General features: G+C 42.0%; 1 protein-coding gene across 3 annotated transcripts; it reads right to left on the bottom strand.

The window, feature by feature from the left end:
- Positions 1 to 64012: 64012 nt before the first annotated feature.
- Positions 64013 to 119412, bottom strand: LOC147422077 (tobamovirus multiplication protein 2A-like). 3 transcript variants are annotated; one of them, XM_086503101.1, is made up of 8 exons: positions 119262 to 119412; positions 118199 to 118722; positions 65317 to 65416; positions 65164 to 65244; positions 64987 to 65091; positions 64649 to 64849; positions 64515 to 64561; positions 64013 to 64351 (listed from the first exon to the last, which is right to left on the bottom strand). In XM_086503101.1, exons 2-8 carry the CDS (start codon positions 118642 to 118644, stop codon positions 64324 to 64326), a joined length of 1008 nt encoding a protein of 335 aa, XP_086359227.1. In that variant the 5' UTR covers positions 118645 to 118722; positions 119262 to 119412; the 3' UTR covers positions 64013 to 64323. The 3 variants fall into 3 exon arrangements, with proteins under 3 accessions (XP_086359227.1, XP_086359225.1, XP_086359226.1); XM_086503099.1 differs by having other exon boundaries at positions 64013 to 64561; XM_086503100.1 differs by lacking the exon at positions 119262 to 119412 and adding an exon at positions 119035 to 119172 and having other exon boundaries at positions 64013 to 64561.
- Between the last annotated feature and the right edge of the window lie 24767 nt (positions 119413 to 144179).

Here is a 144179-nt window from a genome sequence, read left to right as displayed (position 1 = left end):
CCTTAAAGCCACTTTTCTAACCGATTCTCCCTCTTTTTGCTTGAACTGATGGATTTGCAAGCCCAAAATGTGAGCCATCTCTCTTTGAGATAATTCCTTGATAAACTCATCAAATACCTCCTCCATTGACTTGAAATCTCTACGTTCAATGAAATCAAACCAAGTGGCGGCATCCTCCTCTGTTGAGGGATCACTATGTATAAATTGTGTTTATTGCATGCGTTCAAGGACTATTTTGAAAACTCCTTAACAATGAAATTTTGACAAATAAAATACACCCTTTTCTATTCAAATTGTAAATTTTTTTCTCAACTTTATTTTTACGATAGCCTTCTGTATTTGAAAATATGAGAAAAAATAAAAATAAATAATCGCTTCTATTGCACTCACGTGATAGACACATAATTATTAAGTGATCCCCTTGAGCCTCCTCTAAGGTGAGTCCAAATCCTACAAACTGCATGGGAAAGTTTAGGACTTCCTCATCTCTAATGACGTGCACAAATGCTACCACGTGATCCATTGGATCCCTATTTTTGGAATATTTCTTGTTAACCCATTTTTAGACTTGAGATGGTCCGATCCTACGATGATCCATCAATCTAAGCATAGGATCCCCCATTCCTCCTCTATGAGCTCTTTTTGGCGTAGGATATGGTAAGTCTTCCTCACCTAGGGGTGCTCCCAATCCTTAATTCCTAATTGGTCTATCAAGTGGTCATTCCTCAGCTTGTTCGTGGGTCAAAGGAAAATTTTTTTCTACCTGAGGTGCTCCTTACTGTGTACAACAAGCACATGTTCTCACAACAAATTTTAAAAGTCAAAATTGCACAGAATCACCACTTTTGACCTTTTTCTTCTTTGAAATTATAAAATCCTTTTGAAATTAAAAAATAAATGCTCCAATGAGGTGAAACTTTGCCAATAAGCTCAAAACAACATGTCAAACCCTACTATGTGGTTGGTTGATCACTTGGACTTTTAGGTTTTTCCTTGAGACATCATACGTGTATGGTGTCTCCTTTGTCTTTTCCACTCTAAACTGGTCCAAACTAGTCTCTCAAGTTTCAAACTGGTCTCTAGAGTTTTCTTAATTGATTTTATGCCTTATCAATAGTTTTCATATCCCCTGAAGCTCAAACAAATCAATTTTGTAAATTTCACTCTATTATTTCTTGCCTTTTGTGTTTCAAGTACCAAAGATTGGTCAAAACTCTAGGGTCAAGGTGTACTTAGGGTAAAAAACCCCTTTTGAACACTCAATTGTAGTCAATTTTGTCAAGCTTGGCCTTTTGATCGCCCTCAAGACATCATACGCATATGAAATCTAGAGTTGCAAATTTTCTCAATAGATCTCTTGCATATGCTTTCTTATAAAACTAAACATCATTCAGTCATGCACAAATACCCTCAGGAGCTTGTTTATTGCATTTTTACCCTAAAAATCAAACTTCTATGGGATCTTGAATGCAAAGAATCACACAAGAAAATAGCTCATAATCAACATATCCTTTCCTAAAACTACTCCTACACATCATATGGGGTGTTGCATTTATGATTAGAAAAATGCTTCACTGCCTCACATGGACTAGCTAACACTTTTATCACCTCACAAACTACTCACACACCATCAACACTAAAATACAACTAATACTACCTACAAAGGAAAACCCGAGCGAGTCACACGCTCCCTAACACCTCTCTAAGATCCCATGAGTCCAACTCCCAGATCTTCCCTTAAATAAGATTAAAATATTTTGGCAAACAGGAGGGACTTCTACCTTGTAGGACTAGTCTAAGGTCACCTATCTAGTGCTCTTGTCCTCGGCAATGGAGCCAATGTTGGCGGATATGCCGTAAGAAAATGCTAGCATAGCAAGAACTAGACCAACATACCAAATGTCGGTCAAGTACGTATATCGACCTATAGCCACGTGGAAACAAGGAGATGGTTTTCAAACACCTACTCAACTTTCTAATGGAAAACACTACTCAAGGAAATCAAATCCAAATATCCTTTGTGTTTGTCACTATAACGAAACCTACAACGCTCATGCTATCAGAATCAAGACCAAATGTCCTCGAATCGCCTCGAAACTCATAGGGAATCCTCTACTTACCAAGAGGTCATTACTTTATGGACTCTGACCCTATATTCCACCCATAACCACTTGGTGCAGCAAACGCGTTGTCAAGAAATTTGTGGTCTTGCTAGGAAAGCACCGGGCTTTTGGCTGTGAGAGTTTGTGAGAGAACTTCAAAAACTATATGAAGGAGTTATACCATAGATTCCATGAAGTCTAGGGTTTGGAAGGAAGAGAAATCAAATAAGACCCACTCTTTCTCTCTTGCACTCACATACACAAAGAAAGAACACAAAAGAGAATGTTAAAACAACACAATGATAAAAACATCAAAGCTATGGCCGTATCATATCATCGGTAATATGAAAGGGTTAATAGATGTGTTAATGGAATTCAATATTTGTTGACCAAACAAGCTACAAATTGTTCTTTGGAATTGTAATTTTGTGCCTACCATAATGTATATGCTTTGTCTAGTGATTTGGTTTAATTGTGTGTACAAATCCTCTTGGTTCATAGCAAGATAACTGCACTTATGTCAAAAGTAAAGTTATAGTCTAGAAGGGGTATTATGATGGGATCCGATGAAAAAAGTATTTTATTGAGCCTTTCTGGGCCAAAGAGAAACACTATACTTTGTTGAAAGTGTATTTTATGTCTAATCCATACATTAATTGCAATAGATCTCATAGAGTGAAAGCGATAGAAATTCACATCATGTAGATTATTCATCTAGGATAACTCTTGTATGTGAAAAATGTAGATATGAGAGGAGTGAAGAGAAGAGAAGTTTCCCTTCCAAGCCCTGTTCTTGCCCGTAGTAGGCAATAAGGATACTGCGGGAAGAGATGTACATATAGCAAGGAGAACCTAGAATTTGTAGGGAGAATGAATTTCTAAGAATGATAGACATAGATTTGGTTACGGAGGGAGATGAAATTAGAGATATATGTTGGATTAGAGATGAAAAAGAAAACAATAAGAAATCAACAAAATATCAAAGTAAAACACATCTTACTTGACAAACTCTTCGAGCGTTATTCACCATTATGATGGAGGGAGAAGAAGAGGGAAGACTTCAGCTTTGATTGATGCACCAAGTTCAAGACCTTCTTTGATTAGAGTTGATCTTCCAAGGATAGCTTATAGAAGAATGACTAGTCTTCCTCTAGGAGCAAGTATAAGCTTAGGATTATGTTAATGGCTAAGTATAATTAGGCATTAATCCTCTCACTCCCTCATAATTTATCTCATGAATGGTTTTCAAGGAATAAGAGGTCCCCTTTTATAGGTGAAGGGAACCCCCAAGGGTTTACACAAGAAGAGAAGAGCCAGTGTGAAGAAAAACTGGCCAAGATTGAAATGAGTTGTCCCTGCATGATGTGGGAAGATTGGGGTCCACCATTTTGATCATAGCTCCTCATCCAAATAAAAGATTAAACATAGGGCCAAAAAATTCAGCTCATGAGCTACGACTCCCATTTTATATACTTGTTTTAATTCGGATTGAAACCTTGTGTAAAAAAATCATCAAAATAGGGTACATTTTTGGCAGTAAAAGTCTTCTTGTGGTCCCCTTAGCCTAGACTTTTATTTGATTCCAAAGAACACCTCATGAAATATGAAAGCATGACATTTCTCCTTGACAAAGTTTTCTAAGCATCATTGCAATAATTCATTAAAATGAGTGCATTTTTTAAAATCATCCAAGCTAGTGTCCCACTAGGATACGATTCCTTCCTAGTAGCTATTAAAAAGAAATACAAGAAATATAAAAAATACATAGAATATATATATATATTGAAACTTACCCTAGATATAGGATCTAGCTACGGTGTGAGATGATAATGAGATAGTAGAAAGAAAGAACCAATGCTTTTTGTCCCAAGTTAAAGAGGTGAAGTTATTGGTTCTTTTCCCATAGTACTTTCTGACGGTGTAAAGTAACAATATGTTACCCTTGAGATAAATAATAGGATGAAATAGAAAGCTTATTATTATACTTAGATATGCATATGTACATTATAGGAATTATACTTATTATCTAAAAAGTTGCAAGATAGATCTTGTAACATTCGTTCCCACTATGTACATGTCCCAGCACGACATCCACCCCCTCTAAACCTGCACATCCTCCATTATGTGCCACATTTTCTCTTTGTAAGATCAGCCCTCTTATACATCTTCCTTTATTTCTTCTTTACTAAATGATTTCAAAGATTCATCTTCACTTTGATCTTCACCTGTGTTTTGCTCTTCCTCCTCATCAACATCTTCTAAATCATTGTCTCCTCTTCTCTTAAACATTTTAATCCTTTTTCCTGCAATGGGAATCTTTACTTCTGTACCATCTAGTTTAGAAAAGCTGTAAGTAGCATTTTCATGCACATGCTTTACAACATATGGTCCAAACCATCTTTTTGAAAACTTACGCATAACTGTGTGTTTGTTATCAAGGCTACTATCATACACTAAAACCCAGTCACCTTTGTCAATTTCTTTGCTCCTGAGACGATGTCGCTTATCAAAGTAGTTCTTGTTTTTCAACCTTGCATTTTTGAGTCGTTCTTTTGCAGCCTCAATGTCTCTAGGTTTTCTCTCTAGTTGCCTTATACACAGGGCAAGGAGCTCTTCCCTGCTAAGCCCCTCTTGCCAAGGTAGTACATTCCATGTTGGAATTGTATCTTCAATTGGCATCACAAATTTTTGACCATACATCAACTCCACAGGCATATAACCAGTTTTATTGAGCTATGTGTTGTACGATCAACCCATAAATCATATGGAAACAATTTTGGCCACTCACCAACTCTTCCTTCGCAAGCCTTGGCCAAAGCTTCGATGATAGGATGATGCCCTCTTTCACTCTTTCCATTGCCTTCAGGATTGTAACCTGTAGTAATTAGAGAAATCTTGATTCCTAATCTAGAAAAGAACTCCCTTGCTTTGTCGGCATCCAACTCACCTCTATCTGCAGTGATCTTCCCCACACAACCAGAACGGCAAATCACCTCATCAAGAAGGAATTTTCACACAGCTTTTGTGATTTTAGCTCTTAATGCTCTTCCTTCAACCTGGTTAGTTAGGTCCTCTCGTGCAAGAACCAAGACTCTCATCTGCCAGAGTCCTAAAGGCACTGTGACTAGATCCAAAACCCATTTATAGTGCATGGCTAGTGGATATGTAGGGTGCAATCCATCACAATATCGGACATTTAAATACATTTGACAAGTTACAGAAAACTCTACAAATTGAGATACAGCTATATACATACCCTTCCACTAGTATTTTTCTTTTAACTTGGAGAAGGTTGCCCACACACCCCCATGTCCAGCCCATAGACTCTCATGAAACTCTTGCATGATCTTTACTTGAGTCTCTTTTTTACATATAACCTGTTGGTGGTGTAGCACCCTTTTGTTTAGGATGCTTTCATAAGTAGCCATTCCTCAGAAAGTACCCATACGATTTCCTGTGTATCCTCCTGAATTCTTGTTCAGACCAATCATCTTGTTTTGCTATAGTACTCAAATAATTTTCAATAACAAGCCAATCACCTTCATAAAGCTCTTTTAAGAACAATTCAAGTGGATTAGTCATGCAGACATTGTTACCTTTGACATGAGAGATAGAATAGAACTTTGTGCCTACATCATCTCCCTCGTCAATCATCTGTGACTCATCTTCATACCTTGCCCTTGTAGCATATCTGCCACTGTATTATCTTTACCTACAATATGATTAAACTCGGGATTTTAGGACTTAATGTAGGCAATCCACTGCAAGATAGCAATGTCTAGCGTTGAGCAACTTGTAATCATCCCAAGAAGTGATAGACAATGTATTTCTACAACCACACATGCACCAATTAGGTACTCTTTCCCATTTTTCAAGGCTGTAACCATACCCTATAACTCTCTCTTTATCTATGGATAGTTTCTTTGGTGAGCACTTAGTACCTTTGCTCCAAATCTCACCACATATTTGTGTCCTTCTTTGTCATCTTGCCCTATTGCCCATCCAACTCCTGTAGGACTGGTGTCTACTGTCATAATTAGTGACCTTTGACCCATGGTCTATCTTTCTCAAATTTGGTGCCGACTGGAGAAACTCCTTTAGCTTTTTCATGGCTTTTATATGTGTTTTTGTCCATTTAAACTTTTGATTCTTTCTAAGAAATTGATAAAGAAGAGCAGCTACATGTGCATAATATGGAATCCAAATAACATAAAAGACACATGCTCCCAAAAATCTTCTAGCTTCAGTGATGCTAGTGCAAGTCTTTTTCATTCTTTGGATGGCATCTACCTTTATTGGACAAGGTTTCCTACCATATGGACCGCACATGTGCCCCACAATGAGTCCTTCATTGACACCAAACATAGACTTTTTCCCTGACAAAGTAAGATTCACTTCCTCCAACCTAGATAGAATTTTATCACAATCATTTATGTGATTTACCACAAACCTGCAACATCCCTTGAAATCCAAAGCTTCATCTTTGTCACTTTCTTCACATCCTTTGATAGGAAAATCATCAATGAAAAGGCATTATGATTTGAGGAGTAAAGTCACGTAAGACCTTATTCATCCCATTCATCATATGTGCAACCAAGCTAGTTGCTCCCTACGGCAAGGTACACATCCTTACCAAACCCAAAGGTGTCCTCATGGTTGTCAAGTCTCTGCTTTCAATTGAAAGATGAAATTGCTCATACCCTGAGTAGAGATCCCCCATTCAGTAAATTGCCCTCCCTGCAAACGCCTCTGCAAACTCATCCACGATCGGTCTTGTACCTACATTTCTAATTGGCATTTTGTTCACTGGTTTCATATCTTGGATGAAGTGTAGAGCACCATTCTTCTTTGGAATTGTGAACCACCTGTTGGAGTATGGAGCATAAGAAGGCTCCCAAATTCCCATTTTGATCTTTTCATTCAATAGCTCTACTAACTTGGGGAAACGAGCCTCTGGAATCGGAATAGAGTGCAGATTCCAAGGCACATGAGGTATTGTAAAAATTACATAGGAGCTACAATAGAAGGATCAACACATCCTATCTCATGTGGCTCAAATGCAAAATCCTTACCATGCTTTGAAAGCATTTTTTTGAAGCACTTTGTCTCCTCTTGTGCTAGAAACTCTTCGCAACCAATCTGCAACTCTTGAAAAGAATCCTTTGTGAAGGTGTGCCCAATGTTTTTAGGATTCCTCAAACTTGCTTGCAAAGAAGCCTGCTCAATCTTTTCCATGTTCTTGTGTGGTAAGGGTGAAGCTACTAGTTTCACCTTCTTTGGTACACTCTTGTATTTAGTTTCAACATGGACTTCTGGGCCAACCGTTTGGTTTTGTTTAAAGGCTTCTATGACTTGATACATTTCCATAGAGTATACTTCCACAACTTCATTTTCAAGATGCAAACTAGACTCCATTATAGCATCAAGCTCACCCATAGTATCTACAAAAGAAACTTATTCATACAAACCCAAAACATTTTCAGTAGGCTCTAGCAACCCACTCTCTTTCATGCTCATTTGTACATTATGTACATAGTGCCTCTCACATCTCTTCAAATCTTCAAGTTTTGTAAAACATACTGATCTATTTCTTGTGACCAAGGAGCCCATTGAGAAAGTTTCACTTATTTTTGTATCAAGAGAGACCCTTTTTCTTTCTGTACCACTGTAATCCTGCGTTACATTACTTGGCCAAAACCCATCATTTCCCTATGGTCATGAAACTCTTTGCTCACCTTTGGTAAAGGATGATCTTTGAACTTGTCACAATTTCTTTCATGGTTTACACAAACTGTGAGAAATTGAATAGCATGTTTACCATATTTGCTTCCAATCCTGGCATAAGCTGAACCATCATCCATTACCTTTGTTTCCATTCATACTCCCACAACGTAGGGCTGCCCAAGGATAAGATGATATGAAGACATTTTGCTCAACCTTTAATCACCTATTGTCACATTTACACTTGGACATGCTGCATACAATTCATCTAATGAATTGTTTGCCACTTTGACCATCCAACCATGTTCTATGTCCATTGGCCATTTGAATTTGTTGTAAAAACTTTTTGACATTATATTTATTTTACAACCATGGTCAATTAAGGCAACAAATGGTTTTTCAAGTTACCTATCTTGATCAATGTCTCTGTAGTAGCCCGTGCCCAATGGCTTCTAGAATAGTGGCTGCTAGGAATACTTTGAGATTCTTCTCCATCATCTACAAATTTTACCTGCCTTACATTCCAAGAAGACTGGTAGCGCTACAAATTGCTCTTTCAAATTGTAATTTTGTGCTTACCATAATGTATTTGTTTTGTCTAGTGATTGGGATTAATTGTGTGTACAAATCCTCTTAGTTCATAGCAAGATAACTACACTTATGTCAAAAGTAAAGTTATAGTCTATAAGGGGTAGTATGATGGGATCCGATGAAAAAAGTATTTTATTGAGCCTTTTTGAGCCAAAGAGAAACACTATATGTTGTTGAAAGTGTATTTGACGGCTAATCCATACGTTAATTGCAATAGGTCTCACAGAGTGAAAGCAATAGAAATTCACATCATGTGGATTATTCATCTAGGATAACTCTTGTAAATGAAAAATGTAGATATGAGAGGAGTGAAGAGAAGAGAAGTTTCCCTCCCAAGCCCTGTTCTTGCCCGTAGGCAATAAGGATACTGCGGGGAGAGATGTACATGTAGCAAGGAGAACCTAGAATTTGTAGAGAGAATGACTTTCTAAGAATAAGACAGATAGATTTGGTTAAGGAGGGAGATGAAATTAGAGATATATGTTGGATTAGAGATGAAAAAAAAACAAGGAAACCAACAAAATATCAAAGTAAAACACATCTTAGTTGACAAACCCTTTGAGAGATACCCCTCCCCGAGGGTCTATGTACAAAATATACAATTTACACTTTTATACAATTTTCAATATACATCAGAGTTGCCAAAGTATTTGCACAGGGGAGGAGTTCTCAGTGCCCGACCAAGCATGGAGTTTAGGTCATGAGCGGGACTGCATCCAAAGGTACCTAGCGACTAGTGCTACCCCTGAATGGGTGCTACGAGTGAAATCATACTCAAGAAAAAATACAACATTGTGAAGGGTGAATATATGTGTACACCGCATTGCGAGAAGAAAGAGAGAGAGAGAGAGAGAGAGAGAGAGAGAGAGAGAGAGAGAGAGAGAGAATATAATGGAGGGTGAAATAAAGTGCACAAAGACATGAGAAGATGACAACAGATAATCTTTAAATGCCCATCTAAATGGAGCAGACAACCATGTATTAATGCAATGACAAAATTTGGGTATACCATAACAACAAAAAGTTTATAACAGAACAACTAGTAGAGCACTAGACCCTGTGTAGGGATCGACCAGTTCACCCATCCACTTCCGCTCTACTACGGATAGAGAGAATTTTTCTTCGCTGAGATCGAGCCAGAACACCTCCAACCTACCTGAGCCAGACATAGGCTCAGGCCGCTTCGCCTCCCTCCATGAACCCGAGCTCTAAAAGGATCCCAAATACCAACAGGTGGTAGGGTATCAACACCAACCATATCAGTTTAAGTGCCATGCCTCTTCGATTCCCAACATTGGGCATTAAGGCAAATCCAAGGAAAAATCCCCGACGCGTTAGCCATGTAGGTCATTCAACCCCCGACGCACTAACCGTGTAGATGAGCCTAACAAAAAAGAAGAAGACCTAGGCAACACCCCCGATCCATCAAAGCCCTAGGTCAGCGACCCTTTAGTCTAAGGCTAAGTGACGTAGGTGATCCTAGTCTTGTAGCGACGTTGCCATGAGAAACATAACACATGAGTCCAATCACAATAGCACTTCCCAGATGCACAAACAATCCTTTTCCAAACAGTTAGACTGTACAGGGTCTCTACCCTTACATGTCTACCATAAACCATCTTGATCACTTTATGATCCAATCCAAAAACCATAAACCATAATCAAATCACAGCACACGGATGAGCACTCCACCCTACTTGGGTGAGACACGACCAATCCTGCATAACCACTTTAGAACATTACATGGCTGCAAAATTTTTGGCAGCATAACCAAATCCTGAAAAAAGAACCATAACCCACACTAGCTTCCACATAAAATTTGAACCATAATCCATGAGGGAATCTCAGCCCTTAACTATAAATCATAATCACACTTAACCAACTCCCACACTTGGAGTTTGACACATCTCCTACAATCGGAGTCCACACACATATGACCCTTAAGACATGATTCTTTCATGCATAAAAAAAGTTTGACTAGCAACTAATCATGATATAAAAATCCAATTTTGACAATATCCAACCATACAAAGTTGATGCATCACATCTGCACTTCACCTCTCTAGCATATAGAGCTAGTTTTTACCTAGAAAGGTGGAAAGAAGTCATAACCATGCATATGAGGCACCTAAATCAATCCATGAGTTCCCATACATCATATGTTAACATTCCAACACCATAAACATGATGCAAAACAGTTCCGACCTTTAGGTCAATCATAAACCATAACTTCACACATATGCAAAAACAATTTTTTGGCATTTTTGGGAGCATGCAAAACATGCAAATGAAAGTATTTGACTTCAAACCAATGCATTAAGTTCAGATCCATAATATAAACTATCACTCCATCACATCACTTTGACCATAAGGTATTCACACAACAAACGGTAACCCCAAAAGAAAGCCACTTTATTCATATCTGCCTATGCGGTTTGGAATGTTTAACCATATACTCCCACATAAGTTTATGGCTATCTAATAATTAAAATCAGTTCAGCAAAATAAACCATAAAACATATCAAAACAGCTCGATTAACTCACGACATCATATGGTACCCCCCCTTGATAGCACCCCTATGCGTGTAGGTAAAACCGGTTATAGAGTGATTAATAACTCACATTCCTGAAGTGATAACGGAGACCTGACTTCATTTATCAGCAAGTTTCATCAAGCTTTTCAATTGGTTAAGTGGGTTTGCCCATCCAGTGAATCTATTTAGTGGTTCTCCAAGGAACTTGGAGTCAAAAATTTTGATTGTGTAGTGGACATCAAACTAATTTTTGACCATATCTCTTAGCTCGTGCGTGTGTTTCACATGACACCAAAGAGATAAAATGTTCTAAATGATGTGTTTTATCTTTGGTATAAAGGGTTTGGTCTGATTCATAATGGTTTGTGATTTATGACCAAAACAGTGTCCCTACCGCGTCTATGACGTGAAACAAAAAGCGCTATGCACACACATGATTATGAACGCATCATGTGCATAAATCAGTGTGTTAAACATGATGAAATAATCCTATGGAAACTTCGTATTTACTTGGTTAATTCATACATGCACTAATAGGTGAAAAAACAATTACCTAGAGGGTGACTACGCAGAAAAACGACATAGAGAGAGAGAGAGATCATGACTATAGAGTTTAGAGCTTCTCACTGTCTTTAGAATCGATTAGGGGCTGTCGAAAGGCTTCTTGCTTTGCTGTAAGAGAGCGGTGATGAGAGCTACGTAGAGGTATCCACCATGAAAGCTTCCAGAGAGCGAGTACACCGTGAACCGAGAGAGAAGATAATAAGAAAGTAGAGAGAGTATCTGAGAGAGAGAGAGAGAGAGAGAGAGAGATAGAGAAGAGCTTATGGAGATGGTGCTGAAGAGCTTGCACCCTCCGTATAATAGATACGTATAGTCTTGTGTGTGGTAGTAGATGAAACAGACGGCAACCGAGAGATGGCTTGAAGGTAAGAGCTTGAAAAGGTAACTCTGACGTCAAGGTAAGAGAGCTTCTGCGTCCGAGAGTGTATCTCTGTTTTTTCAAAGTGCAAGGAGAAGGTCTTTATATAGGCTCTCAAGGCCAAAATCACAAGCTAAGAATAGAGTGAAGCAAAGAGAGATAAGTCCGTGCACGTTCGCGGTTGATAAAAATTTTTTAAATGATTATTATTTTTTAAAATTTTTTTACTAAAAATAATTTCCCTCACGAACACGGACTTCAATGTACGATTTCGAGTTCTAAGAAAAGAGCTCTAAACTAAACTCGTCCTCTCTCTTTTCTAAAAAAAACTCTTTTTTAGGCTTTTCTTTTGGTGGTCAACTCTCCCACTTACCATTCAATTTTTACAACAAATTGAACATCCGAGTAGTACCTGGCCAACTAATGGAAACTGTAGCTAAACTATGCCACACCGTAATATCCCGACATAATTATGACTTTTCCGTTCTACCCCGGCGTATTTACGATTCCGTTTCTTATAAAACATTTTTTGTAAAAATCTCATTTGGTCTAGTTTTTGCCATGAGTGATCATTTTTTAAATTCGATGGAGACTAAAATGTATATTTTTATATTTAGGTCATCATAAAAAGCACATTTCTTTTCAAAAACGTTGAAAAAGCAAGAAAAGCTAAAAATAGCGTATTTTTCCAAAACTGAACCAACGTCCGTCTAACCTACTAGAATATGGAAACGACCTTGCTTTTCACTATAGAACCTTCCAATACTGTCAATCAAGCATCTTAAGTCAAAATTTGGTGAAATATATATTGAAAGTTATTTTTCTTATTTTTAGAAGAGACCCAAAAATTGGGGATCTTACATCCTCCCACACTTGAAAAATTCGAGGTGTCCTCACCTCGACATGAAATCTAGATAATTTAGTCTCATTATATCAGCACGTTTCCAAGTGACATCTTCCTGAGGATACATTGACCATTGAACAAGGTGTTCAATAATGGTTTGATTATGTAGAGACTTGGTTCTGCTCTGAAGTATTGCTTTGGGATATACTTCAAAAGTTCCATCAATGATGTAGATAATAGAGAATCATCAAGAATATTTTGTGGATCAGGTACATATTTCTTGACTAAGATGACATGAAAAACATCATGTACCTTTATGTGTGGTGGTAACAAGAGTCTGTAAGCTTGATCATTAATACGCTCTGTGAGTACAAAAGGTCCACAATATCTGTACTTAACTTCTTACACTTACCCAGTGATAAAGAACTACGTTTGGGTTTCACCCTCAAAAATACCATTTCGCCTTCTTCAAAAATTATGGTAGATCGTTTTGGATCAGTATAACTCTCTGTCTATCTTGAGTAGTCTTAATATCCTACCGTATAAGATCGGTTTGTATTTGCATTTCATCAAACATTTCTTTGGATGCTTGAACTCGTATGAGAGGGTCAATCCATTTGAGCGGAGTAAGACTCAAGTCTTGTCCATACAATGCTTGAAAAGGAGACATTCCAATTGAGTGTTGAAATGAGGAGCCCTTAACATATTTTCAATGATTTGAATTGTTCTTTCTGTCTACCTATCAGTTTGAGGATGATAAGCAGTACTAAAGGCTAATTGGGTTCCTGTAGTTGAGAATAAGACTTTTCAAAAATTAGAGGTAAACTTCGCATCACGATCAAAAATTATTTGTCGAGGTAAATCGTGATACATGAAAACACCTTTCATGAAGACTTGATCTATATCGTTAGCCGTAAAAGTTGTCTTGACCTGAAACAAATGGGTCATTTTTGTAAGCATATCAACAACCACAAAAATAGAGTCATATCCCAGCAATGTAGGAAGTCCTATAATAAAATCCATGGATATGCATTCCCACTTCATTTGTGGAGTATCAATAGGTTCAAGCTTATCGGGGTATCAAATTTGTTGAGATTTAATACGTTGGCATGTTATACATCTTGTAACATAGTTCAGCACGTCATGCTTTAGTCTTGGCCAAAAAAAACTCTTTCTTACAATAGAGTAAGTCTTAATGTATCCTGGATGTCTTGCTATAGGTATATCATGAGCTTCTTGTAATATTTGAAGTTTGATTCCACCTTGAGTTGGAATACAAAGACGATTATTGAAGTAAAGGTCTTCACCCTCATCGTGAAAGCCTTTGATTTGCCTTTCTTACTTCTTTGTGTGATTATTTAGGTTCATCAAGTATTGGATTCTTAAGTAATACGGGTCATTAGTCATGCCTTCTCAAATAAGGTCAATTTAAAGAAGTAGTGGAGGCTGTGACAACCGCTACAATACTCTTCCTTCTTAAGGCATCAGCCACAATATTTTCCTTCCTAGGTTTATATTCGATTCCAAAATCATATTTGCATAACAATTCCATCCATCTTCGTTGCCGCATATTAAGGTCATGTTGGGTGTAGATCCACTTCAGGCTGCTATGGTTGGTAGGTAGTTCAAATCTCCTTCCAAGAAGATAATTTCACCATACTCTAAGAGCATGCACAACATCCAATAATTCCAAGTCATGTGTAGGATAATTCAACTCATGTACACATAACTTATGAGATTCATAAGCTACTGGTTTTCCTTCTTGAGACAGAACGCCACCAATTTCTTGTCCACTTGCATCAATGAGCATAGTGAATGTCTTTAAGAAGTCTGGAAGCTATAGTATGGGAGCATTCACCAAATCTTATTTGAGTTTCTCAAAACAAGCTTGAGCAGGTTCATTCCAAGTGAACACTTTAGCTTTCTTAAGCGTATTAGTCAGTGGAGATGCAATCTTAGCATAACCTTCAATAAATATATGATACCATCCTGTCAAACCAAGAAAGCACGTACTTCTTGTATTGATTTCGGTGTAGGCCAAGATATAACAACTTTAATCTTACTTGGATCAGTAGAAATACCATCTTTGGATACAATAAATCCCAAATATTCCACCTTGTAATCAGTGAAGAAGGTGCATTTGCTACGTTTGGCATAAAGTTGATTTTGACAGAGAAGTTCAAGTATTTTCCGCACATGTCGTTTGTGTTCTTCTCTGTTTCTTGGGTAAACTAGGATATCATCAAAGAAGAAAAGAAAAAAATCATCAAGATTCTCTCAAAACACATCGGTCATAACACGATTAAAAGTTGCAGGAGCATTAGTAAGTCCAAAAGGCATAACTGTAAATTCATAATGTCCAAAACGAGTATTAAATCTGGTCTTTGGTATGTCCTCCTCCTTGATTCGGATTTGGTAATACCCTGACTTAAGATCAATATTTGTGAAGATAGAAGCTCCATGTAATCGGTCAAGTAGTTCATCAATCCTTGGTATTGCATACTTATTCTTGATTGTTACTTGGTTCAATCCACAATAATCAATACAAAGACATAAAGCAGCATCCTTCTTTTGATTAAAGAGAACACAAGTACTCCATGGAGAAACATTGGGTCGAATGAATCCTTGTTCAAGAATTTGAGTTGATTGCTCCTTAAGTTCCACAGATTCGGGTACTGACATTTTGTAAGGTCTACGAGCAACTAGCTGATTTCCTGGAGTAAGCTCTATTGCACGATCAACATCATGCTTGGGTGGTAGACAAGAAATTTCTTCGAGAAATACATCATCAAATTCTGTTATCCATTCGGGTATCCATTCGAGTTCAGGTGAATCTATCTTCTTCTCTTTAGGGTTAAGCTTTACTGCGTAAATCCTCTCATTTTTCCTATGACTCTTCATGAGTCTGGTAAAGTTCACCAGTTTGAGCTTAGGCTTTCTCCATTTCCCAGTAACTGTAACCCTAGAGTTTTGATCATTTTGAAAAGTCAATGAAGCGTCTTTACAATGTATGTGAGCATCATTGGCTTTAAGCCAATCCATTCCTAGGATTCCATCATAGATTCCTATGGGTAAGCTTTGAAGTTTGCAGAAGTATTATGACCATCCAAAATAAAATTTAAGTTACCCACTGAAGTAGAAGATCTAACCTTCCTACCCGTATCTGATTCTATTGTAAGTTCTGTATCAGGGTGTTCAGACTAAATGAGGTTTCTGATGCACTTAGGAGATATGAAAGAATGTTTACTTCCTGAATCAATCAATAAGGTCAAATGGTTACCTTGATACTTTGTTGGGGTTTGAATAACTAAAAATTGTTCATTCACTCCCTGATGTTCAATTGCAACATGAATATACACGTTTGCCTGGTTTCTTTCACTTCTGGCCACTTGAGATCTGTTAGCTTGAGGTCTTCCTTGAGGTCTTTGATTTCCTCCTCCTCCTAGACAAAGTTGACGATTAACATTCCCATTGTTGTTACTGTTGATAGGCAGTCCATTCCAAACAAAAGGTGGATTGCTTGGTCTAAAATTCCCCTGGTTTTGAGGTTGTCTCTGGTTTTGGTCAAAGTTTTGCTGATTGAAGTTCCTCTGAACTGCTGATGGTCTAGGTCTAAAGTTTCCAAAATTTTGATTCGGATTGAATTTTCTATGTTCATTGTAGAGAGCTGTTGTAGCACATCGCAACCCACACAAAATTATCAAATCTGTGGATCGGCAACCTGGTTAGGGCATGGAAGCACGAGCATTGAATGATTAGAAATAGAGGATTCAAGAGACCACCTCTCCAATGCAAGTAGAGTTTAGCCATGGCAAGACTAAGTCTAAACATACTCTAATCACTAATCAATCAACTCCTACACCCATCAAGTGCACCGGAGTCCGACTTGCCATAGACTAGAAACCCTAAGCACACAAATGATAAGCACATACTAATTACCACATGTCAATCACGGCACTTCATCAATAGCTACACACACGAGGTGGATGGTGCTAGAGTTTCATAAAACCTATCTACACACAAGAAAGCAATAGAGCACACACACTAATTACAAGATTAAGACCCAACTTAATCAACCTAATTAATGATGCTAAATATCACAAATCGAATGCTTGTAGAAGATTAGGAGTGGTTAATAGCAAGAAGTACATACCTATCTCAAATCTAGAATAATGAGAGTGTAATACTACTCCATGACATAACGAAATGTAGAGAAGAAGTAGACTAATGATAAAATAGGGATTAGATTAATCAAGAAGAGCTTACTTTAATTACAATTAGATTAGCACTAGCCTCTTAAGCATAAACATTAAGCTCAAGGATACGCCATAGAGTGAACACTCAAGAGAGAGGGAGCTCTCAAAAGTGGATCCTCAAGAGTGGATACTCAACAATGAAGCCTCCTTGCATAAAGGCTTCCTTTTAAAGGCTTTCACCACAATCCCTTCTACTATGGGTTTAAGCTTGAGCTCTCTAGGCTAGCATATATAACTTTGGAACTCCAAGTGAGCCCAAGACTTATACAAAGTGAGTGGAAAGTATTGATTCACATCCATAGCATATCTCTTGCTTGATGCATAACCGGGTGTAGCATGTGTTAGCCACTGCTAAAATTCCCCCCTTCCTAATTTGGTGCATCCTCGTGTGCCGGTGAAGCAACACGGTGACATGGTAGAAAGCAAGTCCATGGGAGAAATGCTGGGCTGCAAAACATAAGGACAAGTAGTGAGCATCAAAGGACAACAAGGATAAAACATGAAGTACAATGAACAACCATGCAAAGTGAATTTTTTGCTTCTAAAAGATGGGTGAATCATAGTAAAAAACTAAACAACATAAAGCGAAAAAACACTAAACTATTGTGAAGATTAAACCACTTCAAATTTTAGTTTTATGCATGAAACACAAGCAATCAATTATGACCCTATGCTAATGCAGGTTCATAAACTTACTAGCCTAAAAACTATGTGACCAATATTAATAAATCATTCAAGTCTATCATGTCTACAAACTATAAAAAAGGTCCTAATCTATTAATACATTGTCACAGCTTTTTGAAGCTCATGGAAGTTTTGTTTTTGTCATTTCATAGAAAAAATTTAAGCACAATATAAGGCTACCATCCCAAGGCAAGTCTAGGTACAACTCTCGGCTCCTTGAACCCTCAAGAAGGTGTTCCAAAAACCTACTAGCCTAACAAGGCAACGGCTAACCCCTATCAGCCCAGGGCATTGGTAGGGACTTGACCAAGCGATCCAAGGTGATTCCCCTCTCTTGCCAAGTGCCAATAAGGCGCTAGGCCTCACAAAGACACAACATAACATAGACATTTTCTTTTTCATGTGTCTAGTAGCACTTTTGCTACTTTTTCTTGACACTTTTTTGCTTCATTGTTTTATTTTTTAGCACTATTTTATTGCTTCCAACATGAGAGTATTCATGGAAATTGAACTAAAGGACTAAAGCCTAATCATAGCCCTAGGTCATGTTAAAAAATAAATGGAGTATTAAGACTATCACTAAAAGTCTAGGACTAATGTTAACCTAAGGTCAAGGCCAATCACCTATGATTAGCACACATAAAACCTATTTTTTGATGATTTAATATTCCCAAAGCAAAGTGTTGAAACTTTAGGATGCTTAGCTTTTGAACATGAAAGAACCATAGCTTAGAAGCAAAAATTACTTAAGCCAAGCATAGAGAATAATGAGATGAAAAAGAGAAAAATCATGGAAGGATTACACCTATTCATGCTCTTTTGAGCATCCTTGAGCAAGCATCCCCTTTGTAGAGAAGTCTTTTGAATCTTTTATTTACAATCCAAGCTGAGTTGAAGCTAAGTGTAAACGCAAGCTCCAAAGGCCTTTATTTAAAGCCAAAAACACAAAAAAAAGCAATAATGAAAACCTAAAGCTAGGGTCTTGAATACCCGAATTTGCCAAAGGGAAAAAACCCAAGGGAAAAAAGTGCCTTTGGTTATGCACATGATGCTCTTTGTAGCAAATTTATGCATACATAACAATCATGAGAGATAAATTGAGCTTCTATATAAGTAAATTTTTCAATTTTTACCATCTCTTATGCATGATTCAAAGTTGATTAGTTTCTAGCTCAATGAAATATGGAATTAAAAACAAGCCAAGAGCTGAAAATGATGCAACTTTGCTGAAATGAAGTGGCTCTTCAAAGACAAATTTTACAATTTGAAGCTCTAATCAAGTTGGCTAAGAGCTCAAATGAAGTTTTACAATTTTTAGAGCAATCTATGAGCTAGAGATGACTGCAACTTGATGAAATGAATTGAATGGCTCTTAATAGCCAAATTTTGTACTTGAAAGCTCTCAGAAAAGTTGGGTACATACTAGCTCAAATGAGAACGTTTTCACTTTAGACCAATCTATGAGCTAGCATGTATACAAATTTTAATCCAAACAATTAGAATGGCTCTAAGTAGACAAATTTTGCAATATTTTGCAATGATGACCCCTTCTTGGATCAATGAAAGTACACCGTTGCCCACATCCCTTCAAAACAACCAAATCATTAGTGCTCTTAAGCATTTGAACATCCAATACAAGCACTAAAACTCATGCTCAATTACAAACCCAAAAGTTTAATGCTCTCTTGGCCATCAAACAAGATCCATTTTGGTTCTATGCACGGTTTGCATTCAATTCAAGCAAAAATGTCTTGTTCAATCACAAACTTAAAATGATTATGCTCTCCCATGTTCATCCAAAAAAGCTCGATTTTACTGCTATGCAAGGTTTTTAGATTCAATTCAAGCACTAAAATGTACAAGCATTGTCATTTTCAAGCATAAAGTCCCGACCAAGCAAGCACATCTCACCATCCGTCAATGTGACTCTCATGCATGATTTTCCTTTTGCAACTAAGCTTCCAATGAATATGGATGGCACTAACCCATTTGCTCTCATGTAGCAAGTAATCCATTCATAGCTTAAGAGATAGTAATCATATGATGATGTAAATGTCATATCTCTCGAAGTTGTTAATGCCCAACCTCATGTAATTCTCTATACCCCTTCAAACTGAAGCTTGACCATTAGTGCATCAAAGCATTTTGCATATAAAATAAGCATTAAATAGATTCATTATCAATCACAAGCATACGAAGTCTAATGCAACGTACCCATGGCATATTAGATGCACCACTATAGCAAGTTTATTCCTTGCAAAGAAATATGGCAATGAATGTATACAAAAATGAAAGTTCAGACTCTCACACAGCAAATTTGGCACCCATAATCCCGTCATCATTTTTAAAAAATCCCCAAATTGTTACCCCTTCATGAGTGGTCAATTGACGCTAACATACCGACTCAACTCCCACAAATGCTAGCGGTAAAAATAAAGTTCACAATATGAAACCAATTGATCTCTTCAATGCAAGATTTGGTAGACCAAAATTGTGACATTTTAATAAGCTTGCAACCATTCATCTTGATATTTTTGAGCTCACCAAGGTGGGAATCCTTCCTTATTAAAGTCAAATTGGAGGGAATTTTTTTTTTTTTTAATTTTAACTTTTCCTTTTCTAGCGATTGTCTACAATGGTAGAAACAAGGAGTGTCGTAGGTATCGCAGGCCTGAGGTAGAGAGTGTGTAGTGGGATGCCATAAGTGGGTTTGATGGAGTGAGATGTAATGGTGGGGTTTGATTTGATATTGAGGATTTGCGTGTGGAGGTAGGTGCACGTGGTGTAGCATGGAAAGCACAACTACTATGTATGCAACCCCGTGCACGTGTGTGGTCAGCGACCACATGCTCCAGACCCCTAAATCCTTACTTTATTTCCCCTCCCCCATTTTACTAACATTACCTTTTCCAGTTTGATAATAATCTCTTGTCTCATGGAGTTAAAATCCAGTAGAAGCGGCAAAAGAAAGCTTTTCATTTATAAGCCCTCCAGCATCAACTACAGTCTTTTGCTTAAGAGGGGCCTACCTGCATAATATTGAGAGAGTGACTTCACTGCTAGCTTTCATTACACTGCACTCTCTTCCCTTGCAGCTACTAGTAGCTATATGTGACATTGATAGTGAGTGCAGGAGCTGTAGGATTTCCCATCCCTCCCTGCAGGAGAGCACAAGGACCGCCAACGGGCAACTCGCCATCGGCAGCCAACCGCCACACTCGCAAGCTTGCCATTAACTAGTCCCTTTCTTAATAGGAGTATTGAGTGAGCTAAAGAAATTTACCTTTTTCCCATTTTCAAGAAAGTCAATGTGCTCTTGTTGGGGTTTTCTAGGTTTATCCATTGAAGGGGCCATTTAGGGTTTGTTCAAGCCTTTCTACTCTTTGCAGCATTGCAGAGCTTACTAGAGTTAGAGTGTCTATTGCTTGCAGTGAAAGGAGCAATAGGGGATCTAGATCAGGACATCAACATGACGTTAGAAGGCACAATTTAGGGTACTGCATAAATTATGCTATGATCATAGTCAGCTCATAAATTAGAGAGGGGGATATAGGGTATCACAAAGGTAGAGCTTTGTAGTGATGATTAGAGAGAAAAGCACATCTAAGCTAAAGTGTGTGTAGAGAGGGCGAAGAAAGCCCGCATGTAAAGAGGGCAAGCCATGGGGTGCACAGTTGCAGTAGAGCACAGTTGGGTGTGAAGTGTGTGTCGGCAAAGGAGTGTGAGCCTCAGCCATGACCGTCAGCCAAGCCAGCAGCAGCAAGGCATGATGCATAGTCACCAGTGTGTGTGTGAGGGTGTGTGTTGAGAGCCAAGCCGAGTTGTGTGGCAGGTTGTGGAGCCGTTGCGAGAGAGAGAGAGAGAGAGAGAGAGAGAGAGAGAGAGAGAGAGAGAGAGAGAAAGCAAGAGAGAGAGAGAGAGAATGGCGTTTGTGTGTGTGTGTGGTTGGCGGGCATGAGGCAGATGAAACAAAGCTAGTATTCTGGAGTCACTAGGTGGGCTCAAAAGCAGCATGCTTAGTCCAGCTAACAATGGATGTGGGAACACAAGTTGCCAAGGAACTTGACTAGCCCCACCAGCTTCTTTCGTTTTCAGCTGGTTAGCCATTACACCCCAACTCTCGAGCCTCAAAAGGCGCTGCCCCACTTGCTTGTCACGTTGCTTCGGAGGAGGATGCGCCACAAAGAGACTAATGCACGCAGCAAATGTTAGCAGCTGTGTGCTTGTTTGATTTGGTATAATGCCTTTTGTGGGCCACTCGAGTCTTTACTGCATGAGACTTATAAGGGGGGTTTTCCATGGGCATAGGGAGTGTGTGAGCGAGTTTGTTCCCATGCACACAACTTCTTCATGAAGCACTAATGAGCCAAATGAGCCCCCGATTTTGTATCAAATCAATTGACCAAACGTATTCTTGTTGAAATTTGGCTGAAATTTTCATCTCGATCCTCTCTAAGGATTAGGCATGATGCAACTAGCTCCAAAATTTTAATGCTCGACACTCAAACACAACTTATTTGTTCTCAAGTGCAACATCATAAATCATGCTTTCACCAGGCCATTGTGACATTTTTAATGCTTGCATTATCTAATAAGGCACTTAAGGAAAAAATGAACAAGCAATCATGCAAAAAAAAAAGCTTGAATTGTCGTTCTTCTTGCTTACTATTATGCTTGGTTGTACACACAATAGCGGACACTAATGATCCACTCAACTCTAGTCCGATTCATAGTGTATAAACGTAAGCAATTGGTACACACTTTCCCCAATTAAAACTTTCTTACAAGCTCACAAAATTAAAGATGACTATCGATCAAGCATTGCATACACAAAATGTCGAGCAAAAATTATGTCCCAATTGCAATTCCATAGCTAATCATCAATCATTGCAATCTTTAATTGCTCATATCTTATTCAAAAAATCATCCAAATCCAATTGGATTTTTCATTTGGGTTTGTACGGCTACACACAATTGATTATAGCATTTGATATGGCATAATTCAATGAAATTTTTACCAATTCCCATCAAATTGGCATACATGCCATTGGTCATTATCCAATCATTTTCAATTGAGTACCAATATTGTAGGCCTTTCAATCATCATAATTAGTAATTTCTCCCAATTATTCGTTTTCTCATCGGATAGATCATGCCATTGACTAGGCACACACATTAGTGTATTTTTTCCATGCTCATCAAATTGATTCATCATTAGCACGGAAATACACTAAGATCTAGACAATTTAGCATCAATTGAGTGATTTTTTTCTCAATCTTCAAGCCAATTGTGACACACACATCAATTATTTGGCCAAATTAATCATCATAATTGGTAAAAAATACCAATTATTCATTCAAGCACCGGATTGCACATGCCATTTGAGTAGGCACACACACCCAAATTTAGGCCAAAATTTTATGTAAAAATTGCATCAATTCTACATTGCAATGCTCAAATTGCAAACTCAATCAAGCATAAGTGAATGCATGCATGCTCAATCTCTAAAAAATTAACACTATTTTTACCCAATCAAGCAATGCACACACTCAAAAATTAAGCACAAATGATCAAATTTGGCTCAATTGGCAATGCATTTAGGCTTACAGCTAATGATTGCACACACTTTTTATGAACATTCCATAATCAAAAATCATTTTGGTGGCCCAATTGACCATCAATCATTGAAAATCAACTGGCCTTGGATGGGCACACACACTCAATCTTTGCCCAATTTTTTGGCAACTAGGCTTATCCACTGATTGAATTAGCTTAGCATACACATCAATTAAATGATTGCATACTCATGTATCATCAATTTTATCAATTCCTATGTATGCACACACTAAAGATCAGGTGCACACACACTTGAAATTTTTGACTTTTTTTTTTCCTCTTTGGTGCATGCACACACACAATGATTTTTATGCACATACATGAATTCTTGATGAGAATTAAGCATTATCTTGATGAGAATTAAGCATTATCTTGCACACCCGAGGTTAATTAGTCAAGATTTGATCATCAATTTCATTCCAAGTGAATCAAATTAGGTGCAAAGTGTAGGTCAATTTGTGTTACACACCTAATTTTAACAAATAATTAGCACATTGAATCACATTAATCAATCAAGAATTGACATGAGCAAGTGAGTGCACTTACAATCGTAATCACACTCCAAGCTATTCCTTTGCTCCATGAAAAGATGCATCATTGCACACACAAGTGTGTGCACCATCAAATCGGCTCCAAAATTGACCATCCTAAGTCAAAAAATCAAACACTCAAATCATCAAACTAGGCATAAATTAGCACAATTAACTTGATTAGAGTGATGATTCCACCTCTTAAAAGGGGATTAATCATACATTACACTTCAATTGTTAGTGGTTAAGTTAGCAAGGTTAGCAAAAATTAGCATGAAATTAGTGAAATTGGGGGTGGAATTGGGGGTTTGGAGTATTCATAACTCAGCATTAGCATCAATTTCTTGCACAAACATCATCAAATCACACCAAAATTGAGCTACACACACTCAAAAAATGAGAAATTAGTAATGAAATTACTCTATTCTACACATCATAAACTCACTAGCTTAGGACCTAGGTTATCAGTCCCCGGCAATGGCACCAAATGTAAAGAGGCATTGTAGCATGACCTAATCGCAAATATGGTACACACACAAATTACAAGATTAAGACCCAACTTAATCAACCTAATTAGTGATGCTAAATATCACAAATCAAATGCTTAGAGAAGAATATGAGTGGTTAATAGCAAGAAGTACATACCTCTCTCAAATCTAGAATAATGAGAGTGTAATACTACTCCATGACATAATGAAATGTAGCAAAGAAGTAGACTAATGAGAAAATAGGAATTAGATTAATCAAGAAGAGCTTACTCTAATTACAAGGATTAGTCCTAGCCTCTTAATCATGGGCATTAAGCTCAAGGCTAGGCCATAGAGTGAACACTCAAGAGAGAGAGAGAGAGAGAGAGAGAGAGAGAGAGCTCTCAAAAGTGGATCCTCAAGAGTGGATACTCAAGAATGAAGCCTCCTTGCATAAAGGCTTCCTTTTAAAGGCTTTCACCACAATCCCTTCTACTATGGGTTTAAGCTTGAGCCCTCTAGACTAGCATATACAGCTTTGGAACTCCAAGTAAGCCCAAGACTTATACAAAGTGAGTGGAAAGTATTGAGTCACATCCATAGCATATCTCCTGCTTGATGCATAGCCGGTGTAGCCTGTCTTAGCCACTGCTAACATTCCTCATTTTCCACCAACCCCATGAAGTTTGAATTGTTAAAGGGACAATCTCTGGATTGATGACTAGGTTCAAGACAAGTGTAGCATAAATGATCTTGTCTAGCCTTCATACGTAATAAGTTCTCTCTTCTTTGTTGTGGATTTCCAAAATTTTGTTCCTCCTCGAGACGAGGTCTTTTGATTTCATGAAGAGGAACAAGTTCTGGTTTCCTCTTTTGGTAGTAGATAACTCTATTTCAATGGGTTTTTCCTGCATCAAGAACATCTGTAAAATTGGTAGGACAAAGACTCTTAAGTCTAGTCTTCATAGGATTATGTAGCCCTAACAAGAATCAAGCTACCTTGACCTCTTGAGTCATCCCTGATGGAGCATACTTGACAAGGGTTAGGAAATGTTGATAGTATGATTCTAGATCTCTGGCTCCTTGAGTACAGTCAAGAAACTCATTTATACGGTCTGAATGATAGACCTTGTTTTGATAGTTCTTCTTAAGTTGGGTCTTAAGATAATCCCAAGTTGCAGCATTAGGATCAACATTGTTCTCTATGAAATGATCTCTCCACCAACGCTTGAATTTTTTCTCTAGTTTGAACTTAGCGATGATAGCTTAGTTTACTACTGATAAATGAACCAAATCAAAGTAGTCATCCATGCACTCAATCGAATCTTCGAGAATCTTGCCTACATCTTTGCCTTTCCCACTAAAATTTCCAGGTTGAGACTTGCGAAGCATAGCATCAATGTCTTTATCGCTGATGGTGTGTTGAGGAACAGTAGACGTATTTGCATTAGCAACAGCCGCATTTTCTCTAGGAGGCATGGTAACTTACTGCACCATATCAACCAAGGTCACACTTAGCAAAATATTCTATTCCACTCGAAGTCCTTAAATCAAATAGAATAGACCTTTAAAGATAAGATGAGAAGAAAATAGGACAAAGAATAATGAATATATTAACCCAATTTCTATATCACAAAACTTTGGGTTCTTGAAAGTCTACAAGGTGTCTCGAAAGTTTCTAATAAATTCTAGTGACTCTAACATAATGAACTCAGTAATATCCATTGTGACATCCTTCCACCAATGGAGCATAGCTGTCCCATTCCTTGAGTATGTCTGATGGTTGAATCCATGATCTTTGGCTAGAACATCTCTTCATTGGCATGTGAGTCAGACCATTCTTGGGTAAGATATTTGTGTGTTACAAATATCCCCATTTCAGTGTGGATAATCGCGTTCCAGTACCCAAAGTAGTCGTCAAAGAAAGCAAATTTCTTTGGAAACACATCCGGTGTGTCCCATCCAACTGAGCTGTGAATATTTTCACAATTTTCAAGGCACTGAGGTCTGCTGTAGGCATTGTATAAAATTTTTACATTGCAAGGGTTGTAGATTAGTGACTTCCCAAATAAGTCAAATAAGAGCTTTTAAGGTACTGGGCTAAAGGAATGTCGGTCATTGTTTTTGCATTACCGTCTCCATACATTAACTATAACAATGCCAAAATATCCTATAGCCATTACTAAAGGAAGTATGCGTCTGGCCATCCATGTTTCTTTTGTCGGTCTTAGGGTATGTTCATAAGAATTTATGTACAATATTTGATTAGTAACAACAATCTCCGTTCCCAACTTAGATTGTATCCACTCGATACTCCCAACAGGCGATGGTTTGTGCTCAGGGGGTCTAAACTCGAGGTTCCCTGTAGCATAATGATACCAAGCTTTGAAGGTATTTGGTACAATGAAATCCATAGATATCAACCTTTTTGCCTCTTCCCCGTTATACATAATAGTGACAAGTCTTTGTACTTCCACTCCAATTTGGAAATGCTCTTCCGCCATAAGACGAGAGAGTATATCCACCCATATCCCTCGAGGTAAACAGTCAGTCATCTACACACACACCCCATCACTCATGTTAGTTAGAATGATGGAAACCAAGATTCAAACTCAAGTATATATCCTCAAAACAATATGTGTTATATCAAAATCAAATTTTTACAACCAAAAAAAACCAAAAAAAAAGTACATAGTGTTTCTAGGGAGATACATAAATATGAAAGGGCCCTATGAACCAATTCTTCGTTTCTACAATTGTGGTTCTACCCTTATACTTGTTCACATCTCGGGTGTCAAAGTTCAACACTTCAACTTGTGCACTAAAAGTCGTGTCTTTCTTTTCGTACCATTCTTTCCCCTATGATACATCCTTGGGTGATAATCCAGTAAAGTAGTTTACATTAGCATGTCGTTCGTTTACATCATTCCTGTAGAAATATTGAATCGAGTTCACTACAATTCGTTGTGCTCGGGCAAAGTCACTAATGCACTTTAGTTTCTCGTAGTCATCAAAGGTAATGGTAACATTGTCAGGGTTGTATTTGAGAATAGGTCCATAGACTCTATATAAACTAATCTTGGGGTACATTATAGAATTGGTTGCCATCATTTGACTTCTTCCATGCTCTAATTATGACCTTCTCACAAAAGCCGAATCTTTGGTTTAGCATAGGGGCCTTCTTACTAAGTATGAGTTCACGACTCGGTATGTCCAAAAGAGAGCATAAGTTAAGGTAAAGAACACATCCTTGCACTTTAACATTGCCTTCTTGGGTCTTTTCCTTCACCCAAAGCTATGGGCTGGTCATGAATCTATCAGGCACTTGTGTTCGATGTTCAGTCTGAGCTTCAACATATAACTCCCATGCTACATAAGTGTTGGATATAAGGAAATCTTTAGTCCCCTTTGAAACTCGAGCCACCTCAATTCCCCAATGAAGACTGAATCCAGCCGCGTAATTGAAAAAGATTCTTTGTGCAAAATCACTCGGGAGTTCATCAATACAATTTAGAAGATGTATCTAAAACAAGACAATGAGAGAGAGAAAACTTAGTACACATGTGAATCAAAACTAAGTCTATGCTTCTTTTATTCATCAAATTTGATCTTTATGATTTCATTACAATATAATGGGTATCTTAGAGCTAATTCTATAAATATTCGTTTAACTCTCATAACAGGGTATTCTTTCAAACCTCCCACACAACAACGTGGTCTGTAGTTATCTTCCAACTTTTCTTTCCCTATGACGTCTGCAAGAGATTCAAACTTCTTAGCAACTTCGGAAATTCTTAACATTTGGGAACACATTGCCAAGTAGTAGAACATGTCTTCTAGGCCTAACCATATTCTGACTTGAAGTAGTCTGAGGTTGGCAAACCAATCTCTTGGACTGTCGTCAATATAGATGAAGAATTGATGGAAGGCTTCTTGGTGATAGGCAAGGTAACTACAGTCAACAAGTTGTGCTTCTTGGTATGCCAAAGACTTTGATCCTGATTTCTAAGTAAAAGAGTTCCCATTCAACCCTAGACAATCATGTCGCCATATTGTTGAAAAGTATGGCCAAAATCTCATTCCCTTGGCTAAAGCATTCAAACATCACTCTAGAAGCCATTGGTTACTACAAAACAAACATTCAAATAAAACTACATTGCCGTTGTTGAGCACTTCAACCACTTTATCATAACTCAAACCAAACACATCTACTCAAGAAGACAAGTCAAACAAGTACCATCCACCAATGTCACTTATAGATGCATCATGAATACAATATCCTTTCTCAAACAGCATGCATGAATGCGTGCGTGATGCATAACTAACCCGACTAGTATTAGGCTTTAGGCTATCCCTATAACGTTAAGAATTGGCACTGATACCAGGTGAGAGATACCCCTCCCCGGGGGTCTATGCACAAAATATACAATTTACACTTTCATACAATTTTCAATATACATCAGAGTTGCGGAAGCATTTGCATAGGGGAGGAGTTCTTAGTGCACAACCAAGCATGGAGTTTAGGCCATGAGCCGGACTAGTGCTACCCCTGAATGGGTGTTATGAATAAAAGCGTACTCAAGAAAAATACAACATTGTGGAGGGTGAATATATTTGTACACCGCGTTGCAGGAAGAGAGAGAGAGAGAGAGAATATAGTGCAGGGTGAAATAAAGTGCACAGAGACATGAGAAGATAAAAACAGAGAATCTTTAAATGCCCATCTAAATGAAACAAGAAACCATGTATTGATCCAATGACAAAATCTCAGTATACCATAACAATAGAAATTTTATAACAAAACAACTAGTAGAGCACCGGACCCTATGTAGGGATCAACCGGTCCACCCATCCACTTCCGCTCTACTATGAACAGAGAGAATTTTCCTTCACTGGGAGAGGGAGCGATCCAGAACACCTCCAATCTACCTGAGCCAGACATAGGCTGAGGCCGCTTCGCCTCCCTCCATGAACCCGAGCTCTGAAAGGATCCCAAATACCAGCAGGTGGTAGGGTATCAACACCAACCATACCAATTTAGGTGCCACCCCTCTTTGATGCCCATCATCGGGTGTTTAGGCAAATTTAAGGCAAAACCCCAACACATTAGTCGTGTAGGTCATTCAACCCCTGATGCACTAATCGTGTAGATGAGCCTAACAAAAAAGAAGAAGACCTAGGCTACACCCCCGATCCAGCAAAGCCCCAGGTCAGTGACCCTTTAATCTAAGGCTAAGAGATGATGTAGGTGATCCTAGTCTTATAGCAACACTACCATGAGAAACATCACACATGAGTCCAATCACAATAGTACTTCCCAGATGCACAAACAATCCTTTTTCAAACAGTTAGACTGTACATGGTCTCTACCCTTACACGTCTACCATAAACCATCTTGATCACTTCATGATCCGATCTAGAAACTATAAATCATAATCCAATCACATCACATGGGTGAGCACTCCACCCTACTTGGGTGAGACACGACCAATCCTGCATAACCACTTTAGTACATAACATGGCTGCAAAAATTTTTGGTAGCATAACCAAATCCAAAAAAAAGAATCATAAACCACACCGGGTTCCACCATAAAATTTCAACCATAATCCATCATTAGGAAAATATTGGACTTTTTTGGGGCCTTGTAAGGTTTGGGATTAAGTTTCTAATTGGTAGGGGGTTAAGGGGACACAAAAAACCTCTTAGTGGTTTTGAGCTAGAATATGTCAGTATTCAAAAGAAACTGACTAGTGGGGTCTTTGGCCCATATTTATTAGGCCTTGGAAGATGGACCATTGGTTAATTGGATGGGAAGGTGCATTGTTTAATGGGTAAAAGAGAAAGGCTCCATATGATGTGGAGGTGAAATCTTGACCATTGGATCTCACTCAAGATGAAGGGTGGAGGTTGAAAGGCGCCTTTTGATGATATCCATTGGATGAAAAAAGGATCTAATGGTTGAGATTCAAGCCCCCCCCCCCCCCCCCCCCCCTTCCCCCCTCCCCAATTCAAATTACTTTGTACCATCATGTCATCTTCACTTTTCCAACTGTCACCTCACTGTCACACCCCCTTTTCCAGGTTTTAAAGGCTTGTAAGAGCATGGTATTCTCCTCTAAAAGGTCGTTTTGACCGAGGCAAACCAAGGGAAAGAGGGGACAAACTATGACACACCTAGCTCTTCCTAGTTGTAGAGTGTGTCTACCACCCTCTTCCTATTGGATGGCCTCTAATTAACCTTAATCCCAAAGGGCCCCTAGAGGGTTCATATTTCTCCTAATGACCATAAATCATAATCACACTGAACCAACTCCCACACTTGGAGTTTGACACATCTCCTGCACTTGGAGTCCACACACATGTGACCCTTAAGACGTGTTTCTTGCATGCATAAAAATATTCCAACCAAAAACTAATCATGATATAAAAATTCAATTTTGACAACATCCAACCATACAAAGTTGATGCATCACATATGTACTTCACCTCTCTAGCACATAGAGCTAGTTTTGACTAGAAAGGTGGAAAACAGTCATAATCGTGCATATGAGGCACTCACATCAATCCATGAGTTCCCATACATCATATGATAACATTCCAACACCATAAACATGATGCAAAATAGCTCCGACCTTTAGGTCAACCATAAACCATAACTTCACACATATGCAAAAAATAATTTTTTGACATTTTCGAGAGCATGCAAAACATGAAAATGAAAGTATTTGACCTCAACAAAATGCATCAAGTTCAGCTTCATAATATAGACTATCACTCAATCACATCACCTTGACCATATGGTACTCACACAACAAACGGTAATCCCAAAAGAAAGCCACTTTATTCATATCTGCCCAGGCGCTTCGGAATGTTTAACCATATACTTTCACATAATTTTATGGCCATATAATAATTGAAATCAATTCACAAAAACAAACCATAAAACATATCAAAATGGCTCAATTAACTCACGACGTCATATGGTACCCCCCTTTGATAGCACCCCTATGTGTGTAGGTAAAACCAGTTATGGAGTGATTAATAACTCGCATTCCCAAAGTGATAACGGAGACCTAAATTCATCTTCATCAAGTTTAATCAATATTTTCAATTGGTTAAGTGGGTTTGTACATCCGTTGAATCTATATAGTGGTTCTCAAAGGAGCCTAAAGTCAAAAATTTGGTTGTGTAGTGGGCAACAAACTTTTTTCTGAACATATCTCTTAGCTCATGCATATTTTTCACATGGCACCAAAGAGATAAAATGTTCTAAATGATGTGTTTATCTTTGTTATAAAGGGTTTGGACTTATTCATAACGGTTTGTGATTTATGACCAAAACAGTGTCCCTGCCGTCTCTATGACGTGAAATAAAAAGCGCTTTTTATACAGGCACATGATCATAAACACATCATGTGAATAAATCAACGTGTTAAACATGATGAAATAATCATGGGGCAACTTTTTATGTACTCGGTTAATCCATACATGCACTCGTATGCGAAAAAACAATCATCGAGAGAGTGACTACGCATAAAAAAGACATATGGAGAGAGATGATGATGACTATGGAGTTTAGAGCTTCTCACCATGATTTAGAATTGATTAGGGGTTGTCGAAAGGATTCTTGCTTTTCTGCAAGAGAGCGGTGATGAGAGCTACATAGAGATATCCGCCGCCACAAAAGCTTTCGAAGAGCGCGTACACCGTGAAACGAGAGAGAAGATAATAAGCAAGTAGAGAGATAATATCCTGAGAGAGAGAGAGAGAAGAGCTTATGTAGATGGTGATGAAGAGCTTGCACCACTCCGTATAATAGATACGTATAGTCTTGTGGTAGTAGACGCAACAAATGGCAGCTGAGAGATGGCTTGAAGGTAAGAGCTTGAGAAGGTAACTCTGACGTCAAGGTAAGAGAGCTTCCGCGTCCGAGAGTGTATCTCTATTTTTTCAAAGTGAAGGGAGAGGGTCTTTATATAGGCTCTCAAGGCCAAAATCACAAGCTAAGAATAGAGTGAAGCAAAGAGAGATAAGTTTGTGCACGTTCTCTGATAAAGTTTTTTATTATTATTATTATTATTATTATTAATTTTTTTACTAGAAATAATTTTTCTCATGGACACGGACTTCGATGTACGATTTCGAGTCTCTAAGAAGAAGCTTGGCTTCCAAGAAAGAGCTCTAAACTAAACTCGTCCTCTCTCTTTTCTAAAAAAACTCTTTCTTTCCAAAAAAAGGCTTTTCTTTTTGGTGGTCAACTCTCCCACTTACCATTCAATTTTTACAGCAAATTGACCATCCGAGCAGTACCTGGCCAACTAATGGAAACCGTAGCTAGACTATGCCATACAGTAATATCCTGACATAATTATGACTTTTCCGTACTGCCCCGACGTATTTACGGTACTCTTTTTTATAAAACATTTTCCATAAAAATCTCATTTGGTTTCGTTTTTGCTCTGAGTGATCCTTTTTTTAAATTCGACGGAGACTAAAGTTAATATTTTTATATTTAGGTCATCATAAAAAGCACATTGCTTTTCAAAATCGCCGAAAAGCACGAAAAGCTAAAAATAGCCTATTTTTCCAAAACTGAACCAAACGTTCGTCTAACCTACTGAAATATGGAAACGACCTTGCTTTTCACTTTAGAACCTTCCAATACTGTCAATCAGGCATTTTAAGTCAAATTTTGGTGAAATAGATATTGAAAGTTATTTTTCTTATTTTTAGAAGAGACCCAAAAATCGGGGATCTTACACTCTTTGGGCATATTCACCATTATGATGGAGAGAGAAGAAGATGACAGACTTCAGCTTTGATTGATACACCAAGTTCAAGACCTTCTTTGATTAGAGTTGATCTTCCAAGGATAGCTTATAGGAATGACTAGTCTTCCTCTAGGAGCGAGTTTAGGCTTAGGCTTATCCTCTCACTCCCTCATGAATTCATCTCATTAATGGTTTTCAAGGAAGAAGAGGTCCCCTTTTATAGGTGAAGGGAACCCCCAAGGGTTTACACAAGAAGAGAAAAGCTAGTGTAAACAGAAATTGGCCAAGTTTGAAATGAGTTTTCCTTGCATGATGTGGGCAGACTGAGGTCCACCATTTTGATCATAGCTCCTCAACCGTGGCTCCAAATAAAAAAATAAAAAATAGAGGCAAGAAAATTCAGCTCATAAGTTACTTCTACCATTTTATATACTTTTTTCAATTCAGATTGGAAACTTGTGTAAAAAATTCATCAAAATAGGGTACATTTTTGGCAACAAAAGTCTTCTTGTGGTCCCCTTAGACTTTTATTTGATTCCAAAGGACACCTCATGCAATATCAAAGTATGACATTGCTATTTGATAAAATTTTGTAAGCATCCTTGCAATAATTCATTAAAATGAGTGCATCTTTGAAAATCATGCAAGCTAGTGTCCCACTAGGATATGATTCCTTCCTAGTAGCTATTAAACAGAAATACAAAAAATATAAAAAACAAATAGAATATATATTTTTTTTTATTTATTTTTTTAAAGTTACCCTAAATATAGGATCTAGCTAGGGTGTGAGATGATAATGAGACAGTAGAAAGAAAGAACCAATGCTTTTTTCCCCAAGGTAAAGAGGCGAAGCTATTGATGCTTTTTCCATAGTATTTTCTAACAGTAAAGTAGCAATATGTTACCCTTAAGATAATAATAGGATGAGATAGGAAGCTTATTATTATACTTAGATATGCATATGTACATTATAGGAATTATACTTATGTATCTAAAAAGTTTCAAGATAGATCTTGTAGCATTCGTTCCCACTATGTACATGTCACATCACAACAGAGTATGAAGATAGACACTCTAATATAGGTCATTGATTCTCAACATACATGACCCTAATGTGTAGCTCTACTCGTTGTGAACCTACTATTGATATGAAAAATCTCAAAATAGACACACCATTTGCAAGATAACTCACTCAGAAGCTTATGGGAGTTCACCTCACGATGAAACCAAAAACTCGCAATCTTGGCATTGGTGTGTAGTCCTCATCGTTGCTAACTCACTAGTGGTGTCTTGTCAGCTTTGCAATGGCTTCTCCATAGCATGCACAAATAAAATATAAGCTCTCTCTCTCTCTCTCTCTCTCTCTCTCTCTCTCTCTCTCTCTCTCTCTCTCAGTCACACAGACACGACCGTAGATGCAAAAGATTGATTATTTAAAAGTCTCTCTTAGGGTTACAAAACTTTGGCTTTTATACCTCACTCTTGAGAGGTACATTCTCATAAATAATAATCTCTCATATCCATCAAAGATAAATATTACAAAAATGGGTCTTTCATTTCAGTGTTCCTCCAGTCAACAATCACCAATTTGAGTTGTTATAGCGTCATTGCCAAGTACACAACCACATATTTTTGAAATTTGCTACAGTCCAATGAGTTGCCTTGCCACCAATGAGATGGAATTTTGAACCGCCATATGCAAAGAGTGCCCAAAATTGCCTAGCGGCAACACCCGTTCTTAGCATTTTGAGAAGCTTCCAAGGAGCTTTTTTCACTTAAGAAGATGACATTTTGATATGCACCCAGAAACGCCATGGGCTCTAGCATATAGCATTTTGAAACGCCCCTAAATAGCCTTGGGATGCTGACCTCCTTGCTCGACCTCCCTTGTGCTCTAGACATTGCACCAACGAGAGTGTCTTGAGATGCCGCCTGGGCTTTGATACCACTGTTAGGCTTCATGGGCTAAGGGGGGTGATGGTGCAGATTTGCCATGTCTAGAGTGCGTGCAAAAATTACAGAACGAGAGACACACACACACACACACACACAGAGAGAGAGAGAGAGAGAGAGGGAGAGAGAGGAAAAAAAACCACATGCTATTGTATTAAAAAACCATTACATATATTGAAATGCTAGGTTAATAATAGTCCAAACTTTGCCATGAAAACTACACAAATACTGAAGGTGTGTAACTCCATGCTACAAGAGTAGCTCCCATGTGTTAGATAATCGGTGACTAGAGCTTGAAACCCAGCATTATGGACATGATGTGTTTCAAAGTTTAGTATCTAGGAGTGTTTGGATGTGACGTGTTCACAATTCACGAATGGGGATTCTTGGATATATGTGGTCTATAGTTCAACTTTTTAAAAGAAAATTGGTGCTCAAGATAGAATTCTTCTCAAGAGACACATTGATACTAGCAAATTTGAGGTGTATCTGGCACGACAACTTCTACTGGGGTGTCCATGGTAACTTCTTCATTGACTTGATCTCACCATTTATATCCACAATGACCTGCAGGGAGGGTGATTAATTTTATGGCATCTCAAGTGAATAGCCCAATGTGATCCCAATATTTATTTTGTCTTTAGGTATTTATTTTACTTATTTGTCTGCATTTAAAATGCCCCCCCCCCCCCCCCCCCCCCCCCTTCAATGGAGTCCTCTAGGGAGACAGTGTGTGCTTCAGGTAGTACCATGCATGAGTTGAAAAATTGTTTCTATGCATAGCTTAAATTGTGTCATGGCATGCCTCAATGGCACATGTGGTAGTGACAATGAAATGAGCAGTGGAGATGTTGCCAAAGCTTTCGGAGGAATGTTAGTGTTGCCAATGTTTGGCTGTGTCATGAAGCAAAGGAAGGGACAATTTTGTTGGATGTGTATCACCATCAAATGCGAAAGGCAAGAAACATCACCAACAAAATTAAGGAAAGTGTCTTTCAGGTTCTAGTTGGCAAAAACCCACATCTCCCCAAACAAGAAAGATGTTGTTTGGAAGCGGATAGGCAAGAGTGCGCATATGCTACATCCTGTCCATCTATTTGATTTTCCTCAGGTATATCGCCCCAAACATGTTGACAGTGTGTGATAGTGGTTTACTAAGTGCTTGACCATGCTTTTGAATGTTCCAAGTGCTTGATAGTTCATTATAGTTCTTGAGTGCTTTACATAGCTTTCCAAGTGATTACTTCTAAGCCCTTTTTGACACTTTTAGACCACTTAATCGTGCCCTATAGTGCTTGACAACCTTTTATAAGTGATTACAAGTACAAGTGATTCTTAGTTTTTTATATATTAGGTTATTTCTTGAATATATATTATTTTTTTAAAATATAAAACTTTCTTTGTCAAACCTAAGATTATAGAAGATTTTTAGGTAGATTAATGAAAGAAACTTCTTCTTTAATCAGACTGGAGAGAATTTTCCTCTATAGAGGTAGGCACAAGTAATCTCGAGCCAGATCTTAGTTAATTAAGGACCACCTCTTCTTTATAGTTTCAAGTATAGAAAAACCAAACTTGTGGAATAGATCTTACTTTAAGAACCCTTTTATAAACAAGATGAGATATTCCAAAAAACTAAGAATTTACCAATTTACAAACCAGAGCTCCCCTGTTTTTTTAAAATTTTATATTCACTTCCTTTTAGAAAGAAATATCTATGTTATTATGTCATGTCTAACATACTGTAGCCCAAGCCAGCTATACATTGTCTTTCATACCATAATCACCATAGATGACTCAGTACCTAGAGCCAGCTCAGCCCTCGTCCGAGAAAGAAAAGACATAAGAGTAACAGCCCAGACCAGCTAAAGGGAAAAAATTTTGACTTTCCTCATAGTATCGAGAACATTTTAAACCAACTAATTAGAAGCTTTTTGTTGTATATACTACTAGATGGTAGGTAAAGACCATATCTTATATACTTGAGTGATACTAAGAAGCGAGCAGATGATGGCAATCATATTTCATCGAATATCCGAGGTTCAAACCAACCATGGCCAGCAGAAATTCGTCACATGCTGAACCAATGACCATCTACCCGAATCTTTCACTAAACATCCTAGTATGTGATGTAACAAAAAATCAAGTAAATTTGATACCAGCATTTTACTACCACAATCCGGTCTGTGATGAAACTCACTTTCTACAGAATATCAAAAGGCAGGGCAACATATCCGAAGCCAGTATTTGCCGACTTCAATATAACTATTAGCCAATTCAGTAAGATAGGTATCAGCACTAAAAAAATCAATCTTATTAGTAGGTGATGTAACACAGTAAAAAAGGTCGAGTCAATTTGCAAAAACCAATATTTACTCCCACACTAGGTTATGTGATGCCACACACTACCTACAGAATATCAGAAGACAGGGCACCAATTTCCGAAATCAGTACATAGTGACCTCTTTAGCCGATTCAAAAATATCCACCTTAGCTAGAACCCGAAACAGTCTAGGGTCTGTCCACTTACCCAAGATACCATAGACCTGTAGTATTAAAACTGCTCAAAAAAAAATTTATCAATCTTATAAGACCAATATAGCTCGCTTTTTTGTGAATTTCTGATTTTTTTTAGAACCTACAGTATCCTTTTCATTACACCTATTGAGTAGCTATTCTACAAAAAATAGCATCATCGGCCATATACAAACCCTTTCCCTTTAAATTCCACCCCATCCTATACTCAATGCAGCCAATTGTTACGATAAAAAATAGTTTTACACTATATCTTTCGGAAATCCGACTCATAAGGGAACCGGTAGTTCTCATTTTAAAATGAGCCATTTAGCAATTCTTCTCATAACAAGGATGGGCCAATTTCCAGACCTGGTTACATTTTAAAAAAAAAACAGGGCTTAATTAATGGATTTACAAAGCTTTACACTTTATAGAGATTCCAGTATATTAAACAAAGCCACAAAAATCCGGCTCAGAGTTTCTTTCAGCAGTCTTAAGAGAAAAAAATCTTGTTAACCTGTAGATTAGGAGCCGACAAAGCCTCCACAATCACCTTCTCAGACATTTTCGGCATGTTGACCTTACGGCAGTCAGCAGGTATACACTCACACAGTTTTGAACAGACACACACACAGAGATGATAACAGATCATGCTGCTAAGTGAGTTAGGAAACTCACATAATGAGTCATTTATACATGTTGACACCCATCTGCAGGATGATGTGACACCAAGTTGTACAAGTCACCTCAAATCGAGGTCGCCAATAAGGGAAAATCCTCAGGGATTACCCCTAGCTCAAGATCCGGAGCTTACAGACCATATCGCGCTACATCTGCTCCCCTATTCGGATGCAGATACCCCCCAAGTACAGGCGGTAGCGTGCAATAGGAGGCACAACCCTTTAATGCTGAGAATACCAAAAAAAACACTATAGAGAGTTACAATGCCAAAAATGTAAAGATATTTTTAATGTAAAAAGCAAGGACAGGACATACTATCCACCACATCCCCTGGTAACAAAATAAAAGTCTATTCCCATAGTCGGTATCTGGTCCAATTTGTAGTATCTAGCCTTGGATGATAATCCATTGCATTTTACATATATTTCACAAACCTTACAGTAGGCTCATGACATACAGCTATCCACTAGGATAAGATTTTCAAGTGCTGATTTTACAGGTGAGAGTTTACTCAATATCGGGTAGTCTCTACTATTTTTTCTAATGTGGGTCTATAAAAGATAAGTGTTATTTCACAAAAAACCGAGTCCATAGTAACTTTTCCAGAGTAAGAAACACCAGTTAGTTTGCTTCACGAGTGTATCAAACATATTATGGCATTTAGTCAAGAATAGATTTTTACCATAGCAACTGCACATCTTTATCATTCAAAGGACTCTACTCGGAGAGCAACATTACTCCTTTATGAGCTTCATCTATTTCCGCAGTTAGGAACAACTGTTTCCCAAACTAAGTGGTGGACATATCAGGACCGATTGACGCGTGTGACACTTTGGGGTCGTGAGAAATTCAGAAACAATATCAGATTGGCAATGGTTACTGAGGCACTGGGCCTAGGGCCACAATATTATTACATTGAGCATTCAATAAAGCCAGGTTTTTCAGATCGGTTATACCTGCTAGCCCAGTTTCTACCTCCTCATAAGATTTTCTTGTATCGTAGTTATGGTCATCAACTAAGAGGATATTTTAACAGTACTCCCCGCACTCGGGAGTATGGGGTAGCCTTGGCGACTCGTGTCCTACCTTTAGCTGAGCGTCCAAACACCTGCTTTTACTGTGACACCTGTTTGTGTGATCATGTAATGGGTGGTTTAATAGAGATGTAGATGAAGGGCTCCTGAAATAATTATCAGCTAAGCTTTTTTGTCCAGTGAAGGATTGTGTGTGTGTGTGTGTGTGTGTGTGTGTGTGTGTGTGTGTGTGTGTGTGTGTGTGTGTGTGTGTGTGTGTGTGTGTGTGTGTGTGTGTGACATTTTGCTCGCAAAAATGAATAGAAAGGATCATGAGAGAGAAAGATTCTCTTTAAAGACTCAAAGAGAGAGAGTAAAGACCCTCCTGCTACAAGAGAGGTTCAAAAAGAGAGAAGCAAAGAGATATTTTTTTGTGCACTTCCGAGTCGGTTCTAAAGAAGAGAGGAAACCCCCTTTACTAAAGTGGTTTAAGGAGAGGTAAAGAGACTCTTCTAAGCAAGTTGAGCCGATTAATGTTGTTGTGAGAAAATCTTGAGCTCCAAGAGAGCGAGAGAGGGCGTTCACAATATAAATAGATTGTTTTTACAAACACGTGCAAAAGTATCACATTAGCTTACAATCTCATTAAATCTCGAGGGTTCACTTAATAATTATGTGAGTATCACATGAGTGCAATAGAAGGGATTGTTAAATTTCATTTTTTCTCATATTTCCACATACAAAAGGGTACCATAAAATGGAATTGGAAAAGGAAATTACATATTGAATTAAAAAGGGTGTATTATATTGGTCAAAAATTCACAGATAAGGAGTTTTGAGAATAGTCAATGAATGCACGCAATATACCCAAATTACACATAGTGACCCCCCAAGATTACAATGATGATTAGGGTTATGAGTCGTTAAAGTTTTATGTAGAATGAATGGTCAGTGTTAGTTCTTAGATAGTGTCCAACTGCTCAACATTTAGGCACGGTACATTGGGATTTACCACCCCAACAACCTCCACATCAAAGGACAATGTGCCTTTAAGCTAGGGTAATAATATATATATACATACAATATAGGTAGACAATGATCATGATCATCTACCTAATGCCCATAAGTGCAAAACCGCTCTGAAGGTAAGATTTTTATTAGAAGATCGATAGGATTCTCACTGGTGTGAACCTTTGCAAGCTACAATTTCTTGTCCTCGCGCACCTCGCAAATGAAGTGATAGGTCACATCTACATGCTTTGTCTTTGCATGAAACACTAGATTCTTTGTCAATCTTATACCACTTTGGCTATCACAATATGTAAATGCAACTCAACATTGACTCCCAAGTCTTCCACTAGACGACCAAGTCATATAGCTTCTACAGCTGCAACGTATTCAGACTTTATAGTAGACAAGGTAATGCAATCTTGCAAACAACATCTCCATGAAATTGCCCCTCTAGTGAATTCAAAGACATAGCCTAAAGTGAACCTTCTATTGTCCAAGTATCCTACATAATCTACATCCATGTAACCCATTACACCTGCTTCCTTTCTTCCAAAGAAAATGTACATTTATTTTGTACAGTCCAATATCCCATAATCCCTTTCACTGCTTCCGTTTCTTGCTTGGATTTGACATATATCTGCTATCTACTCTCACTGCGAAAGCAATGTCAAGGCATGTAGCAACCATAGCATACATCAAACTCCTAATTATAGATGAATAAGGCACTTTGGACATTTCAATATTTTCCTCTTCAGACTTAGGGTAATACTCTTTAGAAAGTTTCACATATGGAGGCAATGGAGTACTCAATGCCTTCTCCCTCTCCATTTTGAAACACTTGAATACTTTATCAATGTACTTGGACTAAGATGACAAAAAGACTAACTCCTTGCACATGTCTCACCTGATGTACATACCAAGACTATAGCTTGCTTCACCCATATCTTTCATGTCAAAGTTTGCATGTAACTTTGAATTCAAGGCTGAAATCTCATCACTTCTTTTCTCCGTAATCAACATAGCATCCACATATAAGGACCAAAATCAGTAAACTACTATCTTTAGCTTGCTTATTGTAGAGATAATGGTCCATATTGCTCCATTTGTATCCTTGAGAGAGCATAAACAAGTACAATTTATCATACCACTCCCTTGATGTGACTGTTTTAGACCATAAAGGGTCTTTTCTAACTAACACACCAAGTCTTCTTTACCCTTCTCTACAAAACCTTCTAGCTACTGCACATAAACTTCTTCTTGAAGATCACCATGCAAGAATGTTGTCTTGACATCCATCCAGTCAGGTTGTAGATGCAAACAAAATCCATCTTCCTCACCTCCACTATATGCACATGTTGTAAATGAATAGCTATACTAACGCTTCTGCCCAAAATCCATTAGGCAACTCTGCAATAGACAACCCATCTTCTTAACCTCCACTGTATACACAAGTTTCTTATGCATCTTCTCTTCATTGAAGTATATGTCATTGCTACGAACCATCCTTTTAGCTTCAAGATCTTATAATCGGTATGCCATCTCGCCAAGATTTCCATACTAGCCAAGAAATATATATTTCTTTGGCTTGGGAGCTAGCTTGTTCGTGAACTCCTTTTGAAACATGGAAATATGCTTCACAATCAAAGACTGTAAAATGCTTCTAAGAAGGTGGCTTGCCATAACAAAGCTCTTCAAGTACCTTCTCATTTAAACCCTTGTCGAGAGATTTATTAATAAGATGGATAGTTGTAGCTAACACTTCTGTCCAAAATCCATTAGGCAATTTTTCATTAGACCGCATGTTGCATAGCTTCTCTTGTATGGTATGGTCCATCCTCTTGGAAACACCATTTTGTGAAGGGTTATACAGAGCAGTCAACTCTCTTTTGATGCCTTTGAAATTGCAAAACTTTTAAAAAGCTTTACTGACATACTCGCCACCATTGTCTGACCCTAAGCACTTGGCTTTCTTGTCAGACTGGTTCTCCAATAATGCCAGGAAATTCTGACTTTTTAAAAGGAGATATATCCATACTTTCCTTGAGAATTCATCTATGAATGTGACAAAGTACAATGGACCCCCCATGGATATGTCAGTCATAGGCCCACACACATCACTATGCACTAACTATAACAGCTCATTTTTCGAGTGTTGCCTCTTTTGTGTGGTGATTGTGTTTAATTACCATGAAGACAATGCTCACAAACTGATAAGCCTGAGAAATTAAAGCCACAAACATAACCAAACTGAGATAAGATTTCCATTCCCTTTTGAGATATATGTCATAACCGCCGATACCACAAAGAAACACTTGGTTTCTCGGTTACATAGAGTATATGGTTTTTAACATTGGATACATGTAGCATATACAAAGTTCCAAACTTTGAACCATGTGCTACCACTAAAGAACCTTTGGTGATCTTCCACAAACTATCACCAAATGTGCAATAATATCCTTTATCATCTAATTTTTATGCACTAATCAAGTTCTTGGTAAGCTTTGGTACATGTCTTACATTATTTAGCATGAATGAAGAGCCATTCTGAAATATTAGTTGCACATCACTGACACCAACTATGTCGCAGAAAAATCATTGCCAAGATGAACACACAACCTCTACGGGCTGCATGATACTTACTGAACCACTCCCTGTGACGAGTCACATGAAAAAGATACACCTGAGTCAAGAACCCAATCCTACAAAGTATAGCCATCGATTGCAACCAAAAATGCAGAACCCATGACGATGAGATAAATATCTCCAGCAAAATCTTCAACAGAAACATCTTCAATCTTCACACTGCTTTCTTTAATCTTGCCTTCTTCTTGATTTTTATCTTTACCTTTGAAATTATATTCTTTCCACTTTTGACAATCTTTCTTCTTGTGGCCCTTTTTGTGACAATGGCACTCAATTTCTTTTTAGCCACGTAACTTGCCACAAGATTTTTCTCTCTGATTATGCTTGTCATTTTCATGTGATCTACCACCACAAACAAAGAGAGCATTGTTATTACCATGAGAAGCATCAAGATTCTTCCTATTAATCTCTTCAATAAGAAAACTACCCTCAATATCAACACATGTTAAACCATCAAACAGGTGATGAGTTATTTATGGCTTTGCGAAAAGTATCCCAACTTTCTGGCAACGTAACTAGCCAAAAAAAACTGCTTTGACTAAAAGACCAAAATTGACTCCCTGCTCAAAAAGATGACTAAAAATTGTGTTGAACTCATTGAAATGGTTGCACAACTTTTTAAATAAATAAACATGTGACACTGCGCTTTGCTTCTCATACAAGTCACATAACTTTTTCCACAGTTCATAACTAGTATTTTCCTTGTCTACATTGAAGTACACATTCTTTGACAAAGTTAGCATGATGGTGGACCTAGCAAGCTCATCTAACTCTTGTTGGTCATACTCATCCATATCGTCAAGCTTTATTCCCTTTATCTTTATCGAATGGATCTTCTTGCACTAACACATTGTAGATTTTTTCCTTCCAAAATGGAAAGTTAGTGCCATCTAACTTCTCAATGTTGAGCAAAGAGTTCTCTGAATCTGATGAAAGCATCACTCATCAACAAGAAACAAAATTGATAGATCCGCTAAGCTAAACAAGATGATGGAAAACCTAAAAAAGATTAGCAAAATCCAGAGTCTCCCCTACAAAACTGACTTCTGAACCCAAAACAGATGTGTACAATGACTGAATGTTGATAAAAGTGGCTAGACTAGAAAGATATAATCTTTAAAAAAGAACTCACTATCAATGTCTCACCATCTCCAACTCTAGAAGAACGTCTATGACCAACTGAACATTGTCAAACACAAACGTATAAAGATGACATCGATGCCAAAAATGATAAGTTTTAGTCAGCAAATGCACACATAAGTTTTAGTCAGCAAATGCACACCAATACTACACCAACCGCATAAACATATATCTTATGTCGATGCCACAACTATGCGGATGTGGACAAGGGAGGGGAATGCTCCAGAACCTATATCAGCAAAAGAATCTCTACATTTGAGAATCCCCCATCTCAATAAAACTTTACCACGACCCTCAACAATAAGCTTTGCATGATCAATTATATCAATACATAAACCACATAAGGTCTTACATCAGCCACATAAATCCTTTTCTGTAATTGATTCGATGGTTTGTTTGATTTAAAAGACCCGTAAGATCTTACATCAAGTACACATGTATGAAACAAGAACCTGTAAAAGTAGATCACCCTATTGTCTAAAGTAGATAACTCCCAAACCGTGCAAAATTTGCAAAAACTTCCTTTTGCAAAGTTATAGAGCACAAAAAAACGATCAAGATAAGAAGGAATCAAATTGAAACATTGATTCTAATGAGGAGAAATCTGCAAAAAAATGCAGCCTATCCTACACGAACTCTAAGCAGCCTGAGCAACGCAACTCAAAATCAGTGAGGATTTTAAGAAAACTTTGTTTTGAAAAGTTGTAGAGCACAAAAAATGGTCAGGACACATGGGAATCGTCCTGAACGACCACCTTTTAACAGACAAAAATAGATCTACAAAAACGTGCTGAAGTTTTTGTTGTGTTTTTGCCTATTTCCCTGCCAAGCTCCAAGGTGTTCAACGATCCTCAAGCTCTGACATCAGTTGAAGTGCACGAGCGAGAGCGTGTGCATATGTGTGTGCAGTAATGGAGAAAAGAGAAAAGGAGGAGGCGTAGCTTGTGGACTCCCATCACAATGATGATTACGGTTATGAGCCGTTCCGTTACTGTTTTATGAATGAACGGTTAGTGTTAGTTTTCGATTAGTGTCTAGTCACCCAACACTTAGGCATGGCACATTGGGATTTACCACCCCAACAGTTACAACATTGAATATGTGCATCAAGAAAATGGAAATGATGCTTGAAGGAGTAATGATTAGTGCTGCAAACAAAATTTGGAAGTCAATTGTGTCCAATAATGAGGAGAAAATTGATGGCTTGGTTGTATTTGAGTTTGAACTTGATGAACCCTTCAAAAACATACGCATCTTCAAAAAAAGAAAATAGGGTTTTCTCAATTATCACAATCTCATAAGACTTGATTCATTCTCTATGGCATTAAAGGAGATTCATATCAAAAGGAAATTTGAAGGTGCCATTTGCAAAGAGGTGGAGCTGTTTGCCAAGGCTCTTATAGAAGAATTTCAAAAGGCTTCTTTTTTGTTATAATAGCTAAAGAAGAGATTTTTAGAATAGAAATGGCATGTGTCAAAGCTCCAACAAGCAACCTAGAGACTTAATTTGCTCTGCTAATCGAACTTTTATTCAATGGCAAATGGCAACACAAGAAGTTTTGGACAAATTCTCACAATACTTCCCGCATTGTGACTTACCTCAACATCATGAGCTTCTGTGAGGGAGGTGCCACATACCGAGCTAGGTACGATTGGTGGCAGGGGGCCGCTGGTCCCTTGCCCCCAATCGTACCTAGCTAGGTATGCGGTGCCTCTCGAGCAGAAGCTCATGATGTTATGCATTGTATGAAAAACATTGAGAAAGACTCCGTTTTCCTACATAAGAAAATTTCTAAATCTTCTTGTGCAATAATTGACAAGGGCATCTTGCTCTTTGACAGGGCACATGAGGATGAAGCATGAATGGGGTTATGAAGTAGAGGTTTACTTCCTGTTAAGAGGCTTCCCAATAGAATCGATGAACCGTCTACAATTTCTATGTGGAGCTTAACATAGTTCACCTATAGAAGTATTTACTTGAGCTATTGCAACAAAGCTAAAGCCCATTCTTCTTATGCAAGAGATTTGGTAGTTAACTTCTACATCTTTGCGAGTAAATCTTTTTGCTTATTTTTGGTTTGTATCTCTATGATACTATCACAGCACCAACATTCCCATTGCATGTTATCCCATAGTTGGCCACTATTAACTAGATAGTTTTGCTTGTGGTACTCCTTGTCACCCTTTTGAGACCTTCTGGAGCACTTCTCAAGATGCTTTTACATCCCACAAGCCTTGAGCCGATATTTGGCGATCCATAAAGTACATTACAGCTGAGTGAGCATTTCAAGTCTGAAGGCTGTGAGGGGACGCCTCGTTTATCTGCAACACGTACGCATCTTCAATTTTATTATGGCTAAGTGTGATCGCCTCAAGCAGGGTTTCCTCCGCCACTCATGCAAGTTGCAAAGTGAGGGTTTTCTACTCCGGATTGGAAAAGTTTGCATGAAGCCCTTTTCCTCCCTTCTACCGCCCCGCCAAGAGGGATCCATCGACTTCCCCTCAGCACCGTCCTAAACCTCGGGCATCACCCTTGATGTCCTACAAAGTAAGGGGTGAGAACGTGCCCCCACGCCCCCTCCCTCCGGAATCCTTGCTTGATCTTGTGTGACCCGGCCCAAGCCCAAGGCGGTCCAGCAGCCCAACCTGTTGAACGCGATCCAAGTCTTGCTAGCCCTCCCAAGGCCACAGCAGATGGCACGGAGCTACTCCCAAGCACCAAACTGCCCAACCCGGAGCCAAGCACAACCAGTACGATCAATCACGATCCGAGACTGAGAGAAAATACACGTCCAAGCTATCCGTCGTTGCACTCACCAAGGAAACAGACCCATGACCACGAGGAGAACTAGCATGAGAATCGAGAATACCCGCCAGCACGCTAGAGCCGAACAGTGTTTACCAAAAACTTTTTTAGGAACCAATGGAAAAAAGGAGAGCTTTCAAAACCTGCCCGGTTTTATTGGTTTTTACACTAAAATCCTCAAATTTTAGCTTGTTTTCTTCAAGTCGGTTCAATTTTTGTCCTTTAAAAATACACTACAGGCCGGTTTTCTGTGAGCATTGGAGCCGAACTAGTAGGCTACAAGGAAAGCCGAACTACCCCTGAGAAGATAGGGACCTAGAGGTCTTTAAGTGTGTAATGCCTCAATACCGTATCACAGGCCACTTCAAATGAGATTAATGGTAGAGGGAAAAATCAGAGGGCTTGCCGATCGGGAGCCGTCGGATCTAGTGACACCACGAGAGCCCAAATTTACAAATTTGCTGCGGATTTATAAAATCACCCACATTTACAATATGACACACCCAAATCCCCATATTTCAATGAACCCATGCAAGCATAGTGGTTTAGAGCACATGGCTTGCTAGCGGGAGGTGGTGGGTTCCTTGAATTTACAAATGTGCATCAGACGGTTTGAACCCCCAACCATAGATACCGTTTGAAGTGGCCCGTGTGATACAGTGTGGAGGCCAGCTCGCCCATTCCTAAAAATGACACCCAAGCACACATTTAGGGTAGAGTCATCATGATAAGGACATCGAGATTGTACTCTAAATTTTTCAAGCATGCTCAGCAAGAAAATTTGGGTAGCATCGCAAGATCAACGGCCTACAATGCCCCCGCTCCCCAAAATACAGATGGGCCATTGATTCCCTCCTATGAATGCCCGTGTGAGGTAGTGCGGAGGGGAAGCCATGGGCTTGAAACCTGATGGTCAACGCAATGGTGGCAACTTTTCCCGGGCGTCCCATCTTTGCTCACCACCATCATTAGACCCCATGGGAAATACTATTGTGGATCACCTACCCCCACTATAGTTTGCTATGAAGGTAAAAGAAGATCTTTAAGGAAATCTGCCCTCAGAGGCGAAGACGATTTTGAGGGAGACTAGTATGTGACCCGCGCATTGTTGCGGCCAAAGAAACATCGCTTCTATTCTTGTAGGGATATCTTCTCTTCCAAGTGAAACACTATCAATACTCTATTCCTACATGTATATTCTATTGCATTTCTAAAAGTAATGCATTACACAACCTCTTGAAGATTCTAGCAAACATAAATATATGTAAGATTCTACAAAGCATTATTTGATACCAAGCTTGGGAGATTCTCATAGACATTGTTTTTCATGAGGTGCTAGACCTTGTTCAAAACTTAGGAGTGCTCTACTTCTATTGTGGTAGAGAGAGAGAGAGAGAGAGAGAGAGTCTCCTCCTTCTGGTGTATCTTGGTTTAGCAATGCTACTAATGTTGATTACACATATTAGGTAAGTTAGCATGGTGTGAAAAGATGAAAGTCGTTTGACATCAATGTAACAATAAAGCTTTTTTGAAAATGGAGTGGGTTCTAGGATTGGTTTCAACAATAGGAACACAATTAAATTCAATGTCTCTACTCCACTCTCTTACTTACTTCTATATTTGCATCTTTCTTATGAGCAAGACATGGTAGAAGTGTACATCATAACTTTTTATATGGCAAGAAGGCCATCTTTCCCTTGGTCTACCTAGAGTTGACAAAAGTGCTACCAAGTTGAGAAGTACAAACTGGGTAAGCCAGCAAGTGTTTAAAGATGAAGGGCCATAATTGCTACAGTGTGTAATTATAAAACTTTTCATGTTTAAGAGTAGAGTTGTGAAAATATAAGGGTCCATAGTTTCCAATGTACCAGAAAAGCTTCAAGTTTCAAAGAGATGAGCTGACGTTTTTTTAGTATTAAGAATGTGATTACATCTATGCTGCTCTCTAGATGCTTCTCTTGGATCTCTATCTATGTTCACAAGCATGGTAATGGTTTATGTCATCACCTAATCACAAAAATACATAAGCATCTTAGTATGATAAGGTGCACACTATTTATTCATGTACACTTCCACATCATTTGCATCTCAAAATGTGATAGAAATGAAAGCAAAGTAAGGCTACTCAATTGTTTATTTTTGTAGGAGTTTTGGCCATTAGGCTAAACTGAAGGACGCGGTGTAAAATTGAGGCTGTGACTAAAACCGTGCATGCCATTGATCTCTATCTATCTCTACCCTCTAATTACAAAAGCATATTCCTCTTTGAGAGAGCAAATTATATTTAACCAGCTTGAGCCTATTTCCCTACGCACAATCTATACTATACCAACCATTTGGCTTAATTGTTGTTGTGTTAATGTGCGATTGGACATTGAGGAAATGTAGGACAGCCTCTTTTTCTGTACACATTAGGTTCCTTGAAAATTTGAGAATATAAGTATCATACCCTACTTGAGTACACTTAGAAAAACACACACACACACACACACACACACACACACACACACATATATATATATATATATATATATATATATATATATATATATATATATATATATGTATGTATGTATAAAGATATATATATACATATTTATACACATGTGTGTGTGTTTATACACACACACACACATACATATGTGTGTGTGTGTGTGTGTGTGTGTGTATAAACACACACACATGTGTATAAATATGTATGTACATATCTTTATACATACATACATATATATATATATATATATATGTCACATAGGTTTTGAATCCTCTTGTTGTTGTTATAGTATAATAACTATGACATTCTAAACTTTTATGCTCCCTTCGTGCCCCCCCTCCAAACCCTCTCTCTCTCTCTCTCTCAAAGATCTTGAAATTGAGACCATCGAATATATCTTTGAGATCTCATTGGATCGCTCCTACAATATTTTAAATTCTTCATTTTTCAAGACATGTGTGTGTGTATGTGTGTGCGTGCGTGCATGTGTGTGTGTGTGTGTGTGTGTGTGTGTGTGTGTGTGTGTATGTGTGTGTGTGTGTGTGTGTGTGTGTGTGTGTGTGTGAGAGAGAGAGAGAGAGAGAGTTAGAGAGTTAGAGAGAGTTAGAAGATGAAACAAAAATAACTTTATTCTCACCCAAGTTGACAGATATATCTTTTGGGATTGTTCCTATGGGATTAAAAATTATCTTCTTCTTCTTCTCTTTTCTCTCTCTCTCTCTCTCTCTCTCTCTCTCTCTCTCCTTCCTTCCTTCCCATAGATATTTAAGTGTTAAATACTTGTTGTATAACTTTAACATCTTTTTAAATTGTTCTTACACCCTTAAACATTTTATTCTCTCTTTCTCCTCTACTCCCTTCTGCTTGTTGCATCATTCATTGGATGCTAAAACATTTTCATGTATGTGTGTATGTGGGGGGGTTTGATTTTTGATAGGCACCTTTGCTTATCAAATTTTAGACAATTTATTGATTTTTAAGCATGGCCCATGGTTTAACTCTTAAAAATAAAGAGGACTATGAAGGGGATCGGAGAGCACCACAGACGGAGAGTGAGAGAGAGAAGGAGACACACGACACACAGATATGGGTGGGGAGACTCAAAGAGTGAACAGCCCCCTATACACTTATGCTATGTATAAGGTATACAAGTCAGTGGGCGCCCAGACTCTGGGCGGTCGGGCAAAGCACAGGCGCCTATACCCCAACAACCTCCCACTTAAAGGCAACTGTTCCTTTAAGCAAGGGAACCTAGTCTAAAGACTACAAAAGGCAAGAGAAAATCACTCTCAACCGATGCCCACTAGCTGGCTATGATCGTGTGCATCCGGCAGTCCTGCTCCCGTGTAAGTCCATACACCACCAGACATACCGCACACGTACTGCAAGTATGTACGCAATACCTGCATATCTCCCTCGTGCACTATGCCATCATCAGTCAACAAACGACTGACAACCCCAACTGCAAATGCTCCCACTGTAGCTGCGATATCCGGTCTCAAGATCGGCATCTCATACATGAGACCACCGAATGCCGATGCAATGCTAACGGGCCCTGCTAGCTCTATGGAGCATGCATCAACATATATATCCCTGACAATAGGCATCTCTGACTGACAAGGTGTGTCAACCACATGCATCTCCTGACTGTCCGCAAAAGACGCATCAACCTGTCATGCAACCTCAGAGAAAACCAGCTGCTCTAGGTGTCTGCTAGAAGACATATCCTGCACAACTATATCCCCATGCTCACTGTCGAGCATAGAAAGGAATGACTGCATAATCCCTGACATCTCAGCCTCCTCTGCAATCATCCATTGCATACGTGACCACTCAATCTGCTGTGACTCACTAGAGCTCTCATGCTCTAACTCCTTATGCATAGATTCTTGCACAACGTCCTCCTGTCGTGACTCACTAGAGCAAGACAGCTCTACCTGTCTATTCTGCATAGGATTATCTCACACAACTGACTCTTTTCTTTGCTCAGTCAGTAGCAAAGCATGCATGTCTGACTCTGTCACCTCTCTGTGTGACTGCTCAAGTCGTGCCCCAACTGTGTGCACAACGAGCTCACTACTCTGCAGTCCATGCAAAGCACCCTGCAACCCATGAGCAAAAGAGACTGTCCGGGTCTCTCGCTCTCTGTATGGCTGTAACAAGATTGAGACTCGACCATCTCGCACCAGTACTACGTGCAATGGGTACCATGTGCCAACTCTAACACTTCTCACAATCACTAGCGAACCCAAATGCAACGCAAAAGATCGCTCAAGCAGCGATACCTGACATCCACTATCCTTGAACTGACCAACGGAGATCAAACTCATCGTCAAATCTGGCACATGATGCACATCTCTGCGTACGATGCACCGCTCGGTAATGACAGACTCACATCTCCTGAACCAACAATCTCATGCAGTGACCCATCTGCCAATCGCACACTACCATGCACTCTGCTAGAATAGCTACTGAACTAGTCACGATACGGAGTGACATGAAAAGTAGCGTCCTTGTCTAGCACCCACTGCAAAAGAAGTGCACTATCCTCAGACGTCACAAAATCAGGAGTAATACAGGAAGCAAATGTGACCTCACTGTCACTAGGGTACTCAGACTCTGTATCTGATCCTACAACTGTCAAGTCAACGGAGCCTATAGCATCTACTGCATCCTTAAGACTAGCTTGTCTCCTGTGTTGTCTCGTACGACGAAAGCATCGCCGTCTAATGTGCCCTGTGTGACCACAATGCCAACATCTCAAGTGTCGACACGAACGAGAACGTCCTCTCTCATGACTCATTGTCCTAGACTCGAAAGTCTCACACATATTGACTACTATAAGTGAATGTCAAAAATAACCAAGAGCTGTAACTCTACTCTAGGTACGGTAGCAATGAAATGCACTCAACTGATCCAAAAGAAGCAACCTGCAACGAGAAAATGCTCTCAAAAAAAAGAGCTCACCAGCACCTACAATGCTCATGCGAATCCACGCATAAAATCTCTCACAGTAGTGTAACCACACTGTGCTCCACAAATGGCAATGATGCAAATCCCAAATGCCAAGTGTACGAGGCTCCTGTAGAGTAAACCAAGCTCTTGTATGGCTGTAAAATATGGCTGCAAATCAGCCCCAAAATTCAGCTCTTAAACAGCTGTATAAACAAGTCACAAATGTATCCCAGACCAGCCTACAACTGAGCCATACATGGACACCTGCAAAGAGGAAACAATGGCTGAAAATTCAGCGTCCAAATAAGCCCTCAAACCTGTCTGTAAACTTGTAAACATGTAGGCTGAAACCTGCTGAAAAACCTCAAGCCATTAGTGCTCGAATCCGGCTACCTAGCTCGTAGCCACACAAGCATACATCACAATATTCACTCCTGTGAGTGTGCCAAGATAATTGTACGCCTGTCAAACCGTGAGCTAATCACCAAGCTCACACTGTGCGGTATCGATGGATACACACGCACAAATCTCCCACCTGCAGAGAACACCGCACGCAAATGCTGAGTGCAACCCGCAATCTCTACCTAGATCGCATAAATGATGCGCATAAAACTCTTGGGAAAATTTTGCCAGAGTTTCGACGCACAATGGCTATCAACACAAAATAACCATTGTCCTGCAAGCTCAATACAATGAGCAATCAATGTGCATCAAACTACACTCAACATACATGCATAAGCTCTGCAAACCTGTGTCCAACAAATGCTCACAAAGAGTACCACAGGTGACCATATATGTCATCCAGAACCAACCTCTGCACCCCTTGCTCACAAGATCTATTGCTCACCACATAAGCATACATAGAGCATTACCCGCTCAAAGACCATGTATGCAAGCCACAACACTGCAGAAGAACCACTCAACTGAAATTGGCAACACCTGTGGGAGTACTAGACTCAACCTGAACCTGGGATTCAAACCCGATCTTGTAACACCTCATATGTGCCTGCTACCTGCAGTGTGCACGGGTAAGCTGTCTGCAGCAAAGAAAACAACAGAGCCCAAAACTGTCCTGAAAAACAGTCTCTGTGTTTTTAATTTCAGACCCACCTTCACTTCGAATCAGAAAATGATTCCTTCCACAAAATCGTAGAGCTTGAAGCCAGCTCCGTTTTGAACCAAAAAGTTTTGGAATCGGAGCTTTGTAGCTCAAGTTATGAGCAAAATAGTGGACTGCTGTCAAACTATCAAAAACTGGATGACTTTCTTCTGTGCTTCTTTGAGCTCATAGAAAGGCTTAAACTCACTTCCCACCTCGATGCGTGAGCTGAATGCATCAATCTCACAATGCTTCCATGTCTATGGAAGCTCCAAGCTCCAATATGTCGCCGATGTAGCCGTTGCAAAGCTTGCCGAGAAGAGGGAAAATGTTGTACACAGTGGGCTGATCTGTAGAGGAATTGTGGACTGATCTCTAAGCACTAGGAAGCTCCTGAGAGCTTTCCTGCAAGCCTCTGTATGGCTGTCCACAAGCCTCCTCTATTTCTTTGCTCAGATCTGTGACCTCTCCGCCATAGCCGACGAGTTCATCGCGAAGCCGCCCATCTACGCTCTCACACCTGTCGCTCTGATACCAATTGAAGGGGATCGGAGAGCACCACAGACGGAGAGTGAGAGAGAGAGAGAAGGAGACACACGACACACAGATATGGGTGGGGAGACTCAAAGAGTGAGCAGACCCCTATACACTTATGCTATGTATAAAGTATACAAGTCAGTGGACGCCCAGACTCTGGGCGATCGGGCAAGGCACAGATGCCACAGACTAAATATTAAAGAACTGGTAAAAGATACATTAATTGGGCAACCTCTCTCCCTATTTGGGATGCCAATATGATGGTTGATTTTTGTTGGGAATTTTATTTATTTTCTATGGGTGAAAAACGTATAGTTACCCTTTTGAAAATACACTATTACTCAAAGAAAACCATATTTTTTTGAAAATTTGATTGGGGGGTCACTATATATAAAAATTTTATATCATGTGCGTTCAAGGACTATTTTTAAACTCCTCTGTGAATTTTTTATAAATAATTCAATCTGTAAAGATTTTTTTCAAATACAATTTACGGTACCCTTTTGTATGTGAGAAAAAAAATTAATAACCCCTTCTGATGTACTCACGTGATAGTCACATAAATATTAAGTGACCCCCCCCCCCCCTTGAGAAATTTGAAGGGCTTGAAGGGTGCTCTTGGTGAGACGGACTCCTATGAGCTCAAAAGGAAAATCTCTCTCTCTCTCTCTCTCTCTCTCTCTCTCTCTCTCATGTGTAAGTGCACGTACACGCACACACGTGCAATCTCTCTCTCTCTCTCTCTCTCTCTCTCTCTCTCTCTCTCTCTCTCTCATGGTCAATAACATGGATAACTACTCCTTCATTTGCATACATTTTCTCAAAGTGAAAGTACCCGAAGTTGACACCACATGACTTTTTTTTTCAATATCTTTAAAAAAATAAAAACTTTTTAATTTTTTTTAAAAAAATATCAATATTGATCTTGAAAAAAACCTCTTGAAAAGATAAAGCCAAATATATGTTCAAAAATTAAATTCTCAATAAATAATAAAATCTCCACTAAATTTATCTCCTTTTTGGTATGCGCATGTAAATCAATACATTTATGCTATGTAAAGTAGAAAGTCTTTGAATTTCTATTACTAAAACACTTTCTACTACTAAAGAAAAGTAAATTCTTTTGATTTTACATTCTGAAAAGTTGCTTGTTATTTCTTACAATCTTACTCTCCCTTTTACATTTTAGAGAGGTTTTCTTTTCAGCGAAGCACTGAGTGACACATGGAGGGTCTCTCCCTCCTTGAAAAATTTAAGCTGCTTCATATATAGTATAGAAGATTCCTTTTCAGGGTTAACTTTCATTATTGAGATCCGCAGTTGGCTCGTTTCTTTGTTCTGCTACTAGTCCCATGTTGAGCATTGCAAGACATATGCATCTTAGACACTAGTACAGACGGCCGCCTTCGGCGGCCTCTCTCTCTCCCCCTCTCTCCCCTCTTTATCACATGCAAAGGGGCTTTTTTTAGTTTTGGATTTTAGCCTTCAGGTCGAAGATTGCGACACATGTAAAGGGCTCCCCCTTCCGCCATATTATGTTAGTAGATGGCTCATTCCATTTGACTTCCAAAGCAGTTTCAAAACACAAGTAGATTGGAATGTACTCACTAGTCTGTAAAATCAGTTGGAAGAAAAAAATTGAACTCTTAAAGTCTAGGTGATTCTTGAAAGTGGGCCGTGCAGTCTCAATCATTTGAGTGTCTGTCCTAAATCCACACATATGTTGGTCGAAATGAAGACGAAAATTCCCAATCAATTTTTGTGAATTCCGATCATAATGACGGAACCTCAACTTGACCTTGTGCAAGAAGCTTTTGACAAAGCCCATATATTGGTCCTTTGTAACAAGCATGTCCCTTGGAGGAAAAAGTAAGACCTCTCACAAAGGAAGTCATTGAACCCAGGAAGGAGGTTCTCATGGCCGGGTCGGAGCAGGCTCACCATGCCCGCAATCATCTCTGCCCTCAGAATTGTCCCGTCGGCATTACGAAGGCTGAACAAAGCAACAACATGTGAAAGTAAGGGACCAATGGCATAGCCTTAATAGTCTTTGGATTTACATATGCTTGTACTAGTATTGTATTCTTGAAAGCCAACACTATATTTTTCAAGAGGGAATAGAAAAAAAAAAAAAGTAAAGGACTAAGACTCCAAGGTGTTATGTCTCCTCCATTGAATGTGAGACACGTAATTTGCAATATGAGATCATCCTTTCTTAGGTCATACACTCGCAGTGTAATACAAGGAACTTTTGATGGATGGAAGCAGATCTACTACTTCCAGCTCAGAGGCAAACCAAAAAGGCCTGTAGTCACCTCTCTCTTCAGAAAGTACTTGATCACCCACAAAGGCCCAACCCTTTCGAAGGCATTAGAGAGGTTGGAACACGTATCAACCAGGCTAGAAAAATACATTTTTCGTAACCAATCTATACTAATAGATAAATGGGGAGCAAATCCCCCCCCCCCCCCCGCGTGCTAGCTCTCCTGCATCCATTGGGTATCGCCTGCAGCGTCCGAGAACACAGCGACGCACAGAGAGAGAGAGAGAGAGAGAGAGAGAGAGAGAGAGAGAGAGAGGCGGCGGCGGCGGAGCCGCTGGCTACAGTAGTCAAAATAATGCTCCCGATTTTTAGGTCAAAATTTGAAGCTTTTGACAGTAATTACACTAAAACTTGTGTAAATTTACCGGTTTTCTTAAAGGCAAGCTCAAAATTTAACCGGGACTTTATAATTTCAGCCGTTAAAATACACTAGACCCCGGTTTTTTTCTAGCATTGGTACTACTACTACTATAAACTATCCATTTTTATGGGCTTGTTGGAACATACTCTCTTAGGCGGTGCCTCTCACGTAGGAAGCTATCATTATTGGAGAATGCCCTTCCTCTTAGACATAGACATCCCCAACCTTGAAGCCTTTCTATGGAAAGGTGGATTCTTCCTGTTTCACCCTCCCTTTAGCTCGATCTCAATAGAAAATAATTTCATAAATCCCCTTTATGACCAAAAATTGCCATTCTTTTTAAAGAAACGAGCCAAAACCATAAATCCACACGGTGGCGAAGACTACGAAAGGTACAAAAATGCCATAGCTCGCTTAAGAAACAAACATCTAAAAGCGGTTGAAGTGAAAGTAAAAACGCCATAGCTCGCTTAAGAAACAAACATCAACAACGGATGAATACTAACCGAGTTCAAAAATTGTTGCTACCTACTTGTATGACGCCATGTTATCAAAACCTGATCATCTCTGGACCCAAGGGGGGTGTAAACAGCATGAAACGGCTTCTACAGGCTTTGCATCATCCTAGGATTCATGACGTGCTGCACCTGGACTTAGAGGCACCTGCATGAGAAAGGATGGAGCTTGCCAATTTTATCTGGCAGTTACATTCGTATCAGCAAGACGGCAATGTGCTTGTAGTGGCCAAAGCTTGGCATAGTCAACTGTTACTACCTAGCTTCATAGTCAATCGGCCTATGTACAGGCTTACGCCACCCAACCTACCTATAATCTTGCTTGTGGTTACCCCCAGCTCCTCCTGCTCAACCTTACGGAGCATCGCAAACTTGTTAGACGTGCGAGAGGAGAGTCGGTAATGAGCCGTATTGAGTAAGTAGAACATGTATGCACATCTTCGATACATAAGCCATGCACAACAGACCAAAAAATTAAAATTCATCTCCAGCCAAGTCAATCAATATTCATCCGTTGTTGATGTTTGTTTCTTAAGCGAGCTATGACGTTTTTACTTTCACTTCAACCGCTTTTAGATGTTTGTTTCTTAAGCGAGCTATGGCGTTTTTACTTTCACTTCAACCGTTTTTAGATGTTTGTTTCATAAGCGAGCTATGACGTTTTTGTACCTTTCGTAGTCTTCACCACCGTGTGGATTTATGCTTTTGGCTCGTTTCTTTAAAAAGGATGGCAATTACAAAATAATTTCACAAATCCCCTTTAGCTCGATCTCAGCAGATGAAAACTCTCAAGGTTAACTTTCATTTCATTGATTTAATGTCTGAAGGGAATGTGACATCAAGACATCGTTTGATTCTGTTCACGCTTCCAAACTCACTTTGAATCGAGGTTTTTGATCCAGATTCCATGACTCTATCTCCCATGGGCGGGTGCTTCTTCAAGTTTCGAACCTACAACTTCCATGGGGTCTTGAATGAACCCCGACAACGGATGCTTCTCGAAGTCTCGAACCTAAGATCTGCCTATTGTGCGGCGGGTGCCTTGACCACACATTCATCCCCATGGTTATAACACAACAATAAAAGGTTAACGCAAACATGAAGAAGTAAATTCAGATGGGCCCACAAAATCGGACCATGGTCTCTATCTTTGCAACCCAAATCACTTGCATCGGTTCCACCGCGTTGGGTAAATTTAAGGCAATCCATATGCCTTTGTCCTTGCTCTTGGCTTTGCCTTTGTCCTTGCTCTTGGCTTTGCCTGTGTCCTTGAACCAACAGTTGGGCCTTGGATGTTTCTTCTTCCACCAATGGTTACATAAGCTGGCATTGAGATGGTCTTATGAAAGATGATGGGACTTTCCACATACACACAGACTTTTGATTTGTTGTTGTTGCAAGTGCACCTCTATGATCCTCCTTTGTTCCATCTTCTTTACTTCATTAGCGTAGAAGGCAAAATCTCAATTCTGGCTCCACGTTCGTCCACATGGTCTTGTTAAAAATAGTGACTTTCTCAGTCCTCTCTCTCTCTCTCTCTCTCTCTCTCTCTCTCTCTCTCTCTCTCTCTCTCTCTCTCTCTCTCTCTCTCTTCGTTAGCGTAGGAGCCAATTTCAAATCCCTGGCCTCTCAGTAACTTGGCTACTAGCTTCATAGCCTTCTCTCTCCCTCTCTCTCTCTCTCTCTCTCTCTCTCTCTCTCAAACAGTGGCCAGAGACAAACCTGCAGACAAAGCTCTGAGTTGCTTTTGGAATCTGCGAACTGCTTGTGGAGAAGATCGAATTGCTGTTGAGAGCAACGCAAAATGCTTTTTTTATTTTATTCACTTGGCAGTTGGTAGCTTTTGACGGCGTAGTTTTTTTAGAGCTTTTTCGATCAACCTCCCGGCCCCGCTCCTACACACCTTAGTCCTCCACCTTTTTTGCACGCAGTGTGCCCCGGAGGCTCACCAACACCAAGCACGCTGGGCAGAAAGAAGCCATGCGCGCATTTGTTTTGTCTGCCCATCTGGTTGGTTCTCATGCCCTTTGCTGGTGCAGATTGGAGCCCTACTGCAGAGTGCCGCGCTTCCCGTCCAAGATGTCATCTCTCTCTCTCTCTCTCTCTCTCTCTCTCTCTCTCTCTCTCTCTCTCTCTCTCTCTCTCTCTCTCTCTCTCTCTCTCTCTCTCTCTCTCTCTCCCCAAAGGCAATTTCACGAGATAGCCCGGGACAATTTGGAAAAAGACTATGTGCTTGGAACTGCTTTGGTCGACATGGCTGTCGCATTTGGTGCAGTCGCGAAAGCACAACACATTCTTGGCGAGCTTCCTCCACGATCGAGATGGGATGCGGTCTCTTGGTATGCACTTATTGTTGCAGGACATGTGACAAATGGGGTGTATTCATGGGAGAGCCTATGAAATCACCTATGCATGCATCTTGAAGGCATGTGGCACAAGATGCTGATCTGGACACAAAAATCAATTATGTTGTTTGTCAGAGTCTGTTGGAAAAAGTTGTCATGCTTGGCACTATCTTGGTTGATATGTATGTCAAATTTCATGCGCTTGAGAAAGATGTCGTGCTTGGCACTGTCTTGGTCGATATGTATGCCAGATGTGGTGCACTTCAAAAAGCATAAAAAGTGCTTGAGGAGATTCTTGTCTGGAATGTCGCCTCTCGGAATGCACTGATTGGAGATGTGCACAACAATAGTAGCGCCAGAGTCCAGAGTGTGGACTCTTGGAATGTAGTGATTTCAGGATGCTCTAGATTGTTCTCAGCAGATGCAATCTGTTGCGCATGCATCTTGAAGGCATGTGGCTCTACGCACAACAAGAGCAGGGCTAGAAAGATTTCGTGCTTGGCACTACCTTGGTCGATATGTATGCCCAATGTGGTGCGCTTGAGAAAGCACAAAAACTACTTGAGGAGCTTCCTGTCTAAAATGTCGCCTCTTGGAATGCATTGAATGTGGGATGTGTATAACAAGAGCAGAGCAATAAAGCTCTAGGTTGTTTTCAGCAGATGCAAATGCTTGGAATGCACTGGTCGTGGGATACGCACTACAGAAGCAGGGCCAAAAAGCTCTAGTCTATTTTCAGCTTCCTATTGGGAGTGTGGACATCTTGAAGGCATGTGGCTCAAGATGTTGATATCGGCACAAAAAATCATAATTATATTGTTTGTCAGAGTTTGTTGAAAAAAGATGTCGTGCTAGGCACTGTCTTTGTTGATATGTATGCCAAATGTGGTGCGCTTGAGAAAGATGTCGAGCTTTGCACTGTCTTGGTCGATATGTATGCCAAATGTGGTGTGCTTCAAAAAGCAAGAAAAGTGCTTGAGGAGCTTCCTACTCAGAATGTCGCCTCGAGGCTTCAACACCAAAGGTCATGGATGTTAGTGAGGCTGTTGAAAAAAGATGTCGTGCTTGGCATTGCCTTGGGTGATATGTATGCTAAAAATGTGGTGCGCTTGAGATGCTGATATGTCATGCTTGGCACTGTCTTTGTCGATATGTATGCATCCTTGAAAAGCTTCCTGGTAAAAATTTTGTGCGCTTGAGATACTGATATGTATGCTAAAAATGTGGTGTGCTTGAGATGCTGATATGTCATGCTTGGCACTGTCTTTGTCGATATGTATGCATCCTTGCAAAGCTTCTTGGTAAAGTATGCTCAAGGCTCTAGGATAGCAGATGAGAACATGGCCATCTAGGCTTCAATATCAAAGGTCATGGATGCTAGTGAGGCTGTTAAAAAAAGATTTCATGGTTGGCGTTGCCTTGGTCAACAGTGTATGCTAAATGTGGTGTGCTTGAGAAAGCACAAAAAAGTGTCTGAGAAGCTTTCTATCCGGAATGTTGTCTCTTAGAATGCATTCAGTGTAGGATACACGCAATAGGAGCAAGGCTAGAAAGCTCTTGGCTGCTTTCAGTGGGGATGCAAAGTGAGGGCGTCTCTCCAAATGCAATCACATAAGCGTATATCAAGATGCTGATATTGGCCTAAAAAATCACTATGATATTGTTAGTTAGGGGTTGCTGCCAACAATTGCCATGCTTGGCAATGCCTTGGTTGATATGTATGCCACATGTGGTGCGAGATGTCGTCTTTCGGAACACATTGATTGTAGGATATGCCCGACAAGGGCACAGGAAGCTGTCGTGCTTGGCACTATCTTGGTCGTTATGTATGCTTAATGTGGTGCGCTTGAGAAAGCACAAAAAGTGCTTGAGGAGCTTCCTGTCCGGAATGTCACCTCTTGGAATGCACTAATTGCGGGATGTGCGCAACAAGAGCAGCACCAGAAATCTCTAGGCTGTTTTCAGCGAATGCAAAAGCAAGGGTATCTCTCAAAATTCAGTCACCTATACTTTTGTCTTGAATGCTACGCTTACATCTTAAAGGCATGTGGCTCTACGCAACTGCTTGAGGAGATTCCTGTCTGGACTTACACTCTTGGAATGCACTAATTGCAAGATTTGTCCCACGTGGACAGGGGCAGAAAGCTCTAGTTTGTTTTCAGCAAATGCAAAGTGAGGGCCCTCTCTACAGATGTACTCATCTATGCATGCATCTTGAAGGCATGTAGCTCTAAGCAAGATGCTGATATGGGCACAAAAATTCACAATTGTATTGTTAGTCAAAGGCTATTGAGAAAAGATGTCGTGCTTGGCACTGTCTTGGTCAATAAGTATGCAAAGCGAGGGTACCTCTCCATATGCAATTACCTTTGCACGTACCTTGAAGGCATGCGGCTCTACACAAGATGCTCATATGGGTACAAAAACTCAGAAGTATATTGTGAGTCGGAGGCTATTGAAGAAAGATGTCGTGCTTGGCAGTATTGTCTTGGTTGATATGCATGTACAATGTGGTATGCTTGAGAAAGCACAAAATGTGATGAGCTTCCTATCTGGAATGTTATCTCTTGAAATGCGGTGATTCGAGATGTGCGCAACAAGAGCAGGGCCATAAAGCCCTAGGTTGTTTCCAGGGGATGCAAAGCAACAATCCTTCATCCACGTGGCATCGACCATCCAACAGCAAGTGCTTGCTCGCACATTTTATGACCTTCATCAGTCCCCTTGTAAAGACGTGCAGCTATTGAGCTATTCCTACTCTAAACTATAATTTCGGCCCTCTGACGTCTTTCTCATCGCAAATTGAGAGTCATCAGAATTACAGCCTTTCAGTGAAAACAGGAGATCGGCTTCCTTTCTTCTTTCTTGGTATCTTCACAAAAAAACCACAAGATGGGTAATCACTTCAAATTGATGCAGGACGTTGGCAAGGAAGCTTGTCAAGGCTATTCTAAGCATATGCAAGCAGAAGGCCTTTCTCCAATGCAATCATCTATGGAAGCAAGCACATATGCTAGCATCTTGAAAGACTTTGTAATATGCTGACATGGGTGACAGAATTTATGATGAGAGTGCTAGTCAATCACAAGCTATTCAGAAACAGGTTGTTCTTAGCAAGGCTTTTCTTTATATGTATGGCAAATGTGGTGCCCTTACAATGTCTACAGAAAGGCAACAAATACACTAACAACTCTAAGGAAGAAGCAATACTCATGAAACACATCAAGCAGACTCACAAAAGCACTTACGCTTGCACATTGAAGGTGTGTCTTACATGGGTGAGAATTAATGATGAGATTACTAGTCACGAGTTGTTGCAAAAAATTATCATGCTTCCTGTGATCTAGAGTGTGGACTCTTGGAATGCATTAATTGTAAGATTTGTCCCACGGAGGCAAAGCCAGAAAGCTTTGTTTTCAACAGATGCGAAGCGAGGGCCTCTCTCCAGATGCAATCACCTACGCATGTATCTTGAAGTCAGGTGGCTCTACGCAAGATGCCCAACATCATTGATGCAAGGAGGTGCATGAACGAGACATTCAATCCCACGCTGAGTAAGCATTGTACATTGAGAACGCAGTTAATGAATGCACTGGGAATGGCATGTTCCCTCGTATATAAAAATTGGGGAGAATTGTGCAAACTCCTTCATGTAAGGAGACTTGCATGTTCTTTTTTTTTTAAACATTAAAATGGAACAAACAATTACATCTTGTATGGTCACAAACGTTGAGCTTGACAAAATTCTAACCCTCCTTGCGGTTTTCTACGAGGTACGCCTTTGAAACACTACGATTGGTATCCCATTTTGCAAAAAACGTCTCTGAACCACAACAATCGGTATCCCAAACACTCAGGTAAAAAAATCTAACACGCTTTGATGAATCTCTCTCCGTGCTTCATTTCCTCTCGGATAAAAAAACTCAAACATCCTTTGATGAACTCTCTCTCTCTCTCTCCTCCCATTTAATAAATATCTTAAACAAATTAATAATATCAAAATAAACAAAAAAAAAATCATTTGAGAAGTGCTGAAATGGCATATATAGTTTTCGATATTTTACTTAATCTTAATTCGATACAAACGCAACTAACGAAGCGCTCTAGTTTGCTTTTCCCAAGAGTTAATGGCATCCTTAAAGTGTGGTATAGGCCACGGCTACTTGAAAACAGAGACATTTTGGCTGTACCCTTAATGTAGAGATTTAAGGAGGATAGCCACTTTCATCCTCATCAACCTGAGCTGTAGTGTAGACCAACCGAGTGCATAGGATTTTGAGCCTCTTTGCCAATCCTAGTGAGGTGATTAGGCAAGCTTTAGACTCCATAGGATTTTGAGCCTATTTGCCAAGCTTTACACGTGAAAATCATATCTTCGCTCATATCTGCAAAAAAAGGAACGGCTACACAAGAAAGGATATCCTATGGACATCACCTTTCATTAAGCTAAGTCACCCACATGATTCACAAATACCAAAAAAGATGTCACAAATACCAAAAAAGATGTTTATAGAATTACGACTCCCACAATAAGAAAAAAACACAACAAAGACAAGTTCGATACAGTAAGCATGAAATCTCCAAAACACAACAAAGAGAAGTTGAATACAAAGAGAAGCTTTTTCTCAACAAACATTCACAATTCCACTCTCCGCGACAACCAGAAGGATGTCTCAAACAAAGATAAGGTTTTTCTCAACAAACATCCACAATTCCACTCTCCGCGACAACCAGAAGGATGTCTCAAGCTCTGTTCTAATGAGGAAACCTGAAAACACCACTAGTACTACCAAGTCTCAATGGATTTGTTGCAGACCACTACATCTACACCATTTATCTCAAAAATCCCATTCTTTCATTGTAGCTTTATATGATATCTGAAAGGGCAGGTCATTCTTGAAAGCAAAACCAGAACCACCTGCAAAGATTGGTTCTAACCAAGCTGGCACATCTTGACACAATTTACAGTGCATCTCTCTCTCTCTCTCTCTCTCTCTCTCTCTCTCTCTCTCTCTCTCTCTCTCTACATGATTGCGCATTTTGATTGATTTTCCTCTCCACCTGTGCTCTGCTGAGAATACCTTGATTCGGCGGGCTTGTATGAAAATTCTTTGGTGTCCAATCCATACTGGAAAAGAATTTTCGACATATAAGACCACCTTTTAAAACATTATAATTCATCGTAAGGAGCGTGAAAAATGCACTCAACATTCACCTTTTCTCTCATCCTCGTACTCCAAGCATCAGCTCGAGTGGAATGATTTTCTGAATTTCCGGCTGGGCCAGTAGCTCCTTGCCTATTCAACAAGGGTTGGCGATTGCTCCTCATTGCAAGATACTCATCATCGCTATCATAGTCTGCTCTGGCATTTGATCCCAAAGCTCGTAAAATAACGGCCAGAAACAAAGCAGCGGCCTGCCAAAACAGAGGGGCATTTTCAAAGTTAGTGAAAAATGAGTCGCATTCTTCAAGCTCATGACAAATTAAATGGCCTTTCATTCAAAACATGACCTAACATACAACCGGTGTAAAATATAGGAGAGCACTTATACCTGCATAATAATGATACCCAAAGCAACCCACTTCAGAATATCAAACTTGTCTTCAATAAAATTTTCTATACTGTCTAGTTCGCCTGTAGAGTCATCTGGTATCATCTGCCATTCGAGGATGTGATACGTTGGAACAAACTCTCTCTCAAAATTGACATCATTTCGAAATGCACTTACATCTTCCCAATTCCCATAGAAGAAGATGAATGCAGCAAGGGATAATTCCACGACAATAACAAGTCCTACAAAAAAAGCATACTGTTGTGTATACTGTGAGTTAACGCAAAGCAAAATTAATAAGCGAGTGTAGTAAATAATTCATTTACGTACACAGGAGAGACAACATCCATTCACAGTAGATGCTGCTACACAGCCCGAAACAGTGATTAGCGTTACAAGAACTCCAACACCTATAAAGACATATAGAAACCTGCAAATAACCATCAGCAAAAAATTAGAATTGCAAGAAGTATTAGGATAGCCCTTTATGAGAAAGCATAAGACAATGGGAGTGTGTGAGTGTGAGCACGAGTAAATATCAACATGAGTACGAGTTTAAGTGATACTGACAGTTAGCAAGTTTGTGACGTGGCATACCTAACTTACAAGATTGGCCAAGGGGACTAGAGGGTTAGCATTAAAAACCCTAAATCTAAATCAATTTTCAGAGTACAGCATGTGAATGCGCGAATGCAGTGCGTGTGCGGAGAGTGATAACGGGAGAGAGAGCATGGCACAGGGATGTGGGTGGAGCTCCCAAATCTCACTGTATGAGCACAATGTGAGAATGAGTGAGAGCTCCTCATTCTTTGTATGTATAAAGAATAAGGAGATAAATGTGGGCGGTCGGATGCTGGCCGACGGACACGGGCAAAGCACGGTGAGGCACACCGCCTTTACCTAATATTCTCCCACTAAAGGCTGTTTGCCGATAAGTGGCGAGAAGACTAAAGGCTCTAATACCAATTGTGAGTGCGCGAATGCGGTGCGTGTGCGGAGAGTGAGAAGGGGGGAGAGAGAAAGAGTACACAGGATGTGGGTGGAGCTCCCAAATCTCACTGTGTGAGCACCATGTGAGAATGAGTGAGAGCTCCTTATTCTTTGTATGTATAAAGAATAAGGATAAATGTGGGCAGTCGGACACTAGCCGACAAACACAGGCAAAGCACGGTGACGCACACCGCCTTTACCTAACATTCTCCCATTAAAGGTTGTGTCCGATAAGTGGTGAGAAGACTAGCCTACAACTAGTATATACAAGAGGTAAGAGAAAACGGCTCTCAACCTATGTCCACTCGCTCACTCTGTAACCGCTCTAGTGTAGATGCAACGTGCATACCACTAGGGCTAGAGCTACGATAAGACTGCTGATGCAGATATCGAGTGACGACCTGCATGGCTCCACAATGCACAATGCCAGTGTCAGTCAAGTCATCGCACGACTGACAACTCCCACTACAAATGCACCAACTGCATAAGCAAGATCATGTCTCGAGACCAAAAGGTCAGACATAAGAGACCTGAAAGCCGACGAAACATGCACTATGTGTGCCAACCTATCCCTGTCAACAACCTCAGTGCCATATGCATCCTCATCAAAACCACCTGACTATGCATCACCATGTCAGCATCGTCCCGCAAAGGCATATCTGCTGAGAATGATTGCAAAACCAAAAAATCAGCACCACTGCAATCACACAGCTGTCTGAAGGACACTGTCGCCTTCAAACGTATCAAACGCATCATAGAACAATGCATCGGTCTCTGGCTCAACTGATGACTGTCAAAGCTGTGCATCCCCAGAGATACCACTGTCTGCGTGAACGTGGCACCACAAGACAAATGCACAATCTGCTCTCCATGCAGCACATCTGCAAAAGAGACACACCTCGTCTCTCGCTCCAAACATGACTGCAAATACACAGAGACTACACCTCCTCGTGTGTCAGAAATATGCAAAGGGTATAGCAAACCACTCCTAGCACCTCTGGCTATCACCAGTGATCCCCTATGCATCTTAAATGATCGCTCTCTAAGCAGTACACAATGTCCACTACTCTGCAATTGACGCACTGAAATGAGACTCTGGTTGAGTCCCGGTACATAACGTACATCTCCTAGCGTAAGAAATGCACCGCTAGGTAAAGACATGAATACATCTCCAGCACCCTCTATGTCATATGCTCAACCATCAGCAAACTGCACACAACCAAGTCTCCCACTAGAGAGAGAGCAAAATACATCACGACGTGGCATCACATGAAAAACTACATGCTCGTCTAGTAGAAAACACGTAGACAATGTGCTATCCCAAGACACAAAGTAGTATGAAGGCAAGCTAGACTCAAAAGTGACATGCACATCACATGCATACTCTCTAGCATATGTTCTCATAGTAGCACCATGCATCTACCTCTTCCGCTGCCTCATACGCTTGAAGCAACGACACATACTATGCCCACCATGACCGCAGTGCCAACATGTTAGTCACGATTGTGAGCGAGAACCGCCTCTAACCTGAAGCGTCTCCATATCCATGCCAAAACTATGGCAAACAAAGTGGAAGGTAACTCAACCACTACACAATCCTCAAAAACATGATCAATCACATCAAAATCGATGCTCACATATGCATAAAACAACTCCACAATCTGCAAACTCTGCAAGTATAAACTGAGACAAACTGCTCAACCAAGCGTAAAGCGCATAACCATATACGCAAGTAGAGAGCAAACTAGCTCAAAACGCATCCCATAAGAGAAACTGCCTGCAAAAATCTGTGAAACCTGTGACTAGCCTGTATTCTAGCCACACAAGCATACGCAAATCCTCACTCCTGCGAGAGTGGGTACAAGAACACCAAACCGTGTCCAACCTGACAAAACCTATCAATGTGAGAGCTAAGCTCGATCACAAACTATGGCGAGTAAACTCCAGCCACTATCCCACAAAAGTATACACAAAGCAAAAGCTCAAGACAATGGCCGTGTCGAAACCAGTATGCAATCCAAAGCACTGCAGAAGATGTCCTCAACTGCAAATGGCAACACCTGTGCGAGTACTAGACTCAAACCTGTAGCTAGGAACCAAAATTGGAAGCTCCAAATGGTCGAGTACTCACAACTCAAGACCAAAAATGCAGAGCAAAACACGCTCGCGATGCACCACCGAAAAGGAAAAACACTGCACGCAAATCCTGAGCGCTACAAGCCATCGCAATCTCGATCGCACCAACGATGCGCATATAACTTTTGGGAAAATGTCGCAAGAGTTTCGTCAGCAAAACGGCTACAAAACCAATAACCAAAGTGACTGCATGCTCAAAAGCATGAGCAACCAAAGCGCATCAAACCGCACTCCAAATGCATGCACCAATCTCCACACTTTCCATACATCATTGCAAACACTTGCAAATCTAGTACACAAATACCTGCACTACCTGTGACTGTCAAAAAACATGCTCGAGGCACACATTGCCCAGCTCAAACTGCAATCACATGAGTCTCCATGAGCATCAAACCACATAAGGCATACATCATATCCTCAACTTTCCGAACACCCTGCAACCTGTCAGCTCATATCTCCCAAACCATTCAAAATTTGCAGAAACTTCCTTCTACAAAGTTATAGACCACGCGATAACGGTTGGGAATAGAGGGAATGAACCTGAAATCAGTTGTTTTTACAAGTCAAAACAGATCTGTAAAAATCTGCAGCTGTGTACCCTAGACGTGCAGGCAGTCTGAGTGACGTATCTCAAAATTGGTAAAGATTTTGAGAAAACTTTCTTCTGCAAAGTTGAAGAGGACGAAAAACCGGTCAGCACCAAAGAGAATCGGCTTGAATGAAAACGTTTTGATAGGTCAAACAGATCTGCAAAAACATGCCGCAGTTTGTGCTGCTTCTCTGCTGCTTACCCGCTGAGCTCCAATGGTGCCCCCAATCCCTGAGCTCTGACACCAATTGTGAGTGCGCGAATGCGGAGAGTGAGAAGGGGAGAGAGAGCATGGCACAGGGATGTGGGTGGAGCTCCCAAATCTCACTGTATGAGCACAATGTGAGAATGAGTGAGAGCTTCTTATTCTTTGTATGTATAAAGAATAAAGAGATAAATGTGGGCGGTCGGAAAATGGCTGACGGACACGGGCAAAGCACGGTGAGGCACACCGCCTCTACCTAGCACAGCATGAGGGGCCTAAACCCTTCCAAAAATAAAGCACCGCCCCAATTTGCATAGAGCTGCTGACGTGGCAATCTATGCGAACAGGCCCATGTTTTACGCTGAGGACAGAGGGTGTCAGCTTTTGGAAGTCCAGCTTTTTATAGCACGTGCTTTTGGGCCAAAGCCACTATAAAACGTTTATAAGCAGAGCCATGGCCTCTCTCTCAGGCACATTATGAACATTGAGGGTGGTGGTACTTTTCTTGCCTCAATCCATACACTTCTACTTTATCTACTTAAAAAGAAAGGTTTTGAGGACATGCTTAGCAATATGATCCGTCGTTAGAGATTTCAATCTTGTCTATCTACTATATCTTTGTTGCTTGGATTAAGTAGCTTGAGAGCACTGCAGAGAGGGGACCCTCGGACATTGTACTTTTGTGAAGCAATAATAAAGAAATACCAGAAGGGGCGTCAATCTTTGGGGCTAGTGCATTTGGAAGCGGAACTCCTTCGCTTGATGTCGACTCTCCTTTTCTCTCTCTCCTTATTCAAGTTCAATTCAGTTGTTTTTCAGTTCTCTCACGCATGTTGCTGTAGTTGGGGTGTCCAAGTCTATTACATAATGGAAGAAGCTTTTTGGGGTTATGCTCTTACTACGGAGGTGGTTCATTAGACAGTTTGTGAAGATTGCTTCACTGTTGCACACCTCATAAAGGGGTACCATTCGCTTGGGCAACTTCACAGATAGCATCTTTTGAGAGAGACAAGCAGAAGTTGAGTATTCAGTGTTGGTAAATTGACTATTTTAAGTAATTTCTATTTTATGAAATTAGGATATATTTAAAATTGTGCACTTGAGAACTGTTAAGTTAGAAACTCGGGGGTGAGCCTGTATTGGCTCCATGGCTGGACAGTGAGTTTGATATCCGCACTCAATGCTCATTTATGTGTGAGTATGGCTTGTGTCATGTCATGTGTGCATGGTGGATTTGGTGAGGACCTAACAGTAGGAGAGACCAAGTAACGGCTATTCCCGATGTGTCACAGGATTCGTGACGAGAGCATCGGATAGGGAATATTTTGGTATGAGGAGGAAATCCAAACAAGGTAAGAATTACACGAAAGATGCAAGCACATAAATAACGATGGGTTCTGATGAGAAGCTTTGGAGAAAAGCAAGATGTTTTTGAGTGCTTTCCAAGAAAGCACATGCTTTGCCACGAGGGAGTCTATGTCGGCATTGCATCTTTGCATGAGGTTGTGAGAGTGCGTGTGTGCGGAAGCGCGCGAGAGAGAGAGAGAGAGAGAGAGAGAGAGAGAGAGAGAGAGAGAGAGAGAGAGAGAGAGAGAGAGAGAGAGAGGACACAACACCAGAGATGGGGAAAGGGGGCGATCAGCCCCCCACTAACTACCAAAGCAAGAGACCCAATACAACTGAGATGTCAGACCATGAATGGGTGTGCCCCCCTGGCCCCATATATAGGTTCCCAAGGGGAGGTAGGGAAATGCCTGAGAAAATGTCCCCCACGACCCATCAAGAATTAATGAAATATGAGGGCACCCGGACAAGGTGGACGGCCGGATAGTCCAATCTAAATCCATATGCAAAGGGTGGCCAGCCCAGAGGCACACTAGCCGTACATGTATGCCCTAGACCTGTGAAGCAGCAGAGTGGTGTAAGTCTAACAGAGGTTGCATTCAGGGACACATGATTTTCAGCTCATAAGTTTGAAACTCAGTTTTGAACAGGTTCACATTATTTTTAAAGATGTCCGGCTGCCCACTTATCCACTTTTAAAAAAGCATCAGAAACAAAGTGTCCCTTCTGGTGGCTAAAAAGTGCAACAAACGCAACTCTCTCTCTCTCTCTCTCTCTCTCTCTCTCTCTCTCTCTCTCTCTCTCTCTCTCTCTCTCTCTCTCTCTCTCTCTCTCTCTCTCTCTCTATTTTTGCCGCCCTCTCCCCACCTATTATTGTTGGAAAAAGAGCACAGGTTTCCCTGCTATTCCTGCCAACCTCTTGAGCCTATAAAAGCAACATGGGTGTCCCCCCTCTCACCAAGATTGACCAACAATAGGAGAAGAGGAGACCTTGCCGGAACGGATCTACAAGCATTCGCGACAAGTTTGCGTATGGAGGATGTTTTTCGCGCCTGGAGAAACAGGTGATGATTGCACATGAAATCTACAATTTTTCGCTACTGTGTTTGTGTTTTTGCAAGTACTCCATCTCGGAGAAAGGAGCAAGGAGGCTTCGGCCTACGCTCGGGGATACCGGAAACGGAATCTAGGAGCTCTTATGCTCTCAGAGCAAACCGAAGTTGAAAGCAGGGCTCTTAGATTCCCACACGGGAAGGAAAACCACCATCGAGTCTGAGATCGTATGCTTGTAAAAAGATTCTCCTCATAATAAAGATTCTCTTTTTTTTTCTTTGGGGGGGGCGAGGGGGTTAAGAGTTTTATCTCAAGTGAACTGCCGAAAGTGATCCCATTATTTATTTTGGCTTTTAGGTGTTTATTTTACGTATTTGTCAAAGTCCGGGTAGGGCAATTTATTGAGGTGCGTATATATGTGACCCCTTGTTCCAATTGTACATTGTATCAGTTATTCATTGCCAAGGTTGGTTGGTTCAAGAGACTCTCTCTCTCTCTCTCTCTCTCTCTCTCTCTCTCTCTCTCTCTCTCTCTCTCCCCCCCCCCCTTGGTCTCTACGCTTCCGGATCTTTGACTTTGACATGGTACTAGAGCCCTTGGCTCAGTGATCGCAAAGGAGGAGAGCACGGCGAGGAGAAGAGGAATTGGAGAGGAGGATCTTGATCAGTGTTTTCTTCCCTTGCGTTTTTTGGAGCGTTCTAAAACGTGGGCAAGATCAGTTTTTGGCTTCTACTTGCATTTTGAAGCTAGGAGGCGGACAGTTTTTTGGTGCAACGATTTGAAATGCTAGCAATTGGCAGCAATTTTCCTAGGCTATAGTGAGTTGCGTCTTGAAACGCTCAAGGGAAGAGGCTTTTTGGTGGTGACTTGAAGGCTACAGCTTCAGTGTTTTGAAATGCCAAGGCAGTGGAAGCTCCTCAAAGGCAATTTTTGTGTGCATTTTGAGAGGCGAAACTTGTGGAGGACATCTTGTTGCCTACATCTTGATATGCTTCATCAACATGGCCTTACTTTACAGCGTTCTAAGAAGCCAGTTGTCACAAATTGATGACGTGGCATGACCACCCGTGGCAAGACGGTGACGTGGCAAGCTGTACATAGGTCCTGCAAATTGCAATGACTGTTGACGTGGCTGCCGTACGGTTTCTCCGCAAAAAACGATGACATGCTACGTGGACAATAGTACGGATTTTCTGCCAATTGCGCTGACTGCTTTTTGGCAGTTTTAGGCCTTATGCTTTCGGGATTTAACTGCTCTTGAGTTTACTACTTTTGGGACTTTGCTTGTAACAAACTTGGACACTCCAAGTCAAGAATCTACCACGACATGACAAGAATTCACTTCAAAACAGTTCACAAATAGATTCGACACCGGCCCGGCGGAGTTCCGTGCCAAGAGGTATTGGCCCCAAAGACTGGCGCCCCTTTCGGTATTTCTTTTTGTATTAAAATCTGTGCTCAAAGTACAAGGAAGTGGGAGGGTCTCACTCTCAAACTCTGCGTCCACATGCCCTGAGAAGTGGGAGCCCAAGCCACTAATTTATAGGTTTTACAAGGGTTGCTAAAAGCAGAGCCCCAAAAGCTGAAAATCAAAAGCTTTCACAAATAAAGCAGTACCATCCCACAAGGCTTGCTTGAATAAAGCAACTCCAAAATAAAGCTCTCTCTCTCTCTCTCTCTCTCTCTCTCTCTCTCTCTCTCTCTCTCTCTCTCTCTCTCTCTCATGCTTTGCATAGCCAAAAGCTGCCAATTTCTGTACAGCCAACCACGTCATTAGGTTCCCTACGCTCTGCCACGTCAGCACATGTCAACGGATTTTTCGACGCAGAATCCGGAATTTGCCGTACTGCCACGTTAGCATTCTGCCGCCTTTTCCAGACTGCCTGCCAGAGGGAGAGTATGCATCTGTTGTGTCACCATGCCCCTTCACCAGTTTGTGACATACCCCCCTCTTGAAAGCATTGTAATCGCCCTCAATTACGCCTGCAAAACAGACAGAGGCCATAAACTATCTTAGCAGACACTGATTGTTAGTACCAACGCACTAGGAACACACATCTAGCACATGTACCAATCGACAGTCACATCACAGGACATCACATGACAAATCACATTCAACATTCATTCGGATCCAAGACCATGATTAAATCGGCAACGTATTTAGCAATCGCATCTAGATCCACTCGGGACCTCATAGATGCCCGATTGACTAATCCTTATTGCAACCATGTCTATCGAGACCGTTCAGATCGAAATGCTGCAGTCATTTCCTCTATCAGTTCCTACACTTAAACAAGGCAAGAACAAGTCAGTATCGCAAATTCCAATTCATAAAGTCATACAGCAGAATACTGTCAGCTCACAGTATCCTTGAAACTCAAAAGAGACATCAGTGACTTTAGTATCAAAAATCGAGGCAATCTGTTGACAAAGGAGCGGAGCAACTCCCCTCTTGTGCATACCCGCTGCACCAGATTCCGCCCAAGCTAAGTTCGGGGTTCCATTTAGAATAGACTATGCTAATCCAAATGCTTCGAGGTAAAGATTCACAATCCAAGGAGTATCTACCAGGTCCTCCTCCTCCATTCACTTCGCATCCAATGCAGAGTAGGTCTTGAATTTAACCAAGAACCGTCTTATCGCTTTACCTTTTATCTTTCTGTGCCAATATCTGTTCTGGAACGAGTATCTGCTCGTTGCTCATCTGGCTCCCCATCATCGGGTACATCACCTTTTAAAAGGCTTCAAGAGACTCGAATGAAAACATTGTAAAGTCTCCAAGTGTCGGGCAGCTTCAGTCTAAAGGAGACATCATTTATCTTTTCAGAAATCTGGAAAGGTCCATAGTATCTCACGCTAAGCTTTCGAGAACGCCGCTCCTTTCCCTTTTTCTTTCTCAGGCATGCCTTCTGAAAATGTAAAGAGCACCCAATCATTCTCCTTCAATTCCAAATCGCGACAATGTCGATCTGCTGCCGTTTTCTAAGATTTCTACAAAGCCTTCCAGACCAAGTCCCTTGTGAATTGGTCGGCTTCAAAGAAAAATCTTATCTTTCGTGCTAAAGAAGGGTGAAACCTTCATAGCAAATTCAATAATCTCAAATGGCACCTTCCCCATCAAAGAGTTGATCGTGTTTCTGTAGGAATATTCCACCAAAGGTAAAAACCTTGTTCCCATGAAGTCTTCAGATTCAAAGAAGACTTCAACCAATCTAGTACTACTGAATTAGCAATCTTTGATTGCCCGTCAACCTGCGGGTGGAACGATGACGAGAACTGCAACCGCGTGCCAATGTTCTCCCAAAAACCCTTCCAAAACAAACTCGTGAATCTGGGGTCTCCATCGGAGACATTCGTCTCAAGCATGCCATGTAATCTGAATATCTGGGCAACAGCCAATCGTGTGTTTTCGGGAGATCAAAAATGAAATCCATTGCAATACTTTTCCAGGGGTGGGTGGGTGTGGGGAAAGGCTGTAACAATCCCTATGCTTTATGCATGTCAAAACTTGACCTTCTGGCATACCAAGCAATTGCGTACAAAATCGTCCACGTCCTCCTTGAGTCTCGGCCAGACAAAAGTATTTGTCCACACCTTTCAAGGTGGTAGCAATGCTGCGGTGACCGTAAAAGGTGGACGGTGGCATTCAGTTAGAACCTTTTCCTTCAACGGCTATGTAACGCACAACATCGTTTTCTTCATCAAGTAGCCACCCTGAATGGAATATTCCGCTACTACCTCCCCATTCTGTATTCAATTGAATACATCTGCAAAAATCTATATCTGTGGCGTACTGACCGACCATATCCTCGAAGGTTTTATGATGTATCGCGGAAATAGCCAAAACCAACAACTTCCGAGACAAAGTATCTGCCACCAATTTCTTCTGTCTCTGCACATGGACAATTCGAAAGTAAAAGTGTGACCAGATGTTTGCCCACCGCATCTACTTTTCCAACAGCTACTTCTTTGACAAGAAGTAGCGTAAACTCCAACCATCTGTGAAAACCGTAAAATCGGCTCCGAGTAGGTAATGTCGCCCCACTAAGTAAGAACATGGATAACCGCCAAAAGCTCTCTCTCACATATCTGTACTGTCAATTCCGGCCTTGAAAACAATCGGCTCTCATAGGCAATGACATGGCCTTCATGCATTAAGACCGCATCCAGACTATGACCACAAGTATCACAATATACTTCATGTGGGTCCCCACGAGAAAAGGACTCCTTTCTATGTCAACAAATGCAAAGGGGTAAGCAACCTCTGCAAACTTTCTAATGAACCGCCGATAGTAAGAAAATAAGCCCAAGAAGCTTCTAACTTCATGGACATTCTTCAAATCGGGCAATCACGGATAGTCTCTATCTTGGCCGGGTCCATCTGCACTCCTGCTCTGCTGAGACAATGTGTCCCAAAAAGTGTATCTCTGGGCTCAGCTCACACGATAAGGTGGTCAGGTCGTGACACCCAAGACTATTGCTTCCAGGTATCAGATCAATGGTATGATCCTCAGGACGAGCTGGTGGCAACTCGCCTGGTAGGCCCTCTGAAAAGAAATTGGCATGAGTATGGAGAAAAATCGTGGTGTTCTTCATTTTGGTCAAAACATATTCGACCTTCAATCATCATTCAGTCCTTTCCAGAAACTAAAGAAACTGAATTTCATCAAGTGCAATGTTTGTGCCCTTCATTTGTCAAAGTCGCTTTCTCGGCCCCATGGTCAAGCACGGCGTTGTTCACCAAGGGATTTCGAGCAAGACGTCACAACCTCCCAAGGGAATTACGTAGAAGTCCGCGTGCCCTAAACACCCCTGCATTGCAAACGAAGTTTTCCAATGATCGGTGTAATGGCAACATCCCGTTCGGGTGCCGCTAGAACTACCTCTGCCTGTGGCCTCAGCCTGTCGGGCCTAATTCCAAATCAAGCCTCCAATTCAAGTGAAAAGAAGTTGGCGTTGGCTCCTTCATCAAAGAAAAAGAGGGCTTCCTGATCTTTCACTTTGCCCTAAAAGCGGCAAAGTTTTGTACTTTCATTCATTTGGTTCGGCTCGGGCCCCACGCAATGTGGTACCAGTTCTGCTTTCATCTGCCTTTTCTACCACGTTCCTCAGCTGCTTTCGAACTCTCTTACCTTTCTTCATCATGTTCATTCGGTGACTTTTAGGGCACTTCGTGGAGATGTGCCCAATTTTCCCGCATCCAAAACACTTCCCCTCTTTGATATAGATGACTCTCTCTTGAAGAGTGAGCTGGGGTCGTGCATCCTTTTCTTTCTTTTCTGGGTTACTCTTCTTCTTTCTACTTCCATTGTGGGGTAAGTCAAATTGCCTAAATAAATGGCAAAACCCTGTTTCGCATGACTCATCAGTTCCTGAATGGAATCTGACTTTTGCTCTAAGCAGTGATCTCAGATCTTTGTAGGGAGTCCCAAGGTAAACCGCTCAATCTGTTCTTTAAACGAGATCTTCTTGAATGAAGAAAAGAGCTCCAGAATCTCTCGCAATATGCGTCCAATGTATCCTTCTTGGTCATCCGAAGATGGTTCCAAGCACTTTGTATGTCGCGCTCGTACTCCCGAGTCATCCATGAAGAAATAAAAAGCCTTTTAAATTTCAGCCATCTAAGTGGCGCTTTCTTGTTCAATGGAAGAGTGGACCACCAAGTTCGAGCATTTCCCATGAAGTAAGAGGTAGCCCTCCGAATCTTGGAGTGCTCTGAGTAATGTCCTCCAGAGAAAGCTATGTCAAACTGCTCTATGAAGGCCAAAGCCTTCGAAGCATCTCGAAATCCAGAAAATGTGTCAAATTTAATTGACTATCCACCTTTAAATTCTCGGACTTTCTTGCTTTTATCTTCCACGAAGTCATACTCGTTGGCTTTATAAAAATTCTTCTTCCTTGCATAAAATCTGATGTCGTCGGAGTCCGAACTATCCGAAGACGAGTCCTCTATAGAACTGCCCGAAACTGGGCGAGATTTAGACTTCTTTGCCTTTTTCTTACCCTTTTCAAAGCGTTTCTTTTTGCTTCGCTTTTTCCCTTTTCTGTCTTCTTCGCTTGAGTTGGAAGAGCTAGAAGAGCTGTCAGAAGCAGGAGAAGAAGAAGAAGAAGAAGAACTAGGTACCTCGTACACGCTTCTTCTGCTTTGTTGCCGAGGCAAAAGTAGACTGACGACCCAAATAACCCGGGAAGACAGTGCCTTTCTTCTGATTTTTGTCGTGCTTTTCGGCTTTGTTCTACGCGTCAAAAAGCTAGCTAACCCGTGCATCAACCACCTCTTCTAATTCTTGCTCTGTAACATCCTTGGAGTAGGAGGTTTCTTGAGTGCCGGTTTGAGGGGCGGCTCCATGGTTTGCCGCCACTATGAGTGCACCTCGTCGAAGGAGGTCTGGGTGAAAAATTTTGCAGTTTACGGTCCTTCGAAAATTCATCATGAGCTTTGTCGCCTCATCGACCAAACTCCGATGTTCCATCTCTCCAAGTTCCACCTGAGTAGGCCGAGGCAGGCCATATTCTCCTCGCGTGAATCTTCTTCGTGATCTCTTTCTGCATCTCCGGATGCAAAGGAAGTCGACTGTTCATAAGTGCCGCGTAAAAACGATCGGATTTCCCGGTAGAAGAGAAATTGGCCGTGCTTTGATACCACTGTAACAAACTTGGACACTCCAAGTCAAGAATCTACAGCGATACAACAAGAATTCACTTCAAAACAGTTAAACAATTAAATTCGACACCCGCCCAACGGAGTTTCGTGCCAAGAGGTATTGGCCCCAAAGACTGGCGCCCCCTTTTTGTATTAAAATCTATGCTCAAAGTACAAGGGAGTGGGAGGGTCTCACTCTCAGACTCTACGTCCAGATGCCCTGAGAAGTGGGAGCCCAAGCCACTAATTTATAGGTTTTACAAGGGTTGCTAAAAGCAGAGCCCCAAAAGCTGAAAAATCAAAAGCTTTCACAAATAAAGCAGTACCATCTCACAAGGCTTGCTTGAATAAAGCAACTCCAATTTATACTTGGGTTTTGCATCAACTGTTTTGATTTTATACACCCATTTGTTAGGAATAGCCTTCCTTCCTTTGGGCAATTCCACCAAATCCCAAGTATGATTAGCATGCAAAGCTTTAATCTCTTCCTGCATAGCAAGCTCCAACTTGTCACTGTGCTCACATGTCTTTGCCTCTTTATACATAAGAGGCTCTCCTTCATCTGTCAACATAATGTAATGCAAAGAGGGATCATATCTACTCACAGTCCTTCTTAGACGAGTAGACCGCCTCACCCAATGATCCACATTATTCGGTAATGGGTCTACATCAGGTGGCATGATAAAATCATCAACAATGGGCTGTTGTACATCATTTTCAGCATTGTTTCGTCGCTGCAAATGCCCTTCAGGAGCCTCAATTTTCTGCCCAACATCTTCAAGCTCAAACACCACTAGATCATCTACATTTTCAGCCATATGTGGTGCATCTTGAGGGTCAAGAATAGGCCTAACAGGTGGCTGGTCATGCTGAAATTTGACCCTTTTATGGTCATGCTTTGAGGCACAATTGTTTTGAAGCAGTCTTGCCTCATTAAAAACAACATCCTGGCTGCGCACAACCCTTTTGAGCTGAGGTAACCAAATCCTGTAACCCATTTCGCCTTCTTCACCATATCCCATGAAAAGGCCTTTAATGGACTTGGCATCTAGTTTGCTCCTCAACTCAGGTCTAACATGCACAAAAGCCTCGCAACCAAAAATGCGTAAGTGATCATATGAAGCAGGCTTGCCAGACCAAACCCCTTCAGGGATGTCACCTTTCAAAGACATGTGAGGGGATCGATTGCATATATGCACTACAGTTTTCAAAGCTTCTCCCCAAAATCCATGAGAGAGATTAGTTGTGGACAGCATGTATCTCACCCTCTCACAAAGTGTCCTATTGAATCTTTCAGCCACACCATTAGAAGAGGGGCTGTATGGCAGAGTAAGCTCCCTCTTAATGCCCAAATTTTCACAAAATTTGTTAAACTCAGCACTTGAACTCCCTCCCATTGTCTGTACGCAAGCATTTCAGCTTTCTACCTGTTTGGGTGGTCACAAATGCATGAAATTTCTTAAACGCAACAAAGGCTTCATCCTTAGATTTAAGCAAGTAAACCCAAATTTTCCTAGACTGATCATCAACAAAGGAGACAAAATAGCACGCACCTCCCATAGACTTAGTTGGCATGCTACATACATCAGAATGTACAAGATCAAGCACACAAGATTTACGAGAGACACTGGAGTAATAAGAACGCTTTACTTGCTTGCCATATTGACATTCATTACAAAAGTCACACGTTGTGTCTTTAGCATCAAGCTTGTTCAAAGTAGAAAGCTTAGAAAGACCCTCTTGGCTCATATGCCCAAGCCTCTTGTGCCATAACTCCATGTGAGAGTTAATTTTAGCCAACGCAATAAACTTGCCCAACGTGGCCTTTCCATGCATGCAATAAAGTGTCCCTTTCTTTGTACCCTTTACAATCAGCCTTGAGCCTTTAGTCATTTTCCATGATCCTCTCTCAAACAAGATGCTGTAACCATGCATATCCATCTGACCAACAGAAAGCACACTCTTCTTGATTCCCGGCACATATCTAACATCATGCAAGACAAGCTCATTTGTGCCGGTCCACTATAAGCTAAAAAGGCTTCACTCGTTGCTGCTCCCTCGCGCTTCCCCCCCCCCCCCCCCCCCCCCCCCCCCCCCCCCCCCGCCTGCTCCTGCTCCTGCTCCCCCTCGCCAAAGCCCCCCTTCGCCTTCGCCCTCGCGCTGCCCCTGCTACGCGCTGTCTGCCCTCGAGCGCTGCTGCACCTGCACCCAGTCAGCGTGCAGGCAAGCCTAAGTACAGCCCCGCCCGCTGCCCCCATCCTGTTCGCTGCCCTCGCCTCTCCAGCCCCCTTATCCCCCCCCCCCCCCCCCTCCCCTTTCCGAAGGCCTCGCTTGAACTGCCCGGCAGTGGATTCTCAGTCGGATTCTTCTTGCCAAGCTCTCAAGCGTTAGGCTTCTCATCCGCCCTTCTCCTTCAGAGCAGCAGACACTAATGGAGGCTCATGCTCCGCCTCAGAGGGACTCCTCCGGAGCCCCCTCGCTCGACTCCGTTGAGCCCACCATTCGACTTGCTCTTTCACCGACAGAGCAAGCGAGCCTAGCCGCAGAGGTAGAGCGTTTGCACGCGACCTCGGTTATCTGCAAGATTCTCGGCACCCGACCCAACAGAGGAGAGCTGCGTGACCTTCTCTAGGCCCGCCTTCTCGCAGAGGTGGGCAAGATCTTGGACATTCAGATACTCGGACGAGGCTACTATCAGATCGAGTTTGAGGTCTCCGAGATGGCGTCCAAGGTCATCGCCAGGAGTCCTTTGACCATCCGAGCAACTCGAGCCCACTTTCGACAGTGGAGACATGGTTTTGACACTGCTTCGGATGTTCTGGTAGAGGAGGCAGACATCCCCATTTCCGTCTGCTTCCCCGGTTTGCGCAGGGAGTACCTACGTCTTTTGTCCAAGATGGGCTCAGCCATTGGGACGGTCCTGGAGACACCTCGCACGGCAGCCTCAGTAGCTGCCAAGGCGGCTGGCATTCCCTCAGTTCGCGTTTTGGTCAAAGACACTCACACGCTCCCGAAGGTTATTCTTTTGCCTTGGGTGAGTGGGGGTTGGTTTAGACAGAGTGTGGAGTATTCGGGCCTCCTGAACCAGTGCTTCATTTGTCGACAGATGGGCCATATAGCGAAGGCCTGTCCACAGAGGAGGCCTCGACCTACACCACAGCCTCAGCCCCAGCCTGCAAGGGCTGGCCAGTAGCCACAGACAGAGACAGCGCACGCATGCAGAGCCACCCTCTGAGCCTGGGGCTCTAGCGGAGAAGGGATGGCAGCAGGCCCGTGGTAGGCGACGACAGGGGCCACAGCGTCAGCCTCGCACTCAGAGTGGTCCTCAGGCGCCTACTCAGCAGCAGTGGGTTCCCACGGGGAACCGGTTTGGTCCTCTTGAGCAGGAGGAGGTCCCTGCTCCAGCCCCCACCCCAGCTTCACCCTCGACAACCCAATCCCCCCCCCCCAGAGTTCCCCCCCTCTTCCTCATCCTCCCCCCCCGCCTCCTGCTCCCGCCGCCTCTTCCCCCCGCCCCTCTACCTCTGTCCCCCCCTCCCGCCCCACCTCCGCTTCCCCCAGCTCCTCCTCCCCCCCCCCTCCTGCTCCAGTTCCACAGTCAACCCAGGGGGCAGGGCCTTCTCCGACAGCTAGGAGATCTATTGGCAGCGCCTTTGCCACGAGTCGCCTAGCGAGAGAGGGTCAGCCTTTCTTACGGCCCCCCTCTGCAGGTACAAACATCTTCCCTTGCAGCTATCCCTTGAGGTCTGACGAGCATTGACATCCGGCGCCGATGGGACTTCTTCGTCTACAGCTTCACTCGTTTTCTCGCCGACCCCTCAGCAGACCATGAGGCAGCCTGCTTCAGGATCCATGTTCTATTCCTTGCCACTAGGGGGACAGAGGCCTTGGACTCAGCAGTTGGTTTCTCCTTCCCCCTCTGCGGCAGGGCCCAGACAGAGTGGACTCTCGACTTAGTGTTGAGATGGTTGCACACACAGGTCCTAGAGTTCTCTCACCACATGGGAGAACTAGGAGTTACAGACATGCTTCAAACGTTGTGGCCATTGGCCAAGTTTGCGGTGACACCTCCAGACTCAGCAGGATGTAGGCACATTGTGGTTTACTTCTTTGTTGATACACAGTGCTTGCCATGCTATGTATACATTCATGAGGACTCCTGGACAGTGGAGGTTGCTTTATGTACGGCTCGCTCTGCTTGGGCTTGGGCCAGGCACTCGTTGCACTCACGCCTATCTAGAGGACGCTCGGATACGGATTACTCCCCATCTAAGCCAACCTCGAAGATAGCACGTCTAGCTGCTGCGGCAGCATCTGTTCTCTCTCGCTCCCCATGACGATTGGCTCATGGAACGTGCAGGGACTAGGTGGGCCCCAGTTTCTGCGTCAGGAGCTTCAGCGTTGCCTTGTGGGAGGAGAGATTGATCTCCTTATGCTTCAGGAGCACCATCTGTGTGAGAGCCGCATTAGACGTGGTCGTCAGCTCTTGCGTGGACGATATGATACTTTTTGGTCAGCTGCTTTTGGACCTGGATGCATCCAGGGTGGGGTATGTATGACTATTGCGGACTCATTGCAGCAGGCCATTGTGGGCAGAGGGATTATTGTGCCAGGCAGGGCTCAGTGGATTACTATGCAGGTTCAGGGTAGCCTAGTGGGTTTCCTGAACATCTATGCGCCCAATGTGGCGAGTGCTCGTGCAGAGTTTTGGTCACAAATGTTGGCAGCTTGGGAGAGGTTTTGTATGACTTTGAGGGTCTCGGATGCGTGGCAGCACTCTAGTTTTGTGAGGCCCCAAGACAATCTTGCCTTCTCTCGATCGGACCGCAGAGTGGGAGGAGTGAATCTATCGCGGATAGATCGCTTCTACACTAGTGACCACTTCAGTGACTTGGGAGGGTCAGTGGGCATCCTGGTAGGGACCTCCTTATTGGACCATGCACAAGTGATGCTCACAGTGGCAGACAGGCAGAGGAGTGGGAGCACGATGCTTCGCATCCCAGAGAGGGTTTTGTTGGACTCAGCACTCGGAGAGAAGGTAGAGTCTCTCTGGACAGAGGGCATGGACAGGCCGGATTCTCCTGCTGACAGAGTGGCCTCAGGCCTAGCTCAGATTAGCCATTTTTACTTCGTTAGAGTAGTGGGCAATTCTCAATCACTGGCCTGTCATTAGCCCACGTGGCTCCAGCGCTAAAAAAAACTACGCCGTCAAAACCCCAGCGCTGAAAACAAGCTACGTTGTCTAAAGCTACGCCGTCTAAAGCTCAGAATGTGATCTGTTTTCAACGGATGCGAAGCGAGGGCCTCTCTCTAGATGCAAATCACCTTCGGTACATCTGACACAATGAGCTACCATTGACCACTTGCACAGGCATGCTGAAGCTGAGGCGAGTTCTGTTTATGTATTTGTTGCTACAATTGTAGAGCAAGAAGATGGTATTTCTGGAAACATAAATGGCAGTTTTGTTTGCATGCAATTGTTGCAGATCGATGGTGGTAGGGAAGTAGTTCGCGAAATTTGTTGCAGAGGAAAAAAGATGTCGTGCTTGGCACTGCCTTGGTTGATATGTATGCCAAATGTGGTGCACTTGAGAAAGCATAAAAAGTGCTTGAGGAGCTTCTTGTACGGAATGCCGCCTCCTGAAATGCATTGATTGCAGGATGTGTAAAGCAAGAACAGAGTTGTTGAAAGAAGATGTCATGCTTGGGACTGTCTTGGTCGATATGTATGTCAAATGTGGTGTGCTTGAGAAAGCACAAAAAGTGCTTGAGGAGCTTTTGTCCGGAATGTCGCCCCTTGGAATGCACTGATTGCGGGATGTGCGCAATGAGAGGAGTGGCAGAAAGCTCTAGGTTGTTTTTAGCAGATGCAGAGCAAGTATATCTCTCCAAATTCAATCAAGGCATGTGACTCTACGCAAGTGCTCGAGGAGCTTCGTGTCCTGAGTGTGGACTCTTGGAATGCGTTGATTGCATGATTTGCTCCACAAGGGCAGGGCCAGCAAGCTCTACTTTGTTTTCAGCAGATGCGAAGCGAGGGCCTCTCTCCAGATGCAATCACGTACGCATGCATGAAGCCATGTAGCTCTACGCAAGAAGCTGATATCGGCACAAAAAGTGCTTGAGGAGCTTCCTTTCCATAATGTCGCCTCTTGAAATGCATCGATTACGGGATGTGCACAGCAAGAACATGGCTATTGAAAGAAGAGTGCTATTTTCAGAGAATCCGAGTAGTGGGCATCTGTGGGAGGACTTGTGTCATAGACCGTGACCCAACAACTCTTGAGACTGGACACCGGAGGCTGTGGGCTTGGGAGTGTTGTCCATTGGCACGAGTATAGTGGGATCCTGGCGAGTGGCTATGGAGAGACCCCTTCTCTTCTGCAGACCACCCAGGAGTCCCGTTCTTTCAATACACTATTCGACTGGGACGTCATATACTAGCAGCACAGAGAGAGGCTCGCCCCGTTGCAGCACCTCATTGGCAGGAGGAGGGTCTCACAATTGAGTTCTTGGCAGCCTTTTGGGAGAGGCTGTGGGACTCCAGACAGCCGAGGTGAGTCACCTTGTTTCAGTGGCTGGTCGCACACAGAGCTACAACAGTAGGGAGTTGGCTAGTGCATAGTGGTCTCTCGACTGCATGTGCAGCTTGTGACCATTTGGTGCAGAGTCAGCGTCACTATCTATGGGATTGTCCCTCGGCCCAGCAAGTGTGGCTACGAGTTCTTCGGTTGATGCCTGCTCTCTCCACGGCTCGACAGTACACTTGGGGGGCAGCGGCTTGGTCCACCCTCACGGGCCCGGCACTTCAGTTTGAGCTATCTTCCACCAGCAGGATGATAGTGATGCAAGAGGAGCGACCTACACTCCAGCCTGCTACAGAGCTTACTCCACAGGAGTGGTGCAATGAGAGAGAGGAGTGTTGGGAGCTCATCAGTAGCCTCACACTCTGGTTCATCTGGCGGGCCCGCTGCTTCCGCATCTTTGAGGCTCGCCCTATGCCACCAACAGAGACTGTTCGTGATTTTTGGCTAGAGCTGATCCATACTCTCAGAGGACAGCTTGAGGGACTACAGGGCAGCTCCGACCGCATGCGGGAGCGCCACGAGGCTTTCCTTCGACTCTGGCGTCCTGGGCCTTTTTACACCATAGTTTAGGGTGTACTCCGATGGCATTACCGACCACCTGTGTGGCTCTTCCCTCCCCCCATTTCTTGATTTAGCCCCATTGTACATATACTGGTTTTTTCATTGGGAGAGTCTCCCACCATGGTTGTTGTAGCCCTCTCTTGAAGAGGTGATTGTAGCCCTATGGTTGGGCAGTTTTAGTAACTAATAGAAGGATCTTTTTCTGGAAAAAAAAAATAGCTAATTTGTGTCATCTATAGAGAGATGCACAATGCCAATAGTAAATACCCTCAATGGAACATGCATGATTGTTTCCAAGGTATACATGGCCACGCTTGCCTGCATCTAAAGTAGAGAAACACTCCTTGATAGGAGTCACATGAAATGAAGCACCAGAATCAACTATCCAAGTCTGGGATAATGCATCATTGACAGTCAACAAAGCATCAATAAGATCACTCTTGGTGATCTACATATCCTGTGAATGAACATTGAGAGGCATCAAGGTCATAAGCATCATCATCTGACAAAGTGGCACACAAGATGTCCTCTACATCTGACAGCTCTTCAATCACAACACTAGAAGCCACATTGGCCTTCTCTTTGTCCTTTGAGCTATCCTGTGCGTCTGGCTTGGCTTCCTTCTTTTCTTTCTTTTTTTCTCCGCGATTCTTTTTCCGTTCTAACTCGGCTTTGTAGTACCTGCAATCGGGTTTCTTGTGACCGTTCCTGCCACATTGATAGCAAGTCACATCACCCTTGCCTTTGTTGGCATTTCCCCTTTCTTTACTCTTACTCTTACTCCTTTGTGTATACACATTCTTCTTCTCTGTCCTGCCTCTAACCATGTTGGCAGAGCTGCCTCCCTCTCCACCTGCTTTCCTCTTAATTTCCTCATTCAAGATAAAACCCCTAACACCATCAAAGGTCAAATTGGGGTTATTCGACAATGAAACCACCAATGTTTCCCATGAATCAAGTAAGGTCATAAGCAAGAAGATAGCTTTCAGCTTATATCAAAAGGAGGCAAACCTGAATCCTGTAACTGCGACAAAGTACCTGTAAACAACGACAAGTGCTCTGCAGCGCTCTTGGACTCATCTAGTTGCATGCCAACAAGTTTTCGCATCAAATGCACTTGGTTGACAGGCGTTGTATTCTCATACATCGCTTTTAACTTCTCCCACACATCAAAAGCATTTATGAGACCTTTCAAATCAATGACTGTCTCATCGGTCATGGCCATTTTAATGTATGTAACTGCCTTCCTGTTCAGGCTAACCCATGCTTCGTCCGACATATTCTGTGGCTTTACCTGTTCAAGTGCCCCTATACAATCCTTAAGCAATAGGATTCCTTGGATCCTGTCTTTCCAAAGGTCGAAATCTATTCCATCGAACCTCCTAATCTCGAAGAGATTCTTCAAATCCGAAGAAGATGAGGCCATAACTGCACGAATAAAAGGGCTAATACGCTGAATTTTTTGGGCAAAATGTACCAAAACCGAAGTATAACCTCACAAAAGTGTGGACTACAGCTTCAAATGGTCACAAGAGCTATTTGAGGCAAAATGGGTTGATTTAGACAAAAAAAACAATTTCTGAAACTTATGCGCAGGAAATTTCAACGAGTGAATTTGTGCTCAAAAACAACAATTTTAGTTGTTTTTAGCCTCACAGCATACATGAGGCTAATGCACAGCCTTTAGAAGCATGTATGAGCAAAAGCCTCAATTTGTAGCATCAAATTGCAGAAAATTGAGCCACAAATGTTCATACATCGCCAAAACTTGTCAAATGTGTATAAATTGCATCAATTTGCACTTTCCCCAATGTAGATGCATCAAAAATACACTTGCAAAAACCTGCATAAATCTGAAATTTGCTGAAAACACCTGTTTTGGGACCTGTTTTTCGGCAATTTCTTTGTTTTCGAGTAGCGGGGACCTAGTAAAGATGTTCCCACACCTTAATACATGATTTGCAAAACCTGTATTTTGCTGTCATAACCTGTAATTTGCTGATTTTGACCTAATTTCAGCTTGTTTTAGGTCAATTTGACTTGCCGGGAGCCCTCCAAGTGTCTGGGGACGAGTCCTTTGGCGATAAAATTGCAAAATCTCGCGTGAAAGTTGACCTCCTTGGCTGAAAATCAACGTTTGCAGGTTTGGAAGCAAACCCTAATTTGGCTTTGATACCAGTTGATGAGTGCGTTGTCACAAAGTTATGACGTGGCTACCGATAGCAGAAACCCTAAATTTTGCCAGAAATCCTAAAATTCCTACAAACCCTATTTTCTGCCAAAAAACCTAATTTCTGGAAACCCTAACCCTAACTGCTGACTGAAAACCCTAATCAAGCGGGGCAGTGCCACGTGTACGGAGGCTTCCGGATTTTGCGGCGTGAATCACGAAAAGCTGGGAAAAAGCCAGGGCGACGCAATTTGCTTTTTCTTGAGGCTACGCTTTGAGAGAAAGAGAGAACATGCTTTATTTTACTCTCATTGAGAGAGAGGAGAGAGAATCTGCTTTTGCTTTCAAGCTTTTGGGGCTCTGCTTTTGGGCATCCCTTGTAACATTTAAATATGTGGTGAAGGCCTCACTTCTCAGAGCATCTGGACGCAGAGTCTGAGAGTGAAACCCTAACCGCTCTTGTACTCTGACTTTGATTTTTAATACAAAAAGAAATACTGAAAGGGGTGTCAGTCTTTGGGGCCAATATCTCTAGGCACGGAACTCCGCCAAGCCAGTGCAAATCTATTGTCATCTGTAAATTGTTTTGAAGTGGTTATTTGGTGTTGTCGCGATTGATTCTTGACTTGGAGTGTCCAAGTCTGTTACAATGGTATCAGAGCACGGCCGATTTCTCCTCTACGGAAAATCCGATCCCTAATTTTTTTCCGCGGCACCTATGGTTTCACGCAAGGATCAATCAACTCCCTCTGCATCTGGAGATGTGGACACAGATCACAACGAAGATTCAAACAGAGAGTATGGCTCGCCTCGGCCTACTCAGGCGGAGCAAAGAGAGATGAAGCGTCGTCAATTGATCGGCGATGCAACAAAGATAATGCTCAGTTTTGCGAAGGATCCGAAATAGGCAAAATATATGAGCGAGACTTCTTTTCAGGAAGTGCATGCGCAGTGGCAGAAAACCACTATACCACCCCTGAAACCCGCTCTCAAGAAACCTTCTGATCACAAACAGTATTCAGAGGAATTACAAGAGGTGGTTGATGCGCGGATTGCCCAGCTTTTTGACTTCCCGGGATATTCGGGTCGTCAGTCGACTTTTGACAAGGCAAAGAAACAAAAGAAGCGTGTTCGAGTTGAAGGAGTACCCAGTTCTTCTTCTTCTTCTTCTTCTTCTTCTTCTTCTTCTTCTTCTTCTAGCTCTTCAGATGCGAGCGAAGAAGACCGAAAAGGTAAAAAGCGAAGCAAGAAACAAAGCTTCGAAAAGGGCAAGAAAAAGGCAAAGAAGGCTAAATCTGGCCCAGAGCCTGACAGTTCTACGGAGGACTCGTCTACAGACAGCTCAGATTCTGATGATGGAAACTTCTATGCGAACAAGAAGAATTTTTACAAAGCCAACCAGTATGACTTTCTCGAAGATAAGCAAGAAAGTCCGAGAGTTTTAAGGAAGGTGGCCACTCGATCAAGTTTGATACTTTTTCAGGATACTCAGATGCTTCGAAGGCTTTGTCTTTTATACAGCAGTTTGACATCGCTTTCGCGGGAGGACGCTATTCAGAGCACTCCAAGATTCAGAGAGCTACCTCTTACCTTAAAAATGCTCGTACTTAGTGGTCCACGCTTCTTTTAAACAAGACTGCGCCAGTTAAATGGCTGAAATTTAAAAAGCTTTTTATTTCTTCTTGGTTGACGCAAGAATATGAACGAGATATACGAGCTGCTTGGAACCATCTTTGGATGACCAAGAAAGATACAATCAATGCTTATTGTGAAAGATTCTGGAGCTCTTTTCTACTCGCCTCTTCATTGAAGAAGATCACGTTCAGAGAACAGATTGAGCGGTTCACCTTGGGTCTACCTACAGAGATCCGAGATCACTACTTGGAGCAGAAGTCAGCTTCTATTCAAGAGTTGATGAGTCATGCGAAGCGGGGCTTTGCCATTCACTCTGGCAGCCTGACCTACCCCACAGATGAGGCCATGACACAACAAGCCGAACAGACTTTTGGGAATGAAAGTAGAAAGAAAAAGAGCAACCCAGAGAAAAAGGATGCACGACCCAAGCTTACTCCTCAGGAGCGAGCTCGATTCATCAAGGAGGGGAAGTGCTTTGGATGCGGGGAACAAGGACACATCTCCGTGAAGTGCCCTAAAAAGGCACAGAAAGAACAGAATGATAAGGACAACGACAGGCCTGAGAGTTCGAGAGCAGCTGAGGAACGTGGACGAAAAGGCAAGATGAAAACAGGACTGGTTCCAGATTGTGAGGGTACCGATCCCGACACCATGGATGAGAGTATAGAACTTTGCCGAGCTTGGGGCAAAGTGAAAGATCAAGAGGCCCTGATTTTCTTTGATGGAGGAGCCAAGGCCAACTTCAGTTCACCGGAATTGGCGGCGCGGCTCGCGGCTCGAGATTACTCCCGATCGGATGCGACCACTTGCAGAGGCAGTTCTAGCGGCACTCGGCAGGGACGTAGCCATTACCCCTGTCATTGGCAAACTTCGGTTGCATTGTCAGGGGTATTTGGGGCATGAGGACTTCTTCATAATGCCTTTGGAGGGTTGTGATGTTCTCTTAGGGATTCCCTGGTACCACAAGAACAACGCCGTGGTCCATTATCCAGCGAGAAAAGCGACTTTGACTACAGAAAAGGGTAGAACAATTGTACTTGATATAAAACTGAAGGGCGAGTCTGTCCCTATTGTATCGGCTTCGGCCATTTCAAAATTAATGAAATCCAATCTGTTTGTTTACTCGATCTTTATGAAAGAATTGAGCGATACGGATAGTGTAACAGACTTGGACACTCCAAGTAAAGAATCAATCGCGACAGCACCAAATAACCACTTCAAAACAATTCACAAATCACAATAGATTTGCACTGGCCCGGCGGAGTTCCGTGCCTAGAGATATTGGCCCCAAAGACTGGCGCCCCTTTCGGTATTTCTTTTTGTATTAATCACTTCAAAGTACAAGAGAGTGGCTCGAGGTTCACTCTCAGACTCTGCGTCCAGATGCTCTCAGAGGTGAAGGCCCAAACCACTTATTTAAATGTTTACAAGGGATGCCAAAAGCAGAGCCCCAAAAGCTTCAAATCAAAAGCAATTGCTCTCTCTCTCTCACAGAGAGTCAAAACTTGAAAGCAAAAGCATTCTCTCTCTGTTTCTCATTGCGTAGAGAAAAAGCAAAATTTGCGTCACTCTTTTTTTTTTTTTTCCAGCCTCCGCGATTTCCGGGAATTAGGGTTTTTGGCAGAAATTAGGGTTTGCAGGAATTTTAGGGTTTGTGGCAGAAATTAGGGTTTCTGTTGTCCGCCACATCATCACTCTGTGACATACCCCCCTCTTGAAAGCATTGTAATCGACCGCGATTACGCTTGCAAAACCGACAAAAGCCATAAATTGTCGTAGCAGACACTGACTGTTAGTACCTACGTACTAGGGACACACATCTAGCACATGTACAAAATCGACAGTCACATCACACGACATCACAGGACATCACATGACATTCAACATTCATTCGGATCTTAGACCATGATTTATCGGCAATGTACTAGCAATCACATCTAGGTCCAATCGGGACCTCATCGATGTTCGATTGACTAACCCCTATTGCAACCATGTCTATTCGAGATCAAGTAGACCAAAATGTTGCAGTCATTTCGTCTATCAGTTCCTGCACTCACAAGAAGTCAAGAACAATTCAATATCATAATCAGGAATTCCATTTCATAAAGTCATCCAGCAGAATACTGTCAGCTCTCAGTATCCCTGAAGCTCAAAGAGACATCAATGACTTTAGTATCAAAATCCAGGCATCTGTTGACAAAGGAACGGAGTAACTCCCTCTTGTGCATCCCACTGCACCAGATCTTCGGCCAAGCTGAATTTCTGGGTTCCGTTTGGAGTAGACTATGCTAAACCAAAACATCGAGGTAAAGTTTCACAATCCGAGGAGTATCTGCTAGGTCCTCCTCCTCCATCCACTTCGCATCAAATGCAGGAAAGTTCTTGAACTTAACCAAGAACCGCCTTCGGACTTTACCTTTCTTCGTATCCGTCTGTGCCAAAATCTGTTCAGGAACAAGGGTCTCCTCGTTTTCTTCCACTGCAGGTTGCTCATCAGGCTCCCCATCATCAGGCACATCACCCTTAACAGGTTTCAAGAGACTCACATGCAATGCATTGGGAATCCTCCAAGTATCTGGCAGTTGCAATCGGAAGGAGACACCATTTATCTTTTCAGTAATCTGGAAAGGTCTGTAGTATCGCATACTAAGCTTTGGAAAAAGCCTCTCCTTTCCCTTTTTCTTTCGTAGGCGTGCCTTCTCAAAACGTAAGAGAACCCAATCATCCTCCTTCATTTCAAGTCGCAACAATGGCGATCCGCTGCCTTTTTCTGTCGTTCTTGAGACTTCTGCAAAGTCTCGCGAACCTTGGCAAAAGCCGTATCCAAATCTCGCGAATATTCATCCGCTTCAAATATCTAATCTTTCGTGCTCAGGAAGGATGGAACCTTCGCAGCACTTTCAACAATCTCAAATGGCGTCTTCCCTGTCGAAGAGTGTATCTTGTTATTGTAACAAATTCCACCAAAGGTAAGTTCTTTTGCCATTGAGTTTTCTGATCCAAGATACAAGACTTCAATAAATCTAAAACCACTGAATTGGCAATCCCAGATTCCCGTCCGTCTGCAAGTGGAACGATGACGAGAACTGCAACCGCGTGCCAATGTTCTCCCAAATTGCCTTCCTAAACAAACTCATAAATCTGGGGTCTCTGTCGGAGACAATCGTCTCATACGTGCCATGTAATCGGAAAATCATCGTGATCATTCTGTGTTCTCGGGAGATCAAAAATGAAATCCATTTCAATATTTTCCCAGGGGCGGGTGGGTATGGGTAAAGGCTGTAACAATTCCTGAGCCTTATGCCTATCAAACTTGACCTTGTGGCATACTGCGCACAAACTCTTCCACATCCTTTTTGAGTCTCGACCAAAAGAAGTATCTCTCTACCCCTTTCATGGTGGTAGCAATGACGCGGTGACCCGTAAAAGGTGGATAGTGGCATTCAGTCATAACCTTTACCTTCAATGGTTGTGTAACGCACAACATAGTCTTTTTCATCAAGTAGCCTTCCCGAAAGGGAGTATCCAGCTACTGTCTCTCCATCCCGTATCTGTGTGAAAAAAATATATGCACAATCTATATATGTGGCATATTGATCGACCATATCCTCGAAGCTCCTATGATGTATCGCGGAAATAGCCAGAACCAACGGCTTCCGAGACAAAGCATCTACCACCACATTCTTCTGTCCTTGCACGTGGACAATCTGGAAGTGAAACTGTGACAAGATGTTCGCCCACCCCGTCTGCTTTTCCGAAAGCTTCTTCTGTGACAAGAAGTAGCGCAAACTCTGATGGTCTGTAAAGACAATCAAATCCGCTCCAAGTAGGTCGTGCCGCCACTGAGTAAGAGCATACCGCCAAAAGCTCTTTCTCGTAAATTTGTGCTGTCATCTCCACCCCAGAGAACAGTCGGCTCTCATAAGCAATGACATGGCCTTCTTGCATTAAGACCGCACCCAGACTACGACCACAAGCATCACAATATACTTCAAATGACTTCTGCAAGTCCGGCAAAGTCAAAACTGGTCTCGTAGTCAATTTCTCTTTCAATGTCTAAAAGGCAGTCACCTCTGTGGATCCCCACGAGAAAGGGACTCCTTTCTATAACAAGATATGCAAAGGGGAAGCAACCTCTGCAAACTTTCAAATGAACCGTCTGTAGTACGAACACAGTCCCAAGAAGCTTCCAACTTCATGGACATTCTTCAAATCGGGCCAATCACGAATAGTGTCTATCTTGGCTGAATCCACTTTCACTCCTGCTGCTGAGACAAAGTGTCCCAAAAAGTCTCTGAAGCAGATGATCTCTGTGTTCTGCCTCATTCTTGGAGAAACAATGATATCATCAAAGAAAGTGCTAACAAATAGCCTGTACTCTCGAAAAATCCCGTCCATCATCCGGTTAAATGTTGCAGGAGCATTGGTTAAGCCAAAAGGCGTCACCAGAAACTCAAATAATCCAAAAGGTAGTCCGGAAGGCTGTCTTGTAGACGTCTCCCGTCGCGATTCGAATCTGATGATATCCACTCTTCAGATCAACCCTGTTACAACACGAGGATCCCTGTAACCTGTCGAGTATATCATCAATCCTAGGAATCGAAAATCTGTTCTTGATGGTTATTTTGTTGAGAGCTCTATAATCGATGCACATTCTCCAAGATCCGTCTTTCTTCAAATCCAACAACAGTGGAGAGCAATGCGGTGAAGTACTATGCTGGAAAAGACCCTTTTCCAAGAGGTCTTTCACTGGGTTCATAATCTTTTCATTCTGTACTCGGCTCACACGGTAGCGTGGCCGGTTCGGTGGCGTGCTTCCAGGTAGCAGATCAATGGCTTGATCTTCAGGCCCTCTGAAAAGCAATCGGCATGACTGTGGAGAAAAATCTTGGCGTTCTTTTGATCAGGTCAAAACATATTCAACCTTTATCCATCGTTCAGTTCTCTCCCAAAAGAATGAGTAAAGAAACTGAAGTTCATCAAGTACAATCTCTAAGCCCTTCATTTATCAAAGTCGCTTTCTCGGCCCGGTAGTCAACCACGGCGTAGTTCTTGTGGTACCAAGGGATCCTGAGTAGAACGTCACTCGCGTGCCCTGAACACCCCTGTCAGCTTCGTTTGCAAATGCTCGGTGTAATGGCAATATCCCATCCGGGTGCCAGTCGAACTACCTCCGCCTGTGGCGTCAGTCTGTCGGGCGTAATTCCAAATCGAGCCGCCAATTCCAAGTGAAAAGAAGTTGGCCTTGGCTCCTTTAAAAGAGCTTCTTGATCCTTCACTTTGCCCCAAAAGCGGCAAAGTTTGTACTTTCATTCATTAGATTTGGTGCAGGTCCCACGCCATGTGGTACCAGTTCTGCTTTTCTATCTGCCTTTTCTGCCACGTTCCTCAGTTGCTCTCGAACTCTCAGGCCTGTCGTCGTCTTTATCATTCTGTTCTTTCTGTGCCTTTTTAGGGCACTTCGCGGAGATATGTCCATGTTCCCCGCATCCAAAGCACTTCCCCTCTCTGATGAAGCGAGCTCTCTCCTCAGGAGTAAGCTTGGGTCGTGCATCCTTTTTCTTTGGGTTGCTCTTTTTCTTTCTACTTTCATTCCCAGAAGTCTGTTCGGCTCGTTGTGTCATGGCCTCATCTGTGGGGTAGGTCAGACTGCCAGAGTGAATGGCAAAGCCCCGCTTCGCATGACTAATCAACTCCTGAATAGAAGCTGATTTCTGTTCCAAGCAGTGATCTCGGATCTCTGTAGGTAGACCCAAGGTAAAGCGCTCAATCTGTTATCTTCTTGAATGAAGAGGCGGGTTGAAAAGAGCTCCAAAATCTTTCACAATAAGCATTGATTGTATCTTTCTTGGTCATCCGAAGATGGTTCCAATCAGCTCGTATATCTCGTTCATATTCTTGCGTCAACCAAGAAGAAATAAAAAGCTTCTTAAATTTCAGCCATTGAACTGGCGCAGTCGTGTTTAAAGGAAGCGTGGACCACTAAGTACGAGCATTTTTAAGGTAAGAGGTAGCTCTCCGAATCTTGGAGTGCTCTGAATAGCGTCCTCCAACGAAAGCGGTGTCAAACTGCTGTATAAAAGACAAAGCCTTCGAAGCATCTGAGTATCCTGAAAAAGTATCAAACTTGATCGAGTGGCCACCTTCCTTAAAACTCTCGGACTTTCTTGCTTTTATCTTCGAGAAAGTCATACTGGTTGGCTTTGTAAAAATTCTTCTTGTTCGCATAGAAGTTTCCATCATCAGAATCTGAGCTGTCTGTAGACGAGTCCTCCGTAGAACTGTCAGGCTCTGGGCCAGATTTAGCCTTCTTTGCCTTTTTCTTGCCATTTTCGAAGCTTTGTTTCTTGCTTCGCTTTTTACCTTTTCTGTCTTCTTCGCTCGAATCTAAAGAGCTAGAAGAACTGTTAGATGAAGAAGAAGAAGAAGAAGAATTGCGTACTCCTTCAAATCGAGCACGCTTTTTCCGTTTCTTTGCCTTGTCAAAAGTCGACTGACGACCCAAATATCCCGAGAAGTCAGTGCTTTTCTTCTGCATTTTGCCATGCTTTTTGGCTTTCTTTTGCGCGTCAAAAAGCTAAGCAATCCGTGCATCAACCACCTCTTCTAATTCCTTCTCTGGATATTTCTTGTGAGCAGAAGGTTTCTTGAGAGTGGGTGTAGTGGTTTTCTGCCACTGCTGATGCACTTGTCTCGCTCATATATTTTGCAAATTTTGGGTCCTTCACAAAATTGAGCATCATCTTCGTTGCATCGCCGATCAACTGGCGACGCTCCATCTCTCGCCGCTCCGCCTGAGTAGGCCGAGGCGGGCCATACTCTCTGCCGGAACCTTCGTTGTGATCCCTGCCCGCATCTCCAGATGCAGAGGGAGTCGATTGATCCTTGCGTGAAGCCATAGGTGCCGTGGAAAAAAAAAATTGGGGATCGGATTTCTCGTAGAAGAGAAATCGGCCGTGCTCTGATACCATTGTAACAGACTTGGACACTCCAAGTCAAGAATCAATCGCGACAGCACCAAATAACCACTTCAAAACAATTCACAGATCACAATAGATTTGCACTGGCCCGGCGGAGTTCCGTGCCTAGAGGCCCCAAAGACTGGCGCCCCTTTCGGTATTTCTTTTTGTATTAATCAGTTCAAAGTACAAGAGAGTGGCTCGGGGTTCACTCTCAGACTCTGTGTCCAGATGCTCTCAGAAGCGAAGGCCCAAACCACTTATTTAAATGTTTACATGGGATGCCAAAAGCAGAGCCCCAAAAGCTTCAAATCAAAAGCAATTGCTCTCTCTCTCACTGAGAGTCAAAACTTGAAAGCAAAAGCATTCTCTCTCTCTTTCTCATTGCGTAGAGATAAAGCAAAATTTGCGTCACTCATCATTTTATTTTTTTATTTTTTTTTCCAGCCTCCGCGATTTTTGGAAATTAGGGTTTTTGGCAAAAATTAGGGTTTGCAGGAATTTTAGGGTTTCTGTTGTCCGCCACGTCATCACTTTGTGACAGATAGGACAAATATGTCTAAACTTGATCAAGAACGTCGAGATTTTCTCCACTCTCACGCCGATTGCTTCTCAGAGGGCCTACCAGGAGAGTTACCCCCTGCTCGTCCTGAAGATCATACCATTGATCTGATACCTAGAAGCACACCACCGAACCAGCCACCTTACCATGTGAGCCGAGCACAGAATGAAGAGATTATGAACCAAGTGAAAGACCTGTTGGAAAAGGGTCCAGCCTAGTACTTCACCGTATTGCTCTCCAGTGTCGTTGGTTTTGAAGAAAGACGGATCTTGGAGGATGTGCATCGATTATAGAGCTCTCAACAAAATCACCATCAAGAACAGATTTCCGATTCCTAGGATCGATGATATACTCAACAGGTTACAAGGATCCTCATGCTTTAGCAAGATTGACTTGAAGAGTGGATATCATCATATCCGAGCCGCGCCGAGAGACGTCTACAAGACAGCCTTTCGCACTACTTTTGGGTTATTTGAGTTTTTGGTGATGCCTTTTGGCTTAACCAATGCTCCTGCGACATTTAACCGGATGATGGACAGGATTTTTCGAGAGTACAGACTATTTATTGGCACTTTCTTTGACAACATCATTGTTTTCTCCAAGAATGAGGCATAACACAGAGATCATCTGCTTCAGGTCTTTCAGGCATTACGAGATCACCAGTTAGTGATTAATGCAAAGAAAAGTGAATTTTTCCTACCAGAGACACTTTTTGGGACACATTGTCTCAGCAGCTGGAGTGCAAATGGACCCGGCCAAGATAGAGACTATCCGTGATTGGCCCAATTTGAAGAATGTCCATGAAGTTAGAAGCTTCTTGGGACTGTGTTCGTACTACAGAAGGTTCATACGAAAGTTTGCAGAGGTTGCTTCCCCTTTGCATATCTTGACACAGAAAGGAGTCCCTTTCTCGTGGGGATCCACAGAGGTGACTGCCTTTCGGACCTTGAAAGAGAAATTGACTACGGGACCAGTTTTGACTTTGTCGGACTTGCAGAAGTCATTTGAAGTATATTGTGATGCTTGTGGTTGTAGTCTCGGTGCGGTCTTGATGCAAGAAGGCCATGTCATTGCTTACGAGAGCCGATTGTTCTCTAGGCCGGAGATGATAGCACAGATATATGAGAAAGAGCTTTTGGCGGTTATCCATCCTCTTACTCAGAGGCGGCATTACCTACTCGGAGCGGATTTTACTATCTTTACAGACCATCAGAGTTTGCGCTACTTCTTGTCACAGAAGCAGCTTTCAAAAAAGCAGATGCAGTGGGCGAACATCTTGTCACAGTTTCACTTCCAGATTGTCCATGTTCAAGGACAGAAGAATGTGGTGGCAGATGCTTTGTCTCGGAAGCCGTTGGTTCTGGCTATTTCCGCGGTACATCATAGGAGCTTCGAGGATATGGTCGATGAGTATGCCACAGATACAGATTTTGCAGATATTTTCATGCGGATACGGGATGGGGAGACAGTAGCTAGATACTCCTTTCGGGAAGGCTACTTGATGAGAAAGACTATGTTGTGCGTTACACAGCCATTGAGGGAAAAGGTTATGACTAAATGCCATTGTCCACCTTTTGCAGGTTACCGTAGCATTGCTGCCACCATGAAGGGGGTAGAGAGATACTTCTTTTGGCCGAGACTCAAAAAGGATGTGGAAGAGTTTGTGCGTAGTCGCTTAGTATGCTAGAAGGTCAAGTTTGACAGGCATAAGGCACAGGGATTGTTACAGCCTTTACCCATACCCACCCGCCCCTGGAAAAGTATTGCGATGGATTTCAGTTTTGATCTCCCGAGAACACAGAGTGGTCACGATGTTATCTGGACTGTTATTGGCAGATTTAGCAAACAAGCTCATTTCATTCCAGTGAAGAAAACAATCAAGCCGGATCATTTAGCGAGACTGTTTGTGGCCCAGATCTTCAGATTACCTAACATGCCTGAGACGATTGTCTCCGACAGAGACCCCAGATTTACGAATTTGTTTTGGCAGGCAATTTGGGAGAACCAGTTCTCGTCATCGTTCTACCCGCAGACTGATGGGCAATCTGAGATTGCAAATTCAGTGGTTCTAGATTTATTGAAGTCTTATATCTCTGATCAGAAGACTCAATGGGAAAAGTACTTACCTTTGGTGGAATTTGCCTACAATAACACGATACTCTTCGAGGGGGAAGGCGCCATTTGAGATTGTTGAAGGTGCTGCGAAGGTTCCACCCTTCCTAAGCACGAAAGATAAGATCTTTGAAGCGGATGAATATACGCAAGATTTGGATACGGCTTTTGCCAAGGTTCGCGAGACTTTGCAGAAGTCTCAAGAACGACAGAAAAAGGCAGCGGATCGCCATCGTCGCGACATGCAATTGAAGAAGGATGATTGGGTGCTCTTACGTTTTGAGAAGGCACGCCTACGAAAGAAAAAGGGAAAGGAGAGGCCTTTCCAGATCAATGAAAAGATAAATGATGTCTCCTTCCGATTGAAACTGCCAGATACTTGGAGGATTCACAATGCATTCCATGTGAGTCTCTTGAAACCTTTTAAGGGTGATGTGCCTGATGATGGGGAGCCTGATGAGCAACCCGAAGTGGAAGAAAACGAGGAGATCCTTGTCCCTAAAGATACGAGACTAAAGGTAAAGTCCGAAGGCGGTTCTTGGTTAAGTTCAAGAACTATCCTGAATTGGATGCGAAGTGGATGGAGGAGGAGGACCTAGCAGATACTCCTCAGATTGTGAAACTTTACCTCAATGCTTTTGGTTTAGCATAGTCTATTCCAAACGGAACCAAGAATTCAGCTTGGCCGCAGATCTGGTGCAGTGGGATGCACAAGAGGGGAGTCGCTCCGCTCCTTTGTCAACAGATGCCTTGCTTTAGATACTAGTCACTAATGTCTCTTTGAGCTTGAGGGATACTAAAAGCTGACAGTATTCTACGAAATGACTTTAATGAAATGGAATTCCTAATTATGATACTGATTTGTTCTTGACTTCTCTTAAGTGCAAGAATTGATAGACGAAATGACTGCAGCATTTGGTCTGATTGATCTCGAATAGACATGGTTGCAATAGGGGTTAGTCAATCAGACATCGATGAGGACCCGATTGGACCCAGATGTGATTGCTAGCTACATTGCCGATAAATCATGCTCTAAGATCCGAGTGAATGTTGAATGTCATGTGATGTCTTGTGATGCTACTGTAATGGTAAAAGCACATAGCGTACTCAATGATCAACGACCATTGGAAAACCTCTTCTTCGTAGAGAAACTCAAATTCCTTCTACCAAACACGTCTCGTGTCGGAATATTCTTGCGCACAAAAAGGCGCTCAAGAGAGTATAACAAACTCTCGTCCAGTTCCTTGGCATAGGTCTGCATCTTCGTGTGTTATCCATGTACTCAAAAGTGTACATAATTCTTAAGCTGTGTTAAAGTTTCGGTGAACCTGGGAAATTACCTTCCGTTCGTAAGATCCTTAGAGCGAAGACGCTCAACTTGATGATCACTTGGCTCGATCTTAGAGCAAAACCCGCTCATCAAATAATCTAGGATTTTAATCCTTGGATTCCTCAAGCACAGGCCGTAGTCGTCGCTTGTTCCTTCCCTCGTAAAGAGAGTGTTCATTCACTTGTGCGAAAAGCACTACCATATCTTCCCTTACCGGGTAGGGGGTGTGGGCTTAAAGAGTACTCAAGCTTCATGAAAGCTTTTCTTTGCTTGAAAACTCAGAATGGTTCCTTCATAATTTCCTACCCGCAATAGCAAGTAATTTGTTGGAGAATTACCGGATACCATATCAATCATGGACCTTCCGGATGGTTAAGCAAAGCAGTTCATTGTATAAACAATAATCTGACTCAACCTTACTCTCATAAACACTAGAGAGTGATTGTCCTGGTTAGACACAACCATACCTCGTGCAAAAGAGCAAACAAGCACAATGCACTTTATGATTTCCGCAAAGATGTAACTTTGCTTGAAAACCTGCCCTCTCACTTAAAGTTCGAGGGTCTTTCATTTAAGAACTCAGGAGTTAGATTGAATTCCCTTACTCCAAAATTTCTGTGTTCAATGATTCCCGTCCCACTACGGGGATTGGATTCTATGTACACTAAGGTATACACTTTCAGCTTTTATTGTTGACTCTACCATCTGTTGCAAAGTATCTGCAAAATTCGGACAAAAGTCCTTCGTTAAATTTGTTCATCTTTCCTTCCTCTGAGAGGATCGAGAATGGAGCTACCTTGGCAAGAGTGAACCACTACTTGCTTGGAATAACTCGTGTTCCTATTGGGCAAACTGACCCCAATCTTCCTGGATGCCTTCCTCAAAGCGTAGAGGAAAAAAATTTGTTGAAAAATTCAGCCTTGAATTGAATCCAAGTCTTGTTGTAAGTTCCTTGCAGAGCTTTGGTATACCACCGAGTACTTGCAATCCCCTTGAGGTGTTTCGTCACATACCTCACCTTCGACGCTTCTCAGAAATTGCCGTTTGCAAAGGCAACTTCATACTGTCGAATGAAAACCGTAGCTTTCGGGACATATTCTCTTCCGTCAAAAGTATCAAACTTGACCGAAGTGTCCTAAGGTCTAACTAAAGACCTTCTTCATATCCTTACCGGAATGACGGGATTTCATGGCTATAGTTCTGGATTGATGTTCATGGATATCTTATGGGTTCTGAGCGATCTTGAGCATTCCGCTCCTTGGATTCTCTAGGTTCTTGAGCATCATGCTCTTGTCGCCTTCTCAGAGGATCCCAAGTCTTGTGTCGACTTCTTGCACAGAGAAAAAAAAAAATTCCCAACTTTGCGAGCTTTTCCTGCAGGACTTAGGTTTCCGCCTGCTTACTTCTCTCTTGGCTTGTCATGGCTTCTTCCCGTATCTTCCCAGAGTCGTCCTCCTTTACAGAGAAAGAGAGGAGACCATGCTCTGATACCACTGTCACAAACGGGAGCGCATAGCAATATAAAATATACTCGGATAAATAAAATTTATCACTTAATATTGAAGCCAGAGGATATAGAGAGAAATAGATAGAGAGAGAGAGATAAAGTGAGAAGATCGACACAATACTGGGGACCAGAAGATGGGTTGGTCCCCCCCCCCCCGTAATAGTATCTTTATTACTGAGGAGAAGTCTATACAACCACTTGAACCGAACGTATTACCACGTTCGTTCTAGAATAAGAATTGATGGTTCCCGGAAGCCTCAGCTTCCGATTCCTAGGGCAAAACCCTATTCCAAGGAACTTCCGTTCCTTATTCCAATTCCTCGAGAATCAAGGTTCTCGCCTCTGGATCTCCCCTTCCAGACTCAGGGCATGACATCCCTGCAAATCTCTTTTAGAACTCTATTTCCAGAGTCCTCTTCCTGCAGAACAACTTTGCTTTCACGGACACGAAGTCCTTACCTGGAATCCCAACTTCCGGATCGCAACTTGAGGGACTACCTCTCTCCGATCCATGGATCTACTTCCCAAACTCGGGTACGAAACCCCTGGGCTGATCTGGCTCTAGTTCCTCAGAGCGCTTTTCTCCTGCAGAGGCTCATACCTTCCTCTGCTCTTACTCCCTCACTAAGAGGAAGTACACCTGCAAACAAATACTCAGAGTTCATAACATGAAAATCGTTACCTTCAAAGTCTGGATGCTCGAAACGCAACTCCGTTCTCGAAAAGCAATTCCCCGGAAGAGATCTCTCCATAGAAAATCCTCTCTTCCAATCCTACACACAAAAGAGGTGTGTTCTCGGGTTCCTTCTCGTAAATCAGCCCCGTCTACGACGTTTATGGGCTGAAAACAGAGAAAAACAGCAACTTGTCGCGATGGAAACACGCTTCGTAGGCACTTCTTCGCGAGGGAACTCGCGCATTTGGTCTTGGCGACATCTGGTACACTTGGGGCAGCCATGGGCATCACCGGCAACGTCTTCTTTACGGTTGAAATCTGCAACAGCATCTCCTCCTTGCAAAGATTGGTCCTCCCCTCTGAGTAAGGGCATGTGATGCTTTTATAGCTCCTAGCTACGGGCACGAATAGCTGCTCGCGGAGAGATCGCGGCCTTCTTTTTTTTTTTTCGCTGCTCCGCCAGAAAAAGAGAGAGAGAAAACGCTGGCTGATCTGTTGCCTTATTTATCAGATGGCTGCCCACTTATTAAGTGGGCGGTCGGTCACCTTTAAAAATGGTCTGAATCTGTCCAAAAACTCAATAAAACCTTATAAGTTAAAAACAATGCTTTCACAGCACTTCCCAGGCGTCCCTGGATGCAATCACATGCACAGTTGCAATGCAGACATAGACTTCCTCACGAGAAAGCATCTGCTTTCCCGAAAGGCAATCCCGCTTTCTCAAAAAGCATCTGTTTTTCCTCAAAGTTTCCTCTGAACCCATCTTCATTCAAGTGCTTGCTTTTTCCTTGTGCACAATTCTAACACAGTTCGGAATTTCCTCCCGACTATGGATATTCCCTTTCCGATGCACCCGTCACCCACCTTGTGACGCATTAGGAATACCCATCACCTAGTCCTTTCCTACCGAACTTATGGTACAATCTCCTTCACGATGCTCTATGTCACCCATCCTATGACGCATCAGAGATGTCCGTTCCCGGATGGTCGGATACTTCTTTTCGATGCTCCCTGTCACCCATCCGATGTGACGCATCAGAAGTACCCGTTCCTGGTGGCCTTACAGATATTCCCGTTCTCAGTGTTCCCGTCATTACTTTAAATGACGCACTAGGAATACTCTGTACTCGGATGTCTCCAGTGGGAAAAGCCCTCTCACTTAAAATTCCAATAATTCATTTAGAATTATTTTTCCTTGGTGTTCCAAGCGAGAAAACCCTCTCACTTATAAATCCAATAAGTCATTTAGAATAATTTTTCTGTAAGATAAAGCCAATTTAGCAACAAGGGGAATTTTGAGAGTGAGTATGTTTTTTGGGCTCTCATTCCCTTTATTAAAAGTAAATGACCAATTTTAAGTTAGTGGCCAAGTTCAATGTGAACTTGGCCAAAGGTTAGTAAGCTTTAAAAATATACATTAAAGGGATCATTTGGGCCTTTAACCCAACAGTTGATCCTGCTAAAACACGAGGATCCTTGTAGTCGGTCAAGAATATCATCGATCCTAGGAATCGAAAATATGTTCTTGACGTGATTTTGTTGAGAGCTCTATAATCGATGCACATTCTCCAAGATCCGTCTTTCTTCAAAACCAACAACACTGGAGAGCAGTACAGTGAAGTACTAGGCTGGACAAGACCCTTTTCCAAGAGGTCTTTCACTTGGTTCATAATTTCTTCGTTCTAGGCTCGGCTCACACGGTAGGGTGGCCGGTTCAATGGTGTGCTTCCATAACTCCCGTGATAGGCCCTCTGAAAAGCAATTGGCATGAGTGTGGAGAAAATCTTGGCGTTCTTTATCAAGTTCAGACATATTTGTCCTATTCTCATCATTCAACTCTTTCAAAAAGATCGAGTAAACAAACATACTAGATTTCATTAATTTTGAAACGGACGAAGCCGATACAATAGAAACAGACTCACCCTTAAGTTTTACATCAAGTACAATGGTTCAGCCCTTCTCTATAGTCAAAGTCGCTTTTCTCGCCCGATAGTCGCCCACGGCGTTGTTCTTGTGGTACCAGGGAATTCCTGGAGGACATCACAACTTACAAAGGGCATTAAGTAGAAGTCCTCGTGCCCCAAATACCCTTGACAATGCAACCGAAGTTTGCAAATGACAGGTGTAATGGCTACGTCCCTGTCGAGTGCCGCTAGAACTGCCTCCGCTAGTGGTGCCATCCGAACGGGTGTGATCTCAAGCCGCGCCGCCAATCCAAGTGAAATGAAGTTGGCGTTGGCTCCTCCATTAAAGAAATTCAGGGCTTCTTGGTCTTTAACTTTGCCCCAAGCTCGACAAAGTTCTGTACTCTTGTCAATCGTGCTTGGGTCAGTACCCATGCAATCTAGAACCAATCTTGCTTTCATCTTGCCTTTTCATCCACGTTCCTCAGCTACTTTCGAACCCTCAGGTCTATCTTCATCTTTGTTGTTCTATTCTTTCGGTGCCTTTTTAGGGCACTTCATAGACATATGCCAAGTTTCCCCCCATCCAAAGCACTTCCCCTCTTTGATGTAGTTAGTCCTCTCTCAAAAAGTGAGCTTGGGTCGTGCATCCTTTTCTTTCTTTTTGGGTTTCTCTTCTTCTTTCTACTTTCATTGTTCGAAGTCTTTTCGGTTCTTTGCGTCATGATTTCATTTGTGGGGTAGGTCAAATTGCCTGAATGAATGGCAAACCCCCGTTTTGCATGACTCATCAGTTCCTTAATGGAATCTGACTTTTGTTCTAAGCAGTGATCTCGGATCTTTGTAGGAAGTCCCAAGGTAAACCGCTCAGTATGTTCTTTGAACGAGATCTACTTAAATGAAGAAGCTGGTAGAAAAGAGCTCCAGAATCTTTCGCAATATGCGTCCAATATATCCTTCTTGGTCATTCGAAGATGGTTCCAAGCAGTTTGTATGTCGCGCTCGTACTCCCAAGTCAACAATGAAGAAATAAAAAGCCTTTTAAATTTCAGCCATTTAAGTGGCACTTTCTTGTTCAATAGAAGAGTGGACCACCAAGTTCGAGCATTTCCCTTGAAGAAAGAGGTAGCCCTCCGAATCTTGGAGTGCTCTGAGTAATGTCCTCCAGAGAAAGCTATGTCAAACTGCTGTATGAAGCATCTCGAAATCCAGAAAACGAGTCAAATTTAATTGATTGTCCTCCTCCTTTAAACTCTCGGACTTTCTTGCTTTTATCTTCCAGAAAATCATAATTGTTGGCTTTATAAAAATTCTTCTTGCTTGCATAAAATCCACTGTCGTCGGAGTCTGAACTATCCGAAGAGAGTCCTCTGTAAAACTGTCCGAAACTAGGCGAGATCTAGACTTCTTTGCCTTTTTCTTGCCCTTTCCAAAGGGTTGCTTTTTGCTTCGCTTTTTCCCTTTTCTGTCTTCTTCGCTTGAGTCGGAAGAGCTACAAGAACTGTCAGAAGAAGAAGAACTAGGTACTTCTTCAAATCGCACACGCTTATTCTGCTTTCTTGCCGAGGCAAAAGTAGATTGACAAATAACCCGAGAACTCAGTGCCTATCTTCTGCTTTTTGTCGTGCTTTTTGGCTTTGTTCTACGCGTCAAGAAGCTGGCTAATCCGTGCATCAACCACCTCTTCTAATTCTTAATTTGTAAACATCCTTGGAGTAGGAGGTTTCTTGAGTGCCGGTTTGAGGGGTGGATCCAACAGATCAACCAATAGAAGCAAATCTAAGTGGAGAACCAAGCCAAAGACGATACAAAGGTCAAGATGGAGGCTTTCTGCCACCACTGAGAGTGCACTTCGTCGAAGGATGTCTGCGTCAAAAATTGTCAATTTGGGGTCCTTCGCAATGTTGATCACGACGCCTCATCTCTTCAATCTCCGCCTGAGTAGGCGGAGGCGGGCCATACTCCTTGAGGGAATCTTCTTTGTGATCTCTTCCCGCATCTCCGGATGCAAAGGAAGTCGACTGTCCTCTGCTTGAATCCATAAGTGCTGTGTAAAAAGGATCGGATTTCTCGGTAGAAGAGAAATCGGCCACGCTTTGATACCACTGTAACAGACTTGGACACTCCAAGTCAAGATTCTACTGCAACACGACAGGAATTCACTTCAAAACAGTTCACAGTTCACAATTGATTCGACGCGGCCCGGCGGAGTTCCGAGCCGAGAGATATTGGCCCCAAAGACTGGTGCCCCTTTCGGTATTTCTTTTTATATTAAAATCTGTTGCCAAAGTACAAGGGAGTGGTTAGGTCTCACTCTCAGACTGTGCGTCCAGGTGCTCTGAGAAGTGGGAGCCCAAGCCACACTTATAAAGAGTTACAAGGGATGCCAAAAGCAGAGCCCCAAAAGCTGAAAATCAAAAGCTCTTTCCAAAAATAAAGCAAGTCTTCTCACAAGCCATTGCTAGATAAAAATAAAGCAATAAAGCTCTCTCTTTCTCTTGTGTAGAATAAGGCAGTAACCCAAAGCTGTCGTACAGTTGCTTTTCCGTACGTAATCTGCCACGTCAGCATGTCTGTATAGCTTCCACGTTTTCTGACGCCATTTTCGGGGGAACCGTACGGCAATGCCACGTCAACCCTAGACAGCATGATTTTCAGATGTCCTTGCCAGGGTGTGTGTGTACTGCTGGGCATGCCACGTCACCAGTTTGTGACACAAGGAGTGTAGCAAATTGTTGTACTCCGCCAATATAGGGTGAAGATACTGCATGAAGGTCCCGAACTGAGTGTGAAAACAACTCCTTGTCGTAAAAGAAGTGCCAATAGACCTGCAAGTGTCCTGCCCAATAGGATCTGTGGTGTTTGTAGTCAAACCGTCTAGAGAAAATGGGGAAGCCCAAGAACTGCCATGAGAATGACCGGAAGCCTGTCAATGAATGAACATGTAACCTAGTGTAGCTAGGTGGCTAAGCTGTGTAAAACTCCAAGAAGGCCAGATGTAGCAGTCTGCGCCGTAAACGTCCTCCGAAACAAGGAAAGCCAGACTAAACAATCTACACTGTAGAAGCTACCGTAAGCTGCAGCAGTCACCGATAGACCGCACGGACCACCACCAAATGGTATCCTGTCAGTATGTAGGGTAATCCAAGATGAGGGGAAAGCCAGACTCAGAGTCTTCGCTATGGAGGGCCTTTGAGAAGAAGTGTGGTTAGACCAAGCTGCCTGCACCGTAATCATCCTGAAGCCAGACTGAGTAGTTTGTGCTGTGAAGATCCTCTGAGAAGAGGAAAGGCCAGACCAATATGTCTGCACCGTCTTGCCTGTATCTCTTGCCTCCAATCCTCTAGTGTCAACCAAAACAAAATCGGCCAACACCACCAAACTGCATCTTGATGTGGCTCTCAATGTGAATGAGTTGGGAGTGACTTACTGCCCAGGTCGGGGTGTAACAAACTTGCACACCCCAAGTCAAGATTGTACCGCAACACAACAAAGATTCACTTCAAAACACTTCAGAAAATCAGAAGAGAGTTGACACGGCCCAGCGTGGTACCGTGCCAAGAGACACTGGCCCCAAAGACTCGCGCCCCTTTCGATATTTCTTTTATATTAATCTTGGTGTGGCTCTCAATGTGATGAGCTGGGAGTGGCTTAATGCCCAGGTCGGGGTGTAACAAACTTGCACACCCCAAGTCAAGATTCTACCGCAACACAGCAGAGATTCATTTCAAAACACTTCACAAAATCAAAAGAGTCGACATGGCCTAGCGTAGTACCGTGCCAAGAGATACTGGCCCCAAAGACTCGCGCCCCTTTCGGTATTTCTTATATATTAAACTTTGAGCAAAGTACAATTGCCCCACGGGTGCTCACTCTTAAACTCTGCGTCCAGATCCCCTGCAGAATAAGCCCCTTGGGTCACTTATAAAGGTTTACAAGGGATGCTAAAAGGACAGCCCCAAAAGCATTCAAATCAAAAGCAATGGCTCCCAAAAGCATTGACTTAAAAATCTGGGAACCAAAAACAGCCAACATAAGCTGTGGAAATCCGTATTGTCAGCCAACGTAAAAAGTAAAAATCCATACGCATTGCCACGTCAGCACCCAGTCAATGCGATATCGTGGGATTCCGTACAACTGCCACGTCAACCAGTCAACGCGAATCACGGGCTTCCGTACAGTAGCCAATCAGTGTATGTGTGTGTGTGTCCGGGCACTGCCACGTCATCAATTCGACATACCCCCCTCTTGAAAGAATTGTAATCACCCTCGATTACGCTTGCAAAACAAACAGGGGCCATAAACTGTCTTAGTAGACATTGACTGTTAGTACCGATGCACTAGACACGACACATCTAGCACCTGTACAAAACGACAATCACATCACATGACATTATAGGACATCACTCGACATCACAGGACATCACATGACAAATCCCAAAAACATTCATTCCAAATCTCAAACCATGACCATCAGCAACGTACTTAGTAATCGCATCTAGATCCATTTTGGACCTCACTAATGCCTGATTAACTAATCCTTATTGCTGTCACAAACTGCTGACGTGTCAAAGCCTAAAGAATGGAGCCAACTTACAGATGCCGACCGAGAGGCCTAAACCCTAGAAGAACACGTAGCAGAAGAAGAAGAAGTCCTACCAACTTATGGGGACCCTGTCCGATGGGGCCCCAGTGACATAAAGGGATTGAAATAAAGCAGGACTCACACACACACTCACGCAAAGCTGATGACGTGGCAGCTGTACGGAAGTTCCGAAAATTACACTGGCTAATGACGTGGCAGGCTGTACGGATTTTCGCGTTTTGCGCTGGCTGATGACGTGGCAAGCTGAGGAACGTGGCAGAAAAGACAAGATGAAAGCAGGACTGGTTCCAGATTGCATGGGTACTGACCCAAGCACGATTGATGAAAGTACAGAACTTTGCCGAGCTTGGGACAAATTGAAAGATCAAGAAGCCCTGATTTTCTTTGATGGAGGAGCCAAGGCCAACTTCATTTCACCTGAATTGGCGGCACGGCTTGAGATTACACAATTGGATGGGACCACGAGCACAGGTAGTTCTAGCAGCACTCGGACAAGACATAGCCATTGAACCTGTCATTGGCAAACTTCGGTTGCATTGTCAAGGTATTTGGGGCTCGAGGACTTTTACATAATGCCCTTGGAAGGTTGTGACGTCCTCCTTAGAGTCCCTTGGTACCATAAGAACAACGCCGTGGTCGATTATTGGGCGAAGAAAGTGACTTTGACAAATGAAAAGGGCCGAAAAATTGTACTTGATGTGAAACTAAAGGGCGAGTGTCCCTATTGTTGGCTTCCGCCGTTTCCAAATAAATAAAATCCAGTATGTTTGTTTACTCGATCTATTTGAAAGAGTTAAATGATGAACACAGAACGGGTTATCCATGCTCTTACTCAGTGGCGACATTACCTACGCGGAGCGGATTTTATTGTCTTCACAGACCATCAGAGTTTACGCTACTTCTTGTCAAAGAAGTAGCTATCGAAAAAGCAGATGCGGTGGGCAATCTTGTCACAGTTTCACTTCCAGATTGTCCATGTGCAGGGACAGAAGAACTTGGTGGCAGATGCTTTGTCCCGAAGCCATTGGTTCTGGCTATTTCCGCGGTACATCATAGGAGCTTAGTATGCCACAGATACAAATTTTGCAGATATTTTCACTCGGATACAGAATGGGGAGATGGTAGCGGGATATTCCATCCGGGTTGGCTACTTGATGATAAAAACCATGTTGTGTGTTAGACAGCCGTTGAGAGAAAAGGTTATGACTGAATGCCATTGTCCACCTTTCACGGGTCACCACGGCGTTGCTACCACCTTGAAAGGTGTGGAGAGATACTTCTTTTGGCCGAGACTCAAGAAGGACGTGGACGATTTTGTACGCAGTTGCTTAGTTTGCCAGAAGGTCAAGTTTGACAGGCATAAAGCACAGGGATTGTTACAGCCTTTGCCCATACCCACCCGCCCCTGGGAAAGTATTGCAATGGATTTCATTTTTGATCTCCCGAGAATACAGAGTGTTCACGATGGTATCTGGACTGTTATTGACAGATTTAGCAAGCACGCTCATTTCATTCCCGTGAAGAAAACATCAAGCCAAATCACTTAGCGAGAGGTTTGTGGCCCAGATCTTCACATTACATGGCATGCCTGAGACGATTGTCTCCGACAGGGACCCTAGATTCACGAGTTTGTTTTGGAAGGCTATCTGGGAGAACATTGGCACACGGTTGCAGTTCTTGTCATCGTTCCACTCGCAGACTGACGGACAATCAGAGATTGCTAATTCAGTGATACTAGATTTATTGAAGTCTTACATCTTGGATCAGAAGACTCAATGGGAAAAATATTTACCTTTGGTGGAATTTGCCTACAATAACAGGATACACTCTTCAACGGGGAAGGCGCCATTTGAGATTATTGAAAGTGCTACGAAGGTTCCACCCTTCCTAAGCACGAAAGATAAGATTTTTTAAGGCGATGAGTACACGCATGACTTGGACACGGCTTTTGCCAAGGTCCGCGAGGCAGCAGAAATCTCAAGAAAGACAGAAAAAGCAGTAGATCTAGGTCCCAAGTGGATCTAGATGCGATTGCTAAATACGTTGCCGATTAATCATGGTCTGAGATCCGAATGAATTTTTGAATGTGATTTGTCATGTGATGTCAAGTGATGTCCTGTGATGTCATGTGATGTAACTGTCGATTGGTACATGTGCTAGATGTGTGTTCCTAGTGCGTCGTTACTAACAGTCAGTGTCTGCTAAGACAGTTTATGGCCTCTGTCTGTTTTGCAGGTATAATCAAGGGTGATTACAATGCTTTCAAGAAGGGGGATGTCACAAACTGGTGACGTGGCATGCCCAGTAGTACACACCCCCTGGCAAGGGCACCTAAAAATCACACGCTCTAGGGCTGACGTGGTACTGTCGTACGATTCCCCCGGAACGCGAAAGCTGTACGGACATGCTGACATGGCAGATTGCGTACGGAAAAGCAATTGTACAGCAGCTTTTGGCTAGTACTTTATTCTATGCAAGAGAAAGAGAGAGCTTTATTGCTTTATTTTTATCTAGCAATGGCTTGTGAGAAGACTTGCTTTATTTTTGGGAAGAGCTTTTGATTTTCAGCTTTTGGGGCTCTGCTTTTGGCATCCCTTGTAACTCTTTATAAGTGTGGCTTGGGCTCCCACTTCTCAGAGCATCTGGATGTAGAGTCTGAGTGAGACCCAACCACTCCCTTGTACTTTGGCAGCAGATTTTAATACAAAAAGAAATACCGAAAGGGGCGCCAGTCTTTGGGACCAATATCTCTAGGCACGGAACTCCGTCGGGCCGTGTTGAATCAGTTGTGAAGTGAACTGTTTTGAAGTGAATTCCTGTTGTGTCGCAGTAGAATCTTGACTTGGAGTGTCCAAGTCTGTTACACCTTGTGACGGCATCACACTATAGAGATTTCTTGGAGGTTGGGACACCCCAGATTGCTGCTATACTCGCGGAGTTCGCCGGAGTATTTTCCTTCAGTGGACATTGCAACAGACATCTTCATCATTTGCCTCACATCTTCGGCTTCACACGGTTTATCCAGCATCAGGTGCTGAGAGGGGGTGTTAGATTTACACCAGTCTGCTCCTTCACAGGTCTAGGGCATGCATGTACGGCTAGTGTGCCTCCAGCTTGGCCACCCTTTGCATATGCATATAGACTGTACTGTCCGGTCGCCCACCTTGTCCAAGCGCCCTCATATTTCCTTTTTATGCTAGGTCGTGGGGGCTCTCTCCATGCACTGCTCGACCTCCCCCTTGGCCACCTATATATGGGGCCAGGAGGGGTATCCACTTCTAAGTCTGACATACGATTGTACTGGTCTCTTGCTCTAGTAGTCAATTGGGGGCTGATTGCCCCCTTTCCCCATCTCTGGCGTTTTGTGTTTCTCTCTCTCTACCCTCTCTCACGCTTCCGCACATGCGCACTCACAACTATTGGTTCTATGTCAAAGTCCATGACAATGACGACGATGACGGCGATGGCGTCAACGACGACGACGACGACGGGTCTACGGCTGAATGCCGAACTGCTAGCGAGGTCAATGGTCAGGGGTCTGCAACCACGACGAGGCTAGGCTGAAAACTGCAAACACTCCAAATCTGAAAACACTGCTATCTTGGGCTGAAAACGCTGGTCTGGCCTTCTGAGAAAACGCTGGGCTGCTGGCTGTCTTGCTGCACGTCCTGGTGAACCACCACGTTCCCGGGTCCTTTGCCTTCTACAAGCCCCCAAGGCTGCCCCTTTATAGGTGATAAGGGATGGGTCGAGCAGGCCAAAGACAGCCCTCACGATTCCATAAAGTGGTTGGAAATCACTTATTAATGAAGTGACCAAAATAAGAGGTGGTTCACGCGGCACAAAAAGCCTACATAGTAAAATGTTGTATTGTGCAAGAGAGGGTATGCAATTGTGACCCGCTTGGACATGCACGTCTTGCTAGAGGCTCACAAAGGTGCTAGGCTCTGTCCTAAGCTACTGGATCATGCTAGGCTGTGGCAAAACATGTCCAAGCAGCGCAAGTAAAGTGCGCATGTGACATTCCCCCCTGTTAAAGGTGAGGCACAATTGCCGAACTTCTATCTGTACTTCTGATGCATGTGGATGCATCAATTGATGAAAATTCCTCCAAACGGGTGGGTACTACAGATATAGATTTGGTGCGATGTAAACACCTACTATACGAGTTACCTGATAGCCTTAATACTGTCGCAGAATATCAGCCTTCCTACCGACTCTGCCTTGCGAGCAAGTACGACCACTCGAATAGTCTTGTCATGAAAACATTGCGGGTGAAGCTGAAAGCTAAGGGTGCTCGGAGGTATTTCCAAGGGTTTCATGTCGACAGAAGTGGATGCACGCTACAGACGAATGCGAATGCGAAGGCAGAAGAGGTTAGGGATCCTGTCTCCCAACTCCTTCCATATCCACATAAGAGGCAAGTAGATCTTGGTTCTCAAGATCTGGATTTTCGTGTATCCACTGTCGATCTTCCTTCAAAGACATGGCAATGCAGATGGAGCTAATGAGTCAATGATCGGGACTCGACGATTCTTTCAGGAGAAAAAACTAGGAGAGGTTCTTTGGGTTCTTGGTACTGCTTGGGTTCTTTGGGTTCTTTGGTTCTTGATGGTTCTTGAGGTACTTCCCTTGAGTTCGTGAGACCGAAGCACGCACAGAGCTTTGATACCAATGTCAAGTGTGCAGCGGAAGTGTTTATGGATTTAGCTCGGACATAGTCACAGGGGATGCCCATTTTTGGGCTTCCCGTCCCCACTTGCCGTCCCGCCCTCTTTTTTTTACACTAAAAATCCATTTGAGCTCCGTCCCCCGTCCCCACTCATCGGGACGCGTACCTTGTGACTGAGCTCGGATCTAGTACTCCGCACAAACACAAGGGACTTCACTTGAAGGAACTTAACTGAACTGAAAGAAAGAGACAAGAGAGGGAAAAGAGACAACACAAGGATGTCGAGTCCCAACCCTCAAGGGCCCCCTTGCTCTGTTGCCAGAGCAAGTACTTTCTTCATTCTTGCACAAATGCTCATACAACTATTGAATGTTGAGATGCTGATGCTAATGGGTATTGATGCTGGCTACTGATGCTATTGATGCTGGGTACTACCGGTTCTATGTCGAAGTCGATGACGACGACGACGACGAGACGATGATGTCGACGACGACGACGAAGATGGGTCTATGCTGAATGCCGAACTACTAGCGAGGTCGATGGTCAGGGGTCTGCAACCACGACGAGGCTAGGGCTGGAATCTGCAGATGCTCCAAAGCTGAAAACGCTGCTGTCTTGGGCTGAAAACGCTGATCTGGCCTTCTGAGGAAACGCTGGGTTGCTGGCTGTCGTGCTACACGGTCTGGTGCACCGCCACGTTCCCACGTCCTCTGCCTTCTACAGGCTGCCCCTTTATAGGTGATAGGGATGGGTCAAGAAGGCCAAAAACAGCCCTCATGATTCCATAAAATGGCTGAAAATCACTTATTAATTAAGTGTATATACCCAGATGAATCCAGGATAAGCCCAGATTCACCCTTAAAGGGAAGTGCAAGGTATAGACCCAGGTAGTCACCCACAAGACAATATAACCATCAGCTCCATCATGCATATTGACCAAAATAAGAGGTGGTTCACGTGGCACAAAATGCCTATATGGTAAAATGATGTACTTTGCAAGAGAGGTATGCAACTGTGACCGGCCTAGACATGCACCTCCTGCTAGAGGCTCACAAAGGTGCCAGGCTCAATCCTAAGCTATTGGATCATGCTAGACTGTGGCAGAACATGTCCACGTAGCGCAAGTGAAGTGCGCACGTGACAGTAAGTGAAAGAGCGAGAGAGAAAGGAGACTTAACACCAGATGGGGTCTATTACAAGCTTGGGCACTCCAAGCGAGAAATCAATAGCAACACACAAACAAAATCTGCAAATAACTAAACTTGACCAGAGAGAGAAAGAGAGAGAGAGAGAGAGAGAGAGAGAGAGAGAGAGGGGAGGAAAAGGAGGAGAGTAGATGTGGAACGGTGGAGTTTCATCCTCAGATGCACTAGATTCAAAGCGGCGCCTCTTTCGGTATTTCTTTATTATTGCTTCGCAAAGGTACAACTCCCCGAGGGTCTAGCCCTCCCGAGACTCTGCGTGTAGATGCTCTCTAAAAAGTGGCCCTCTAGGCACATAGTGCCCTCAAGGAAGCCTCAGTCAACTCTCTTATACGCCTTCTCAAAATCGAGGAGTACCACAAGATCCTCTCCTCGGAGACGTGCGAGGGCAGTCTCCTCCCAAAAGGTTAAAATGTTGTCAAGGATGCTACGCTCCTTGACGAAATCCGTCTATGTCTCATGTATAATGCTCTCAAGTAGCAGCTGAATTCTCAAACTCAGAGCCTTTGCTAGAATTTTATAGGTTAAATTGAGAATGGTGATGGCTTGCCACTACCGGATTTCGTCCAAGGAGCCTCCCTCCTTGGAGATAAGAAAGATCAATCCCTCACTCATGTTGTTAGGCATCTCCCCACTATGCAAAATGTGCTGATAAGCACTACAAAGGTCTCGACCAAGCACCTCCGAGTACTCCAAGAAGAAACTCGGAGTAAAACCATCCTCCCCTAGGAGGCCGCCCTTGAGAAGTGCCCTCAGGGCTTCCTGTAGCTCCTCTAGCTGGAGCGGGATGCGACAGAGTGAGGGCCTCCTGTAGCTCCTCTAGCTGGAGCGGGCTCAAGCCTCTGGCGCATCTTCTCAGTGACTAAACAAGGCATTTGTGCACACACCTGCTCTCTGCATGCATATGGACGCTCTGACTACAGCTCAGCTGAAAGTAACTCACGATAAAAGTCAGTATTGCGCGCATATCCTTAGACTCTGTAGCTACAGACCCATCCGGTCTCCTCAGCTGGCCAGCACTGGTGTGCACATGGCGGGAACCCACATCTCAAAGAACTCACCAGTAACTATATCGCCCACCTGAGTCCACTGAGATGCCTGTCGATGAAAGGCAAACTCATAGTGCCGCTCCTGGATGGTGATCAACTCTTGTCGAGCATGTTGCATCTGCTCCGCCTACCTGGGTGACGCTCTTGCATCCGCTGTAAAGAGGCAATGCCTCATCGGAGTCGCTTCTTCTCCTCTTTGGTCACAGCCAAGCAAGTTGCAAACTCCTAGAGGAAGAAGCAACTAAGTTCCACAAGGCCAGTGACCACTCTAGCAACAGGGACCCCATATGTGTCCAAGCTCTCGAGTCTTCTATCCACAAAGCCACGACCTGCTCTCTGAGCTCTGTATCCAGTAAAATCCTCTCTAGGATGCGAAGTATGACATTGCCCCTTCTCTGTCTATCTAACACACTAAGAATCTGTCACCAGGAGGCGTATTTTTTGTGTTTTCTTCTTTAAATATGTAGTACATATTTCTAGTTATTTTCTTTTTGCTTGTTTTCCCCAAAACCCTTGAAAAGGTGCAAGTGGGCATAGCATGGCCAATGTGAAATGACTGCAGCCAATTGGGTTTCTCACACTGGGAATTTAGGTCGGTCGGTCGGGGACTAGTCAAGCCAATTAGCACTGAATTCTGATGAGTATGGAAGCTTCTGAAATCTGTACGCTTGAATGGAATTTGGGCCACTCGACAAGTCACTGACAACTTTATAAGTTGGGAGGGGGTTAGCAAACTGAACCAGAAGGGGCATAGTGGACACATGGCTGAAGGAGAGCCACATGCTTGACAACTCAACACTCCAGAAGCTGAGGGCCAACTTGAGGCCGCCCAAAAGAGGGAAGGGGCTGTTTTTACTCTTTTGTGAGTGGATTTTGAGGTTCACAGCTTTAATGGCACACTTGCCTTCTCCCTTGTCTCATGTAGCACAATGATTTTGCTCTCGTGCATCTCTCTCCCCCTTACACATATGGTGATGCCCCACTAGTCGGGCTACTCGGATGACTATCTACAATCTTGTGCGTTTTATGCACGTCTGCCAAGGCAAGAGCCTTCTAAACACGAACTAAATTAGCTAATTGCTAATCCCCCACGGGTGCGCACAGTTCCATCATTCATGTCTTTATTGCATCTTCCACTGCCTCCACTCTGGGCTGTAGGGAAATTGGAGAAAACAGTAAGGAAATGCAACGTGCCAACAATACATGGCTTGCCAAACACGGAATATGAGACTCGATGGAGGGAAACTACCTCACATAGCCCAAGTGGCGAGCACAACCACGAAACAGCCCCCACTCTCTCATATTTGTTCTTGAAATACTAGGGCACTAGCACCTCCCTCCAAGGACGTGATAAACCCCTGTCCGGTATGATCTTATTCCTCATTCCAAGGGCTTGCTTTAGAGGACGTACATAAACACATACGTATCTACATGCACGCATATAGCTACACATGCATACATACATAATGTTAATATATACATACATGTGTGTGCACACCCAGCACAATTTCACTTGTAAAAGGAAACCCGAGTTAGAAGTCGTCCACACGACTATACAACCATCAACTTCATCATCCATAATTGACTCAGTACTATAACATCCCCACTAACTTGATCAATACTCAGCTGACCCTTGTAAGACCAAAAATGGTTAATAGCTCTCAAGTTGTAAACCCCTATTATGAAGAAGCCATGCGTGAACCCAAAAATTAGTGGAACAATGGAATCCTAGATGCCAAGTTTGATGAGATCTATCATCATGTGACTGTTGATAGCTTAAAGGTGACATCGGTGGGCTAAACCATTGGGTTACAAAAGAAGATTGTGCAAGTTGAGAACTATGCTAGGGTCCTTGTAGCCTTGGCAAAATATTCTTGAATATTAAGCATCAAATAAGAAATATCCGGCATCGTAAATAAGAAATATTTGTCATCATTCCTACTGGCTTAGCTTTTCGGCACTGCATCAGCACGACCCCCCGGCTGATTAACACTAAACTACATCCAGTGTTCAAGCCCTTCACCTAATTTCTGTCTAGATCACCATCTAAGCTGGAGCATGGCTCGAAGCCATCAGCAGTATCGTAATTTTGAAGTTGAAGACTCTTGTGTCTTTGGTATTTAATATGTACTCTGTGTCCACAGTCTCAACTATAGTCGGCTGCATCATCGAAATCTTCAATGTGAGAACCTCACCTCTTGGATCTTTGTCTCCATCTCTTTCCACCCTATAATGGAAAAGGAACCTCTCTATACCAAGAGGATCTAAGCAAAAGATTGTGAATATTATTGGCAATGTTTGTAATGTGTCATTTGTGATAGGTACCTACTTCATTGAGAGGTGAAGGATTCAAAAACTTATATATCTTATGTGTCCTTCAAAATTACAGTTTCTAAAAGGACAAAAGGCACCTCCAATTTTGTTCGAATCATTCTCACTACTTTGAACGCACCTTGTAAGACATGGTCCCACAAATACAAGAAGCCACTAATAATATGCACATCAAAGGTTCAGTAGGTGATTGAAATCGACAAGACACTACTTCCATCTCCATCATAACTTAAACTTGACTAACTAATATGAAGACCAATGAGCACTTAAAAGTACAGGCAAAGCTAGTTACCCAATCATAGTCATTGAGACCTAAGTCCACTATGCTTGTTGATTAACCATCCACAAAGCAAGGATAACAAAATCATTTTATCACAAAATAAGTATACCAGGCTGTAGAAAGGCTGCTGAAGATTGAAGATACAGAGCTGAACTCAAATGATGAGCTTTTCTGAAGAAGCACCCTTCTCAGCCGCAAAGCACCCATATCATTGGCCACCGGGTCTTTTTCATTGTTCAAAGATGGCGGTGATCTAAACTGCAGGTAGCTCTCATCTGTAGGGGGGGGAGGGGACAGTGGAGGCGGTGGTGGGGAAGGTGGGGGAGGTGATGGAGGAGGCGGCGAAGGAGGTGGTGGAGAAGGTGGGGGTGGTGAAGATGGAGGTGGTGGAGGAGGTGGTGATGGTGGAGGTGGCGGCGGTGGTGGAGATGTCGATGATGAGCTTTCATATGCGACCACCATGTAAATACCATACCCAATCATTGCAAGCCCCACTAGGGTAAGCAAGACATTGATCACCTTCAGTAGCAACTGGGTAAACCCTCGGCAAGTCATCTTGCAGAGGGAATTCAATATTACAAAACCCAATCAGATTGGATGAAAAGGGGAACTATAGCACACTGAAATGTTTTCCTGGCCAATCGAAAACAAGATTAATGTTAATACCATGGTCGATGAAAAGAGAGAAAGCAACTGGCAGCAGCAGCAGACAGGCAAGAATAACTAAAGCATTATTGACAACAAGACTAATGCTTCAATTTAGACCACAAAGCCCTCATTCCTAAACATTATTTTAGAATGATCAGTAAGTGAAGGCAGTCTGCCAAGCCCATCTCTAAAACGAATCAGCTGGGGATGCAATGTAGCTTGTGGGATTATTTGACCCCCCATGCGCAGTTGAGTACCAAGATCAAGCACAACGGAATATGCTGCCAAAGATCCTACCTGTACCCTGGTGATCAAGGTCACAAGTGATTCTAACTCCCTTGTGTGACGCACATGCACATACCCGCAGGTAAATGGACCATGAGCAAATGAACCCTCCCCTCCCCTCCCCTCCCCCACCCCAACAACACACACAATAGGCACATGCACGCGCGCAGTCAAGTTATGAAGACACATCGTTTAAATCTCTCTCGTCTGCTTCCACTAGCGATCACTGAACAACATACCCGGAGAACGGCTTTGCGATTGAGAGAGTCAAAAGAAAAGCGGGAGAGTCATGGTATCCCTCCTTGTTTCTGATAATCCCCGCAGAAAATGGAAGGAGGGATGGCGATCTATTTTTCCTTATGCATAGCGCGTGTGACACTTAGCGTTGTACACGTGGCAATCTTTTCCCAATGACGCCCAGCATCAATCATTAGGTAAGGCTGGGTTCATACGATCCCGCGGCAAAGCTTGCAAAAGGGGCGTGCGACACAGCTGGACTTCAAGCATTCGACGAGGAAGTTTGCAAACTCTCCGGACCCACCTGCAAAATGCCCCCCCCCCCACCGAAGCGAAGCGCTGTCGGCTCCTTTTCAGCGTGAAAATTGGGCTGAGTGTGAAGATCCTTGCCTGGTAAGCGGAGAGCCAATCACAACGCTTTGGCAATTCTTGCATGTTAGAACTGTTTCTCTTTGTCGGTGCCTCATTTGAACCAAACAAGCAGAGTCAAGAAGAAATAGAGCGAGGTGTCACTGCCTCGTCTGAATCAGGTCTAAGGCACAAGATGGTCAATGTCAAGAAGGCAGGAGCACGAGATGGTCAATGTCAATAAGGCAGGAGCACGAGCATCGTTCATCTACTCTATCAGGTCACAATTTTGGAATGATATGATCACGGTGTGCACTACACGTATGTGACCATGGTGTAATCTTGATGTGAGCTACTCAAAGTGTGTGAGGAGGCAATATATGTAAATGGATACAGAAGACCTCGAAGATCCTGTTCTTCAAGAACAACCTACTCTTGGAACAAATCCATCTTAATATGCACACAATTTTCCCGCTTATGCTACTTTAGACAAGTTTGGAAGGCTAGGAACCAACGTCTCTTTGAAAAAGACCACTCAACAGCCAGAAGATATAGAAGATCTCAAAGATCATGTTCTTCAAAAATGACCTACTCTTGGAAGGAAGCCATCCTAATCTGCACACAATTTTTTCGCTTCTGCTACTTCAGACAAGTTTGGAAGGCTAGGAACCAACATCTCTTTGAAAAAAACATGACTTCTATGGCTGCTTACACACCGAGATCTTGCATGCCCATCGTGTTCGAGGATATGCGGGCAAGCGTTACACACCTTTTTTTTTCTTTTAAAGTGGGATTTTTTACAATGGATTTCAGTAGCTTATTGGTTCGTAGCCTCTGTTCGATCGCGCTGGTAAGACCTCAAGCACTGCTCGAGCTTGGGCAGGGAGTCTTGGCTACACACAAAAAAATTTGCTGCCATGAATGGATTTTTGACAATTAGCTTCCACGTCTATTCGCCCAAGTTTGGGCACGGGGTGTGTAGGCAGCCTTAGCCACATATGAGATATTTTTTACCACAAACCTTTGTCCATAATAGCTTATTGGTTCGTAGCCTCTGTTTGATCGCGCTGGTAAGAGCTCAAGCACTGCGCGAGCTTGGGCAAGGAGGGCTATACACAAAAAATTTCGCTGCCACGAATGGCTTTTAACAGTTGGCTTCCACGTCTACTCGCCCAAGTTTGGGCACGTGGTGTGTAAGCAGCTTTAGCCACCTATGGGCTATTTTTTACCACAAACCTTTGGCTAAGATATAAAAGCCAACTTTGTACAAAGTCTTTTAAGTTTTGGATAATGAATGATACGTCGCTATCTATGAGCATTGTGTACTCTCCCTCTACCTTTTGATGCTTGTATCTCTCTTGCGGATTGTTCGTTTGAAGTGTTGACTACTTCTCTCGGGGGGTTGCACTATTGAAAACCGCCCTATATAACGTAGGTTTAAGGGGTATTAAAAAATTCCCATTTCTAACATGTTTGAATGATATAAGAAGACCCTTATTTTGAATTTGGCCCAAATTTGGCTCGAATATTTTTTATTTTTCTTTTTCTTTCTTTTGAGTCAGTGGCTTATATGTGTTGGCCATGCGTAGGGCTAGGAGGAGGCCCTTACACATGGCTTTGTTTGGCAATTGCTTGCACAATACACAAACGTGCGTGATGTTATGGTCCAGCATGGAGGAGACTCTGAGGCACTGGCATCACTGGGGAGCCAGATCCCAGCCATATGGGATAAATGGTTATAATATTTGAGAAAAATGAGGAATTTGCTAGTTATTCTTGTTATCATGCAAAGTGCTTCCCTGTTGCATTTTACAAAGCGCCATTTGAAGGCCATGTTCTACACACATCTTGAAAGCTGAGGGATTCAATCAATTTTGATCAAGTTGAATGTTTCCCTTCTACAAAATGCCACTATATCTTTGTACTACAATAAGCAAGTATAATCTCTTCGGTGAGGTCATATTTCTCCTCCTCTTCTCGACATCTTCTCCTCCTTCCTATCGTTACTAGAAAAACTCTAAACTTCATTTTCTTAGTCCTATGATTTCTCATACTAGTCAACAGCAAACATCAAAAATATAATCATCTTACCATGCTTGCTAAAAAAAATTTGACTGTATGTGCTTATTTTACCTCTAACTTAAGGTTCGATTTCTAATCATCATTTTACAAACAAAATATGTATAAATTCCTATATCATGAAATAAAGATTCAAGATAACTTATCCCTTTTTATTGTAGCTCTTTTCTTTCCAATTTCCATGCTTCCTTAGAAGTAGTCACGATTCCAAGATTGTTTCCAAAGCTCTAATACAACTGCTACAAACGGGAGCGTGGAGATCCTTGCAAAATACCAAAAATAGCACAACATAGCTCATGAACGACCAAACCTGCATACCCGCTAATCGTACTTGCACATAAATCAAGCTATACGCAAGAGGAGAAAGATATGGGGCGACAGAGAGTAGGAAAACACGTGCAGGTGCACCTCCTAGAGCGGAGTGCTACACAAGCACAGTGATAGAGAAGAGAGGAGAGGAGAGAAGAAGACACACAATCACTGGGTGCAATCTCTCCCCATGCAAGAGTGACCATTTCCCTCTTGCACGTATTTGATTTATAGATTTCTTGAATGGTCAAATTGAGTACAAACTGGTCGACCAGACATAAATGGCCAAAGCTCATAAAGAGCACTTGAATAATCAAATATACATAAAATATAATATCCTTTGGCATAACCCTTAGCTTTATCCACCTATCAGTTGCACTAAACAATAACATAACAATTCCAGTACATAACAACATTCTTTGACCTAGGTAGCAACTCTAGTTGTGTTTTGCCCGAGGGTAGCTCATCAATTATTCCTAATGCTTGGTATGCAGATCTAGTCAACATTGGATCCCCATTCATATATGTCTTGTGTCATTCGTTGTTCTTGAGATTTTATTTGACCAAAATTTCCAAACTATAGGTGCCTAGATCACACCTAATCATTCTTTGTTCTGACAATCCAATGGCCATAACCACAACAATGTGAAGGTTGGGTTTAGTGTATCTAGGTGGCTTTTGAACCTTCAAATGCTATGCAATGATGCACATGGGGGACTTTGTCTCTAAGTATACGAGATTCTTGTAGGTAAAATTATGTCCCTACTGCTTCACAGAAGATTTGTCATTATCTACAGCCTTGGTCTTTAGCAGCAAGTTGTGGTTTCTTGGCAGTAGATGAGAAGCTTGGTTGATCATATTTGCAGTGATTCTAAATTTCACCATCTCACCATCCTTGTCTATCAGAGTAGCTTCTCCATTGTATTGAATTAACGACATCGATCAATTCATGTGCTCTCTGATAATTTGTACCCCAAGGTTTGTAGTCGAAAAAATGTGTCCATCTGAAGACAACTTGTTCCTTCAATCACTTCTTGCTATTGATGCAGATTCCAAAGTTCTTTAGGGAAGATGGTTGTCTTCACTTTTGTGCGGTCAATTGCTTCAAATTGTCCAATGAAAATGCTTGTAGGTACTTAAGCAAGCTCTTCCTCCGACACATGAGCTTTCTTGTTCATGAAACTTCTATCACTTGGTAAGGTGGTGCTTCCCATTGATTCCTTGGTCGTCTACAAGGCATTTTGTGATGAAACATTCCCAAGATTAGATTTAAATATTGGCCAACAAGTTGTCAAGAAAATTCAAAAAAACACAAACTTTGACCATAAAATGAAAAGGAGTATAACTTGACAAAACAATGTTACCATATACATGTGGTAGTGATGTGTGTGAACACACTAGGACCACCGGGGCATTTTTCCCTCTTTAGGAGGTTTTTTCCCCCGTGCATTGTGTATACGCCCATCACTCTAGGGCTATTCATCTTTCCATTGCACACTAAGTAATATACTCTCTATTGTGTACCTTGACCTTCCTTCGTCTTCTCCAAGCTGTGTGCATTTCTCTGCAACCCTAATTCCAACAATTGGTATCAGAGCAGGTTTGCGTCCTCCCGAGCTTAGTCGCCAGCAGCTCCAGCATATGCCTGCTCACTTTCTCTGATTTCAGTGAGCTTTGGCGAGTGTTTGTAGGTCGACAAAAATTTGGATAAGCTCGTAGAGCTTAGTCTGCTCATATTTTTGATTCGGGCTCATTTCGGTCTTCGTTTCCACTACAGGCAGGTCTGCACAAGCAGTTTCGTCATTTAGTGTAGAATTTTTGTCAGTGCCATTTTTTGCATAACAAGTCCTATACAGTCTATTGCGGGTTGTGCTATATAGCACATGCTGGTCTCACTCAGTTTGTCCTCATTTTGGGCAGTTTTCACATCAGGTGCAGGCATTATCATGGCTGACGACAATACAGATGTGTTAAAGATATTTGCTACTGAGGACAGATTGGATGGGGACAATTACCCTATGTGGGCTTACATGATACAAAAATGTTCTTGTGTCAAAGGGCGTCTGGAACATTGTGCAGGCATTGATGTACGTCCTGGTTCTGAGGATGTTGAGGATGTTGCAGGTCTTGCTGCAAGGATTGCAGCTATTAGAGTTGTTTTGCCTACGGTAGAACAAGATTGTTGGGATGTAAAGGATGCGCAAGCTCATGCATTGATTGCGTTGTCTGTGAAGTGCACTATTGTTCCTCACATTTGTTCAGCAAAATCTATAAAACAGGCTTGGGATATTCTAGCAGGTCTTTATGCAAGCCACAATGAGGCTAAAATTGCTTTGCTGCGTAAAGAGCTGGAATCGAAGATTATGCATGAGGAAGATGATATGGACACTTTCCTTGTTGGTGTCAAGGATATCAATGAGAAAATTATTTCTGTAGGTGAAGTCATTTCAAACAGTTCCCTTGTGCAGACTGTTCTTGATGCCTTACTAAATTCTTACCAAACTTTTGCTAGTACTTGGAGACTTATGACCCAAAAAAATCCTGAGGCTTCTCAAGTTTGATGCATTATGCACATTTGTTGCAAGAGTCACTTTCCAGAAAAAACAGGACTAGGCAGCGTGCAGTTGAATAGGCTTTTATTGCTTCTCAAAGAAAGGGTGGTAACAACAATGCAGCCACTTCTTATGGTTCTGCTGCAAGTCGAAATTTTTTTGTTCCTAGTGATTCTGCTGGAAGCAATTCATCTAGAAATTATGAAGATAAGGGCAAAAATAAGATGGGTTGCCATTATTGTAAAGCAAATGATCACTTGATCAAGCAATGTCCTAAGTTGAAGGCCAAAGAGTCTAAGAAGAAAGAGGGTGGTTCCACTACAAATGTTGGTTCCACTACAAATGCAGCCATTGATGAATCTTCTGTGAAAGGAGACTGTGATGTTGATGTTGATGCAGAATGGGCTTTTAGCGTAGAGTGCACTTACAATCCTGTTGTCCATGATGCATGCTTGTCAGTTGCTGCAGATTTACATGTGTGGTATTTCGATAGTGGTGCTACAAAGCACATTGCCTCACATCGTGAATTGTTCACCTCTCTAGAGTATGTCCCTCATGGGAATTCAGCCACTTGTGCCAACAATGCCTCTTATTTGGTTCAAGGAGTTGGAAAGATTGTGCTTATTGCTGCAAATGGCAGTTCTTTCACACTTGTTGATGCACTTTATGTACCTTGGATCCAGAAGAATCTTTTGTCTGTATCTGCACTTGCTAGACGTGGACTTGTAGTCAAATTTGTGGATGACAGATGTACAGTTCATGATCTCAGTTTTGGTGATGAAATTGTTGCATCTGGTCTTTTGTGTTGTGGGATGCATAAGCTCACTTTGTATGACATGTGTGGACAAAATTTTGCAAATGCAGTTGCAGATTCAAGGCCTATTTTAGATGCAAAACTATGGCATGCACCTTTTGGGTATCTGAATTTTGTCAGTTTGCTACGTTTGCAAAAAATTTATATGGTTGCTTCTTTGCCGCCTCTTGAAGCAACTGTCGAACATGTTTGTGAAGGCTATATTTTGGGTAAGATGCAGTGTTTCAAGTTTCCAAAGGATGGTTTAGTTAGGGCCACATGCAGGTTGCAGCTTGTGCATAGTGATGTTTGTGGGCCCATGCAAACTCCGTCCTTGGGAAATTATCTTTACTTCATGACTTTCATGGATGATTGGTCCAGGCATGCATGGGTATTTCCGCTTAAAGCGAAGTCCGAAGTTTTTATGTGCTTCAAACAATTTCTGGCCATGCCTGAAAATGTATCGAAATGTACTATGGGCACCCTCCGTTCCAATCGAGGGGGGGAGTATATGTCTCATGAATTTAATGCATCTCTGACTAGTTGAGGGATAAAACACCAGTATATAGTGCCTTATGCGCCTCAGCAAAATGGTGTTGCTAAGAGGAAAAATAGGTCACTTACAGAAATGGCACGATGTATGGTCAAAAGTCAAGCTTTGCCGCATTCTTTTTGTCTTGAGGCTATCATTTGTGCCACTTTTGTACTTAACAGGTGTCCTACAAAAGCTTTGCAGTCTATTACTCCATATGAAGCATGGCATGATAGAAAGCCTTCTATTGAGCACATGCGTGTTTTTGGTTGTTTGGCATATGCTTTGGTGCCACAAACACAGCACAAGAAATTGGATGATAAGGCTGTCAAATGTATTTTTGTTGGTTATAGTGCTGAAAGCAAAGGTTACAGGTTGTATCATCTACAAACAAAGCGTATTCTGATTTCACAAGATGTAGTGTTTGTGGAAGATTATGCAATGGTGGACAGGTGTGTCATGGTAAGCCTATGGGGGAAGTAGGCACAATAAGATCACTAAAATTCACATGTTTGTGGCATCTACCCTTTCCAAGGTGTATTGTGTACATGTATGTGTGTGTGTGCGTGCAAACTCATCTCTTGTGAAGTGATGATCATCTCTCTCTCTCTCTCTCTCTCTCTCTCTCTCTCTCTCTCTCTCTCTCTCTCTCTTCATCTCTTCATTCCTCACTCAGAATTGGTTACTATGGCTAATGAAATATATCTATAACGTGACCAAGATTCTGATATATGTTGTTTTTCAATAAGGTTTTTCTTCATATTCTCTTTACTTGGCATAATGGTTGCCCTAATAAATCAATTTTTCTCTTAGAGCTCGAAATACAAAACCAAAATTAGAAGTCATCAATAATTGAAATTTACCTTCAAACTTGAAACAAATAGCTCGTTTAGCCCAGAGATCTTGAACAAAATTTTGTTTGAAAACATAGCTATAATATATATATATATATATATATATATATATATATATATATATATATATATATATATATATATATATATATATATATATATATATATATATTCTTGTAATGAATGTTCTCTTCTAGCACATGTGATGGTGCCGTTGTTCACAAACCTCTTTCTAGAAAGAAGGATAAGCTACCCACTAATTGCCTTACTAACAGAAAGGTAATATATGTCCACAGGCCATGACGTTAGTGGTACTTAATAGCTTGCATAACTCTAGAGTTTATCATGAATATAGATGTTCCATACTTCAGTCGATTGTGATTTTTAACTCTACCCGGCTCAATGTGCAATTATCAAGCATAAACAAGAAAATCCCTCTCTCATCATTATTTGCAAGAGCCATTATCCCCATAACGTAAGTTTATCCCATTAGCAATGATATAATGTGATTTGATTTTTGCTTTGACAGCTCTACAAATTGTCTTAAATGTTACATCATATGTCAGTCAAATTGTTGTTGCATATTAGTTAACAATGAAGATTTTCTTGCTTTTGTCCTCTTCAAATGGCTCATTGTTATATTTTACTAGTTGCTAATTCCATATCACTGGTCACCACCATTACACTTATTAGTTTTAGCACTTTTTTAATTTTTATTATTGATTTTGACAATATAAGTCTCTGTCTTGATTGACCTTAATCAAATGATTTTTTATCATGCTCCTCATTAGTTTTTGTTACATTTCTCTAACTCGTTTAAGGGTTCACATAAACCTATGCAAACCATAATTTGAGGCACTTATATAAGTTATTTTCCTACTTTATTTATCAAACTCATTTTAAACGCTTCAATGATAATGTACTACCATTTTTCAATACCTACCTTCCTGGCTAATCAATCAAATATCTTAATTAATCCATACCTTACTACTTACTAGTTGACTATACTAACACTGTCATACAAGATTGTGCCAGACTCCCAGATGTGTTTGCTTATACCATTCAAAGAGACAACACATGTCATAAAATCTAATATCTAACCAACCCAAATGATTTTCTCATATTAAATTGATCACTTAATGTGGGAGAATAAACGGGAACAAGTGTTAAGATATAGATATGTGCTTATAGATCTATCTCAACACGGGGCCAATGGTAAAGGGGCCCAAATGAGAGATGTTCTATCAAAGAGCAAGGCTAACCAATGGAGCATAAGACCTTAGGGGTAGCTTCATTGAAGACCTCCAATAATGTGTGTAAAAGTCCTTTGAACCTTAGGTAAGCTAGGGTTGAGCTTGAGGTGGGAACCCGGCCCAAGCTCAAGGTGCTTGTCGTGCTTGAGGTGCTTGATTAAGATGCTTGAGGTGCTTGACCTGCTACATGCTTGAGGTGCTTGACCTGCTACATGATTAAGGTGCTTGAAGTGCTTTGACATGCTTGCCTGAGATGCTTGTGGGAACACTCCCTAGTTCAAGTGCATTGTCATGCTTGATGACTAAGGTGCTTGAGCACCAAAAGTCAAAAGTATCCCTACGAGAGGGGGGGCGAGCCCTTTTCCTAGGGGCTAGAGAGAGAACACACACTCACACACACAAGGAAGGCCCAAGCTTGAAGAGGCCGCAGGGACACATGTCAGGCCCCTACCCATGTTACCTTCATGAGACGCTTGAATCCTATTGGCTAGGCTTCAAAGGGGTCCAATAATAAATTACTTGAATTATCTAATTGTTTTTGCATTTATCAATTCCTCTCTCTCAAAAGGGAAAGGGGGACACTTGTCCCAAGACTACACCTATTGCTAGAAATGGCCCCAGCTTGTGATTGGCTAGGCTTGGCAAGAGCCAATGAGCTTCAATGATGAGCTAGAAGAGGGGGTCGACCTAGCAAGGAGGGGGGTTGCTTAGGGGGTATACTCACCCACACACACTCACAAACACTCTCATTGTGCACTATGCAAAGTGCAAGAGCTCCCTCTCCTTCTCCAAGCAAGTAGAGGTTGAGAGCCTACACCAACACTCTTGGCTATGGAGTGCAAATCCAACCAAGAGCCATGCTTCAATGCTTAAACTTGCCATCTCCTTCTTCTTCATTACTATGCTATTATGTATGCTAGCAACAAGAGTATGATAAGTGAGGAACTAATTCTTTCCCCTACGAAATGTTTCTTCTTCCTCTTCCCTACCCTCATTCCCTGGTAGCTCTCTCCACCTTTGAAGGTGTTTGAGGTCTTGGGACTGAGGCTTGGGATAGTTAAAGCTTTCTTCAATTTTATGTTATGATTGTGGTGCATGAAGCTTTCCATCTTCATTGCATCACCTAGGTCACAAGGAGCACAAAGATTGTATTGTAACAAGTCTCTCTTAATGGGAGAAATCATAATACAAATGCCTATTGGAGGGGGGCCAGCTCCACATAAATCTGGTCCTCAACTGTTGTCATGTTCTCGAAATTCTCTCTCTTGCAAAAGTATTGTTCATGCCAAGTTAACTAATTTCTATGATTATGTTGCTATCTTCAATTATGTTCACCCGTTATGCTCACAAAGTTATTTCTCAAAAGTACTCTCATTAATTTCCGCTAATCTCAAGTTAAATAGGCCAATTCCATTACATTGGTATCAGAGCATTTGGTTTCTCTTTTCTTGCTTAAGAAGAGAGGCCTTAAGTAGCCTATAAATGGTTGGTGTTGTTAATTATATTAGGGTAAGTGGAACTGGGAGCTAATATCGGTTTTGTTGAGCCCACTATGTGGGGGATGGTGCACACCTCGGGAGCTTTGGACTTAATAATGGAGTCTTTTTAGACTTGCCTACGGCTTTACCATTATTGAGCCATAAGAAGTCCGAAAGGAGCTAACCCTTGGCAACTCTGCTATGTTAGACCTACTCCTCTACTCTCTATAATTAACCACTTCGAGCCGTGGGTGTAGATACTTAAGAGCCAATTTTCAAAGGCTAAGAGGAGTGGCAACTAAGGTTTTGAATTGCCAAAGCATACACTAAGTACATACATAAATTTTGTTAACCAAGAGAGTAGAATGAACATTGATAGCTTTGATTTTGCACATGAAGGTGCTAATGATGATGCTCCCATGTTTGTGAATTATCTCGTCACTAGGTTGCAGCAAGCTATGGGCAACCCTGCTTTGCAAGCCGAAGTTACTCAACAACTTCGTGCTTATGGAATTCCCCTTCCTCTCCAAGAGGAGAGAGAGCTTAGGAGGCCTCTTGAAGAGACCCCCAAAAGAAGACTCTCTCCGATTCGAGAGGAGGAATCCAAAGAGCAAGAAAGCCATGAAAGTTTAAGTTCCTTTGAAGATGTGACTCCACGAAGATGGCGGTCTAGACGATCGCCTACTCCTTCCAAGAGGAAAAGATCAACACATAGTCCTTCTCCTCATCATTCTGAAAGGCAAGAGAGGAAACAAAGGAAGAAAAGGGCTAGGAAGAGGTCACCCTTCTCTCCTTCTTCTTCACCTTCCTCCTCTTCCGATGAAAGTTATGGCTATTCACCTAAAGAATACAAGAGGGGAGGACATCGCAAATCATTTCCTGCATGGCGAAGGTCACAAAAGCTAAAGAAGTTCAAGGAGGGAGGAAAGAGTATCTCTTTTCTCACCTATGATGGCACCTTCGGTGCTACCGACAAAGTGTTGGCCTTCATCCAGAAATTTGATGTGGCCTTTGGAGATGAGAGCTTCACAGAGTCCTCCAAGCTACGCCATGTAGCTATGCACTTCCAAAAATCAGCTCGCCAATGGTGGGCTAGCCTTCGTGGAAATGGTGAAGCCCCAAAGACATGGAAAACTCTACGAGTTTCCATCATGAAGCAATTCCTTGCAAGCGATGCAAAGGACAAAGTGCTTACCGAATGGTGCAGCTTGAAGCTCCTCTCCCATGAGTCTATCCACAAATATGTAGACAAGTTTTGGGATTTACATCTCAAGGCTACTGTCTTTCAAAAGATAGACTTTGCCGAGCAAAGACATCAATTCTATGCGGGATTACCTGAAGAGATGGCCGAATACATCAACTCTCAATGGCCTGGTACTATTAGCGAAGTAATCCATCACACCATGGTTGCTTCATGCATCAATTTTTATCAAGGGGCTAGACGTAATGTCAAGCCCATGGAAAACAAAGACAAAAATGATGCAAAGGGGAAAACCAATGTTCAAAATACTTCCCAAGTCAATTCCAACAACAACAACAACAATCGGTCCAAGGAGAAGGGAGTTTACAAAGGTAAAAACAAACTCTCTCCTGAAGAGCTTGAAGCTTTTCGCAAGGACCATAAGTGTTTTAAGTGTGGGGAGCAAGGACATGGCTATCTTTCTTGCCCCAAGAAGAATGTTCGCAATGAGACTCCTAGGGCTTCCACCATCGAAGCTCCAAAAGAGGATGCTCATTGCAAAGGATCATCACTTTCCTATGCTTGGGGAAAGGTAAGAGAGCATGATGCCTTCATCTTGTTTGACCCTGGCTCTACTCTCAACTTCATATCAATAGAGTTGGCCACCAAGTTGGGCATTCAAGCTTTTGAGATGGGAGATATAGTAGTGGCTGATGCAACTTTCAAGGGACAACAAGCCTCCGTTACTCCCTTGATTGGGAAGTTGAGGCTTCATGTCCAAAGCTATGTCGACAAAGAAGACTTCTTCATCTCTCCTCTCCAACATCAGGATGTTATCCTAGGGGCACCATGGTTTGATCGCATGGCTGCCAACATGAAGTTCCCTGAAAGGAGAATTTATTTCACCTAGAGGGGAAAGAACATGTTTATAGATGCTAGTGAGCGTGGTCACACTATTCCACTTGTAAATCCTTTTGCTTTTGATAAGTCAATGAAGAGCTCAATTTCTGCGTACATGATTTTTGTCAAAGAGTCTCTAAAAGCTACTGATGTTTCATCAAATGTAAATAATGGGAATCAAGAAGAGTTAGACTTGTCTAATTTTCTAAAAGGATTCCAAGATGTGTTCATTGATGATATCCCTATGGACTTACCTCCAAAACGAGGGGATGATGACCATCGCATTGAGCTCCTTCCTGGAAGCTCACCACCTAACAAGCCTCCTTATCGAGTCTCACAAGCTCAACAAGAGGAGATCATGAGGCAAGTACAAGAGCTGGTAGACAAAGGGATGGTGAGGTCTAGTTCCTCTCCCTTTTGTTCTCCAGTCCTTTTAGTGCAGAAGAAAGATGGTACATACCGTATGTGTGTGGACTATCGAGCACTAAACCATATCACTATCAAAAACAAATTTTCCGTACCTCGGGTAGAAAATCTGTTTGATAAGCTACAAGGCTCTACCTACTTCAGTAGGATTGACCTTAAGAGTGGCTACCATCAAATAAGGATAGTGGATGAAGATATCTTAAAGACCGCGTTTCGCACAACGTTTGGTCTTTATGAATATCTAGTCATGCCTTTTGGCTTGACTAATGCACCAGCTACGTTCAATCGTTTAATGGAGAAATTTTTTAGACCATATCGTAAATTCTCTCGAGTGTTCTTTGATGATATCATCATCTACTCCAAGTCTTTGGAGGAACATAAGCAACATCTCCAAGTGATTTTTCAAGCATTAAGGGAGAACAAGCTTTATCTCAACCAAAAGAAAAGCGAATTCTTCCTTCAAGAGATTCAATACTTAGGTCATATTATCTCTAAAGATGGTTCAAATGGATCCATCAAAGTTAGAGGTAATAAAAGCATGGCCTAACCCAAGAAATCTACATGATCTAAGAAGCGTTGTTGGTATGTGTGCATACTATAGACGCTTCATAGCAAAATTCTCTCAAGTAGCAGGACCACTACACGACTTAACTAAGAAGAACGTTAAGTTTGTATGGACTGTTAAGGAGCAAAATGCTTTTGAGAAGCTCAAAGAGAAACTTACTTCCCAACCAGTCCTTGTGCTTCTAGATCTCTCAAAGCCATTTGAGGTCCAATGAGATGCTTGTGGTGATTGCCTTGGAGCAGTTTTGCTTCAAGAAGGGCATGCCATAGCATATGAGAGCCGAAGCTCAATACTGATGAACGCGTCTTGGGCATTTATGAAAAAGAGCTTTTAGCTGTTCTACATGCCCTAGACACATGGAAGCACTACCTATTGGGGACTCCATTTATCCTACGAACCGACCACCAAAGTCTCAAGTATTTCATGACGTAAACCAAGCTTTCCGACAAACAAATGAGGTGGGCAAATTTTCTTTCGCAATTTAATTTCCATATTGCTCACATAGCTGGTAAGCACAATCAAGTTGCTGATGCACTTTCACGATGACCAAAAGTTAATGCGGTGTCTATAGCTACTCACAATGATCTATCCTCTATGATAGATGAGTATGCTACTGACCCTGACTATAGAGACATAATGTCAGCCCTTGCTTTGGGGAAGAAAGAAGAACCATTCACCTTGCAGGATGGCTATCTTCTCCACGGCAATAGGCTATGTGTTACCCATTCCCTTCGTGAGAAAGTTATGTATAAATCCCATGCTCCTCCATATGCGGGGCATAGAGGTATTCAACCTACTCTCCAAGGAATAGGGACGTACTTCTATTGGCCTACCATGAAAGTGGACATACAAGAGTATGTATCAAAATGTGTAGTATGCCAAAAGACCAAGTATGATAGAGGGAAGCAACCTGGATTACTCCAGCCATTGCCTATTCCAAATTCACCATGGGAGAGTATATCCATGGATTTCATCTTTGGATTATCCAAGTCTATCCATGGGAATACAGGAATATGGACAATAGTCGACAGGTTTAGCAAGCAAGCACATTTTATTCCTGTCAAAAAGACTATTAAGGCACATCAAATGGCAACTCTCTTCATATCTTAGATTTTCAAGCACCATGGACTACCCACATCCATCGTGTCAGATAGAGATCCTAGAATGACCAGTAATTTTTGGAAAGGTCTCTTTGAAAATCTAGGAACAAGATTGAATTTCTCTTCGGTCTATCACCCACAAACGGATGGCCAAAGTGAGATAGCCAATCTTACGATACTCGATCTACTCAAGACTTATGTTACCGAAGTAGATCAACGCTCACAATGGGAAAAGTACTTACCTCTTGTAGAGTATGCCTACAATAATACTGTACATACTTCTATGGGAAAATCACCTTTTGAGATCATTGAGGGAAGACCTAAAAGTCCCTTGCTACTCAAAGTACATGGGAAGATCTTCGCTGCCGATGAGTATAGCCGTGACCTACAAGAATATTTTCAAAAGATTAGGGAGGCTATATCCATCTCTCAACAAAGGCAAAAAGCTGCTGCTGATAAGCACAGAAGAGCCTTAAACTTCGAAGAAAATGATTGGGTCTTACTCAAGTTTCCTAAGGCTCGATTAAGGCAAACGATGGGCAAAAATCCTACGGGCCATCAAAAGTATTATGCTAAACTAGCAAAAAGATACTATGGTCCTTTCCAAATCTTGAAGCCCATCAATGAAATGGCTTATCAACTCAAGTTGCCCAACCATTGGCTCATACAAAATGCCTTTCATGTAAGCCTACTTAAGCCTTACAAAGGAGAGCCACAAACAAAACCAATTATTGAAGATCCTCCCGAAGTTGAAGACCAAGAAGAGGTGCTACAACCCGAAGCTGTCCTTCGGCATGCAGACAAGGTATTACGACATGGTAAGATTATCCGACGGTATCTTATTAAGTTCAAAAATTATCCTTTTGAAGATGCTAGATGGATGCAAGGAGTAGAGCTTAAGGATAGTATGAACCTTGTCAATGCTTACAATGCTACATTAGAGTAAGCAAATGTACAAATTTCTTTTAAAATGACTCATGTTTTTGTCTTATAAGACTAGTCCTCTTTTTAATTGTGCACAAATTTAACTAGTATGCATGCTTAGAATCATGTTTGTGATGACGACGTTTCTCAAACACCAAGTAGAATTTGTCACTCTACTTTGGGAGAATGAAATGGACTAAAGAGCAGACATGCTTGCGGCAGCTATGTCTCCCAAGCACCAAATGGATTAGTCATCCATCTTGGAAAGATGTCGTAGGGTAAAAAGGGATCCTCTACCTGCTAAGTAAAATTGACTAATGACTAAGGCTTTATCTCTTCTACCTCATAGTCGAGGACGACTATGATTTCAAGAGAGAGGTAATGTCATAAAATCTAATATCTAACCAACCCAAATGATTTTCTCATATTAAATTGATCACTTAATGTGGGAGAATAAACGGGAACAAGTGTTAAGATATAGATATGTGCTTATAGATCTATCTCAACACGGGGCCAATGGTAAAGGGGCCCAAATGAGAGATGTTCTATCAAAGAGCAAGGCTAACCAATGGATCATAAGGCCTTAGGGGTAGCTTCATTGAAGACCTCCAATAATGTGTGTAAAAGTCCTTTGAACCTTAGGTAAGCTAGGGTTGAGCTTGAGGTGGGAACCCGGCCCAAGCTCGAGGTGCTTGTCCTGCTTGAGGTGCTTGTCGTGCTTGAGGTGCTTGATTAAGATGCTTGAGGTGCTTGACCTGCTACATGATTAAGGTGCTTGAAGTGCTTTGACATGCTTGCCTGAGATGCTTGTGGGAACACCCCCTAGTTCAAGTGCAGTGTCATGCTTGATGACTAAGGTGCTTGAGTACCAAAAGTCAAAAGTATCCCTACGAGAGGGGGGGCGAGCCCTTTTCCTAGGGGCTAGAGAGAGAACACACACTCACACACACACACACACACACACAAGGAAGGCCCAAGCTTGAAGAGGCCGCAGGGACACATGTCAGGCCCCTACCCATGTTACCTTCATGAGATGCTTGAATCCTATTGGCTAGGCTTCAAAGGGGTCCAATAATAAATTACTTGAGTTATCTAATTGTTTTTGCATTTATCAATTCCTCTCTCTCAAAAGGGAAAGGGGGACACTTGTCCCAAGACTACACCTATTGCTAGAAATGGCCCCAGCTTGTGGTTGGCTAGGCTTGGCAAGAGCCAATGAGCTTCAATGATGAGCTAGAAGAGGGGGTCGACCTAGCAAGGAGGGGGGTTGCTTAGGGGGTATACTCACCCACACACACTCACAAACACTCTCATTGTGTACTATGCAAAGTGCAAGAGCTTCCTCTCCTTCTCCAAGCAAGTAGAGGTTGAGAGCCTACACCAACACTCTTGGCTATGGAGTGCAAATCCAACCAAGAGCCATGCTTCAATGCTTAAACTTGCCATCTCCTTCTTCTTCATTACTATGCTATTATGTATGCTAGCAACAAGAGTATGATAAGTGAGGAACTAATTCTTTCCCCTACGAAATGTTTCTTCTTCCTCTTCCCTACCCTCATTCCCTGGTAGCTCTCTCCACCTTTGAAGGTGTTTGAGGTCTTGGGACTGAGGCTTGGGATAGTTAAAGCTTTCTTCAAGTTTATGTTATGATTGTGGTGCATGAAGCTTTCCATCTTCATTGCATCACCTAGGTCACAAGGAACACAAAGATTGTATTGTAACAAGTCTCTCTTAATGGGAGAAATCATAATACAAATGCCTATTGGAGGGGGGACTGGCTCCACATAAATCCGGTCCTCAAATGTTGTCATGTTCTCTAAATTCTCTCTCTTGCAAAAGTATTGTTCATGCCAAGTTAACTAATTGCTATGATTATGTTGCTAGCTATCTTCAATTATGTTCACCCGTTATGCTCACAAAGTTATTTCTCAAAAGTACTCTCATTAATTTCCGCTAATCTCAAGTTAAATAGGCCAATTCCATTACAACACAACACTCTCAACATACATACATAGATATATACCCATTCAATATTATAATGGTAAGTACCATAAATACATTTGTGTTCTTTTCATATTTCATCTGTCTACAATTGTCCTCTAAGTTGAATATTCACACACTGCTACGGCCATGGTTTCTCATTGATTTAAAGGATTTTTCATTAAAAACATTTGTCATTAAGCTATACAACTACTCATGTAAGGTAAGGTGATTTAGGATAGTGAACAACAGTTTGTAAGTACCCTCCTCCTCAAACATGCTTCAAATTGGTCTCACACATGTGATAAACATTCTATTTTTATGCCTAGCCGAGTCCATTGGTCACCGACACACAGATTCACCAATTCAGGCAATGTGTAGATACTCATCCTGATGCAGATCCTTCAATTTAGGCAGCACATTGATAAATTGCAGATTCATGATTTAAGAAAAATATCAAATGAAAATTCACCAATTTAGGCAGCATTAGTGCAAATTCACCGATTTAGGCAGCACGTCTTATTGGTGTAGATTTACCAATTTAAGCATCACCAATCACAAAATCATGCTGCATTGGCTGGCCACCATTATAACTGGCATGATTTTGTTACATGGGTATACAAAATGAAGGATATTTTGATTTGGATTTGAAATGGGTACATGTTGGCAGATGTTTGAAATTGGATTTGGATTGGGTATATGATAATTTTTTGTTGCGACATTCTTTATGGAATTGAACTTGAGATTGATGTGAGAATTGATTCATGAGTGTGACCAATGATATCCTAATTTGTTAGGGTATGACATATATTGCTTATTCTAATGATATGGGACACTAGAATAGGTAGAATGTGGATGACGGTAGGCATAAGCAATGTTGTTTAGTTTCATTAATTTTTTTTCTTTACTATGTGCTATTTTTTACACAGATTTATAATCACTGTTTCTGACAAGTATCATTTGCAGATTTTTATCTTCGCAGCCAAGGACAATTTCTTCCTAACGGAGAGATATGTAATGGAAATGATATTTTATTGTTTAGTGCAGCTGACAGGTGGAAAAAGCTAAGGGCTATGCAAAAGGATATTATATTTTATATATATTTGATGATTCAAGTGCTCTTTATGAGCTTTGGCCATTTATATATGGTCGACCAGTTTGTATGCAGTTTGATCATTCACAAAATCTATAAACACTACAACACGCCGTGCAAGAGTCGGTGCAGATACCGACGAGACAAAGTTTGTTTTAAAACTTAAATGCACTAAAATAGGCATCGAAAAAGTCACCGGTATCGTGTCATCGATATATGCATCGGTATATACCCCATCGAAAGAGAATGTGAAATAAGCATCAAAAGAGGTGCTCCTAGAGGCACTGGTATCTATTTTAAACATTTTGACGCTTGTTCCGAGGTACCTACCGACGCTTATACCAAATTCTATACCGACGACAAACCTGCAAATTTTTTTATAACCATAACAACCATACCATCATTGCAAAACCATAACCATAATCTGATTGCCAAACCATAACCATTACATGATTGCCATACCATCACTGAAAACCATAACCATAACTTGATTGCCAAACCCTAACCATACCATGATTGCCATAACATCATTGCAAAACCATAACCATAACTTGATTGCCAAACCATGACCAAAACCTCTGTGCCATACCATAACCATAACCTCTGTGCCATACCATAATTGCCAAAAAAATCATAATCGCAAACAGAATGCAAAACCATAAACATAAGCACTACAAAACTGTACATGCAAACAATCACTGAGTAAGACTGTATCAAGAAGACCACACCTACAAAAAAGACTGTACAAAGAAGACTGTATCAAGATGACTGAGTAAGAATAGCTCACGAAGACCCTCATGGTAATGCCTCCCAGTCGACGTCCTCTCTCTCCTCCCGCAGCCGGGTCAAAAGGGCCACAAGCCCATGTCTGTACCCATACTTCTCCTCTCAGTGTGTCGAAAGGTGCTTCACGGACACTTCCTGCACAATTATGGTTTAATCATGAGATAAATCTTCAAATAAACATATATATTTTCAACAATGCAAAGCATACATATAATACTACAAACTTATGTCGAAGTGTGTCGTAGCCTCCACTCCCAAGACGTGACGCTTCAACAGACTCCAAACGTGCTCTGGCTGCATCTCTCTACTGCTGAAATCTTTTAGGATTGTCTTGTGTCTCTCATGCAATCCTCGTCCATCCTCTACATCCAACCATGCCGGCTTTGGACTACCGCCATTTTACCTATCTCTTGCCGCTAACTGACGATGTGACATTGTGGCCTTCGCCATGCCCAAAATCTAACCATTCGAGACTTGATCGTACGCCTCTGTCGGCCTGTACTCTTTGTGAATGGCCTCGACGATGTAACTTTTTCTTTCATCGTCGAGATTATCATCTCCATCTATCATCTCCATCTCACAGAGTGACCAAACTAAATTGCAGAGAGCTGCAAAAGCCTCTATCGCATTGCGTTTCTGACCCTATTCTCTAGAACAGTCCCGTCCTTGCTCTTGTACACCTTGCTTGTATCAGCGGACGCAAGGGTGGACATTTTCCTAAGGATTGCTCTAGGAATCCGACAAACAAAGGGAAAACTCTATCGTCTCCTATGTTTTCAATGATGGGATCCATGTCAAAGAACTCGTCTAACATCTAATCCATCTCTACTTCTTGAAATGCCACTCAGGTATTGGTTGGGAGGACTCAATCGATGGCTGTTCGTTTGCAAATTATCTTCTGTGGGATGAAGTTGGAGCAATATCTACTTGTGGACCAGGAGTTTGATCTATTGTCCCCAGACCATGAGATCAATTTTGCAGGTCTTGTAGTTGCTCTATCGAAAAGAGATTTTGATTGCGTATGTACTCGTCGTAGATTTTTTGTTTTTGAAAGATCTGATGCTTGCAATGCGCGCAAGGACACACCATCCTATCGTCCATACTTTATCTACCAATGATGCAACAAATAATAAAAACACTTTAGTTATTATAACTACACACTACTAACTACATGACAATACATGACAACCTCACATTCTCTAGCCAGGCCCGATCCCGTCACACCTCGGTCTAGAGGTGCACAGAGATTAGGATCACAAGGTAATAATCTCGTCTTTATTGATCAATGAGTATATATTAAGGTTTTTTAAGTCTGTGTGCGCTTTTGAAGTCCGATTGTGTTATTTTACTTTGTTTATCAATTTTCATGTGCGTTTTGAAGTACACAAGACATTCCCAAAGTCCGTTTGCATTTTTTCAACTATTTGCCGCTAGCTCTAACAACCTCACATTCTCTAGCTTTCCTAATCCCTGCACACCTCGGTCTAAAGATGCACGGAGATTAGGACCACATGGTCAATGACTATATATTAGTGTTTTTGAAGTCTGTGTGCGTTTTTGAAGTCCAATTACGCTTTTGAAAGCTATAACCTAAACTTAACCTATAACCTATAGCTTAACCTAACCTAACTTATAACCTAATCTAACCTAACCTATAACCTAACCTATAAATAAATTAAACCTAACCTATAACCTCACCTATACAATAACCTAACCGAAGTCTCTTTGCGTTTTTTGAAGTACACGAGTCATTTTTGAAATCCGTTTGTGTTTTTGCTACTATTTTTCGCTAGCTCTAACTTAACCTATAATCTAAACTAACCTATAACCTAAACCTAGCCTATAACCTAAAACTAACCTATAATCTAACCTAACCAAAGTCCATTTGTGTTTTTTGAAGTACACGAGTCATCTTCCAATTTCTGTTTACATTTTTTCTACTATTAATTTGTTGATAGCTCTAACCTAACTTATAACCTAAACCTAACCTAACCTAACATAACCTATTTCCTATAACCTAACCTATAGCTTAAACCTAACCTATAACATAAACCTAATTACCTATAATCTAACCTAATCGTCTGTTTGCGTTTTTTGAAGTACACGAGTCATCTTCAAAGTCCGTTTTGTGTTTTTTCTACTATTAATTTGCCGCTAGCTCTAACTTAACATATAATCTAACATAACCTATAACCTAAACCCAATCTAACATAACCTATAACCTAACCTAACTTATAACCTATAACCTATAACCTAACCTATAATTTAAACCTAACGTATAACCTAAACGTAACCTATAATCTAACCTATAACCTAACCTAATCGAAGTCCGTTCGCATTTTTTGAAGTACACGAGTCATCTTCAAAGTCCGTTTGTGTTTTCTCTACTATTAATTTGCCACTAGATCTAACCTAACCTATAACCTATAACGTAATCTAACATAACCTATAACTTATAACCTAACCTATAATCTAAACCTAACCTATAACTTAAACCTAACCTATAACCTAACCTAATCAAAGTCCGTTTGCGTGTTTTTGAAGTACAAGAGTCATTTCCAAAGTTCGTTTGTATTTTTTCTACTTTTTGACGCTAGCTCTAACCTAACCTATAACTGACACAATCTTGCATGGTGAATGGTGTGTATTCTAATCCAACCATTGCTGTCAAGGTGTTATCTTAAATAGATCTTCCTTTGATGAAACCTTGTTGGTGAGGAGTGATACCCTTATCCAGAGTGGGAGAGAGTCTTAGGGCAATTGACTTGGCTATAATTTTGTAGGCTACTGACATCATGGTTATGGACCGCCAATGTTTCAACTGGTTAGATTTTTTTCGAACCAAACCTATAACCTAAACATTAGTCAACTTAACCTATAGACTAACCTAACCTTTTACGTACAACCTATAAACTAACCTAATTAACCTAACATGTTGCCTAAACCTGACCTATAACCTAACCTAGCTTATAACCTATAACCTAAACCTAACTTAGAATGTAACCTATAAGCTAATCTAACCTAACCTATAACTTAACCTAACCTATAACCTAACCTAACCTATAAGCTAACCTAGCCTATTTAACCTATAACCTAACCTAATCTAGCCTATAACCTAACCTATAAGCTAACTTAACATATAACATAACCTAACCTATAACCTAAACCTAATCTAACCTAACCTATAACCTAAACTAAACCTAACTAAAACCTATAACCTATACCTCATCAATCGTATGATGATGATGAGATGGTAGCATAATTTCAAAACAAAATTTCTTCAAAACATAATTTCAAAACAAACTTTTTACATAGCATAATTTCGAAACAAATTTTCTTCAAAGCATGATTTCAAAACAAAATCTATAGCATAATTTCAAATCAAAATTACCCCAAACCATAATTTCAAAACAAATTTTTTCCAAAGCATAATTTCTAAACAAAATTGCATAAAATTTAAAGCATTGAAAGCCTATAATGACTGAAATTTTATTTTGTCAATATATAATATATTTTAAATTAATTAAATATGCATAAAAATTTTGAGTACTCACATGCGGCCTATTTGAGCAATAAAGGGTATTGTAAACATCTTCAAACCTGCAAAAATGCACACACACACACACACACACACACACACACACACACACACACTATGTTAAACCCTAAACCCTAAACCTACAAGCAAACTTGAAAAGAATCTCACCTTGATGCTAGGGAGTAGTCCACAAGCAAGATTCTCACCTTTGGCAAGTTGTTGGGCACCAGATCTCTAGTACGTGAGGAGGAGGAGAGCAAGAGAAGAGGCTCAAAAACTAGAGAAATGTGTAGGGAGAGACCCACATGTTGGTTTTTTGCAGGGTCCATCGGTATAGGTGCTGGTGCATGTGTTGAAAGATACATCGGAACAGGCGTCGGAAGACACATCTATATAAGCGTCAGAAGATCCATCCGTACACGCGTCAAAAATTCAACCCATGTTCTTCATCCCCTTCTAAGCCCCCCCTTTGGCAAGGTTGTAACTCCTCACATTGTACCACCTCAAAGGTTGATGGATTACTATTTGATTTTGTGAAAACTTTGGCTTCTTGCATGATAGGTTCCTCCATGCTTAACATACATGGGTCATACCAATGTTTTTCAACATCCTCAAACACTTCTTGAAGATTATCCTCACATGGATTCAACTCACACTCTTCTACTTTGTTTTGGAGTTGGCATTCCATGTACACAATCATCTCTTTATGATCAATGTGGTCTATGATCTCTTCACCTATGATTTCATCTTCTTCTTCACTCTCTTCTTTTAGACAAGATACACTCTCAGAACATTCCATAAGATCAAGGTTACCTTCAAGGTCTTCATTCTCCATAGAGTCATGTTGCACAAAAGCTTCGTCTGCTTGGAATAGAAATTGATCCTTTGCCAAAAGGTTGGATGTATCCATTATTGAATCATCAATGCCATTTGAGATATCTTGTGTCGATTTTTGCATGCTTGTGATAAAGGTAGAAGAAAGAGATTCCACATTTGAATCTTGGCCACACACTTTAGCACTTGAATAATCACTTGGCATGTAATTAACTTCTTCAACATTTGTCGGAGTAGAAGGAGACAAGTATGTCAAAGGAGATGACTCCTTGATAGAAACACTTTCATGATGGTTGGTTCTTCCAGCATGATGGAAACCATTTTTGATGTAGAAGTACTTGTGAAACTTCCTTCGGGCAATAGTGACCGCTTCTTCATAGGTAGAGGGTCCACTACAAGTAACCTTAGTCTTTAGGAAAGGAGACAAACCCGAAATAAATTGCTCCATTTTTACATAATTTGAAAATGTAGAACTAAACCCATATCCTCCCCATTGACGGGAAAAAATATCCTCATAAGCATAGTAGTCTTCACCATGTTGTTGAAGTCTCCCTAATGAAGCCCATGCTTTCTCCGTTGTTGAAAATTTAGAGAATCTGGTCTTCAAAGCTTTGGAAATTTGGGTATACCCATCTTCAATCTGAGAAGACATACTCCAAAACCATTGCTCAACGTTTCCTCTAAGGCATCGCAAGAGAAAATCCCCTTTTTCAATGTCATCCCTTTTACAAAGGATACGACAAACCATTCTAAAATCAGCAAGAAAATCATCAACATCTTCTTCTAGATTTCCGAAGAAGATTGGGATATCATCAAAGGTATAGCGTGTCATAGTCTCTCAATGCTAGAACCACACAAAGATTAGTTCCACACAATCATTTTCTCTCATGACATCAACTAACTACACAAAGTTTTGAAAGGTCTCATGAATTCTAGATTCTTATGTGAAAATGTTTTTTTCCTTTCTTACGTTATGCTAATCCAAACCATATTCTAGATCAAGTTTTGTTGAATTGAAATTAAACTCAGTCATACAAGTTTTCATGATTCATATAATCTTCTTGATTATGCTAAATTCAAGCATTCATGCAATAAAACAACAATAAGCACAAAGTCAGTTCCTCCGTGGGGCACCAATTTGAGGCGGTCCGGGGCGGGCAACAAGAAGAGCAGCCTCTAAACACCCTTCGAGGCTCCCGTGCTGCTCAATTGGGGCTGGGGAAAGCACAATCAGAGACAACAACAACCCACAGCCAGAAACCAAACAAGAAAAGGGGCACCACCTAGTTGTAGATGTGAACTAGGACGCACGTGATATCTCCTTGTACTCAAACACACAAAGAGAGGGGAATGCAAGATAGCCACACACACCAAACACAAACATTCACCACGCCAG

Source organism: Adiantum capillus-veneris, chromosome 27, assembly GCF_014529385.1.
Source record: "Adiantum capillus-veneris isolate H3 chromosome 27, ASM1452938v2, whole genome shotgun sequence".
NCBI classification, from domain to species: Eukaryota; Viridiplantae; Streptophyta; class Polypodiopsida; order Polypodiales; family Pteridaceae; genus Adiantum; species Adiantum capillus-veneris.
This window is presented reverse-complemented; position numbering and strand designations above follow the sequence as displayed.

Bases quoted from the DNA above. Each gene is read 5' to 3' on its own strand.
- LOC147422077 (XM_086503099.1), bottom strand. From the start codon at position 118,644: ATGACTTGCCGAGGGTTTACCCAGTTGCTACTGAAGGTGATCAATGTC. The intron at 65,417-118,198 runs GTATACTTATTT...GGTTATTTGCAG, and splicing joins AGCAGCCTTTCTACAGCCTG to GTTTCTATATGTCTTTATAG. The intron at 65,245-65,316 runs GTACGTAAATGA...TATACACAACAG, and splicing joins ATGGATGTTGTCTCTCCTGT to TATGCTTTTTTTGTAGGACT.